General features: G+C 42.5%; 13 protein-coding genes and 1 long non-coding RNA gene across 21 annotated transcripts in view; 8 read left to right on the top strand and 6 right to left on the bottom strand.

Moving 5' to 3' along the window:
* csf1ra (colony stimulating factor 1 receptor, a) overlaps positions 1-752 on the top strand; it is a 10564-nt gene extending 9812 nt beyond the window's left edge. For both annotated transcript variants that reach the window (XM_068714664.1, XM_068714665.1), the window contains exon 22: positions 1-752. This exon is cut by the window's left edge and continues 814 nt beyond it. The gene's annotated coding sequence lies outside the window, so the exon portion shown is untranslated.
* A 1397-nt stretch (positions 753-2149) lies between these two features.
* On the bottom strand, positions 2150-13901 carry hmgxb3 (HMG box domain containing 3). Of its 3 annotated transcripts, none has more exons than XM_068714659.1 (21): positions 13749-13901; positions 13087-13239; positions 12747-12921; positions 11475-11984; positions 11253-11360; positions 11011-11145; positions 10628-10872; positions 9867-9979; positions 9697-9777; positions 9409-9491; positions 9174-9281; positions 8922-9062; positions 8083-8390; positions 7716-7843; positions 6784-6915; positions 6499-6683; positions 6112-6334; positions 5701-5834; positions 4626-4745; positions 4121-4330; positions 2150-3707 (listed from the first exon to the last, which is right to left on the bottom strand). In XM_068714659.1, exons 2-21 carry the CDS (start codon positions 13224-13226, stop codon positions 3132-3134), a joined length of 3855 nt encoding a protein of 1284 aa, XP_068570760.1. In that variant the 5' UTR covers positions 13227-13239; positions 13749-13901; the 3' UTR covers positions 2150-3131. The 3 variants fall into 3 exon arrangements, with proteins under 3 accessions (XP_068570760.1, XP_068570759.1, XP_068570761.1); XM_068714658.1 differs by having other exon boundaries at positions 4121-4354; positions 9867-9976; XM_068714660.1 differs by having other exon boundaries at positions 9867-9976.
* Positions 13902-14062: 161 nt separating this feature from the next.
* Positions 14063-15284, top strand: LOC137875444 (SLC35A4 upstream open reading frame protein-like). The gene is made up of 3 exons (XM_068714663.1): positions 14063-14278; positions 14642-14740; positions 15086-15284. The coding sequence occupies exons 1-3, from the start codon at positions 14264-14266 to the stop codon at positions 15281-15283; spliced, it is 312 nt and encodes a 103-aa protein (XP_068570764.1). The 5' UTR covers positions 14063-14263; the 3' UTR covers position 15284.
* Positions 15285-15822: 538 nt separating this feature from the next.
* On the top strand, positions 15823-17158 carry LOC137875443 (probable UDP-sugar transporter protein SLC35A4). The gene has a single exon (XM_068714662.1). It carries the CDS (start codon positions 15823-15825, stop codon positions 16798-16800), a length of 978 nt encoding a protein of 325 aa, XP_068570763.1. The 3' UTR covers positions 16801-17158.
* A 7925-nt stretch (positions 17159-25083) lies between these two features.
* Positions 25084-30384, bottom strand: cd74a (CD74 molecule, major histocompatibility complex, class II invariant chain a). Of its 2 annotated transcripts, none has more exons than XM_068714656.1 (9): positions 30176-30384; positions 29052-29221; positions 28622-28707; positions 28407-28460; positions 28243-28329; positions 28068-28146; positions 26739-26939; positions 26577-26630; positions 25084-25891 (listed from the first exon to the last, which is right to left on the bottom strand). In XM_068714656.1, the coding sequence occupies exons 1-9, from the start codon at positions 30262-30264 to the stop codon at positions 25884-25886; spliced, it is 828 nt and encodes a 275-aa protein (XP_068570757.1). In that variant the 5' UTR covers positions 30265-30384; the 3' UTR covers positions 25084-25883. The 2 variants fall into 2 exon arrangements, with proteins under 2 accessions (XP_068570757.1, XP_068570758.1); XM_068714657.1 differs by having other exon boundaries at positions 28243-28326; positions 30176-30383.
* Positions 30385-31525: 1141 nt separating this feature from the next.
* Positions 31526-70525, bottom strand: ndst1b (N-deacetylase/N-sulfotransferase (heparan glucosaminyl) 1b). The gene is made up of 15 exons (XM_068714655.1): positions 70300-70525; positions 43529-44547; positions 41419-41901; positions 40619-40706; positions 40099-40253; positions 39160-39345; positions 37903-38031; positions 36641-36823; positions 36125-36221; positions 35800-35923; positions 34796-34970; positions 34520-34690; positions 34236-34345; positions 33689-33791; positions 31526-33581 (listed from the first exon to the last, which is right to left on the bottom strand). The coding sequence occupies exons 2-15, from the start codon at positions 44072-44074 to the stop codon at positions 33462-33464; spliced, it is 2670 nt and encodes an 889-aa protein (XP_068570756.1). The 5' UTR covers positions 44075-44547; positions 70300-70525; the 3' UTR covers positions 31526-33461.
* Positions 70526-72624: 2099 nt separating this feature from the next.
* Positions 72625-77717, top strand: rbm22 (RNA binding motif protein 22). The gene is made up of 11 exons (XM_068714650.1): positions 72625-72706; positions 73949-74002; positions 74105-74134; positions 74260-74392; positions 74503-74603; positions 74972-75144; positions 75308-75508; positions 75692-75856; positions 76340-76428; positions 76569-76697; positions 76980-77717. Exons 1-11 carry the CDS (start codon positions 72653-72655, stop codon positions 77132-77134), a joined length of 1284 nt encoding a protein of 427 aa, XP_068570751.1. The 5' UTR covers positions 72625-72652; the 3' UTR covers positions 77135-77717.
* On the bottom strand, positions 77613-82789 carry LOC137875439 (myozenin-2-like). Of its 3 annotated transcripts, none has more exons than XM_068714652.1 (6): positions 82701-82789; positions 82088-82181; positions 80882-81045; positions 79883-80036; positions 79114-79297; positions 77613-78328 (listed from the first exon to the last, which is right to left on the bottom strand). In XM_068714652.1, exons 2-6 carry the CDS (start codon positions 82173-82175, stop codon positions 78145-78147), a joined length of 774 nt encoding a protein of 257 aa, XP_068570753.1. In that variant the 5' UTR covers positions 82176-82181; positions 82701-82789; the 3' UTR covers positions 77613-78144. The 3 variants fall into 3 exon arrangements, with proteins under 3 accessions (XP_068570753.1, XP_068570755.1, XP_068570754.1); XM_068714654.1 differs by having other exon boundaries at positions 79955-80036; XM_068714653.1 differs by having other exon boundaries at positions 80882-81042.
* A 1682-nt stretch (positions 82790-84471) lies between these two features.
* On the top strand, positions 84472-91585 carry LOC137875437 (soluble guanylate cyclase 88E-like). Its single transcript, XM_068714649.1, has 18 exons — positions 84472-84591; positions 84806-84946; positions 85333-85472; positions 85618-85752; positions 86036-86159; positions 86251-86370; positions 86493-86577; positions 86846-86932; positions 87725-87842; positions 88491-88620; positions 88809-88955; positions 89531-89677; positions 89767-89923; positions 90005-90114; positions 90208-90297; positions 90916-91062; positions 91167-91277; positions 91432-91585. Exons 1-18 carry the CDS (start codon positions 84472-84474, stop codon positions 91582-91584), a joined length of 2262 nt encoding a protein of 753 aa, XP_068570750.1. The 3' UTR covers position 91585.
* Positions 91586-95199: 3614 nt separating this feature from the next.
* Positions 95200-98847, bottom strand: arl3l1 (ADP ribosylation factor like GTPase 3, like 1). Its single transcript, XM_068715417.1, has 6 exons — positions 98782-98847; positions 97781-97924; positions 96433-96549; positions 95930-95980; positions 95606-95791; positions 95200-95444 (listed from the first exon to the last, which is right to left on the bottom strand). The coding sequence occupies exons 1-6, from the start codon at positions 98797-98799 to the stop codon at positions 95397-95399; spliced, it is 564 nt and encodes a 187-aa protein (XP_068571518.1). The 5' UTR covers positions 98800-98847; the 3' UTR covers positions 95200-95396.
* Positions 98848-99407: 560 nt separating this feature from the next.
* LOC137875902 (uncharacterized) lies at positions 99408-102119 on the bottom strand. The gene is made up of 8 exons (XM_068715416.1): positions 102044-102119; positions 101807-101861; positions 101638-101706; positions 101438-101476; positions 101058-101081; positions 100678-100935; positions 100350-100448; positions 99408-99989 (listed from the first exon to the last, which is right to left on the bottom strand). The coding sequence occupies exons 2-8, from the start codon at positions 101856-101858 to the stop codon at positions 99910-99912; spliced, it is 621 nt and encodes a 206-aa protein (XP_068571517.1). The 5' UTR covers positions 101859-101861; positions 102044-102119; the 3' UTR covers positions 99408-99909.
* A 3731-nt stretch (positions 102120-105850) lies between these two features.
* On the top strand, positions 105851-114221 carry rgs14b (regulator of G protein signaling 14b). Of its 2 annotated transcripts, none has more exons than XM_068714648.1 (15): positions 105851-106046; positions 108193-108214; positions 108384-108535; positions 108641-108733; positions 109322-109465; positions 109566-109739; positions 109836-109905; positions 110018-110118; positions 110247-110465; positions 110700-110773; positions 111082-111208; positions 111672-111753; positions 112543-112595; positions 112735-112813; positions 113177-114221. In XM_068714648.1, the coding sequence occupies exons 1-15, from the start codon at positions 106002-106004 to the stop codon at positions 113434-113436; spliced, it is 1695 nt and encodes a 564-aa protein (XP_068570749.1). In that variant the 5' UTR covers positions 105851-106001; the 3' UTR covers positions 113437-114221. The 2 variants fall into 2 exon arrangements, with proteins under 2 accessions (XP_068570749.1, XP_068570748.1); XM_068714647.1 differs by having other exon boundaries at positions 105852-106046; positions 110697-110773.
* Positions 114222-114941: 720 nt separating this feature from the next.
* On the top strand, positions 114942-120255 carry LOC137875901 (uncharacterized). Its single transcript, XR_011103407.1, has 5 exons — positions 114942-115059; positions 118960-119043; positions 119120-119197; positions 119293-119346; positions 119914-120255. It is a non-coding gene; the product is annotated as an uncharacterized lncRNA (long non-coding RNA).
* Positions 120256-124100: 3845 nt separating this feature from the next.
* On the top strand, positions 124101-134272 carry slc34a1b (solute carrier family 34 member 1b). Its single transcript, XM_068715414.1, has 12 exons — positions 124101-124161; positions 124270-124455; positions 124865-125011; positions 125294-125437; positions 127173-127284; positions 127807-128002; positions 129192-129287; positions 129472-129538; positions 129676-129843; positions 130048-130164; positions 133061-133185; positions 133673-134272. Exons 1-12 carry the CDS (start codon positions 124101-124103, stop codon positions 134270-134272), a joined length of 2019 nt encoding a protein of 672 aa, XP_068571515.1.
* Positions 134273-139403: the final 5131 nt, after the last annotated feature.

Raw genomic sequence — 139403 nt, 5'->3', positions numbered from 1 at the left:
GAAGGCAAAGAATGAGCATGTTGTTTCCCTCTCTGTGCTTTGGTCATAGCTGTATTTCTTGTGACACACTTACAGCAGCTGTCAGTTGGTGGGAACATGTGATTGTTCCATTTCAACCTAACTAATTAAGCAGTGCTCAGTGTGATTTTGGAGCTGGGAATACAACTAAACTGAACAGGGAAATCTGTGGATCTGTTATGGATCAGACGAACAATGTTACATGACAATGTGAAATCCTTTTGTTGTTCTTTTTTTTGCGTAATCTTAATATCCTGTAGATTTAGACGAGTGTTACGATGTAAACTTCACTGATGTCTATATGTAGCAGTCAGCCTACACTGCCAACTGTTTGAAGACTTTAGAGTAACATAAGCTATGTGAGAGATACACACTGCACATTTGGGTGACTCCAGGCATTTCAGATGTGCCTGCATCTGAATGAATGTCAGATAATGTATATATCTCATGATGTAAATCAAGAATTATCTTTATATTTGCTGGAATGTTGTAGAGTAGATGGTAGTTCATCAATATGTCATATATGTGTTGTGTGGGGGTTTTTTGTGTGCAAATGAGACAATCAATGCAAAAGCTGCAAATTAAATCACTGAAAAACTGCAGAGGCTTTGAATGAAGCTTTACCATTAAAACTTCAGAATGTAAATATGCGACGACATTATGATGTGGTGCCAGATATTTTGAGTTTTTCTTTGTTGTACCTCACTGAGCTGATATAAACTGTTCTGCCTATATGTTTATCTCTCCTCACTTCCCTTTTTTTTATTGGAGAACATCCAATCTGCATTTCCTCTGGAACAATTCTCACAGTATCTGTCAACATTGCAACTCTGACATCTTTGTAGGGAAGTATTCATTCCACCGCTGAGACTATAGAAAGTCCAAATGATTTTTCTCCGTTGTGTGGTTTCAGCTAAAATCATATTTGTTTTGAAGTAGCCCACCACTTTTAGACACGTTATGGGGTGCCCGACTTTCTAAGGTACATTTTTAACAACAGTCTTTGTTCAGTTGTCCATCAAGAAACTGAGATATTACAAAGTTTGCGTAAAGCATAGTAATCTCCACAGTGCCTTTGTTGCTCTGCCAGTGTCCTCCTCTATTATTTCCTTTAGTTGCCTCATAATTCATTATTTCCAATAACTGTGGCATTTTGGCCTCATTTCAATGATCTTATTAGCAGCAGCACAAACATATATTCCTGCTCTTTATGTTGACATTTCTCCTCAAAACGCTTCTTGTTATAGTTTTAAACATTTTCTGTTTTTCTGTAAAATGTCTGTGTTGGTTGTTAACTTTAATTAGAATTATATAAATTCAATTAAGCAGGCCTGTAGATATTTTTTTAAGTCAAGTAATTTCTTCCCATACTTACAGTAAATATAAAGATGTGTTGGCAGAAAAATGTACTTGAGTATTTAAAAAACATAAAGTCAGAGTACTCATTATGAAAATAGACGGTTCAGCTGGTTACGGTGGTGGTAAGCAAACTATAAGCAAAACATTCTGCAAAGAACAGCCATGTTATTGAATAAAAAAGACACAATATTTATTTTTGAACCTTTGTGGAGTCAAAGTCCCCTGAGCGCTTTATACAGAAGTCCAGTGTATCTACAATCCTGAAAAGGCTGCGTGAGGGAAAAAAAAATAATAATTCGAAGCGGTGTGATGCTAAAAAAAAGGGGTTATTCAGGAAGTCCACACTTAAAAAAAAAAAAAAAAAAAGAGAAAGAAAATACATGAACTCTTTCATACTTTTAACACAATTTGGGGCTTTGACTTTGAAGACGTTTGAAGCCTCTTCTCATACCACATGACTGGTATGAGAAGGATAGTTATTCTGGCAGGTAGTCTGATGAACATACATGGATGCAAACCCTCACTGTGTGTGTAGTAGCCTTCAGGAGGTTGAGACTCTCCACAGTCCACTACTTCTGACGAGTTATACAATAGTATTTGTGGTCAAAGCCCAGTTCAGAGCAGCTTCATCACTGTTAAATCACAGAAATATTACTCTTCTATATTCTAAATGTTATGTTTTTTAGCAATGCTATATCAGACAATAGTATCTACTAATTTAATGATTCATTCATATCCATTTGTTACATCAGCAGTTTCATTTATAAGATAATTGATTCAAAAAATCTTCTTTATTGACATAATATATGGGGCTGCTGTGATGTGATATTGAACACTCATTTTCAACCACTTGGGCCAACTTCAATGCTTCATGAAAGTCTGATCAGCCCATAATTCATTTTAATTGTTAAGCTAAGCAGTGGTGACAAAAACATAATCTCTCTAAAGCAACTCATGCAGGCAGATCTACTAAATATCTTCAGTTCATTCTCAGAGGCTGACTGTCAATTGGTTGACAGGAATTAAAACTTATCAATTGTATGCGTCCTTAAATGGATCTCCATTGAGATGAAAACGTAATATAAAATACAGCGAAGGCCACAAGGTCCATCACCACGTTATGATTCAGTACAGTCGACAGATACACATTAACCATCACTTCTCAAAAGAAAATGTCAAATGGGAGGGGAGAAGTAAAAGCAGAAATGTTTCTGGACATAAAGGGAAATAAATACAACGTACTGTATTCATGGTTAAATAATAAATACATTCAGGCTTGAATTAGAAGGGTTGTTAAAATCCTGTTTACATTCTTTGAGTGACAGGAAAGATCACCTTTACTCACACTTCTTTTAACTCTTGGCATCCTAGTGGTAAAACACAAGATACCGTTACATTCCTTTAGTCATTTGAAATAATAATTTTGACATTCAGTCTCCATCATCTTGACTTTTATTAACTCTCACACTTACTGTTACCGTAGTTTAAGATGGTTCAGAATATGACCTTGTTACCTGTAAACAGGACTGATTATTCTTCTCAGCATATTTCCACACATCAGAAACACACTGTAAAGCTCATTAACTGTTGTACAGGCTAGCTCAAGAGAAAGTAATCTCCAACGCTGAATTCAGGATAGCACCTTGTCGCCTCCAAATTCTTGGCTCCTTCTGGTAGCACTTGCTTCTCTTCTTCTGCGTCTTCGCATGCAGCCATCCCTCTGCCTGCATGTTGATTGTCCATCCTGAACATTTCTATTCAGGAAGCTCAACCTCATATGTCTCTGTCCCTACCTCTTGTGCCTGTCCCTCCACTCCACTTCCTTCATCTTCCTCTTTCTCCGTGTTGATCTGTGCCACTCCCAGTCGGTACAGAGCATCCCTGATCACGACCTCCCCCGGTTGGCAGGCCTTTACCACTTGGTTGATCTGCTGGCTCACGATGTCTCTGCTGGTGAGGAAATCTACCAGACGGTTGTAAAGGTAGTAATAAGCCGTGTTGTTGAAAACCGCAGGTTGGCGCCGCGCGCGGCTGACAGAGTAACAGTCCTCCGAGTTCTCTGCAGAGTCATCCTCAGCTTTCCGTTCTTCACCCTCGTCGTCCTCCTCTTCCTCCAGCTCAGCCATCAGGTGGACGTAGGGCTCCAGATCTCTGCAGAGGACCATTGAGTGGTGCTCCGACGGAAGAGCAGGAGGCTCCTGGGCAGCTTCGGGAGGATGAACCAGCCAGCAACTAGAGGATTTGGTGACGGGGTGGACCTGCTGGTTCTCTGCCACCGACGAAAGGTCGGCGCTGTACGGCTGCTCTTGTAGCTCAGCACATGACACAAACTAAAGACAGCAACACAGTATGAGCCTTTATCAAAGAAACAATTATATACACACAGTATGAGACAGTCTTCCTGATATAAATAAATGTACTGTATTACAGGCTGAATCTGTGATTTCTTATACTGTATGTAAAAGGCTAAGCCTAAGCACAAAGTTCAGAAAACTAAATTGAATCCTGCTTTGACTTGTGCTGAATCGACAGGTCTAACTCTATATGTTAATTTAAAAAAAATGTTTGATGAAACTTTATATTATAATAAATTGAGAAAAATAAATCCCTTTTGAAGTCACTCTTCACTCATTTATGTAACTATACCTGTTCTTACTTTACAATAAAACTGATCAAGCCTTGATTCTTTTAGTTTTGAATTCTAACCAGCACAAGTTAAGTTCCTTAATAGATAATCACTCACCTCTGGCTTTTCGAAAGGGTCAGAGAAGCAGCCCTGGTTCCTGCCCCACATCTGGGTTGCCTGTTCTGGGTACTGCATGTCAGCACAGAGCGCCACCTGACGGGCACAGTCACTGACGTAGACTGGGGGCCAGTAGCGGGAGGACAGTAGCAGATCTACGTGGTCTCGAGCCGTCTCTCCTTTCACCAAGTACTTAGAGCCGCACACCACCTGGAGAGAAAAGGATGAGTAACACTAGACCCTTGAGATTACACAGGGGACATTTGAGTTTGAATGTCCTCTCTGCTTATCTGACTTTGGCCCTGTTCAGACCTGGCAGTGTGTGTGGGTGGTCAGATCACAAGTGGACAGCTCAAAGTACAAGTGAGAATGCAACCAAGAGACATTGACGATGCATGAGGTCTGATCGCTCTGACCACACCCGAGGTGGAGCTGTCCACTTGTGATCGGATCACTTGAGGGCCACATATTTGTGTTTCACATATGAGCTCGCTGCTGTTTTTACCTTGTGGGGGCAGACCTTGGACAGCTTGCCAGCGGTGAGGTGTGGAGGGGGTTGTGGGGCCGTGGAGAGGCCACCATGAACAAGTGTGTACAAGGAGATCAGAGATGCCAGCAGCTCATCCTAACTCAGAGGGAGACAGAAAGAAGGCTTGCATTTAGGTAAGCTCCCACACAGATATACACCAAGGTAAGCGGAGATACGATGAACACATTCACAGAGTAAAAAATAAGGAAATCATCCTTCAACCATCATAGCAAGCAAACCAACATGCTGAATTATCCTTGAGCGAGACATTTAGTCTAACCAGCCCCAGGGCGCGGGGGAGGAAGGGCGGTTTCCTGTTCTTTAGGCCAAGACCTTATCAAAGGATTAGTGTATTATTACTTGTATTCTAGCTAGTATTTCACAGTCAACATGTTGACTTCTAGTCATCCAAAGCAAGGAATCTGTGTCTGTCTGTGTGTCTGTCTGGGGACCCATGCCAGTGCTCTGTCAAGTGTGGTGCAATTTGAACAAGTGACACGTTCTATTTGAATAAACACTGAATAAAAAAGCGAACAGGGACCTGTGTATTAGCGGGAGCGGAGCTTCAAGGCTCTGCTGACTGAGTCCTGCATGTCGTCCGCAGCAGGAACACAGCAGCTCATTGACTGCAGTTGTCTTTGGCTGCTGGATTAGCGTGCTAACGCTACATGGATGCTGGATAACTTTACAACCAAACTTTTCTTTACTTCCTTGGAGTCAACAAGCACGAGCGAATATCCTACAGGAACAGCGCCACTGCGATACTAGTTTATAACGCTCATAACGTACTGTAGGTGCTGACAAAATAGGCTCTACTAAGCCGGGCCCAGCAGCAACACCAAAGGCAAAGCATTCAGCCCGTCCTGGACAGGCATGTTTTTAACGGGCACTGCACTAGTTAACATACAACAGCAAAAACGTGCGAGCGCAACACATTTGATTGTCTCTTTCTGTTTCACTCACTCACTCACTCACACACTCACACACTCACACACTCACACACACACACACACACACACACACACACACACACACACACACACACACACACCTTAGTGGAGTCCGGGGTGATACTCGCTGCGCAGCGGTCCAGCATTGTTCTCAGCTCGTTCTCACTGTGATCTTCAATCTTGTCGAGTCTCAGCTGACCATCATGAATGAGGCGCACCAAAACTGATGGATCTCCTAAAACAGATTTTGAATGATTCTCTTAAATATGTTTTTTATGGTCCACATAAGAAACAAAAATAAAAACTCTTACTCACAGAAATCATTAAACAATGTAAATCAGTACCGCATGGGGGAACAACTCAACAAGTAACACTAACATACAATAAGTTGAAACTGGAACCCTTGCATGACATTTGCATCATCATGCTAGTATCTATTCACAACACACAAAGCATATTTGACTTTGCTTCTGACGATTTCACAGTAACGGTGGTTTAAAGGAACCATGTACCTGAGGGCGGCTCTGTGTGTGACGGGACTTTTTCCTTCTCTGTGTTGATGACAGTGGGACTCCTCATCAGCGGGGGAATGAAGGGAGCGATGATAGAAGCATCCACTCGCGTGATGGGGATCTCCGCGGGGAAAGTTGCTTGCTCGATAGCCTCACTTTCCATGGTCAGCCAGAAGTCGTCCACGTGTACCTCATCTGAGACTGAAAACTCAGGCCAAGTAAACTGTGGACAGAATAAAATGTGTGTAACAATATCTTTACAAGCTTAACTTTCTGTAGGTTTTACACGTGGAAGACACACCGTATGATACCGTCTCTCTAAGTATGTTGTCATGACTCTACTTTGGGCTTTAGTTTCCCACAAATTTTCTTACGTCAATCTCTCACCTCCACATTCTTTAGCTCCAGTACGTTGCTTGTGTATCGCTGTGCAATCTCCAGTTTGGGGGCAACACCACAAATGCCGCAGATCATGTCGTTGTAATCGCGCACTGTCAGACACTCAAAGGCCCAGTAGCCACTCAGGAGAAGCTCTTGAATTTGAGACGTCTCCTCTGGATTTAGAGCGTGTACTGATGGACAGAAGAAACAAGGTGGCAATACGTTCAAAGACAGATATTAATCTAACACAATTGCAGAATTCATGTATGTAGAGTTGAATCCAGTGTTTACCAGGGTGATTGGGGTTGTGGTCTAGTATGGTCCTGGCTGCATGAGGGGGGGCTTGGCCCTGTTTGATACAGGTCCTGATCTTCAGAAACAGGTCGATGCTTACTAGCAGTCTGTTCCCAATGTTGAACAAACCTGTCACAAAAAGAATCCATGTTGAATTCACAGAGAAAGCTGACATCCAGTCATCCCACAGTTACACTGCGACTGAGCATTGCTATCACCATGAACACATGAGCAAAACGTATACTGTGATCTTGAGCACAAATAAAAGAAAACAGTATTGAAAGCTGCAGCCAATATATACTGAGTGTTATACTAAGCAACACTAGTAATAAATGATGATAATAATAGCAGTTTTGTATATATGTTTGCATTTTGATCGCAAACTGTGCCATAATGCTGGGTCTGAAATATTTACTAGCCACATTAAGCAGCTAAATATCATAATAAGTTGGGATGTTAATCTTAAAATTACAATTATTTGGCTGGCTTTCATCAGCACTCTCACAAAAACATGTACAACATTTTGAAAACATGTTCCAAATAAATGAGTCTTAGAGAGCAAAAGGGTGGAAATGTGTGACAAAAGACTATTGCAAGGAAAAGGGGACAAGTACCATTTAGTGAGATCGTACTGTATACACACTTAGTTCATAACGGTGGTGCCCCCTTTTGGCCAATCAGCAAAACACTGAATGTAAATGATGAAAAGTCTTATCAGCAAAACTTTTGTATATGCAGAAGCTTCCACCATGAAACAATCGGTGTATTTCTGAAAATTATGAAAAAGAAGCGATACCCGTAATTCCCAGAAGTACAACCATAATTTGATTTGAGATATTCTGAACGTGATGGAGGACAATGAACCAAGAGTAAGCAAAACCTGTGAGGATTCAATACTTGACACTTGATGAAAATCAGCTGTTGTTTACCTGGATGTAGGTCAGTGAAGCTGTGCAGAGCCAGACACTGAACGTTGAGACACACCTTGAGCTGAATAGTGGCTGTCTGGATCAGTGTCTCAGTCAACAGCCAGCAGTCCTCTTGTCCTGCGATGGTACTAGGATGTGCACACACACACACACACACACACACACACACACACACACACACACACACACACACACACACACACACACACACACACACACACACACACACACACACACACACACACACACACACACACACACACACATATATGAGGATACATTAGGGAGGAGAACAACACAATATGTTGGTATGGACTGAGAAAAGTCAGAGGCAGGATGGTTAGAATACAGAGACCCATCTTCTCACCTCTGACCTCCTTTGAAGAGAGGATAGTTACACAAGGCACAGTGAGTTGCTGCTGACTCATAGAACTGAGGCCACCCAGACTCTACCAGCGTCTCCGTCTCCAAGCTGTCCTCGTGCTCCTGTCCACATGGTTGAACCAAGACGATCTGGAGACTGTTGAGCTCCTGGATGAGGGTCAACGTTTCCTGAAGCTCAGTCTCGCTCTCAGGAATCTGCAGGGAACGGTGCAGTAACTGCAGGGTATTTTGGCGCTGGATGTCCTTCTGAGCAGGACTCAGGGTCTGGTACGGATCGAGCAGAGTCTCAGACTGAGAAAAGGGAAAAAGAAATCGCCATTAACCCTCTGACACCTGCAGGATGACCGACATTACTGTCTTTAAGAGGCTTTAGTGGGCTCAGTCTTAAAGCTAGAGAGAAGATACTGGTATCATCTGAAAATAGACGACGCAAGGAATCCATTGGTAGCAACTGCGTCGAAGGGGGCTGAATAATGCTCCAAAGTTAGGCTAAATGTTGACGAGTGAAAAAAAATAATTTTATGAATTCTCAAGTGGTAAAAAATGGTTTTAGCTGCTGAGATGCATCTCAAATTAATCTTCAGGTTACCAGCTTTTAGATGATGTACACCATGTCTATGTGACCTACTACTACTGCAAAGATTAATGACTTAACATGAAAGGCCTGTTGTCATCAGCCTAAGTGGAGATTTATTGATGCTAAGAGGCAAGTGCTCAGGGATCCAAGGTTGTTCTGAGACTCATAAAGAGCGTCAAGGGTAAAAGATACAGCTGAAAACAAATCCTACACTTCTGGACGATCTGAAGGAAGCACGCTTTCACCTTTGTTCCCTTGGTGTTCCTCTGGGTCAGCTCACAGCCACATTTAGGGCACACTGCAGGTTTGTGTCTGTTCTTGTACATATAGTCACAGGATGGGTTCTTACATCGACCCCTTCCTCGAGCTGTAGACAGTCCCAAATCCTAAAAGAACAAAGAAGAGGAAGAATTACCCAAAAATCAAGATAAAAGGGGATAACCAGAAACAAAAAAAACATCAGAGAGGAACATTTAGTGTAGTAGTAGTATACTGACAAAGCTGGAAACGGTGGATTGTTTGAAAGGCACGAATGACAGGATATTCACTCCCTTATCAACCAATGAAGACATGGGCTGGCTTCCACCCGCTGGGACCGAAGAGTCCTACGAAAGACATACAGAAAAAGACAACATTGGACAAAATCTGAATTTTTGCTGTCCGTATTTGTGTGTGTGTGTGTGTGTGTGTGTGTGTGTGTGTGTGTGTGTGTGTGCGTGTGTGCGAGCTAACCTGCTTTGCTATGGTTGTCGGGACCGTCTGGCCGAGCTGCTTTAAAGTGCTGGGTTTGAGACCTGAGAAACTCTCTCGAGGCACTGTGGTTAGACAACGACCACATCTGTTAAGCGCTGTAACCTCAGAAAGTGCAGGCACCGGTATCACTTCCTCTCTGTATAATACGGTATATTATGCCAATAACAAGCACTGACTGAACATACGATAAAACTGTATCCAAACTACAAACTGAAAGATTACATTTAATCAAGTATAATACAAATACAATCAAATGATGGACAGTACCAGTGGATGAATTATTGTCGTTTGCGCTCTGAAACTTTACTTTGTCAGGTGGGACAGTTATGATCTGGAACAAAGCACGGCCTGGAAACACAAACAGCCAATATGTAAATCCATATGACAGCAGCTGAATTCAACACTATATTGCCTGTGTGCTGTATGTTTTATCGCACCTGTGTTGTAGTAGGCAGGAAGGATGGGTCTCACAGGCCTCTTTTGAACAGCAGCATTGCTTCGGTCTTGACCGTGGACCGTCGTGCTCTGAAGACAGCCTTTCATCTGTCTACTCAATGACAGAGGGAAAGTACATCAAGTGAGGTACACACAATCATCAAAACAGCTGCAATGAAAACAGCTGCAATAGACTTCAGTAAGACAGAAATATTTGTTTAAAATACTTTAAGCTACAAGAAAGAAAAATATCACAAAAGAATGGTTACAGTCTAAACCACCGATTACAAGACTTTATTGAAATTATGAAGGATTTCTATGTTCTTTAATGCTGCAAAAAAGTAGATTTCAGTCATATCAGCTGTGCTTGTGTATTTGCAACAATATATGAAAGAGTAATTTTGAGAAAGACCTACGGTGCAAATAAAAAAATCCTTTTTTTAATAATCTCAATAAAAACTATGAGTGAAAAAAACAGCTGCAACAACAACAGAAACAGGTCTCATTATAAACGTATTTCATCCATATTTTCGGGTTAACTGAAGGCTTCCCACACTTCTATACAGTTCAGCATTTGAAAAAAAACCCAATTAAATACTATTCATGACACGTGTAGCAAGTAATGTAAATATTAACACTAATCTGCAAATACAGCCGTTTTCACACAACTGTCACAGTGCACATGGTCAACATGCTATCAGGATCCATGAGGCAAACAGAACACAATTTAAAAAACTACCATTAAAATGTCATGGGTGCTTACTTTGTTTTTTCCTGCTCCTTGGTGCTCCTGCCCTCTGGTGGCTTTCCAGCTGGAACTGCACGCTGCTTTCTGGAGCGCCGTTGAACTTGCCCTACTTTTTTGCTCCCAGTGGCGTTTGTTTCACTGACATCTGCATTCCCGTCCTGAGCCGGGGGAGGTGTGGCTTGGCAGCTTTCATTAGACTTGGTTTGAGCTTTCTGGGGCAATTGCTTGGACGCAGGTTCTTTCTCTTGTGTCTTCTTCGCCTAACATAAACACGCAGACAAAGTTAACGGACTTGAGCCGCAGGTAAAAGGTGGAGGCTGAATCTTTGTGCAACTCCTAGATGTTCGTATAAGTTTGAGCATCCCAAACTGTTGGTGCAGATGTTGTTTGATACTTACAGCAGGTATCCATTTTCCACCCAAATGGCTCCCACATTCAGGACACTTTGGTGGCTTGTGGCGGGTGACATACACAAATGAACATCCAGGGTTTAGACACCTCCCTCGACCTCTTCGGGTGTATGTCTTAACAGACTGCAAAAAAAGAGCAAATCATGGAGGTTCGTTTCTGTGTGTAGATTCTATGGTTGCCAATTTCAGTGTTGACATTCATAAGGTGGATGAATAATGTGGGTGCTTACCATTTTATAGGAAGGTTTGGCACTTTGTTCTGTGCTGGCTCCTACAGACACCATCATCACTGGGCCCACAGAGCTGACACCTGGCAAAGACTTGGGCTCCAGCAGGTTCTGAAGTGATGGACAAATCACTCCACTGCATTAGTTAAAACGATTTTATGTGATTAAAATGGTCAATAAATGAAACTCATTCAGCTAAGTGGTAGAAAGACATTTGGATCTCACCTGTGTGGGTACGATGGAAACCACATGTGTCGTTTCCCCCTGTATCTGCTGCACCATCGCCCCACCATAACCACTACCAGTAACTCTGGTCTCGTTTCCTTTCAGAGTGACCCCAGTTGCTGTAAGGCCACCAGAGCCCTGTGAGACGTGGGCGTCTGTAGAGGACGGGGCTTTGCATGAGACAGAGGAGGATGAGCAGCGAGGGATGCCTTGAGGGTCTGTGAGATTAAACGCCACTTCCGTTTCCTCTGCTATGACGTCGACATCAACGGGCTGCTCGGAAAGCTCCACCTCGCTGTCCAACTCAAGAGGTGTGAACTGGGGCTCTTGGGGGAGAGAGACGGAAGGCAGGCCTCCCTCCACTGGAGAGTCCAGAGACTCCAAGCTCACCTCTGACTGAGAGCCTCCCAGCTGCTGATTTGAGGAGCAGCCTTTGGACAAGAGAAAGTAACTGGATCTGGGGAGGATTTTGCGGAAGCCTGGCAGGTCTTTGGAGGGGCTGAGAGACGACTGAGGAAAAAGCAAAATCGAGAATATTGTTCTAGCTATCCATAGACCCATCACTTTGACATTATACTAGACACCAGTGAGTTAGGCCACTGTTGAGACAACAGTTTATCTGTGCTGTGGTTCTTGATGTTAATGAATCACTTCTTCTTTACTTTATCTGCAGTTTCATGAGCCAAATGTATTCATTACAAATGAAATCAAGCCAATTGACTACATGAGTGCTGAGCAGTGTGTAATCATACAGAAGGACTCTGATATCCTCCACAGCCAATACACAAACAAGCACTCTATTGTTAGAAGACATTTTCAAAAGATTGGCTTGGGTTGTCGGCTTGGCACCATCATAAATGTACAGCTGCAGGTTATACTGATGCAACAGAATATTCATTATTATCCCTGCAGGTATCAGAATGACTTGTTTATCATAGTATGTTCAGTTTATCATAGAGTTTTCTGCTAATTGTTTTGCACTTTTTGATCATTTAGGTGATAACGATCATTAAATTGTTTAAAATGTGTTGTGTTTTACTTGGCATCACCTTGATTGAGTATCTCTTGGAAACTAGGAAACAAGTTACTGCAAAAAAACAGTAAAGATATTCTAACCATGGAAAGACATCAAAATAAAGATGAATTTCCTTCAGAACAGGCAAGTTTATTCTGATGTTATTAGCATGAGGAGGTTTTACTGAGAAATAAAAGGCTCCATGGGTGCTCAGATGCACTAGGTTGTATGTAAAACAAGTTGAGGATGCAGCTTACAGTGTCTATACCCTCTTTCTCGGACTTGGCCTTCTCCAGATAGTAGCCTTTCTCAGCTACGCTGAGCCTTTTCCAGCTCTCGCTGATTCTCTTGTTGATCTCTGACTGTGGTAGATTTGGGATTTCCTTTTGCATAATCTGATGAACATCAAAGTAGTATAGCAGGTAGGCAGACCTAAGACAGAAATACAGACAGACACATTCCACATCTTCAATTAGTACATGACAGTGGCTGAGACATTTTACTTTTTTTTATTTTTAGAGGCCCAATCCTTGTTTAAGGCAGGGCCATAATATTGTAACAGCTGTGTGTGAAAGTCCTTTGGACTATGTACATTACCTAGGCTTTTTAGGTTTCTCAACACTGTCTTCTTGAGCTTTGCTCTTCCTCTTTTTTGGAAGAGTCACCTCCATTTGACTGTAGTAGCTCTCCACCTCCTCAGTCACTTTCACAACCTCAAACACCTCCACTTTCTCCATGATCTCAGGCAAACTTGAAAAATAGTATGCAATTAGTTGGTTGTTTATGTTTGACACTTCATGAAAGAAGAGTTTATTGCAGGGATGTAGCTAAAGATGGGTATATTAAATGTATATTGCTTTGCATAATACTATGCTTTTCACTCCCTAATTCGTAGACGATACAGCAGGCACATAATTGAGTAGTATTAATCATATATATTAATGACAGAACTGAATTTCTGAAGTTTATCATAGCTATATCTCAGCCGATAAGACGCTAACAGAGACACATGGTCTAATAAAAGCCACAGAAAGAAGGGCAATTTGACAACGGGCTGTAACTTCATGCAGAGAGAATATAGCACAAACGTGTCTTAGTCTAACTAAAATATCATGGAAACTTGTCATGCATAGAGGGAGACAAACATGTTAAATGCACTGGTCCTTCCCTGCTTCAAAAGTAGGTTTAATAGCGTGTGCTTATACTGCCTGCACAGTCAGTGAGTTATCCAATGAAATGCCTTCTTATTGAAGCCTTACCTACGATGACCCGGAGCTCTACAAACTGCTCGGAACAACCGTTAGAAGTCGCCGACAAAGTCAGGCATTGTGCCGGTGGTAAGTAATGCTGGAAGTCGGCTATGCTTCATATTAAATCATGAGTTGCGATGCATAAATGTCTGTAATGTAGCCTCCATTCTCGTCGACTTGTAAAAACATGGCGGGTTGTTGCCATGGTCTTCAACCAATCAAATGCCGGAATAAATAAGTACGGGCCAATCACGGAAGACGTTTTTGACACGTGAAAGTAACGTGTTGCGTGCGTCCATAGGCGTTATGGGAGTAATTTATTTTCCCCCCTCACCAGTTTTATATTACATTAGCTGACTCTTTTATCCAAAAACAGCTCACATGAAGTTACTTCTACATGTTGGTACCGGGTACAAAACTGGGGGGACACTGACACTACAACCCAGGCCAAATTAATCGATTTTAGGCAAAAACAAGTGTCCCAGGATTATGAGTCGAACACTGATCATATCTACTGAGCAAACATGGCGGATGACAAGGTGAGTAAGTTGTGTTCTGGTTTTTAAATGTTTAAACTTCATGTTTCGTGAGATGATAGTAACTGCTACAGGAGGACGAAAAACGGGTCCTCTCAGTAGTAATTGGCTTAGAAAAATAAAGTTACCGCGGCGATGATCGCTTCTAATTAAACTTAATCGATAATTGAGCCGGTTAAGTTGTGTTGCAATTAACTAACCAGCAAACCTCGAGAGAATGTGCCGTTTTGTTACAGAAGCTCTTCATGGTGGTGTCAGTAACTTTAGGCTATGATGCACAGTGACACTAGCTATCCTCAGTTACATTAACGTTGGAATTGATACACAGTTTCCTCATTAAAATGCGAGTTATTGCTTTCATTATAGGATCCTCTGAAACAGTTAAAGGACCTGACGCGGCTCAGGAATCAGTTGGAGGAGATCCAGAGACGAGTAGAGAACGAGGTGTCTGTAGGAATTCCTCAGGTAAGTTGTTCAAGGTGCCCCTGATCATTACCACCCCAGTGGTGAAATAAGTTTAAATTGTTTTCAGCTGTTGTGAAACGTTTCCCCTCGTTTACCAACCTTTACCAAATGTAAATAAGCAGAAAAACATTTGCTCTTTATTTACCTTTTTGTACTGAAGGTGATGGAGTTTATCAGTCCCTATGATTATTTTGTGTTGTTACATTGTTGACAATATGACGTTTTGATTGTGATAACTATGCTCTCCTATTTGTGCTGTAAATCTGTTTATTCACCCATCTGTTTGTCCTGTTTCTGTGCTGGGATTGTGCTTAAAATTCCTCTCTCATTCTCTTAATGTTGAAGGGAAGCTCAGTGTTGGGATCTCCGTTTCTAAAGGGCTTTCTGGCCGGCTATGTGGTGGCTAAGCTACGCTCCTCCGCCTTCCTGGGAGTGCTGCTAGGAACGATCACTGGCATTTACTCGGCACAGAACTATCAAGTGCCCAACATTGAAAGGACCGTGAAAGAATATATGAACAGCTTTAAAAAGGGACCAAAATAATCCGGGCTGTTTGATATTCTTCTCATTGACTTAAAGGGCACAAGAAAGAGAGAGAGAAATACTGCTGCAGCTGCTGTCTTGTCGGTGGCTTGTGAGGATCAGCCTTCAAGATTTCTGCTTAGACTGGACTATGGATATAATGATACAACTGGAATTTCAAAGTAAAAGCCTGATGTTTTTTATTTGCTGATTTTTATTTTTTGTTCTAGGTTCAGTTAAATACTGCGGTTTCATTTCTGCTTGTGTCTGTGTGGTGTTTACACAGAATGGAAGATTTTTGAGGTTTTAATGTTTGGTCCATCAGAATTCATAACTTGTCTGGAGCAGTTATCTTAGTGTGTTAGATTTTGAATTGGTTGTGTGTGAAACAGGCAGTAATTCCTGCAAATGTCTCCTACACCCTTTTTGTTCCGTTCCAAATACATATTCAAAGTTATACAGAGAATAATGCACAAGTATTTTAAAATAGAAAGTGAGTTTTTTTTGCACTATAACTAGTATTAAGATTGTGAGAAATTGTTTATTTTGAATCATTGAGGATGATTGTGATCCAGAATGTGGGGCCCAGTTCCCCAGCAAGGATTAGGAGATGGTGGGTGAAAAGGATTCTGTGGGGTGTCCTCTTTGGACTGATGGTCCTCATCTATGGCTCTCATGCACCGCTCATCACTCTCACCAAGGTAGACGGTCAAGTCCCTTTCAACCCCTCGTCATGTGTGGTAATGATTGAGTTATCCAAACTCCTGATTTCTCTGGCGACTCTCGTTTCAACCGGGGGTACATCCGCCTTACATGCTGCTCCACCTCTGGTCCGTGTGGCCCCCTATGCAGTCCCCGCGTTGCTCTACGCCCTAAACAACAACCTGGTGGTTCTCATGCAGGCCTACATGGACCCGAGCTCATACCAAGTCCTCTCTAACCTGAAAATTGCCTCCACGGCCCTGTTGTACTCCCTCTGCCTGGGCAAGAGGTTCCGGCTTTCTCAGTGGCTGGCTGTGGGGCTCCTCATGGGTGCAGGGGTGTGTCACAGCTACAGCAGCCTGGATCTAGGGGACCCTGAGAGGGTCGAAGCTGAGGAAGGTCCCAGGCTTCATATCACAGCTTGGGGGCTTTTCCTTGTGCTGGTGTACTGCTGTGTTTCAGGGCTTGCAGCAGTTTACACAGAGAGGGTGCTGAAGAGCCAGAAGCTGCCCCTCAGCTTGCAGAATCTCTACCTCTATGTGTTTGGTGTGGCTATCAATGGGCTCTCCTCCTTCTCCTTTGTAGCAGGTGAGAAGAGCTTTCTGGAGGGATACTCGGGGGTGGTTTGGGTCATTATAGCAGGGCAGGCAGCTAACGGACTTCTGATGTCTGTGGTGCTCAAGCACGGCAGCGGGATCACCAGACTGTTCGTCATTTCCTGCTCCATGCTGGTGAACGCTCTGTTGTCTTGGGCCATCTTGGGGCTGCAGCTCACACCGTTTTTCCTCCTACCCGTTTCTATGATTGGACTGGCAGCTTTCATGTACTACAGATAGTTAATAACCGAACCACAAGGCCCAGTGAACTCATTACAGTCTGCACATTTGTTTTCTTGTTTTTCAGATGTTGTTTGTTTTCTGCCTTATATCTGCCTTCTGAAATCCAGAATCCAACACATATTTTCATGTGTAACAACATATGAGTGACCATTTGTCAGCTGAAAAGTACTTTGACAATTAACATTTTTTAAATTGAATTCACAATTTTCTCACACTGATGCAAATCAGGGTTATTATATCTTCAGTTAATAATTTCTGAAGAGTGCTGCTAGTCTAATTTTGTTTCGTATTTCAAGAACAATGTCAAAGTCCATATCAAAGTGTGTTCATGATAACCAATAAATTGTCAAAACCAGTTTTATTTCTAATGATTTACATTAAGCACACTGATCGATAAACGTCTTTCAGTCATACATTCAATGTTGTTGGGATAACAGTTCAGCCGTAGGATCACCTCGCACAGCTAGAGTATCCCTTAACTCTCCCAATGCTGTAAAAGAAAAACGCAGTATGTTTGAATGCTGGGAGAAGGAATCATGTCTGGGCATCTGCAACGTTTTACTTTAGTGGTTAGGGGAAGTTCTATCTCCAACACAACAGCCAGAGGTTAAGGAACACGCACTGACCTTTGCAGAGTTGTTTGTTGTCAGCCTGCAGCTCCTGGTTCTGGGCAGAGAGGTAGACGGCATCCTGCACAGCTTCCAGCAACACACTTCTGTATCTGCTCTCTGACATCCTCCTCTGCTCCTCACTTACCTGACGAAACACTCTGAACACCTGCAGTAAAACATGTAACACAGAAAATTAATTATCTATACACCTATAGGTGAAGGAGACTATAAAACTAGTAATAAACGAATGAAATGGGGAAAAGTGAATCCAACCTGCAGGCTCTCGTCTCTTAGACAATGCAGCTCTGTTTGGTGGTGTTGATATTGATCCTTCAGGTCTCTCTCAGCCTGCTGGGCCTCAGCGCGCAGGGCCTCTATCTGCAGCACCAGGACCCGCCTCTCTCTGGTCAGCACCAGCAGGTCTCTCTGGGGGCCTTCTGTCTAGCAGAGGAATGGATGAAACCATAAAAAAAAAGAATTGCAAGGGAATAACAGAATTAAGTTGCACATGCAGGAGTTTCCACTGCCCACCATAAATCCAGCCTTGAATTAATTCAAACTGACTCAGCGTCCTCAGCTAAGATAGATCACAAACTGAATAATGTTAAACAACAGCGTATCTCATTATCTCACCGGTAGCTGTTCCTGTGCCAAGTCTCTCTCCATCTTCTCCACCTCCTCCTGAATTAATCTCCAGTGGTCCTCCTTAAGTTGCCTCATCTGTTCCTGTGCTTTGCTGTATTCCAACTGAGACTTAAATTAGCAAAATAAATGTCTGGGTGTGGGCAACCCACTGTCACACACATAAATCTTGTTAATATGTTTAATGGGGTATCCACAAAGCCTTGTAAACACATTATCCTATCAGATATACAGGCAAACAATATCATATTTAATTGATAGAGAGCATTACTTGTTGGCAGAGGTCAGATTTCTCTGCAGCAGCCCCACTCTTGAGTGTCTCCTCTCTGAGAGCATCTCTCAGCTGCTGGATTCTTCCTACTCTCTCCTGCACTTTCTCTGCATCCCCTTTACCCTCTGTGGATATGAGAAACACACTTAGTATCATATTGTCCCTATATATAAACATATTTCATACCACAGCAAATTACCTCTGATATGTTCTTCCATTTCCTGTTTCAGTTGGGCTTGCAAGTATTTCATTGTGTCTGTACCCTCTCTGTGATCACTGCTGTGCAAATTGCCATCTGGAGTCCGACAACTCTGTCAAATCAATGCAAAACATGGTACTCATTTCATAATGTTGGGATCAGACATAATCTGTTATTGTTTTGTTAAACTTTGTGGAAATGTTTAAGACTTTAGGTAGGAACCTGTGTTTTGCCTTTTATCTTCTTTGACTCTTCTCTCCTCTTCTCCCAAGATTGATTTTTCACAATCTGTTTGAAAGATGGCAGAATGTATTTCAGCTATGATCTCATTTAGTCTCAATGGATTATGCTGAGAAAGCACTATTTCTTTATAGGTTTATTGAATGAAGAACCTGCAGGTTTTGGGTCAGCTCTGCTAGCCTGAGGGTGTTGTGAACTTCACTTTCCCCCTGCGACATCATCACGTTTCTTTGGTCCACAATGTTATCTCTGATCTTTTGCTCGGTTGCTCTTGGACACCAGCGATAAATAGTGGCCTTGGTCACCAAACATCTCGCTTTCTGGGCCAAAGCTAAAGCGGAGGGGGTCTCGTCATCTAGAAGACCTGATGGATAAAGACAAGTCATTTCTATGCTCAAAGGATTCTGGGTAAGTTGATGTGGCCGGGCTCAGAGGACCACTTACCTTGAGGGTTGATACAGTAGATGAGGGCCGTCCTGCTGTTTCCTGTTAAGGCATCATTTAGGAGGAAAGGGAGGATCTTGTCATTTGCTGTGGCTTCACATTGGGCTTGGTCCACAACCCTCACCAGTGGGCTGACTCTGGAAAGTGTTTGTGGTCCAAAATTATTAGACGTGTTGTCATGGTTCTGTATTTTACGAGGCCTCAGAGTTCTTTAAACTTGGCATGCTTTATGTGAGGAGGCTCTGGGTTATGAGATAAAGATAAAGACCTTGGAGATTCCAGATTCCCATGATAAATAGTCTTGATACACATTGTTTAGCCTCCTCCCTGTGGTGTGATTTTATGTGATTATGTAAGATGCAGGGCATGCTTTATAAATCCAAGCAAAAGTAATGCTACTTTAAATTTAGTTTAACTGTGTCCAGTTACACATGCTGTACCATGATCTTAATCAGGTTTGTGTTGTAATAAACTATATTCAAGTAATATACTTGCTGAGGCTCATGAAGTTTGTTCTATCATTCATCAAAGTGAAGACTGACCAGAAGTTTTCCACATCAGTATTAAACTATTACCCTTTCCTGACATCACATAGTAATTATATATAGTGTATACTAAACATGTTAGTATGCTGTTTCATACCAGTAGTGTACAAGAAATCAACATACTGTTTTATACAAACAGGAAAATTGCACAGGGCAACCTCAAACCTTTTAGTTTTCTCAGGTTACTTTTTTCACCACCATCATCACCCATCAAGCTGCAAGGCTTATTTAATTGACTAGTAAAGTAGATATGAATGTCATACAATGTATATGAAATCTGGCTGAAATAACATCTCTCCATGGCAGAAGATTTTGCATGATTTTTGATAACGTTTACATGAGAAGCAAATGTCTTCATTGTTGATTTGACTTGATTAACATTTCTTTTTCACTTTAGAGATTTTGACTTGTCGTATATTAACGTTGGCTTTGTTCTATTCATGTGTCACAGTAAGCCGGTGTGACAGTGAGTCAGCATGCACAACACCAGGACGGGCATACTGGGGAAAAAAGGGTTAATAGGTTGTAACCAATGCTTCGGTTCCATTTAAAAGCATGTCCTCCTCCAGAATAAGATCCTTTGCCCCTTTCTAGTACCTCTTTAATTCACAGGGAAAATCTCCAATCAGTCAGAATAGTGTTAAACATTTAGCTGAACATCAGCATATCATTTTCAGTTCCTCTGGCCCATGTAACAGATAGCTGACTGTAATTGAGTACATGACTAACCCTCTGAGGTCAGTCCTGCTGGCTCCTCCTGCCAGTCTGAACAGCTGCAGTCTGCTGCGGCAGACCTCCGACTCCCCCTCCTCTGGATGAAGTTTCCACTCAACAGCCACTGAGAACAGGGAACTACATCTGAGGGAAGCACACGCACTACGGTGAGCATGTAGTGACAATAACAAGTCAATTCATTCATAAAAGCTCAGGACTCAAACTTGAATGACGTCAGTGCAACGTACTAATGAGAAAACACAAGAGACAAATTTGCTCTGTGACAATCCAATCACTAATGCGACAGTAAGACACTTAGTTCTATTGAGACCGCTCATAGTAATTAATCCATTCAAAGTAATTCAGTTAATGGATTACATGGCCAGAGTCGATGACCTGTGCTTTACCTGCTAGAAATGGAGCCTGCATCGGCCTTCAGGGTCTCCCTGCATGTTTCATACAGAGTATAGGCTTCTTCTGCTGAGCACACACACACCTCACATGAACCTCCTACAAGACTGAGAAAATAGACAAAGACTAATCCTTTGGTTTACACTTCATACTATGGTAAATGTACAAGTGGTGTGTAAGTGTGTGTTTGTTGTGTTTTGATATATCGACGATGTTCAGCTGCACTCACCTTCCAAGGACGGGGTGAACCACAAGTTTTAGAGTCTGTCTATTGGGGCTCAGGAGATCCACAGCATTGCCATCTGGGTAAAACTGACATTGACAAACATCAGAAGTTATCCTGCACTATATTGTGTCTAATATGATTTATGGCGATGCTACTAAATAGAAGGACAAACCTGAATGAACGACACAGAGATGAACAACTCCTCTTTCCCTTGTGACAACATACGACTAAACAGATCTGCCAAGACCTATGACAGAGTCAGGGGTAACATGAATAGTGATGGGTAACATGAATAGTGATGGATAAAATCTGCCATTATTAAGAGTAGTTTTGTTTGGAGCTCCACCTGTTCGATGATAGTTTGGTCAATCAGAGAGCTAATCTTCTCGGTGAAGGCTCCACATATCAGCAGCGCTCCATTGAAACCACCTGATACGGACTCAGTGAGAGGCTGCAGGAACTCAGGGTGGAAACTCTGCAGATTTATATTCAGACTTTTAGTTTCCAGACATTCCAAAACGTTTGGTGATGAAAAGCTATAAAGAGGCTTAGCAGAGTACAGCTCAAACACAGTCACTTTGATTTAAATCAGAGGTCAGAAGCTCTTTTGTACCTGTATGTTGTCAATAGTCACAGCTTGGTCAAAGGAGAAGGATTTTGCTTCCTGATTGAAAAACACATTACAACAGTGAGACTACAACACAGAGGTTTCAGAAAGCAAATTGCTGAATGTTGATTGAAGAAAATCCAAAAGTTTTACCGTATCCTTTCCCGATTTGTAGTCCAAACCACGTCCATCCTCACCAATCACAACATTGTCTTTACCCAAACACAAAAAAACAAACATTCAAACACAAATATCCAACGACAGCACAGCAAATTTACAGACTTTACATTATTTGTCTTTGCTTTACCTGGAAGTGCAGTCAGAATTACTCCCACTCTCACTATTGCTCCTTCCTCACACAACTAAAGAAACATGGAAATTGGTCAAAACTGATCAAATCAAACACAGCAGTCTTAATTCCCCTAATGTCTTTCCCATCTTCACACACTAACGAGGTTGATCAAAGAAGGTACTTACAGGTGCGTTCATGTTCACAGTGGCCATCCTATGCGTATGTGTACCACGGTCACCTGGATTTCATTACACTGCACTGAAATATTAATGAGCCAGAATCTACTTTCACTGGTCTGGGTGATCAGGGTGAAGTCACCAAGATGGACACATACGGCACAACTGAGGGTATGAGCAGTAAAAACTATGAAATAATTACCGTTAAACACTTTTACATTGTATTTTTGAAATAACAGAAAGAGATCAGACTCATATAATAGTAACATGGATTTATCAGATTTATTTAATCTGTTTTGAATCATTTAGATATACAAAAATATTGCAAACAATGGGGTGTAAAACCGATTTATCCTGTATTAATTTTCCATTTTATCACTCACAAGGTTGCCACTTTCTATGGCACCTTTAAAATGTGGTTATAGGTTGAGATTGACCAATAATGCTATGAAAGGTTTTTTATGGTTTAATAATTTTTAAATTTGTAATACTTTATAGATCAGTTATAAACTATCAAGACGAGCTAATTATGAGTTGCCAGGTTGTAAAAGAAATCCTGTGGAAATAGTGCAGCTATAAATGTTGGAAGTAGCAATATATGACATTCAGTTTTTAGTGCTTTTGGTGCATGTGAGCGTGCCCCACTGGTTAGCTCGTGGCCGGTGTTTTGCACTGCTCTGACACGGCTGTTACTTCAGGCGATGGTCCCGACCAACAGCATCACCACAGCAGCGAAGCGCCCAACCTCCGGGGCGTTCCCACTCAGGCAAACACTGTTATTGTTTGTCAGCACATTTGCCGTAGTTTGTCCTGTTAGCTATGAGCTAACGTGTTGAGGACAGTTGAGAGGCAATAGAAATGCAACCCAACCTTGTATGCACCTGTAATCAATTATCAACTAATTGATTTTGGTCAATTAGGGATTTTCACAACCTGGCAACCTAAACGTTGTTAATAAACACATAAAGAGTGACAGGCAGAGAGGAGAGTCGTTACGTTGTGTCCCACAGGTCGGCTTCACGCATGTTTCAAGAGAGGAATTCATTGTCTGAGTCCCCTGCTGGTCCACTGGAAGCTCTTCAGAGAAGTCCACCACAGACACACCGTCTGTGTTGTTCTGGACGACACATGTCTCATTCATCAAGATGGTAAATTGGTTACTGTCCTCCTTTACCTCCTTGAGCTGAGACAGGTACCCAGACAGGGGAGACGCATGAGCCGGTTATTAGACAAATTTTGCTTTTTCAGGGTCAGTGGAGGGTTGTTGAATGATGCCGTACATACAGCAGTATTAAAAGCTGCTAAAAAAGGTCTCCACCCAACCGGAAAAACTCTTGGGTTCAAAATATAAAAGTTCTATGATCTCCAATAATCTACAACTGGACCTCAAAAATGCATCGAAAGATCATAAACTCAACAAGTCAAGTAAAGCACTTACCCTCTCGTCAGTTTATGTAGATGTTGACTAGCAACTGGTGACTGCATTCATTGCCTTTATTCTCACCTGACTTCTGATTTTCTTCAGCTCCTCTTCCTCACATCTCTTAAAAAAGGGAAGACCTGTGTTCTAGGACATGCTGCACCCCCTCAGAGCAGGAATAAATACCACCAAATGAAACATACCATTGCAATTTTTGCATGTCAACAACACAATGGTTCTGTTCTTTGCCCAGCAGATCCTGTTAATTTATGTTAGCTTAACACAAAACACAAAATTTTGTGCCATTGCTGATGTGAAAAACGTTCCCTTGCTAAATTTGTAGAAATCCTCCTCACCAATTTGACCGTATTAATTTACGGGGAATTTAGGCGATCCAGTTAATTATAGGAAGGACAGATGAGGAAGTAGGAACAGGTGTCAGTGGGAGGTGCTTGGGAAAGAAAAGGCCAAGCTCAAAGTGTGGTAGGCCTCTTCTTTTTCACCTAATGTCTGAGGCACACACAGTTCTAGGGTTAGAGGCACGCTGTGATTTTCAAGGGCCATACGTGGAGTCAGATAGGAAATTGACATATCTGTACTTTTCTTAGGAAAGCTGATTTAACACAGCCCACCCCACTCAAATATACAATTGTGGTAATTCATAGTACCCGCGGTAAGTCATGGCATTATGCATTAGATGTATGTCAGTCTGCCAACGTGTCACTATATTTGATGACTACGTACAAATGTATTTCCTGCTGATGTATGCCATGAAATGATCAGACTGTATACAGTGTATTAGTTACTGTTGTTTGCGTAGTGACTGATAATGGAGTGACCGTGGCTAAGTGGAGAGCAGGGCTGCCTTTCAATCAGAGGGTCGGTGGTTCGATCCCCAGCTCCTGCTCTACTAGTCTCATGTCATTGTGTCCTTGAGCAAGACACTTAACCCCAAAATTGCTCCCGTAGCTGCGTCTACGGTGTGTAGATAGATACTGAATTGTAAGTCGCTTTGGTTAAAAGCGTCTGCTAAATGACCGTAATGATAAGCTCGAGCTGTCTTTAATTCCAGTCAGTGGGTGAGAGGTGTATTTTGGTTGTAGTGATTATTCTTTTACAATCTTTCTTTCGTGCACCTTGTGTTGCCCACCTCTTAATCTCTCCTTTAGTAGGACCAGTGGTCTTGTAATTTTATGATATAAGGACAAATAAAACTGCTTGTCAGTATTTGAACTGGTTCTTTTGACTGCTGTGTTGGGGAAAGAAGTGATGGGTGGTTGCAACACCATGTACAAAAGAGTGATAATCAAAGGAGGATTAAATCAATAATTGCTACATGTTTTAAGTTCTTGAACAGCAAATGTCTAAAACTGAGTCCAGTGTGCGTCAGATGAGAAGTGAAACTCTAAACTAGAAACTGATAGAAGAGGTAAGTGAACAGTATCAGGGAATCTTATCAGGTATAAGATAACAATCAAATAGTGTGGTTAAGAAAACTTTATTGAACCTTCTCATCACAAACATCCTCAGTCTCCATCTCATACGTTCACAATCTTTTTAAAGAGTAGGATCAAGCAAATTACAAAGAAACATATTCTCACTAAACTCATATCTAGCCATGCAGATAGTTTGGTTTTATTTATCTGGGGTTAATTTGTGGTGCTCACAGCATTGAAAAACCTCTCTTGAGAGTCTGTGTTCCCAATGCTCTAAATAGTCCAGACTTCACTGTGAACAGTTTCTATTGGAACTACTTTCTATCAAAGAAATGGTTTGAATTAAAACTGTTCAGCGTGGTCTGTAGATTATCAAAATAACAATGGACATTGTTTCAGGAAAGAGTTTGGCTGTTATTTTTTAAATGTAATGTTTCAATGCTGTATGCACCATAAACACTTTGATTCGCCTCCATTGTTGTAGCGTGCAGGCAGACTCTTCAGACGATGTCTTCCAAACTGAACTACCTCCATGTCTACATGGTAGAGGTCAGGGAGAAATGTGTGATTATATGAATATCAAGATTAAAATATAAAGAACACCTCCAAAATATATAAAAGACAAAACAAATTAAACATTAAAAGCAATACACTGTAACAGCCTTATATTGATTTTATTTCAAGCAGCCAGCAAAATAGTTAAAATTCGAAATTACATGGAAGTGCACTAACTGATCAGGAATTAAAACAATAACTGTAGGCGAGTCTGCATCCAGCTTAAAATCACTTATGCGTCTGCGGAGCTTGATGAAAAGAAACTGCAAACCCTCTGCATCATGTTTTTTTTCACTCATCTGGAAAAAAAAAGAACATAACATGTGATGACGAGTAGTAACAAAAGCTTGTGAATAAACATCTTCACTGTTTTTTTGCAATAGCTAAAACAATTTCTAAAACTAGGTCCCTCTTCGTCAAGATTTTACACCCAACAACATAAGCACAGACTATCTTACATTTCTTGCAAAACAAATACAATAACAAATTACTTTATTAACTTTGACTGAAGATCTGTCTGGTACCGTAAACAAAACACAGTATATTGCAGCTACAGTCCTCAAACACACTCTCTCTCTCTCTCTCTCTCTCTCTCTCTCTCTCTCTCTCTCTCTCTCTCTCTCTCTCTCTCTCTCTCTCTCTCTCTCTCTCTCCCTCTCTCCCTCCCTCCCTTGTGCACACCAGAGTCCTATTTATAGTGTTCAAGCTCTGATTCCTAAGTGATCTAATTGGTTACAGGTGTATTCTGGGTACAGGTAATTGATGACTGAGTGTGGTATTTCAATGGTTGTGTTTTGTCTGATGTAGATAACCGTCTGTAGTTATATCAAAACGTGTTTTAGAATTTCAGACTCAGTGTAAAGCAGACAATGTGCTTGTGGTTTAGCATACCTAGTCAATAGAGTTGATGAGTTAGTGGTTTCAATAATTGTACCAGTTTTTGCATCTTGGCAATAGATAAAAAACCTAATACGAGGCACTCACCATCAACGCTGAGGGTCTTCTGCATCAGCATGGGTGCAACCATCCTAGGTCGAACTGAAAAAAAGAAAATGGGGAAATTAAGTTCATCATTCATGACAGCCTCGCATGAACAGCTACAGACGTAGCGTCGAATCAAAAGTCCTTTTAATCTGTGTCTTCTACCTCTCTGACAGTCGGGGTGGCCGCGCATGCTGGTGCCCTCGATGGGTGTGCCAGTCTTGTCCACGCACCAGCAGAAGCCGGTGGGGGCCCAGCACTGCATGGGCTTGTAGTGGCCCTGCTCATCACACTGGGGCTTGTAGGCACCGATCTTGCTGGCTCCAGTTGTTGCCTCCATCTGGCATTTGGTCTTGATCACAGAAGCTGAGGGATGGAAATAGTAGAGGACATTAAATAAGTTTTAATAATTACTGGTGACTGCAGCAAAGTTTAAGTAGTAGGGATTTGAGGGAATTGCACATATTTTCTTTCCTGCCCGAAAGTTAGAAGATCGATACCATCATCCTATCTATCCATTTAATATGAAGCTGCAGCCAGCAGCTGGTTAGCTTAGCATAGCACACACACTGGAAAAGGGGGGAAAAGATGGCAAGCCTGGCTGTGTCTGAAGGTAACAAAATACACCTACCTGCACCTCGAGAGCTCATAAATTTAATCCAAACAAAAAACATGTTTTTGTTACACGATGTGTGCAATGTGTTAACAAAGTGAGCATTAGATGTGCTGGTACAGAGGGAGGATTTTGTTATCCTTGGACTCAGCCAGGCTAGCTGTTTCCAGTGTTTATGCTATGCTAACAGGCTGCAACTTCCTATTCAACAGACACATATGAGAGTGGTATTGATCTTCTCATGTAACTCTCATTCAGAGCTCAAATAAGCCTTTTGTCAAACTATTCATTGAAGGCAAGGCTAAAGCTTTACTTCAGGTTTCACCGTGAGCAGTGCAGGAAATAACACTTGCACGATACAACCTCTCCACCTAGAAACTCAGTGACACTAATATCATAGTAAATGTTATCTTAATCAAGCCACTGATATATTGTCAACTAGTGAGCACAAAATAATAACTTTAACTGTAGCTATGACAGAAACTAGTCATTATTTATACTGCGTTTGTTTGTTTTGAATGTTTATTAGAATGTTGTCATGGATGGCTGTTTGGGTTTTTGATTATTATATGAACTGATTTTAGGATTTTAAACTGTAACAGAATTGTAATGAGTACTTAAACTATCAATGCCCATCAAAGGACTGGTGTTGGAAAATAGCTTCAGCTATATACACATGTAGAGTACATGGGCAACTGTCAGTGTTTCTCTGTACTTGTCCCTTACACATAAACAAATAACTGAATATTGCCACACTGATATATTACAGCAACAGGCCTTAAACTCCCGACTGGAAAACCCATCATCTACTGTCACAGCACGTGTCTGGATAAGAACATCAACTAAACACTAAAATGTAAAGGAAAGAAAGTTGCAGTAACCTGACGCAGGTGTTGGGGTTGCATGATTCTTCTGGGCCATCTGGAAGATCAGCCAGTAACGCATCCAGGACTCAAAGCTCTGCAGAGTGCAAAATGTATAAATGCATGCAAATTAATTTATTCATGCCTATCTTTTGTTTAAGTAGTCTACATATAAATGTGTGTGAGGCTTTACCTTCCACTCGCTCTCATTCACGTGCTGCTTCATGCTCTGCAGGTTGGCCAGGAAGGTCTCGTTGAACTGCGGCAGCTGAGAGTCCTGCTTCAAAACATGACGAGAGCTTAGTGACAACACAACATCAGCAACGTGAGGACGCACAGCACACGAGAGCAACATACTTGCATGAGATCCTTCAGCTGTGTCTCCAAGCTGACAACACTGTCCTTCAGTTTCTGATGGGAGGGAAGAAATGAGTCAGATAATGTGTGTTTGAATTTATGTCAAAACATATTCATTCATTATACATAATCCAGGTCAATATCTGCAACAAGTCGGTTGCCACCTAGATAGAGTTAAATGAATTGTATTTTATCGGAAGCAGGTGTAAACCCACAGTCAGAGGTGTCTGGGCGTCCTCATCTAAAGTCCGGTCCATCAGCAGAGGAAGACTCATCATGGGCATCTGCATCCTCATTGGAGCTGTAAACAAACAAACAAATTCATAAATTAACAAAGAAAAACAAAAACCCAAAAAAATATGTAATTGCAAAAAAAATGATTTGTTGTTTGTGTTATTAACCACACACACACAAATACCTGATCTAAAATTACAATAGCCCCCCCTACCCATGAATCAGAAGCAAAAGTTCATTTCTCTGTTTAGGTTTCGTATCAAGTTCCTTAAAGCAAATCCTCACTTCCTTGTCCACCTCCTTCTCCTATGGCCTCCTCCTGCTCCTCCTCCAAGATTATTTACTCATTAGTGACACAATCCTGCTCGGACCTCCCTGTCTGCTCATTGGGACTTTCATGCCTCCTTTTACCTTTGGATGAGCGGGTAAGCTGTTTGCCCAGTCTTTCTGAGGTTTTCTGCAGAGTGTGGATCTCCTGCTTCTGGTCAAACACCATGTAGGCAGTGAAGACCTGGCTGGCCAGCAGCAGACATGCAATGGTTGTTAGTGCTGCCACCTTAAAGGCACGACGGTTGGAGCCTCTGAGGGAGAGAAATAGAAAACTATGAGGGGAGAACATGAAAATGAAATGCACCCAAATTAATATTTTTACAAAAGTATTAAAGTTGCATCTATATATATGTGAATATATATGCTGCTCTTAATCAGCCAATAACATGCGAGCATCACTTGTTACCAGGAAGACACAATTCCTGGTGTTATGAGGAAGTACACATACAACTACTATTTAACAGCTATTAAAATATGATAAAGTGGTGTAAAATATTTTTTCTCATAAAAAGGTCACAACAACTTTGTATTTTGTTATTTCATGAATAGTTGCTACAGTGAAAAAGTGAAACTACAACCCAGCAGCTCATTGTACAGTAGTATGTAAACAATGACATCATATGTAATTGGGCATTATTAGGATGTGTTGGTATGTTACTCATAAATCATATTATTTCTAAATTGAAATGTAAAACGTTGGCCAATGTTTTTTTCGCTGTTGTTAATTATGAACCAATAGTATGACGGCATCACCAGTTACTAGGCAGACTGCTTCTGTGAAGTGGCTGATGTCCGATTCAAAGTTAGGCAACTAAAGATGCTTTAAAATATGTTTAGTAGATGAAAAATAGCTAAAATATATAAAGTGTTAGAAAGCAATAACTAAATTAACTTATTGTTTCAGGAACTAATCGGATGCAAAGAAAATATATGATTCGATATCATCCCATTCAGGAAAAAAACAGAATATACAGTATACGCACAATTTAAATACGCTAATTAATAAGTAATTCCTATAAACTAAATTATCTTGGCTTCTAGTTTAATAAACTGTCATACTTTTAAAAAGTTTGAATCGTGGTTTATATTTTAATTCAGCTACACAAAGAGGAACAAGTACTTTAGTTGCAAAGATGTGAATTTTCTGCGACTACTGAGCGAACAGCTGTTGATATGAGTATAATATATGATATAGGACCACTCACCCCGTGGGTCTGGCAGCGAGAACAAGGACCTCTTCACTGCCCGCCAGGCTCCCTCTGGACAGGGGAGCATCTTCTGCAGAGTCGGCCATCTGTTCTGGAACGTCTTCAGTTTAAAGCAACAAACTGGAGAAAGTCCGACAAGTCCTGTTGATAAATGCTGCCAGAAATGAGGAAGCAGCACAGGCTTGTTCTTTAGAAAGGTGAAAGATGTGGAAAGTCCCTCCAGTCTTATATGCGCTGCTGGACGGCTCAGTGAAGCTGTGAGAGCATGCGAGCTGTGATTGGTCAATAAATATCATCATCACTTGTTGATAGAGGCAGACAATAGTGAAGAAGTATATTTCACTCAACTTGTCCTACTGGATATTATCTATCGTTTGCACAAATTCTAAGCTTACATGGGCTATTCAATTAATGTAGGTTTAATACAAAAAAACAAATATAGTACTACTTGTGTATTTTACTTGTGAATAGGTTACTTATAATAAACATTATCGGGATTATTATATTTTCCTTTTATCAAGGTTACAAAGTGCTCTACAGGAAAAGGAAATAAGCAAACAATGAAGGCAAAAATCAAATAGAAGTATAACTACTACGTTCAGTACCAACAATAGTAGAGCAACAAAATATTTAAGTAGTGACCATGCAAGCAGGAATTATGTTATGTTATTGTATTCGTATTACTTATAGCACTAACTGTTTTTCTTGTTTCTGCACAGTACTTTGGCTCTGAGTTATGCTCTGCTTCATGCTCTTAGATGCTTGTTTGGAAAAAGAAATATACTTATGACTTCTGGTGACTAGTAGTTCTTTTGATTACCAATGTTGATGCACTTATTGTAAGTCGCTTTGGATAAAAGCGTCTGCTAAATGACTGTAATGTAATGTTATGCATTTTAACTTTAATCCATTCTTCTTCTTAAATGCAGCAATCCATGTTACCATATGTTGGCCAATGTTTACTTCCTGAAGCAACTTTGGTATATTCTTGTGTTTTCCCAAACTAGGAATAAAAAATAAATAAATAACATGAGTCACATGTTAATCTACCCAGGGTTTGGTTACCAGAAGGACAATACAAAAGTGTATTTTGCTGTTGAACAGGCCTATGCTTTTAATTTTTAGAGATTTGGTTATTTCAGTCCCGAAAGCACCTCAACATAAAGTGAAACCAAAAGACAAACAGACCTTGGTATCGGCAGACAGTGGCGTACGTTTCTAGAAATCTGTCGAACAGCAGACACTGTCATCCTGCTTGCAGTGAATTTAGAGCTTAATTAACTTAAAGTGTGTTGATAATAAACAGGTAGGAATTCAACAGAGAAATGAGGGGAAAACAGATCAAACTATTGAAAAATACAGTGGTGTTTTATTTGCAAATTAAAAAGCACCGACAATATTAGTTACAATGTAAAAATTATTGACAACAATTACAAATCTTTATCATACAGTCCAGGAGATTAGTACCATCATTGCTGTTATGTGTTATCACTTAATACTTTATATGGAGAGACTCAGTACCTGTGTACAATAGTTGGCAGTGAGAGGAACGAGAGGAAACAATCTCAGCGACACACCTCTGCACGATGAAGTGATCCAAACTCCCCTCAGCACAGCACTGACATTTCACACTATGGGAATGGGCTGATGGAGAGTGTAAACCCAAACACATTCAATAATTTAGGTCTACCGAGGGTTGCGTATTATGTACATTACAAAGTCGGGAAATGAAAGGACCAACATGTGCATTGATATCACATCAGAACATTGTACAAAACTATTGCAATAAGAGCAGCTTTTTGTTATCTATGCTTGACATCTAGTTGCAGTGGTAACACCTTAACCGACAACCAAACGTCTGAATGGTCTCAATGGGCATACTGTTGTTCTGCCTGGCAACTTTTAACGTGTTTCCCAGAGACAGCTTCTCTCCCCCCGCCCCCAAACTTAAAATGATCTAATGAAATAAAATAAAATATACAGTTCTGACAAAAAAAAAGAATCCAATGCTGAAAACAGAAATGCTGTGAAATGCCTAATCTTGTTCTGTACACTATCTGCATCTCTCTGACCACAATGTGTAGTTAAACATACAGTAGCTAGCTTATGATCTTCTTCACAGACTGTGGTAGGATCCATTTTTGTTAGTGTGCTTTCCAGTAACCTGTATGGTCAGAAGCAATGTTTACTTGAGTGCCTTAAATATTGTGCTTTCAACATATATATCCTACTGCTCCTGCTTAAGCCAGTTCAACGGTCTAAACTGACTACACAGGAGGCCGAGCCGAACAGTTTAACAAACCCGTCTTCTGTACATCCGGCCTATTGCAGAAAACTGAGCTAAAATGGTTTAGTTTTGGTACATTCTACAATAATGCATTGCAGTCAGCATTACAGAAATGTTAAAAACCAAAAATCTGAGGAAAGTAAAGAAAACATAACTTTTAAAAAAAAGGAACCCTCAAAAGTTCACGTGGTAATATTTCAATGAAGATTCTGTCCTGGCACTTGTAAATGCGATAACTAGATACTACCAAGGCCTATTGAGTAAGGCTACAACATGCAGCCTGAGTCAAGACTCCAGATGTCTCATTCTCCTCTCATACAAACACTTATAAACACTTATATCAAAGGCATTTGCCGCCATTGTGTCTCTGTCAATCAGGCTGTCATCCATTTTAGTCTTTGTTAAGTTGCCTGTTTTCATGTGCTCCAAACACAACAACTCTTCGCTGGAGACACAGGTGACGTTGTGTTCATCTTTCCACCTGTTTTCCAGAGCTGAAACCGTGAAGACTGCTCAAGCACTGTTTTTTTTTTTCCTTCCTTTGATTTTCAAGATGAAGTCCATGCGAAGAAGAGATGTTTGATTATGGAGAGCAGGGATGTGATTATCAAACACTGACTGAAGGTCCCTCCTATGCACCACTGAGCCGTTGCTTCTTCTGCAGGACACAGTGGAGGCCATCACTAGGACATCCGTGGTCCTGGTTTGTCCTGCAGGGGAGTAACATCTGGAGCATCTGGAAGCTCAGTGAGAGAGCGGAGCGCTAACAGCTGCTCAAAGCAACTACTACGCTGTCGACTTGCTCATCATCCACTGCTGTCCTGCTCATTTGGGAAGATCACAATTAAGTTTTGAGTTGTGGTTGGGCATCCCATCTTAATTGTCGATATATATATCAGTCCCTTTCAAAACTATTTGGGATCTTCAACATTTCAGGCCACCCCAGCAGGGTGAAGTTCAGTGTGTGGAGCCGTGGTCTCCCCCCCCGTGGTGCTGCTACCTGGTGTGGACCAACTCTTCTCTGAGCCAGCTGGGCAGCGGCTGACCCATCCTGTAGAGCAGCTTGGACAGCTCAATGTTGTGATCCCTATAGTACTCCCTGAGGAAGCCCTGCGACTGAAGGAGACAAGGAGATATGAAATCACCTCTGAAACATTATCAAAAATGAAAGGTTAAATATTAACAGCTGGTAAAATGCATTTCTTAGAGCAAATGTCTCATACCTCAGGGTTCATGTCGGGGTACCTGCGCCCTTTACTCTTCCCCAAACACTTGGTCTTCCCTCCCTCCAGCAGCTGACACCAGAACCCTTTCTTAGGGTCGAACCTGTACATAATACATGCATAGAGGAAGAGTACTTAATTTAGAGTTCAAATCAACTGTTACCAATCACAACCTCCCTATAGTTACGTCAAAAAACACAATTTTAAGACATTTTTGGGAATGTTACTACACAGCACCAGTAGAAGGATGACAGGAAATGGGGATGATGCGGTTCATGGTCGGCATCTTTACTTCGAGTCTAAAAATTGCTCTATAGTAAGACCTGATTTCTGTCAGATGAATAAAATGAAGTCTTACATATCTGCTTTGTTTTATTTGCACATAACTTGTTTGGAACCTTAAACATGTGTTGAAAAGTGGCAAACAACAACTAAATGTAAGCTGTGTCTGAGTCTAAAGCTATAGATCAATCTGTGAATTAATTTGTAAACATGGCAGTTGATGAAATTACTCTACAAGTGATTTAAAGTGAAAGACGATACTCACGCTAGGATCTTGTGGTAGTTGATGACGTTGACCAGGGCCAGATACTTCTGGATTTTATCCATGATTGAAGCAGGTTCAGTCTTCAGCATCTGTCCATCCAAGACTAACAACTGAGTGAGACACACAAACCACAACCAAACGTCAGAAAAAAAAAAAAAAAAACCTGCTAGCCACCCATAAAGTTTGATTTACACAGAGGGGAACGTTTTCACATCCCAACTTAAGCTAACTTGGCTTGTAACTGCATGCTGCCCACCACTACTGCATGGACACACCCACGGTACCTGGCTGGAGTGGTAGAAGTTGAGCCAGCGCTCCAGGTGGATGGCGTACCAGCCTGGCACCAGACAGCGATTCTGGAGGACCCGTAGTTTGACCGGAGCGTCGTGGCTTGCGGTGATGACGTCATGGAAGGAGTACTTCAATGCCACCGGGTCATCGTGGGCTCTTTGATGCTGTGGGCAGACAGAGAAGTGAGCAAAAATAAATCAAATTGTACTACGGTGTTTTTGTTTAAAAAAGGTGCTCGTGTTATTAGTTCAGGGTTGCCTGTGACAGACCTGGTACCAAGAGTAAGCTCTGTCCGCTGGGTTGATGAGGATGGTGATGATCTTGGCTTTGGGCAGGAGGGCTGCAGCCCTCTGAGCAGCCACCTCAGAGTCAAAGTAGTTGGCACTCTTCTCAAAGTAGTAGTCTGAACTTGTGTTGGAGGGCAGGGGGAAGTACTCCATATACCTAACACACAGCAAACACAAACACACTAAGTGTTACAAGCAGCCGTAGTTGATCCGGTCCCATTTGCTCTCCATAGATAAGAATAATTTATCTGTATGCTACGTGGGTGATCGGCCATGTACAACAGCTTGTCACCTCGTATGAAGAAAAAAAACATCGAGCAGCACTTACGATATTAACATTTGAGCTGCCCGCTCACATAAATATCAAGCCTGCCAAGTGAATTTTGTGTTGGACTCTTTTTGCTGTGCTGCATGAAGCTTCTCGTTGATGCAGGTTCCACATCAATTACACCTACAGGGAAGGTTTAACTAAATAGGTGTTGATTGTGCGGCTGGTCTTGCTCTTAGGAATTTCACTAATGAGTATATTTGTTGTTGAGTGGGGTCTTGGCATCATTTGCATTTTGCTTCTTGATTTCATTTGCATTAAACAGAAACACCCCTACCACCTTGGGGTTGGAAATTTAATGAGAAAGTCAGAATTGAATCTAATGTGTTTTTCAACTGTTCTTTCATGTTTTTGTAACTTGGATTTGCACATTTCACCTGCACTCCTACAGAGATTAAATATTCAGAAGTTTCCTGTATATTTTAAGTGTTACTATTGCATCTGTACTTTGCCACTGAGTTTTACTCCCTCAAGCCACAACAAGTCTGTGCTCACAAACTTACCATCTAAATTGAACTCAACAAATGTAATGTCAAAAACAAGTAAACACCCAAACCAAAGGAATGCACATAAAACTCTGAAGCTAGTTAAATGTGTTTGGTAGCTGGTAGCTGCCGCCTTGCACTGCTATGTCACAAAAGTCTGGGAGGTTTCTTACCAGTCAATGCCTCTGTGGTAGTTGTGCCCATTGAAGAACTGGATCTCCTCAAAGGTCTCCTTGCTCGGGTAGTTACTGGTCAGGTCAGGGTGCATGCCAAGAAACAGGTAGAGCGCTGTCGTCCCTGAGGGGAGAAAGAAAGAGCAAGTGACAAAGAGGAAAAGAAAAGAGGAAAAGGGTTTAAGGGAGTGTACATCCCACTATAAGATGAACACACAGTGTAAACAGCAGCAGCATTTAAACCACTCTGAACATGAACAATGAACTTCTGATATGTTCATTTCCAGATTCATCCTGTAGGTGGTGTTGAAGCACCGTTTCTCACCTGTCTTCTGAGGCCCGATGACGAGCAGTTTGGGGAAGCGGTCACATGTTTTCTCTTTGGACCAGATGTCCTTGTGCCTTTTGTCCTCGCAAGGATCCTGTAGCCACAAAAGAGATAAACAATCGTTTTGTTTAAGTGTGGTTTCTACAAAAGTTGTAACAAATACGTCGATTCAACAATACATGAGAAAGCAGGTTAATCTTTGTTCGTCGGGCACTACAGTTAATAAATGAGATGCATTTTAATAAAATATGTTACGATGAGTAACGACATTGCTCTCCATCCATCCATAAAACAATCTCTTACTCATTACCAAAGTCATTATAGCAAAGGATTAAAGCTATTACTGTTTAATGTCATATTTTAAGGGATACAATGTGTTTTATACAGTACCGTCGTCTGCTATACTGTGTCATTATTGCAGCATTAATAAACTGAAAGCTGTCAAAAAAAAAAAGACTACTGGGTGCAAATTTAATATGCAATAAATATATAAATACATGATATCACCATCACCTGCCAGAGTGGATCTCTCTCGGAGGGGAAGAGGCTGAAGTACTTCTGAGCCAGCTGAACAGGTGGCAGGGTCTGCATCTTCAGGTTGGTCCACGTCTGGAGGAACATCACCAGGCTTTTGAAGGTGTACAGGCCGAGGCGATCATTCCCATAGTTGGACAGATGGGTCATGAAGATACTGATCTGTGATGGGAAGGAACAAGAAGAGGAAGACTTATTAAAGTGGATGAAGGCAAACTCAATATGCCATAAATTGGGGATGGGTGGTATCAGTAATGTGTACTATGTTAACTTAGCTAAAGATGAAACAGTTTGTTGATTAATTGATTTGTCAAAATGCCAAACTTTTAATTGTTCTGGCTTCTAAAATGGGAGAATTGTATTAATGACAAAATTTGTCATATATGACAAATATATATCATTTGATTTTTTACAGTTGATTCAAATAAACAAGTAAGTGAATTTCATTTCATATTTTTTGCTATGTTATGACATATGTTATGAGTAAAAAATGAACGAATCGATCAAGAAAATACTAAGCAGATCAATCGATAGTGACACAAATAAATTGTTACTTGCCCACCTAAATGTGACTGATTTGTCTAATTCTCATCAGAATAAGGACAGCACACCTGCTAAAGGTTAAGATAACAATGATTGGTGTTCACATGGACATTGCATTAAGAGCTCTTTCTGTGGATGTTGTCCCCCATCACTGATGATGAAATTGCTTTAGAAACTGATCCCGTTGCAATTCTCACATCCGACTATTGTTTTAAGAAAATCAAGAACCCCTCTTAACTGAGGCAGTGTCACTGACAGGCCACTAAAAATACAAGAGTAATTGCTTCCCTTTCACAAATGCACTTCAAGATAAAGTCGTGGCGAAATTGATGTAAGGCAAAGACCAAACAATAATGAAATTATTTGAACAAAGAGTGCTTATTCAAAGTTTGAACATGGTTTAGTTTAAAAAAAGTAATTGAGAGGAATACATTATCTGCAGACTATTCAGGGGGACTGTTGTGGCAGATAACGTCATAAAAGTGACCTTTTTTTTTCCATCTAAAAAATGCCGCTCCAATAAAAGAAGCTTTCACAGTAGGGTAAAAAACAGAAAGCACGATGCAGACATCACTGCATGACTCACTGCCTAGTCATTGTCTCTTCCCTCATTTAGATTTCAATTTGCACCGCCAGTTAAATGGGTTTCCAAGTGTGCAAGACAAAAGCTGTGCCTTGTGGATGTATACTTGACTCACAGGGTTCAGCAAAACAGTGAGGAAGAGTTCTCCTCCATTGATGAGCTTGTCCAGTTCATTCGGACTGCCTGGGTAGTCTTTATAGAAGATGGTGTGTGTGAAAAGACCACACGTCTGCCTGGGCAGCACCTGAGAAATAAACACAAAGTCACCAAAAGGACAAAAAAAAGAAGAATTCACTCACACACACATTGATGAAGGAAATCACAAAGAAATGCATTCACACAAATAAACACAAACACCATCAGCCCTCCGCTGAGAGCGGCGCTGTCAGGACTCCAGGCGGTTACCCCACACATTGTTTGCTCTCAATAACATTCATATTATGCAGCTCATCTAGCCAAAGCAAACCCCTTATTCACTCCGAGTCTATATGGAAATTCATGGAAATGCGTTTACAGTTTGGAGTGTCAGGGGAACTGAATATCAATCATCAGTAAGCAGTGGAGACTGTCCATTCAGACTGCGGCGCTATCTGAAGGACGGTTGTAGAGCTCCGAGACCACACAGGCTGACTGAATGCCAACGCTACAAAGGAACCGGATCGAGGCTGCACTGTTTCCTATCAGCGCTGAAGGTCAGCCTGGGAAAGACATAGATAAGATGTCTTCTTTTTTTTTTTGAACCTCTTGAATGTTATCTATTCAACTTTAATTCTGCTCTCATGAGTATATTATTCAGCACCGGCTGGCGCTGTGAAGTTGCATGGGGTGCAGTTTTCTTTGGGGGGGGGGGGGGGGGGGGGGGGGTGTTGACATTTTAGTGATTGGTTGTGTGCAGACATTTGCTATGCTATGTGGTGGTGCTGAGGCCTGCTAGGCAGCACTACTCAGACAGGTTCACTCAACTTTCCTACATTATCTCTTACTTAGTAGCAGAGCCCAGCTAGACTAATGAGATGATTGCCTCAGTGATATACCGTACATGACAATACGATTCTGCTCAGTATCTTTGGGGACATCACTTAAGAAAAGCAGAGGCGAAATGGAAAGGGGGATGATGGAAAAATGCAGGATGGAGAGTAGCCGCTGGTCATGAGCGAAGAATAAGTACAAAAGAACTGGAGGAGGTAGAGACGGCGAGATAATTAATGAATGAAGGGTAGCATATGTTGATGGAGAAAGAGAACCCTGAAAGGGATTATTAGCTGAAAAGATAATGGACGTTGAGAAGACAAGTGGAGGGAAAACAACGGGCCAGAGGTAACAAGATAATGAGGCCTCATGGACGCCCGATGTGGATGAGAAGTGGTCTTACGCTAATGCCGCTGTGGATGAAACCTCGTCGGAAGCGGGCAGGCTTCAGGTGTGGGTATTCCTCTGTGCTGGTCACCTTAATGCCCCACACCTTCTTCCAGGCGTCGTACAGCTGCATGTGGACAGGGTAGACGCCAGAGTGGTGGGGCGCCACCGCATAGCCCATGTTAGTGGGGATCCCATGCTCCTAGAAGAGCGAGAGTTGGGAGGCAAGAAGAAGAGAGAATTAAAAAGGGCAACCCATCATGTTCCAAACATATGAAAACCATTTATGGTCAGCATATTTCCCTCAATAGCCATTTAATGCTTTAACATTCAGTAATTCTCTCTCTATATAGTAGTTTCTATTGGTGGTGGTGGAGTCCGTCACTCCCACGCTGGATTCAGATAGCCTTCATTCACAGGAGGGATTCACAACAAAACCACAATTTTCACACTGTTTACTGTTCGCTCTCTCACGGTCGTTGCTAATGCTAATTCTGGCAAAACGAAGGGTGAAAAAAATAATAATGGCAATCTCATTTTCGTCCCCTCTCTGTCCGTTTGTATTTTTACAAGGACGAAATGGAACAAGAAGGATCCGCCTCTCCAACCAGCTAACAAACTCCACTGTGACCTACTGTTGTGTGCAGCACGAAATACGATAGCAGTTGGAAATATTTTTGACTGGAAATTAAAACAATGTGACTTTGTTTGGCTGCACAGCGAACAGATACACCAGTTGCTCTTCCTGTATTCCTGACAACGTAGTAGTGTTTACTGTAGTATACCACAGGTATTGTCAACCAGGACTCAAATCTTACAGAAAGTAGCTTGTAAAAAGCATTAACAGCTTGCCTTAGACCGCTATTTGAACAAGGAAGAGGAGATATGCAAGTACAGCTCTGATCAGGCGCTCACCCAAAGCTGTGATCTGACCTTCGCCCCCTCTGTGACTCACCATGGCAAATTTCTTGTTAAGCAACATCTGCTCGGCCAGCACGGACTGGTTGTGGAATAGATGGGGCTGCATGTGGCTCCACATGTGAGGGAACCACCAAAACTCCTTTACGTAGGAAAGCAGCAGGTCGTCTCCCAGGTCCTCCTCATCGGATCCTGGACGAGACAGAGAGAGTGTAAAGAAGGGACGAGGTGGAGGTTAACAGAAGGGGAGATGGGTGAAAAGGAAATGGAGGAGGTAAAAAAAATGGACAATGACAAAGAGGAGGCAGAAGTGAAATGTGATCAGGGAGGAAATGAAAGTCAGAGAGGCAGAGGGAGAAGTTCAAATATCAGAGAGAAGCATGTGGGAGATTAATAGCAGAAGAAATAAAGTCAGGGCATGAAGGAGAAGAAGTGGAGCAGAGAAATTAAAACATTGTGAATCAAAACAGAGGCGTTATCTCTTCTGGTTTAGTACGTGTTCTCATCTCTGCTCGGATGAACAGTAGCAAAGGCTCTCTTCACGGGCCGCGTCTTACCAGCGTGAAAGAATTTCCCTGAGAAACCCAGATTGAAGGTGAAGTTGGGCACATGGGTGCGCAGCTCCCTTTGTGTCTCCAGCAGGGCCTGAAACGGTGGGAGGAAAGCAAGAGTGAGTCAATATGCGTTTTGCTCATACCGGTGCACGAGCGCATTAATGAGGAAGCGTGAACACCCGCGTGCCCACATACATATTTCACTCCACAAGTTTCTCTCGGTAAACATCCAACATCCAGTCCCGGTTGCCTCACTCCTCTCTCCTTCATTCTGTTTGATATTTCTCTCTCCTCTGATTCGGGTGTTTGTTTCATTTGATCTCCACGCTGGAGGAGACCCAGCACACACCCTCTCTCTCTCGCTCACTGGTTTCTCTCGTCTTGTCAGGGTGTGATTTGTTCCTAAAAGCTCGCTGTTGCTCTGCCAGTGAGGCGGCTTGATGCTTCCTCCATATATATATTTTTCTTATACCCTCGGCCTCCAGATGTGAGGGGGTCTGTTCTGCTCTGAGGGGACGCAAACAAGGAGCTTTTCAACATTCTTTGTATGTCTCTGGGCCCCTGAAATATTCATTGCTGTGGAGCTTCTGTGACAGTGTGAGCAGTGGGGCCTGTCAGCTTTGAGCGGCCTACTGGGACGAACGCATTCAAAGGGAGAAGAGGAGTGGGAGACGGGTTTTTCTGTATGACTGGCACAGGGTACCACATGCTACGTGTGAGGCTATTTTTTGTATTTTCGCAAAGAGCTGTTTCTATTCTGATAAAAGTTTTTATTTCACTCTCAAACTCCTACACAAACTCACCTTTACATCAGGCACCTTCATGCGGGTGCCCTCTTTGCCCACAAAGATGTCGTCTATATCCACCAGGATGTAGCGCTCCAGGGACAGCGACAGCCTCTTCCCTGTCAGAAAGGCCACGGCGTCCACAAACACCAGCTTGTGCAGCCAGAAGACCAAGTTGTTGCCGAACAGGACCCTCTGGATACCGTCGTGGAGCCCCAGGTCCTGCACCACCGACGGGAGCAGAGCGGCGTTCTGCCCCATCGACGCAACGCTCTCAGCTGACTGGGTCTTGGCCAGCAACACGGGCTCGTACGTGGAGTGGTTGGACTGAAACACGGTCCAGTCGTCCCCGGGGAGGGGACCTGGCAAGGGCTGCCCGGATCGAGTGATAAAGAGCAGGGGGGACTTGGGGTTGACGGTGCAGTCCTTCAGACCCAAGTTGGAGTGCAGAAAGAGAGGGAAGCCTTTCAGCTGGGCACTGAGCAGACTGTTTTCATTGGCCTGATCAACAGAGAGACGGAGACAAGAGAAAGAAGTCACACAGATTCATCATACACCAGAGTGATAAAGATAGAAATGTATTGGATATAATCCCCCCCCCCAATTCCTCCAATCATGTGTGAAATGAAGAATGTCAGGCCTACTCAAACGTGAAGGCATGAGGCAGCGTCTACCTGCTATGCTCAATCTGCTGTGCTCCGAGATTGCAGTCAAAATGAATGACCTCCCGCTGTGTCCTCTAAGATTCAAAGTCTAAGGGGTTCAGTGATTATTCATTGAAATTTCTCCTCTATAATGCGTCATTTTCCAAATCTCTCACATCTCCACGAGTCCTACTTTCTCCTGCACTTTTACTTAAGTCTTAAGAACTTCACCACGATGCTTGTGTGGTGGGTGTAAGATAAAGGACCACCACACACTGACATATGCTGTGTGGTGTTCACATCTATTAACTGCAGCCTGACAGACACTGATATTGGAAAAATCCAATAACAATATATCAGATATTCTTTTATCTGGTCCCACAGACCCAATTGCTGTATGTGTAAATATTATAACTGCAAAATCAACCATTTTTTATTTTTTTTAATTTTTTTCATTTCTTCCGACCTTATTAAAACCCAATGTAGAAAAGTGAAGGTGACAAAATGTGTAGATGACCATATATATATATATGACATTAACATTGTATTTGTGCGTTGTGTTTTATGGCTGTGTGCATGTTAACGAATATTCCTTTTGTTTGCAAAGACATTTACTAACTGTAATCCTACACAGTGATTCTCTAACTCTTACTCACAAACTGAAAAAAAAACAATAACAGAAATCCAAATAGACTGAGTTGTGCACAGATAAAGAGCATATGAGAACCTGAGAAACCCAAGTAATTCGTCATTTTCTATTGTGGTCTTCTGATACATGTCTTGTAACTCTCGTTTCTCAACACACGTGTCGATGCAGATTTGTAATATGCCGAAATCGGGTATCCAGACATCAGTTGGGCTCTACTGCAGACAGATCGGTTCAGATAGCCGAGCAGCAGCGTTGTGTGTTTCATTGGGATGCACACCCTTGCTCTGCTTCCCCTTCTCCCAATAGCTGCTAAATCCCACCAGGCTTTCATTTCTAACCTTCACCTAGACCCCTAATATCATGGCACCACCATTCATGCCTCCACATCTCTTATCCTTTCCATGGCTCAGAGATGGTGATCAAAACCATAAGACCTGAAAACAGGCCTTTAGGCAAACAGGCTCAGCTAGGGATTACTGAGAGAGAGAGAGAGAGAGAGAGAGAGAGAGAGAGAGAGAGAGAGAGAGAGAGAGAGAGAGAGAGAGAGAGAGAGAGAACTTTAGAGTAACTAAAACTACTAAGGAGAGAAGACAAGAAAAGAGAAACAAAAGACTGGGCAAGAAGAGTGAAGGAGACCAGGTTGCAGAATAAAGATGAACAAGAAACAGATAGAGCATAGGAGAAAAAGTGCAGCAGGACTGAGTGATACTGAACCAGCCAGGTCTTTCCAACCCTGTGAATCCCATCTCCTTAGAGACGGAGGAGCCAGATGGACAGGGCAGAAGGTGTGAGTGAGAGGAGGGAGGGAGGAGAGGGAGTGTGGTGTTGTCCTAACCTTGAAGAAGCCAATGATGCCCACTCCATATTCCACACAGTATTTGTCCAGCAGCTCTCGGTTCCAGGCGTCCAAGTTAACATACTTGAGAATGTTCTCGTAAATCACCAATGTGAAACGCCCTCTGTCTTTGTCCGTCAATGTGGGCATGTCCCCTTTACCGGGAGAGATCTCAGTCCGGTACTTGAACCGGCCAGACTCCAAGATGGCCACAATCTCCTGACCCAGTTGAGAATACTGGCTTTCCACAAACACCAGAACCACAGGATCTGTCCTGGCCCCTCCGGGATCCACCCCTGGGCCCCCTGAGACGCCCCGCAGTGGTAGCAGTCGGGACGGAGTGACCCTCGGGTCATCGGAGTCCGCGGACGCTCCCTCGGCCCCGGACACGCCCCCTCCCGAAGGCTCCAGCTCCCGCTTGACGCCATAGAGGAAGTAGGCAGAGATGAAGACGCTGACAGTGCAGAAGAGGAAGAGGAGGAGGAGGGAGGTCTGCAGGGGGAGGAGACGGACCAGCCGACGGAGGCGTGTCACGCATCCCAGCATCGTCTCGCGCCACACCGCTCCGCCCCACCAGCCCAGCAACACGGGGACAGTCTCTCTCGGTGTGGGTAGAAAACGGTGAGCAGGGATTATTCACAGCAGAGTCAGCCTTGTTATCGAGCTAAACACAAACGGCGTCAAAGCAGCAGCTGCGGCAGCTACTGGAGAAAGAAATGAGACGGTCTCACGTTGGCTCTCCCTCATATTGCAGCACTGCTTATGTCACCATGGCAGAGAAATAGGGGGCCTTGGACCGCTGGTACACACTTATGCCTCAGAGGGAGGGCTGGCAGGCCGAGTCACTGGTGGAGAAAGATGATGGAAGACTCCATCACCTGTCCATCATGCGAACCTGCCAACCATGTCTCGGTTAGATTTCCCCCCCGCTCTCTTGATTGGAGAATGATCTCTTGAGAAAAGCAATGTCACGCAGGTCATCTCAGCAGCACCGTTCTCTTAGGATCGAATCTCCTCACCTAGAAAAACAGCAGGACAGAAAAAAATGTCAAAATCTGAAAGAGCAGCAGCACCTATAGAACAAACGACATATTGCTTTCTTTTGTTGTGTGGGTTCAGCTGCGTGTGGGAGATGCGTGTCTACTGCCAGTGCCAACACTCCAAAAGTTCACTCCAAAGTAGTCCTTGCAATCACCTACACAGAGTAAGAGCTGCCAATTTCCCCCCTACACACACACGCACACACACACGCGCACACACACACACACACACACACACACACACACACACACACACACACACACACACACACACACACACACACACACACACAAAAACACAAACAAATAAAAAATACACTTGCTCACGCAGCCTCCACACAATCAATAGGCAGAAAGTGAGTGACAACAAAGCCTCGAGGCGAGCCAATCCCCAGTTCAGTCCAGTAGGACTGTGCGACTGCATACAAGTGAAGCCATCACCCGCAGGGGACACTCGCCTTCTATTTCCCTCAAATCCTCAACAGTATCCAGACCAAAATGGAGTGCAGGAGAAGGGAGAAAAGCAAGCTGACAGAAGGGAAGCGATCCAAGAGCAGAGGAGTGGATGACAGTGACAGACAGACCTGGCAACAGTAGGATCCATTACTCCGGGAGAAAAGCCCTCATCACACTCAATATACATCCCCATATCCTCTGCAGACCTATCATAATACACCAGCCCTTTAGCCAATCCCCATCACGCCGAGTGAGAAAAGTACACAACGTGGAAGGAGAACGGTGTGAACCCGTCGCTTACAAATACATCATTTCTCCATTTAGAGGCTTGTTGGAGAAATGACATGGAGCATCATTACCTTTGCATGGAAATGCTCCGTCCATTAAGCTGGAGAACTATAGAGGTGCACACGCACACACGCACACACAACCCTTTATAAAACCCTAGATACCACATTAGAGTGGAGTCACAACCCTCTCAACCCAAAGGCATTAAACAGTGACCACCAAAACCCATCAAGACTCATCAGACACAAATCAGACATAAAATGGATTTGATAATGCCATCAAAGGGTTTATTAGTAACACTATAAAACCAAGCTTTAATTAAAGGTGAGTAACATTAAAAATACAAGAGTGGCCATACTGTGCTCAGCACAATGGACCCTATGGGCTGCAATTGATTTTTTTCCACAAAAGGAGATAAACTACAGGTCATTCCATACATTGTTTCTAACAGATTTCCCTATTAGACGATCCTTTAATTATTGAAGTTATCGTTCATATAAACACAGTATTTCCTTGTGAAAAATACAGCCCATATAGTGTCCCTTTAATGTTATCAAGGTCAGCATTGTGGCGAGTAGCTCTTCCCCTCCAGCCTTCCAGCTAAGCTTAACAGGACGCCTTAAATCTCCCCGCGAGTGCAGTGGAAGAAATCACACTTTTCTCTGAGTCGTGTCCAAGTTCCCTCTTTACGGGGAGTAAATGTAAAGAGAGGCCGTGAAAAAACAGTGGGCGTTCAGAGAATGTATCGCAGCCGAGCAGACAAAAACCAACAGCCCTGGTCGCTTGAAGATCCTCACGATGCCTTGTTTGTTTCTGAGGGAGCCGGGGTTTGTGTCATGGCATATCAAAGAATGATTAGCCACAGGAAGTGACTGCTGCTGGAAACAGTGAAGCAGAAGAGGGGACGACTTTAAACACGACACCGAGTATTTTTTTTTTTAGGTCTTTTGGGAAAAGTTTGGCAATATAGAAAATACAGAAATTAATTAAAACTTCCAATGATGAAATTTCTCATCACCAAATTCTAGTTGGGCAATAATTCAACATAATCTGTATTTTTCTTTTAATAAATTGTTAGTTCAAACTATAACAAGTCTGGAAAAATGTAAAAGTCACATGTTTCCAAACTGCTTGTTTTGTTCAAGCAATGGTCAAAAACAAAAAGGATTCTCTTTGTTATTACATTCAGTGTTTCTTACCAAAGCGCAGTTTGCATCTTTGACATACATTTGTTCTCTTTGGTGTTTTTCTTCACGGTCTTTGCTGGTGCATTGCTGCATTTCTTTGCCCACCACTACCGCACCCTGCACATCAGTGAAAGGGTGTGAAACCATCCCAACATGAATAAGTAACGTCTCCCTTGTGCACATGTATGAGACGTGTTGTATATTGAAATAGTAAAATAACGTTATTAATAATTCAATAATGATTTCAAACGCATATCACCAGGCTCCAGTCTTTAGGAAAAAGGAAATCTTGAAGTTATTTTCTGTTAATGATTAATCCGACGTTATCTCCGTCTGCAGGGAGACAGACAATGAGCTCTGCCGTGACTTTAATGACACTGCTGAAAAGGGCTTGAGAGCAGATTAAGTGGTGACACGCCACAAACATAGTAGAGGCGCAGAAAACCTCACTTCTTGCCCAATCCGCAGAGGTGATGACCGCCTCCCAATGTTGACCTTCAGACTGAGCGAGCTACAACCGAAGGAAGGGAGGGAGGGAGAGAATGTGACAGCCTGAGAGGGGGAGTAAGAGAGCCGCCGACACAAATAGATGGAAAGCTCAAGGCCTCGAGTGTGAAACTACAGCTTTGAGATCGGGCCAGCTAAATAGAGCACAATACATTAGACTATAATGGAGACGAGGATATAGCACTGACATAAGAGAATAATGGCTAATGGATCTCAAACGTCTGCACCATCTTACTTAATGTGTCTTCTACTTTCTGTGCTATGTGCACCTCAGAAGAAGCCAAGATACGACCGCAAACATCTCCCTCCGCGGTAATTGATGCAAAAATGTAGAGGAAGAAACGAGAACATGAATATTTCATGTTCAGCTGATGAGAGGTGTAGCCAGCAGACACATACACAAGGTAGAGAGCAGCCAAAAGGTGCGTAGAGACCCGAGTCTGCCAAAGAGAGTCAGTGTCTTAACTCATGCATAAAGGGAGAGGCAGATGGAGACTAATGCGTATCTGATAGCCAATCTTTTCAATCCCAAAGATGGAAAGAGCTCAGACTGAATATGAGCTCAGTATCAGCACATGTGGACTAAATGGAGGTGGCAGACGGACCAATAAGAGGGGGAAAAAAAAGAGCAGTAACATGAGTGGAAACGAGCATAGGGGAAAGACAAGATGATCAACTACTAAACCTCGAGAAAAAAAACAAAACAGATTGGCGGGAGAAATGAGCGATAAATTCCCCCCCGAGGCGACCATCAATCTCAGGGCTTTGAAAACATCAATTAAAATAGTCCCCTCGTTATTTTATAGCAGCTGAAAGATGGTGACAGAATGAAGTGGAGGCATAAACAACGGCAGGTGACGGTCGAGAGGACAGACTAATGCTTTTCCTCAGGGTGGGTGGTCACTAAAACCTGCTCCCTCTACATCATGGGAAGCAGGCCAGCACCATGCTGCTAGATTAATGAGAGACGATGAGGAACAGGGGGACGGAGCCTGGTCCTCAGCTGTAACAACTCTCTGGATAAACAACGCTAAGGTTGGCCATATGTAGCCTCGCACGTCCTGTGCACCCCCCCCTCCCTCCCTGACACTGCTGTTGCACTTCTCCTAAAGTGTGAATACGACCAAGTGTCCCAGGGCTTGTGAGGAGAGTCAGTACATTAACACCGTCGAGCAGAGTCAGACTAGCCGTGGGTGATCCCTTCGACAAATAAACTTTTAAAAGAGGAGAGCTGGACCCTCCAAGCCCCTCAGGACCCAACAGTTCTCCCCCTTCTGCCCCTTCTCCCCCCGCTGCCCTTCCACTCTCCCCGATCCATCCCCTCGCCCCTGACTGACAGAAATAAACGATGACCCTCTGTGTTCAATCACCACAGACCTTGGCAACCACACGTTCTCCATGGAAACGCAGGAGAAACTGTGCAACAGGAAATAGAGGGAGGGCGGTAATCCATAGGACGCTCATCAAAAGGCTACTGTTGTCACTTTTTTTTTTGTCTGTGTCTTTGTATTGATTTGCATTTACCACAGTGGCTCCATCACAGCGATGGACCCGAGAGACTCATTAGCCGAGTACAAATCATCCAACGACAAAGCGTGTGTGTTTTGTTTTATTCCTGAACAAATATTGCTGAGCTTTTGAGCAAACACTCAGGCCTCACAGAAGACAAAAAACAACTTTGGTCGGACCGTTTGAATTGTACACGGGGGCATGGGTCAAGGTTAAGAATGGGTAAGAATGACGCCGATGTAATCCCCAATCTGTAATCCTGTTAATCACGACACTGCAAACAGTAACAAATGTGCTTATGTCAGCTCTGTTACTGTGAGAGATGCCTTGAAGGGATTAGGAAACTAGACACAATAGACTAGAGAGATGAAGGCGAGGAGTGAACATTGTATGGAGAGAAGAGGTCGAAATGCGATGCATCTCTACTCCTCGCTTTGTTACAAAATGGTGCTACAAGACCACTGTGCTGGAATTCTCCACCACATGCAGCAAGAAGCAAAGCTAAAGCAAATTTCTTTATTTGCATGGAGCCTCCTACCCTTTCATGCCAGAGATTAAACTTAAAAAAAGCACACATTTTCATATTTCTTTTGAAGCACATCTAAAGCGACAAACAGTCACATGATAGGGAGCAAGGACTCGCCTTCTTATAAAGGTTACATTTAAAAAGTCACAGTTTTTTTCTTTCTTCCTTTCCTTAAGCCAGCCTTGGCATTCATCAATATAGAATCAATCAATCTGAAATTTGAATTCCATTTTATGCATCCATTGTGGCTGCTGCTGCGATTAAAGGCTTAGGCCATGAAATAGCGTGGAACACGGCGCCGCATTTTTACTCCAGCCTGAGCCTCCCACCCCTCAGCCAATCTGAATGCACAAGCAGGCAGCTTCATTCTAGCTGCAAACATTTACACCGACACTTCCCTCTCCCTCTGTCTCATCAATTCATTTCATGCCACTGCGTGAAGGACAGAGGACTCGGGAGGGAAATGTAGTTTTGCTTTCCAATTCTCTAGAAAGTGACTTTCAGAACATTTCCCCCCCCTACCAAACCATGCGGCTGAATTATCACATCATTTTTCTCCACCTCAATTTACTGTCCCCAAGACTGAGGCAATTTCACAGAAGAAAAATGCCTTTCCTCGATTCGCCCGTGCCCCTCCAATTACATCTCAAGGCCCTACTTGGAGACCTCGGCCCCAGCGCTGTCGTAATTGAAATGATTGCAATGTTATTCGTTGACACAGTAATGGGACAAAGAGGCAGAGACTCATCTTCAAAACCAGACAAGGGAGTGCAATCTTTTCCTAAGAGCAATTATGAAGAGAATGGGACGACAGCTAAAGTGTGTTCATTGACAATTAGAGAGAATTTGGGCATTTCTGTACCACTGCTGTACTATACATTGACGGAGCAAGATCCCACCCTTAGACATCCATTAGCAGGAGATCATGTCAGATCCCATCAACACTGATATCATCCTCCATGAAGAAAACCTGCGCAGGCACTGGCATAATGGCATCTTCACACATTCATATTATGTGGGGACGATTAGGACCAACATGAATAAAAACACAGGGTGAATAATAAAATATACATGACGCTCTCAGAGTCTTTTTCATCTTAGAACAGGCTCCCAAACCTCCCGTCCTCTTTAGATCGGGGATTTCAAGCAGGAGCGCTCTGAGAGCGGCAGGAAACTGTAAAATGGATTACCTCGCCGCGTGAAAAGCAGTGTGGATGAGTTGTGGGAGGGAGCCATGGGAAAACTGTGGCGAGGCGGAGACAAAGCGAGGAAGGGTCATTAGGGAACGGTGCAGAGATGTGAAATGGAGACTTTCCTGAACGGTATTGCTCCTCTGGGTGGTGGTGTAGAGTGGCGAGAGCGGAACCAACACCTTCATCAATAGCCTCGATCACCTCGACGCAGCACATAAAAAAAGGCACCGCATGCACATATACCACCCCCCCCACCCCACCCCCTCATGCTGATAACCACTGGCAGCTCGCTACCACAGTATATCTATTTATAGACACCGTGTGCCCCATTTACAAGCATGGGGACACTGGATCTGTACAATAAAAAAACAACAAAACAGCCCATGGAAGACATCATTTGTATACTGCAGACCTGTACATAGGAAAATACTGCAGGAAGCCGAAACTCCCATTAGGACGGACAGCCGAGCCGTTATCGTTCACAAATGACGACAGCTCCAAACAAGAACGGTGTCATGTCTAAATTAACTGCAATCTCATCCATGCGACTACAAAGTGGACGGATTAATCAGAGAAAGAGAAATAATTGACCCCACTTTGGAGGCTCTGCATATGATTTCATCTTTGAGTGGCATCGCAGACTATTAGCCAGAAGCCACGGGAGAGGAGGTCCCACGGTGTGTGCAATCGAAATGCATAATCATTTCCTTCACTGGTCTCCTTTGATGGTTTGACGTCGTGCATATGGATGTCGTGCAGGCTTGAAATTACGGCAGTGGCCATGTTTTTGTGTGGAATTATAGGAAGGACCTGAGGCAATGAATAACCCCCACACTGTTCGCTCCAAAAAAAAAAAAAAAAAAAAAGCTACACTTCGGAGGAAAGGGGGGCCCCTCAGTCTATTGGATCTCTGAGAGGAGAAATAGGCTTGTAGTGCCTCCGACAGCCAACGCGAGGCACAGGGAGGTGGTGGCAGAGGGAGGAAGGAGTTGGTCATTCATCATTTTTGTCAGTCCTAGAAGAAAGGGGAGGTGGGGCACGGGGGCTTTCATATAAATTGAGTGTAGGTGGAATCAATGTGGCGTTGTTGGTGAGAGGGGGGGGGGGCACGGGAGCCGGATCAATGCTGGTGGGAGTGACTGTTTGTTCACATTGTTTATCTTCTGTCATCTCAGGACGCTGCTGAAGGACAAGGGAGCATGGCGGGCAGCACAATGTCTCCATTGGGACCCGGGTTTTCGTAATGGGTCTCTCCTTATACGGACAATGGACATCACTCAGAGGTGAAAGCCATAGTGCTTGTGGATAAGGCGCGTCTGTGTGCGAGTGAATGTGTGAGTTCGGGGGGCTCGGAGGGGAAGGGGCATGTCGAGATAACAGTGCTCGTCAGTGTGGTTTCGTACTGCAGGGTCTGCTGATCAAATCAACTGCCTATTCAGCTGAGAAGAAGCTTTCCTGAGCTGCACAGGATCTCTGACTAAAGCACAACAGCTTTATTAAGACTTTTACACCTGCAGCGGAACAGCAATAACAAATTTGCTGACCTGTCTTGAACCAGAGATGCTATCAAAACAATAACAACAACAACAACAACAATAACCGCGCTTGTGATGACCGCAGATGAATAAGAGAAAACTATCAAACTAATCATAAAATCCCCAGGCATGCTGTAACACGGGCTGTGGCACACACATAAACAATATAACTGTCTAATCTGCCCAATCAATCTGAGGGGGAAACTGCAGAGCGGAGCATGTATCTCGGAGTGTAATAGGGATAAGTACAATACCTGCTCGTGAAATGATGATGAGCTAGGCCGCCCAGTAAATATCAGGTATTATCATTCCCAAGGGGGCCCTGTCTCTCGCCTCCTCTTTCCCTCTCCCCCTTTTTCCTTTCTTTTTTTTTTTTTTAACACCTCCCTCTTCCATCTTCCCTTCTTTCATGTCCAGATAAGAAACAGCCCGCACTGATCCGACTGTGATTCGCGCAGCACAAATGCGTTCCCATGGGAATATCACGGTGCGGAAAGAATAGCTGACACAAGAGATGAGATTGTGTTGTGCTGCCCATATTTTTGCCTGCGAGATCAAAATGGATAGGATTGTTCCTCCTGCATGGAAACGTGCTCATAATCAGCGGTTTGCTTTCAAAGACCAATCAAGAACAACAGATAAATGGATTGCAGAAGAAGCTTGTCTAGAGGGCTGAATGTGCACTGTATGTTTTACATAAACAAACAGTGCACACTTGACACGTGGCCCCGTCGCAGTAATTGCAGGCAATAAATGTGTGACAACTCCAACTGCAGAGAAATACCCAGCCTCATGATTGGTTTATCGCAATAACAATAATTACACTCCCAATTGTAGCCCCGGTCATGAATCCTATTACAACCCATGTTTGTTTTTTGAAACTGAAGCTAAGCGCCGACTTTTCTCTTCTCTCTCACTCATAGTTTGTGCCTCATTCTTTTTTTCTTTTTTTTTAAACAACCACAGCTCTGCCACACTCCCCTGTAATCCAACGTGGCAGTATTCACCCCCTTAGACTGTCTCTGCTGTTTGTAGGCCATCAATTCAACAGATTTTTTCTTTAAAAACTACAAATTGATCAACAAATATAAGATGCCTCAACACAGATGCAATTCTATGACAAACGTAACGATGGGAAGGCATTGTTGTGTACAGTATCAGCTCTATATATGTTAATAACTGAAAATTGTAAAAAATTATGACTGCTTTAATAACACATAACCAGTGATTACAGTATTCAGAAGGGGCATAATGCATTGAGAGCAGAGCTGTGTGTGTAATTAAGGCGTGAAAATGTTAAATACACCTGTATCTGGATGATGTAACACTGACATTATCCTGTCAAAAACTACATTACGAGGTGAAAGGACTGTTCTAAATAAATACAAGGAAACAGATGTTGAAATATCCCTTGTAGTACAGTAAGGTCAGCCATTAAAGAAGGACTGAATCTGTCACAGCTGTTCTTTTTGCCAAGAGAAGGCCTTCCTGAAAAAAAGAAAACTGAGCATCTCTCTGCATTAAAGGACACTAGTGTGAAGGCCACTGAGAGGCCACTGTGCATTCAAAAACTGCTGCCTGGGGGATTAAGCAGCCACAGTTTTACAGCACATCGGTAAAGAGAATGCCACTGTTAAAAATAACTCACATGACACCTCAGCTAGTGTTTGCCAAAAGGCATGTGGGAGCATTTGAAACAAAAAATGAAGTAGGTTGAATAGTGCAATGAGACAAAAATGCGATGCGTGCATTGGAGATGCTTCTCTGCAGCACGACCTGGAAGAGTTGAAGAGGGTCAAACAAAATACAGCACAAACCAACGGGATAAACTTGCTAAAGTTTGACAGAGGACTGACTCATGAGAAGTCAATCCCAAACAAGGGCCAAAAGCTGCACAGGAATGGCTTAAACACGACAATGGTAATGTCCCAAAGTGACAGGGTCCAGACCTCCAATACGGTATTATTAGCTGCAGGACTTTAAACTCACAGTTCATGAAACGTGACAGAGCCTGTTAATATATGTGCTGATACAGACCTATCCCCACAGCCATAAGCTTGTAATTGCTGCCAGACTTTAACTACCAATTATTAACCTGAGATAAAAATAAAAACTTTTTCAATCACTATCTTGTGTTTTATATTTGTCCGTTTTTATCAGTGTCATAAAATAAGCTTTTTTCAATATATTCATTTTGAAAAGTCAAATGAGGGGGAACACTTAGGAATAATTAGGCAGTGTACCTTCCAGGTCTCCTCTCCTCGTGTTCCTCATAATAAACACGTCTCCGCCGCCGCTCACCGTTATCCCTTTCCCTGCTAGTCCTAACTCTGCAGCTGGTCGAGACTCCGGGTCTATTTCAGCCCCTCGCTGAAGCGCTCTACCTGTCGCCATCCAGGCTGCTTTCCCTTCCTCTGTTCTCGTCCTGGACCAGAGGGTGAGGCATGTGTGGGTGTCACGGAGCTGACAGGTCTATCTGGGCTCTGTCTACTGTGCTGGCTCTTCCCATTTCCTCTCTTCGCTGCCGCCTCTACAGCTGCTGTGTATCCTACCGTGTCACCAAACGCGCACACACAGACACACACACACACACACACACACACACACACACACACACACACCAGTTTACAGAGAGGGGGTAGCTGTGGGTCAAGCCTCGACAGTGCTGCATAAATAGTGGATTTCCATGGAACACAACACTTTGAGATGAAACCAATATTACATTATTTTTTTAGCGAGGGAAACAGGCCAGTGGGGAGCAGGAGAGAGAGAGGCGTGTGTTATGTGGGAAGAGAGTGATGCTTTTCCCCCGTCAGTTCAAGGAAAGCCTGTCAGAGTTATGGATTAAATATCACTGTGGAGCATTGTACCACACACACACACACACACACACACACACACACACACACACACACACACGTTGCTGGGTGCATGCGGCTCGGCGATGGGGCTATGGGTCCAAACACCCAAACTGAAAAGCAGACTGTCATGTAGCGCTTTAGCCTTATAAAATCGAAAATCTGTCTCCCGCCACCCATCTATAACCAGCCGGCAGCTGCCAAAGCCAATGCGGTTCAACCACACGCCGTCACCATAAACCATATGTAACACATTTCTCATTTGCTACGCCTCTCAGCCATTTGCTCTCCTGAGCACACAAAGCCATTTCCACTGGTGTTCTCTCACACACACACACACACACACACACACACACACACACACACACACACACACACACACACACACACACACACACAGAGATACACACTCCCAAACACAGATTGGTGGGGTGTTCCCCCCCCCCGTTAGCAGTAACAGGTGTGTGTGGGGGTAGGAAGTGGTAAACTGATCCAGCCATGAAGAACCCACTCCTTCTCCTCTCTTGCCAAAACATCCCCAGTCCCACCGCTATCCTTCACCTCCTGAAGGGAAACTTCCAATCGGTCCAGCAGATCAATACACCCTAGCCTCAGGATACGAGGCTCTAAAGTTAACTAGAAGCACTTAAGGAGAGGGGAATCTGTATCGATTACAAAGGGTTAATGAGACCTTGTGTGCTGGCTACACTTTTTTTTTTTTTTAGATTGAAAATGCACAACTCTGTCAGTTAATTGATACAAACTGGTAACACACGCACAAACTTGACTGTTGTTGAGGATTTAATAGGACTGTTCTACAGCCCACTGCCTTGTGTTTTGACACTTCGCAGTGTACACGCAGGTGAAATAAGGATGAATGAAATCATGATAATAGCTCCTTTGTCAGAGAAGACGGCTCGGTGCCTGAACTAGACGACCAGAAGGAAAAGCAAACTGGTGAATCTTTTATCTGCACTGCAGGTAAAAATACAGAGTACGATAAAAGTTCAGGATGCCACGACATCTTTGCTCCAATATCAATTATTCAGCATCGCCTTTTCTAACCCTTTAATTATACATCAGTGTTTGAATAACAAAAGGATAGGAACGCTCACTGTGTTCCTGCTTACAAAGGTCGTGACAATGGGACCGGATGGGGGGACTTTAGCCTTTAGGTAGAGGTTGGAGGAAGACGGAAGCAAAAAAGGCCTTCGGGCTGCTTCGCCCTGCTGTCGAGCTGTCATTTATGATGTGCACGCCTCACCCACTGTGTGATCAGAGATCAAAGGGTTAACTGAAACTCTGGCCTATAGCCCTGCGCTGCTTACATTATTCAACAGCTTGTTACAACAGCCTGCTCCCTGATCTCACACACAGGGAGACGGAGCTGGAAACTCCAGGGAGGGGAACACTAGGGACGAATAGCCGGATTAAGAAAAAAAAGGGGATGACAGAGATACCGGGAGGCTGGAGAGAGAGAGAGAGAGAGAGAGAGAGAGAGAGAGAGAGAGAGAGAGAGAGAAAAAGATAAGAGAGAATGAGGGGTGGAACTGAGGGATGTGGGGAAGAAAATGAGGATTCAATGGGATGAAAAGAGGCAGAAGGATGAGAAAGTGGTGAAAGATAGTGGGAGAGCACAGGTGGACAAAAGAGGAGGCCTGTCCATCCAAATCTGCCTGTTGCCATGGGAGACTGATCAGAATCACTGAATATGGACGTTTAACCTTCGACCACGGCACATACCTAATTTGTTAGCTCTGCTCCAGGTTTCATTTCCAGCCTTTTCACAACACAGTGGCAGAAAATGCCACAGTCCATTTACTCGCATCTCAATTATGATGAAACATAATGATTCAAAATGTTCAAATCCATCTTTTTCTTTCACTGTTCATCATCTTTTATCAAATTTATTTTTTTCCTTTTGTTGGCTATACAATCTTTATACACAATCCCTCTCAAAGATATAAGAGGTGGTCAGAGAATAAGCAAGGGTATTACTCCAGACCACTCAAAGCAAAAGAAAGCTAAAAATGAAATAATATAAAACAAACTTGTGACAGTGTCCAAATGGTCCTCCGGGCCCTTTTCAAAGTATTTTAAACAAGCAGGCTGCCCGCTCCATGCTCACTTCCTCCTTTAGTTCTTTCACTACTAATTCCCCATAAGAGACACCTGGACATTGGCTGGTAGAGTGTTTGAACGGGTACCGCAGCAGTATCCACTGGCTTTTAGGCTCCTCTGAAAGAGGACTCATAAGACGCGCGCAAAACAACAAAGCAAAACAACATCCATCAGATGAGCACTGAACTGACAGCGACCATGTTTTGGGAGCGCCCCGTTTATAGTCCCAGACTCGCGCCGCTTCTCAGTGAGCGGGCTCCTTTGTTCATTAATTGATTGGCCTCCCCTGCTGGGCCTCAGTAACTAGGTTACACAGATCCATGAAAAGAAGAGCATTGCCTGCCTCCCCCCCCCCCCTCCTCCTGGTGAAAGACGGAGGATAGATAGACGACTCCGGGGCAGGAATCCGAGTGTTAATATAACTAATGGAGTGAGGACGACAGTAACTTTATTGAAATCACCCTCATCTAATTAGAGAAAGCAGCTGATGAGAGCAAAGAGGGACGGGAAGGAAGGTTGGATCCCATTATGAAAAGGGTGAAGTCACCGTCGCATCAACCGATTGGGCGAGGCTGCGGAAAGGTGACGTTTTGAGAGAGAAAGAGAGCGAGAGAGCGAGAGCGAGAGCGAGAGAGAGAGAGAGAGAGAGAGAGAGAGAGAGAGAGAGAGAGAGAGAGAGAGAGAGAGCGAATCTCAGACAAAAACGTGTAACCTCCCATTACTTTGCTCACTGTCACGGGCTATTATAATGGAAGCAGGTGAGGGAGAGTTCAGAGGCGGTTGTGAACATCCCGCTGAGGTCACCGAGACGGTCGTCTCTATCCGAAGCACTCGTCATCTAGTACCACACCACCTGATGAGAGCAAGTGACCTCTGAGACACAGCTCAGCCACTAGAAACACGACGCATTCGCTTTGCCGTAATGAAAAGGTAAAGGCAACCCGTTTCCTCAGGACTACAAGTTTAACCTTTGCTCTCTTAGGGATCAGGGGAAAACTGCCCTTAAAACTTCCTGAAATACCAGTTTAATAAATAAATGTAAAATTGACAATAATTTGTAGTTTCTCAATTTGATCCTGTTGTTTTTGTAATGAAGTAGAGTTGTTGCACAGTTTGTACAGTTTGATTTTGAGTACAGTGCGTGTGGGCAAAAAAAAAAAATATTTTGCTTATTAGTTTCTGGTCAGAAGGTTTTGAGAGCTTTGAGCACTGGAAAAAAATTGTCACACTACTGCCAGCAGTTCAAGTGGGCTGACCTGAAGCCACCATGTCAAACAAAACCACAACCACCGACCAGAGTCTTAGAACATATGTCATTAAAGAGGTGAAAGGCATACTGTTTGGGAACATGTTGTTGTCTTTGATGTGGAATAGACGACACAACAAGTCCTCGAAGTTGAAATGAGACGGTATAAGCAACACAAATGGACCACCATGACTCTAAATTGTGATTTAAAGAGGCATGAAAACCTCACAGCAAAAGCAAACCATAAATATCTCGCCCAGCTCTACAACGCCTCCAACAACAGAGACGCTGTCGGCACGGGGCACAACAGCTGAACCAACGGAGGGTCTGCATCTGCCCTGCATACCTCGGAGGATACAAGTTTCCAGCATACACTTTATCCCTCAGGTGACAGGACTGAGCTCCCTCCACTAACAGAGACGGACCGGGCGGCGGGCAATGTGGCAAACAGTGTCACTATCAGCCTGACGGATACGTGTACCGTGTGTGCTAATGGTCAATATGGGGCATGAGCGGTGTGGATGTCATTGGCAATAGGTCGGAATACAAAAACAAAATCAAACAAGGCCTCAGGCGTTCTTTGGAAAATAAATAAATAAATAAAAAAATCACTGTATGACTTTGCAAAAAAGTGATTGCTGGCCTAGTACTTCTCGACCCAAGTGGGGCGTGACAGCACGCAACATAATCTTCATATATTATTGGATCCTCCCACCCAGAGCGATCAGGTCATATCGAGCTGAACGGCAGAACCATTGACCGCTCCTCACAAGAGGACTTCCAGGTCACATTAGGACGGTGCGGCAAAGATAAAGCGAGCACTACCGTCACTGGTAGCCAGAAGGAGAGAGAAAAAGATGCAAAGAGAAAATGAAAACGAAATCTTAAGCATTTCACTTGTATTCCTTTAGACTACAAATGACCTACTCTGCAAATTGCAAGGAAAAGCGGGTCCGCCTCCTCCCCGACAGACCGTCTAATGGTGTTGTCTTTAATACCTTTATCACTAATTCATTGCTCCTGATTTTCCAGCAGCAAGAGTTGAAGCTTTGTCTCCTGTTTTATTGAGAGCCGGTGGCTTCAGGCCCTAATCAGTCAAAACTACTAACAGCGTTTCTCGGGGGAGGGTGAAGCCAAAAACAGCATTATTGTACCGGTAGGCCATTTGCTCTGTGTGCAACTTCAGATGACTTTAATTCCAGACTCTCCATGATGGTGTTCTGTGGAGTGGGTAAAATGTCAGGCTGTAATGAATGTTAAGGTTTTCCCCCAGTTGTCCCTCATCAGAAAGCGGATGCTGTCATTTAGCGGCATGACATTCAAAAGATTTCAACACGCATGCAAGATAGGATTTCGAAGTAACTTTCAGTGCCCATTCAATCAATAAATAAAAATTAAAAAACATCCAAAAAAGAAAAGAAAAGAGAAACAAGCAATTTTCTTTTCTCGCTCCGTCTCACTTCACCCCCACCTCTCCCCTCACACACATAGAAGCGTACACAAGTCTAATTAGCTGTGTCGTATCCCTTGATGGCTCCGCCATTTCCTCTCGCTGGGAAGATTAACCACCGCCACACTAATATCAGCCTCCACATCAACACAATTAGGTGAAGAGTGAAACGCGAGGCATGTCGTCACATCTCCCCGGCTTCATTAGGCCACACAAAAGACAACTCGACGACAGACGAGCCGCTGCGTCTGCAGGTTGGGGAGGCGCTGAGCAGGTGTTCTTGGCAACCCAGACTGAGGCCAAGAGATGCTGTTAGAACTCGTCCAACATTATACAAAACGGCCATGTTTAGAGGTTATGGAGAAAGGCCACTTCAAATTAAAAGACACTTGGCTTATCTGTTGATTAGAGCCGAGCAGTTGCTGTCGGCCTTAATGGTGCCAATAACTTGTGTGTGTTGTATTCAATTATATTAACACATATGTTATTGACTTTATCCTTTATAAGGGGTATATGAATCTTTCAGATCAGGGTTAGACCTTTATACTGTATTTAAGTGATATCATTCAGTAAGAATCCAGAAGCCCAGGCTATCCACAGCTGACATGACTGGAATGAGGATATGATTTTACCCTCATTCTGCCATTCCACCGAAAGTTTTTGAGTACGTGCGAGGTTCAGTGCAGAGTTTTAAGATGAATATCAAATCAAAGAATGCCAAGTCAATCTCTCCGTGTCAGCCAACTCCTTCCCAAGTTCGTCTCAGGAGGCCGAAACTCAAGGAAGTCAGGAAGGAGAAGCATCCCTACGATTCGACATGGAGCCTGCTTAAGACAATCCATTGTTTCAGATTGTTTCCAGATGCTACATACTTTTAAACGGTTGCATATCCTGGCCAAGATTTGTCATTCTTTCAGTCTTTGGGCTTCCTATTAGTTCTCGTCAGCCAAGCCACCACCCAATGCATCCTTCGAGAGCGCATGAACTTCTGGGCCCTTTGGGTGCATTCTGTTCCGTTACGAGAAATCCTTCAGCAACTACTGGAAATCGTTTCGCTCGGAGACTAACAAAAACCCACAGCTCCCCACGGCCCAAATGCTGTTTATTAAACCGCTTGTTTATGCCAAGAATAAAATTGTAGAAGAACACTGAGTATTTGTCATTTCAAGGATTTGTTTTTGGCAGGTTCATCATCAAAATTACATACAGTATGTGGCTTAGAAAGAATAATACTGAAAAAAGAAACAAAAAGCAACTTGAGTTGCTTAATATTTCACCATAATCAGCTTGATATATTACAAAATATGACTAGTTGTACTAATGATGTCATTTATTAAAAGGCAGAATTTGTCATCCAAAAGTAAACCAAAGACTAGCAGCCCATCATTAAACATCTGAACACAGAGCTGGGACCTAGAACTCATTAAGCAACAAGGCGCACACAAAACACACTCGACAGCCACTCAATCTGATCTGATTCATGTTGTTAACATCATAAAGTATAGTATATTACATATTGTGTATTAATTGAAATCAATTAGTTGCTAACAACTAATAACGACAGCAATTTTGATAATTAATTGAAGTCATTTTTCAAGCAAAATTGCCAAACGGTTCATGATTCCAGTTTCTTAAATGTGAAATATGTGTTGCATATGAAATTTGGAGGTTTTGAACTGGTGATTGGAAATAGTTGAAGATATCAACTTGGGGTTAGGGAACATTTTTTTTTACCAACCAAACAAATTAATTGAGAAAATGATGATCAGATTATTTAATAATCAAAATAATTGTTGTTAGTTGCAGCCACGGTATTATATCTTTTTAATCACAATCACTAGAGAAACAAATGGTAATTTCTTTTTAATTGTGTAAACACTGATTATACCTATCATACATATTATTATCCAAAAGAAAATACTCACTGGGTCTTTAAGAAAATGGCGGACTTAATATAAGGTTTTTTCCTTAAAGCATCAAATGGTTAAATCTAAATATAAGCAGCAAGGTGCTCCAAGATGAAATCAGATCATCCATCTATATAAAGGGGCGATCTATGCCGTCTCTCATGTTTTGTTTTTCAGCCAAGAAACAGATGCCACCACAACAACATAACGTCCTGCGTTGTGCTATGATGTGAACACACGCATATCTGGATCATCTTCAATGGTTGATGTTGCTGGATCCTTGCATGATGTTTTCATTTAAACCTTCAGACCACCTCAAAAGGTTTCCTGGCAGGGAAAACTTTTTTTTTTTTTTTCAGCTAGCCAGGCACAGAAAGACATAGACATCCTTATCATCGGATACGCTGTCAACTGGCACACAGCGGATATTTACAGCTTTCTGGAAACATCTGTAGAACCATAGAGGACTGTCAGGCGGGCAGGGTAAACAACATGCTTACTAACATCTCACACCCATGCTAACCAGGCCCGTCAATCACAAGAATCAAGCTCGCGGCTGCGATTCAGATGTGGATGAAGGACGTCGGCTGCGCAATGGCTGGTATACAGCAGCCCGGCAAGAGGCTACACGCCACATGAGCAAAAAAATAATTGTGGCGAGTAATTGCAAAAGACAAAAGAGACAGTTTAAGACTCAAAGACGCGAACAAAAACACAACAAATGCTCAGCTAATTGAGATGTTTTGCTCAAAGAACCTGCCGCAGATCATTTAGTGATTGCTCGAGCAGCGAGTTCAAAAAGAAGAGATCTGCCACTGAACACAAGCGCACACCACAGAGCAGAGAGGAAAACAAGAGAGCTAGAACAGAGGGAATCTAACAAAAGACAACGGAACATAGTCGGAACACAGTGGTGCTGAGCACAACACACCAGAACAGGCTGTAATTGTGTTGTGCGGGACTGACCCCGGTGCATCCCAGCAGGCATTGCATGATGAATGGGCCTGGCGATGACTACATCCCACAGCCCTCCTCCTCCTTCTCACATGCTCTTTTCTCTCCCTCTCCTCTCTGTCGCCACTATTAGCCCTCCTTCTGTCCCTCCCTTTGCTCCCCTCCTTTCCCCAAAACCACACTCTATTCAGCTGCTGCCATCCTACAAGATTAATTTGCATTCAGTGCACTTAGTCCTCGTATTGTGCTCTGACACAATGACATATTACAGTGCATGGCACACCTATTAAACATATAGTCTAGCTTGAGGGTCGATGTTTTTTTTCGGGTTTTTTTGCAAGATGGTTATGATAGAGCGCAAATGTGTAGAACAAGAAGCACGAGGCTTGATCGGTTCTGAACGCAGAGAAGCTCCGACACACACAAGTCACAGCGGAATCATTACAGGAACAGTTAGATAACCTCGATTAATGATTCACTAGACCCAAACTAATAAACTGGGTCAGGTTGTGTTAGCGGTAGTAGCAAGAGCAGAGAGACCTTCAGGTTAGGCTGCGTGAGAAGGAACAGCAGCAGCGAGAGCGAGACGTGGGGGGGGGGCAAGGAAAAGAAAATGAAAGACGGGAAAAAAGGCGATAGAGGTGTTGGTGTTACTCCACTATAGACCCCGAGGAAAGAGACGGTAATGCATGGGAAATGGGCTTTTTCCTCCAGATTTCTTTGCTCCTGTTCTCCTTCGACTGTTCCATCATGCCCACGTCCAAGGGGAGCGTAAGAGGGAGACCAAATTTAATTTGCTACACCGTCTCTAGCCTTCACCCGTTGTGCCTGGGGACAAAAGAAATGGATTCTGGAATTTAAAAAGATGAGTGAAATGAAGAAATAAAAACAGGGGTACTCAGGAGAAGGCATAAGAGACAATAGCACAGAGGGTGGCAGCGAGAAATGAGAGCAGCAGAGTCTGTGGGGAGTGGAGGTGGGGGGGAAGGGTTAGAGCGTTATGTGGGCCAGATATTAACTATATGGTTATCATAAACCAGCTCAGGGGCCGGGCCATCTGGAGAGGCCACAGGTTTACTCAAACAATCAGATCAGGGTGGTGATAGTGGCCACTGCTGACGGCCCGACGTCCAAACATGGAGGTTGCTGAGGGGTTAACAGCCCATTACCTCGCCCTGCTGTGCTCCCCGGGGAGGCACAGTATGGGGTTATGGTGGCAGTGTGGGCGCCTCCCTCATAACCCATGGCGCACCTTTAGGCTGTTCCTCAACAAAGGGGAACTCGGCGCAGTGACATCACCAGAGACGACGCCTGTGTGCAGGAGGCAAGTGGGAGACAAGGGCGTGGAGGATGGAGACAGTGGACTATGTGGGAGTCACATTACTCCCCTCCAGCTCTCCTCCACCTGTCACACAAGCACTTTGGAGGACTCAACAGTAAAGCCAGAGTCTTGACAACTTCAAACGCCTACTTTGCTGGAGTAGATCAGAGGCAAAGGGGGGATAAAGGGAAGAATAAAAGGAAGAAAGAGGAATCTAAAAAAATCACCAGTGTGTGGTCAGTGTGTAGCCTCAGCGTTGTGTTTGGGATGTCTTGAATTTCATTATCAAATTGGTGACTCAAGTTCATCCACTGCTCAGTCAATCCGTAGAAGAAGAAGAAAAAAAAAAAAAAAGAATGAGGGGGGGGGGGGGGGGCCTCCACCCCGGCCCATTGAGAGCCAATGAGCTCTAGTGGCGCCGCAGCAGAGAGTTGGGGGCCATTACGGAGAGAAAACAAACACGGACCTCTGGCCAGGCACACACAGCGTGGCCCGGACACCTGTGTCCCATTCACCCAACATATCCGGCCACTTAACACTTCACAGAGGGGGTAGGGTGGTGTTTGTGTTTGCAGGCTTGCATGTCGCACTTTGGCTCCTTTAGTTTAGCTTCTTCACCCAAACAGCCACCGAGCCTCAAATGCTTTGCGGCTGCAGTGCGTCCCGCTGAGAGCTCCCAGCCGTTACACCACCTGACCATCACAACTGACCCCGTTCGAAGCTGCACGCTCTGAATGTAACTGGCCAAAACAAAGCTCATTCATCCTGCTGTCATTTGCAGTCTCCAGCCGTTCTCCTGTCTAGATGCTCCCAGCTGCATCTGGACTGACCTCAGGGTTGCCAACACCTGTCCTGCACAGACAGTGACAGGCGCAGGCGCACACACACACACACATACATACATACACCCCCCCACACACACAGGATGGATGAGAGACAGCAGGATGGGCAGACTCGGCACCGCCTCGGATCAGTGGAGGGGTACGCTTGGAGCTGCCAGCAGCTAAACCTCGGGTCGGCACCATTACAATTCTTTCCACCTCAGCAATTCAAAATGGAGAAGAGGTATGCCATCAGCTGTGGTCAGTTTGTTACGGTGGATTCTCAATGCCTCAATGCAGTTTAATGAATTGAAATGGAGATGACCCATAATCCCGGCAATGCACTCATAGTTTCCACCCAAAGCTTGAGCTAGATAGCAGGAGCCGAGTTGTTTAGATGCAGCGGAGGCCGCTTGCATGCCTGCAATGCTTTGTTTGCAGTGAAGTCACTCACAGATGGGAGCCGACTGAACACCAGATGACTTGCTGTGTGGTGTGGTGTGGTGTGGTGGCTTGGTCTGCTTTGAGGTCTAAGAGACAGGGGAGAGAGAGAAGAGTGAAGAGCACAGGGGCACCAGATGTCCCGCTAAAGCGAAGCTCCGACCTGGTCTGATCTCAAGGCCGTGTCACAGACGTGCCCGTTTCTATTTTGTCCTGGCTAACAACACTCTCCATCATCACGGCATGCTCACAAAAGAAAACTGAAACCTTGACCTTGTGTAGGTGTTCACTCCTCACTTTCCAGCAATATCCCTGCTTACCATGACATCGCTGTAAACACAAACTCTAGTATGCAAACAACGAACACGGTCTTCCTGACAGCATCGGGGCCGCCGCTGTGGTCTTGTATAAGCTTTCGGGAAAAACGGTCAAACAGTCGAAGCAAAGTCAGCTACACTTGTTAAGGAGATGGGGACACTGACTAAACACTATGCTGTCAACTAACAGCTCTGCAATCAGTTTGTCTGAAGGTGTTTTTACATCCATTCCAGCTAGGTGTCCCTAATAAAGTTAGTGTTGATATGAAATATATTATAATATAATATAATATAATATAATATATACTGATTATTTAGCCGTTTACATCATACATGTGCATATTACTTAAGTATTTTTCAGCAAGGTACCATTTATAATGTGCAATAAAAATGACGCCAGATATCAGTTGAAATATTACACTAAGAATCCTATTATAAACAGCGTTTTTCTCAATGGAAAACAAAACGGTTTACACTTTCCACTTACATACCATGTGCATGGTAATCGACCTGAGGCATGCCTGACTGTGGGCGTACACACGTAAGCTCTGGTATGTGTGTGTGAGATCTGTGGTGCAGCCAGAACCAACGAGGCCACCAGACAACTGGGTAAACATACAGACCCCCCCCCCCCCCAACCCTCCTCCCCCTCCCGTCCACCTGCCTGCCCTCCGTGCTCACATCAGTGAGCCTTTAGCACAAAGCCATAGGTCCAATGACTTACGGCTAATGTCTTAACATTTACACAGCACAGTCTTTATCGCAGATTTCCTGTTCTCCTAGTACGAGTACAAAACCTTGACCCCAATACAGCATGCTCAAAGATCCTCAATATGAATTATAAGCATGCCTCAAGGCAACACAAACAGGTATCTCTGAAAAGCCTTCCAACTGGCTCTATGGACAGAGAAAAACAAATCTAAATCATATCCGATGACTGATAGCACTTATGATGAGGACAGGGTTAGAATATCCCGCAGTGAAGAGGTGCGTTGCCATTACTGCATCTCTCCATCTCTACAAACGGCTTCATTAACAGGCTAGAGCCAAGAGCTCCCTCGTCGAGTGCATGAACGCGCTGTACCCTGAGGGTCCGCCGGAAAGGCTGAGGTGAAGTCCATTAACACCCGAAAGCTTGTTTTTTTTTTGACCACTAAATAAAACAGGGAATTTTTCCTGTGTCTGCGATATAAATAGCCTTTAGCTTAGGAGCCGGCAAGAAACATATTCCTGGGGCGGAAAACTCGACTAGATTTGGTTCTTGATACCGTGTCATCACAGGTGTTGATCTGAGTCTTAAGTACATGAAGAGCAATGTCACACAATTCTTAAGAAAGCGGCTTCATGCCCCAACTTGTCTGGAGGGTAGCAGAGGAGAATCTAATGACTTTTTTGGTCAGAAGTCATTTAAGCACCAGTTTAGCAGCCTCTACGGGCCTAATCAGAATATAACAGAGTTTAATGTGCAAAAGACGATTAAGAGTTTTCCTACGGTGCCGTTCGTTGCAACTTCCTGTGGATCAGAGTGTCGCCTAAAATGATGAACACGTCTACGTCTAAATGCTGGCGAGTGGGCGTGGGTGTGATAACTAGAGGACCTATTAAAAAAAAAACATGCTGTCCTGTGCTGGGGCTAAATCCATATCTCACACAACCTGTCCTGTTCTTCTGGCGCATTTCCCGACCCCTCAGGCAGACCAGAGCTGCCTACCTCTCCGCCTATGACATAGCGCTTACTTTCCCAGCACTTACGCGCCCATCATGTGTCATCGGATGAAACGCTACACCCTGGTCACCATTATTCGTCTGGATACAGGAACCTCTGGAATGTATCGGATTCCTGCCTCAGGGGGTAGGCACCTTGAAAACATGGTCTTACCTCTCCCAGCTAGCCTCTCCCACTTTTCCCTCTCTCCTTTCGTCTGTCTTTCCATTCACTAAAGGCCTGCTTGATTTACACCGCCTCAGCGCCCATCTGACATGTGCTCACATTTTTGACGCACGTCTCACAATAGAAGGACGTGTGAGGGACAGTTTACAGTTCTGTGACTGTTTTCCAGCTGTCTGCTGCCTCCTTCCATGTCTAGGGCCCAACCAAAACGGTATATACATCCCAGTGGCGCTAACCCTCTGCTCCATTTAATGCTGGGTCTCACTGCTTGTCCCGCTTGAGCACAACTAGAAATTCCAATTAAGTAACTATTTTGTCCTCCGGTGCGACAATAGTGCAACCACATCTCCCCCTCTCCAGAGAGCAACTGTTATGCAGGGCAGGACTCGGGCCTGTAGTATTGAGTATCTCTGAGTCACTGGCCTGCGTAATTCAGTCTAGGGAATTATGACAGTGGAAAATAATTTCCCTGGGCCGAGGATAGGAGGCCATGGCTAATCGTTCAGTAATCTGATCTGCCTGCATACTGTAGCGTTCAGCCGCGCTGCTAGCCTAGCCAGCCAGTCACACATGTGGACACCCCCGGTGCCTGCCAACTATCTGATGGAGGCTAACACTATTCAAAAAAACAACTCTCCAGGTTTTCCCGAGGATTACAGATGCTATCGGATCATTTGCTAATACTCGGTTGTGCTGTGCCGTTTGAAATGTATTTACTCCGCTCCTGCTCTCCAGTACCCCTCACGATAGCACAGCCTAAGCCAACGACGTGCCGCAGCCACATTCCAGGCAGAAAACGGGCACTTCAATACAAACTTACAGGCTGCAATAGTGCAAATCTTCCTCCTGCATTCTGGTGTATTAATCCCAAAGCTTGACTTAATGAGGAAACATCTGAGTTTGTCTGTCAAACAGCAGGCTGTTTTGGGTACACTTCCAATTGTAGATTCCAGTATGTAGCAGAGCCAGTGGTGTTGTAGTAGTAAATGAATAAGAACCATAGGGAGCAGTGCTGTGGCACAAAGCAGTGCTTATACCCAGCAGAGAGGGTTGGGGGGGGACTTGAGTTTTGGAAAGATGCCTGGCTTCAGCCCCAGTCTAAAGAGAGGTCTGCCCCCCCCCTCACACACACACACTGAGTGTGGATACAAGGGGCACTGACATGGAAAAATACAAGCGATGGCAAGTTGTTAAGCACTGAAGTTCCCAACAGTTACCTTGTGTAAAGCATTAAATGTGATGGCATAGTTACTTCCCCACAATTAAAACGTACATCCTCCTCAGTGTGGAGATAAACCGCAGCAAAGCACTCAGAGCTATGACTGACAACAATAATTCTTCTTACTCTTCCCCATTCAAGCCTAAAATCTAAAATGACAAATTGTCTGTGATCATGTCTCATTCTGATAAACGGCCAAACACCGTTTGGTGACGCGATCTGTCATATACTGTCAGGCCCACAGTATTTTATCAACCTCGGTGTGTAGGCATTGTAACTCAGTTGCAGCGTTTCACAGGCATATCTAAGTGAAGAGATGCTGATATATGATCAAATGGCTGCGGCAGCAGTGGCAGCCTTCATCAACTGAAAGCGCTAGATCACAGCATGTTTGGCAGCCAGTGGGAGCAGTCAGATGGAGGGTTAGAACAACCAGACAAACAGTTGGCACTGATAAATAGAGCGCAACTTAAGATTCAGCTCTCCACAAATTTGACAAACAAATGACGGCAACCACACTTTTTTTTTTTTATTTATTTTTTTTTTTATCTAATCTACAAATGGAATAAGCCCTACATTTTTTTTTTTTTCAAATGATGGGTATAACATGTGATAAACAACACATGGCTTGGGAATAGCAAAAAAATGTGAAGCATTAGTCAAATAAATCTCATGATACATAAAACCAGAAGGACAGCACTTTTCAGATACAAGAATGTGTGCTGAAGCAGAGGCAAAATGCAGGGAAAGTCCTTATGACTTTGCCAAATACATTCAGAACGTGAGTCATTCTCCTACTCTCATAGGTGCACGCTTGCACGCGCACAAACCCCAAGGCAACAGATTTCAGGCAGGTCTGGACTGCCCCTTTTTGCTACAGAGCAGAGTCAAGTGTTTTTTTTTTTTTAGTATTTAACAGATGCAGATGATGGTGGAGATGCACAACAAAGGGTAACAAAGCAGCCTCACACAGTAGAAGGCAGATCTTAATTAAGACACTATTACTGGTGCATTGTGCAACAGCCACTATTCACTTATAAACATATCAAAACACTTACATCTGGGTGCATATTTGTTGACAGGTTTTGGAAGGAGAATGATATGGCAAAGTCAGCTTTTTTTGTTTTTCCCCCCACAAACAGACTTTATGGTTTGGAAAAAATAGTTTTGAAATTTTACTGAGGAGCAATATTAGTAGCAGCCAGCCTGCGTGATTCCTACAGGTAGCTTCATAATAGCCTGATGCATCATCTGTCATAACACAGAGCCTGTAATCACTGCTGATAATTAACCCAAGTTCCCCGAAACCATTTGGACAAATTGAATAATGTTAAAGCGGTCGCCGCATTCCCATGGTGATCTTTTATCCTCCTCTGTCATGTGCAGTGCTATTAGATTAGGTGGCAGACAGTCGTATCGACCTTTAATTATAATTTGCACACAAAATCGTTTGGCCTTTTCCATTGCGAGGGACTGTAACATTTGTGCTCAAGTCGCCTACCTTGTATGCCAAACAGTAAAAGCTAACTTGAGGCGAGCATTTGATACATACTCTGCACATCGCAGCCGCTACAAAGTTACAAAAACAAGTTCCTCGCGTAGCTGGTGCCGGGGCTGCGTTACGGTATCCGGCTGGATAAAGGAATTCCCACGTTAAATCACAGACCGAGGCAGCCGGACACAGCTCTATCCCGAGCACAAACTTCGACCCGACCCACATCACAAACACCGTCCTTTTCTCTGCAGCCGTGTGCGGATGGGCTGAGAGCTGAACCCGACCCTCCGCCATGTCGCCGGGGCTTTATGTTTCCAGTCAGGAGGTAGTCAGGCCGAAAAACTGGCCTCATTCTCCGTCTGCGCCAGACAATGTTTCACTAGCCTGGCCTGGGAGACCGAGCGGCGGGGCTCTCGGTCGTGTACGTTAGCCTACCGAATGTGCGAAAAAAACACCGCGCTGTGACTCGCGTTGTGCCGATGTACTCACCTTGTTTGCGGTTAGGTGGTTCTGGGACTACGCGGTCCAGTTGGGGGAATGAATGCAGGGTTGAAGCGCGGGGCGCGCGGCGTCGTCGTCGTCGTCTCGGTTTGCTGTCGACCGTGATGTGGAAGCGGCACAGCGGACTCGGCTGGGAGAAATCGGGAAATCTGAGAATGCCCCTCTCTTTTTGCAGCTCAGTGCACCGGCAGTGGCCCATAACTGTCAACAGGAGGCGCCAGCACAGCACATTTTTTTTTGTCTGATATGCGCATACATGCGCTACACACAACTCCTCAAAGAAATCACCGTGCGATCATATTCGTGTGCGGGTTTATCTGCATCCGTGTTATCGAGTAGTGAGATTATAGCCCTGATGAAATGTGTCTGTGTGGCAATGCTTTATCGGAATTAAATTGTGCAGTGCATGATACTAGGATAATCCTGAAAGTTTTTATGTGATTCCCGATTCCTATTTCTTGGCAACAGGAGTCCAGGGATAGTCGTGATGGTTTTGATTAGTCACCACACCATGCAGATTACACAACAAGCGCCTATGCAACAATGTTTACATTTTGCAGTGTAAATCTGTACAATTGTGTATTACATCTAAAGGAAATGGCTTTGGCCTATAATAATAAATAAATATATCACTCCAGTATCCCTATATTAGTACAAGTAGAATGTTAGTACTCATAGTAACCTTATGATACTCGAGATAAATTAACTATACCGTTATTTGATATTTTCATTATATTTTGAAGGGAATATTTCGTTACAATTCAGATTAGATTACATTGGAAACTAATAGCTAGCTTTTAGGAAACATAGTTTAGGGACAACAAATGAATGAGTATGAAATATATTTTTTGTAGGGGAACACATACATTGTGCACAAATCAGAACTAATGTCACAGTGTACCACATCAACAGAAGCAACCATTCTAAGAACATAATATGTTGATAAGAAACACAAAGCAGCTGGGAGGTAATAGTACACCTATATGTCCCCTGACCTTGTGACTCGTGAGGATGGTGATTTTGATTACAGAACGGCTAAATCTAAGACAAAGCTGTTCTTCAACATAGCTTTGGCTGTCTCATCCACATCACATGATAGAGGGGATAGGGTCACACGACTCATTAAGACAAAGAGGGCGATGACTTTACCTCGGTGTCCCACTAAACACAAGGCAAGACACAGACTCTGCAACTGGATACAAGGGAAACAGGCGGGGGAGGATTTCAGTTTAACCCTTTCTCTTGAAATATGATCACATGAGCATGTGTTGATCAATAATCAGTGTTACCTAGCTGATGAGCACAATGAAACTGGTTATACTTTGAAGTCACTACGACATCAGTAACAGAAGAGAAGATGTTTTTCATTTGGAAGTAGCCTAAAAGTACAGCAGACTTCCTTTAATCACCTCTTGAATGGAAGCTGCACTATGAAAGATTTGCCAGCTCTTCAGTCCTGAATCTAATCCCTGTCCTTTGACTCCTCCACAACCTAACCCTGACCTTAAATAAACATTAGGGGCTTAATGCCCATCTGTAATCTCAAGCATCCTATGCCTCGCTAATTGGAGTTTCACAGAGCAAAGACACCCTGACCTGAACTGGAACAGGTGGATAGATAAACTGTAAGTGGTGCACACAATTGGCTTATACAAGCTCAAACACACCAGCACTCAGCCTTCTGTCTCTCTTTCTCTCTCACTCACTCATTCACTCACACACACACACGTGCAGTATTGAAAAAAGTACTCACATCCTTTACTAAATTAAAAGTAGTATACCAGAATGTAAAAATACTTGTATTACAAGTAAAATTCCTCAAAATCGAATTTTATAATTAAGTAAAAAGTACATAAGCATGATCCACATTTTGAAAACTGATGATATATTTTGTGTAAAATCCTAATCTACAAAGTAACTAACTACAACTATCAGACAATTGTATTGGTGTGAAATTTACAATCACTAAATTATGAAACGTAGTGGAGCAGAAATGTAAAGTGGCATCAGGTAAAAATACTATTATACAGTAAAGACCTACCATTTCTCTGTGTATTGTGAGATGTAACATTACTACAGTAAAATTATAAACCATGTAGGAACTAATACATACAGCTTTAAATGTAAACTGTTGATGCCAGAGTTACTTGTGGTACACAGCAATATTTCCCAAAATGTATATTTGCTTCTTATATATAAATTTTTTTTCATTAGATTGTGTCTGATAGTTTATTGAAATAGGGCGACACCCTAAGGTGAAACGTGGCTCTCTGCTGCGGTGCATTGTGGTCTGACACTTCTTGTGTCGTCGGTTGGCTCCGTTTGGCTCACATTCTGCAAAATGGCGACGTCCCTAGGATCCAACACCTACAATAGACAGAACTGGGAAGACGCGGTACGTTAAATTGGAAAAATAGTTTACTTTACAGAGCGTATAACTAAAGTACAGCATTTCCCAGTTAAATTACGGGAAGTAACATGACCATGAAATCTTCCAGTTTGCCACAATTTCCCCCGGTTTGCTTAGTAGCTAGCTAGCTAGCTAGCGAGGCTGCTGTTAGCTAACGCTAGCTAGTAAAAGCGTGGCTGCTGCCTTCATAAAACATCCATTAGCTACAGTATCAACGTTCATTCTTTAAACATCACAGTTTCACCTGGACCCCACTGTTGTGAACAATAACATCTAGGATTGGCCTCTAAACAAGCACTTGGTTAATTTGACCGTAACATGTTTTGTGCTAAAGTTAGCTATCTGAGCTAGTGCAGGCTAGCACTAGAGTGCTAACAATAATATATAGCGTTATATCAGTTGACTCTAACAAGTTCCATTTCCATTCATTCCGCGTTATGCAACATCGAGACAATCAAACACGTCATAATGTTATTGTCTGTGGATTTGCTAGCTCCTCAGCGGTTGTAAACTATTGTCTTTAAATTGGAACAGTTTTGTTAACATTAGCTTAGCAAGCGCTCACAGGAAAGGAGCAAATCCGCTCGCCTGACTGGCCTCAAGTCTATATTACGACTCATGGAAACATCAGAAGAAATGTGCTCTGTGTTACAAACAGTGCTATACACAGTTCTTCATGCACAGTCATATTAACAGTGCTTGATTCTACTTATTGTAGTGTAAAACGAACTGTTGTAACAATGCTTATGAGCAAAATAGTTGTTGTAATATCTACCAAAACCTTAGCCATTTATTGTACTATTTGTGCATCAAGCAACTGTGCTTTAGATCCTGTTAAAATGTCTGTAACCCTACTATATAAGGCCATGACACAACAGAACCTCTGGCCAATGTTGGTTTTAGTAACACACCAGACTATAAACTTTGCAACACTAGACTTTAGTTGACGTTTGAGCTGCTTATATTTAGGTGTTTGGCTGATGCTTTCAGTGGGATGGATTAAGACAGGTCATTTTCAGCAGCTAGCACTTAGATTGAAACTGCATCCTTCAACAGATGGCGAAGTAGAAGTGAGCGAGTCCCATTCGCCTTGTATTCACACGTGTAACATTGTCACGGTGCCCACAGCGAAAAAGTGAAACAGAATTTAATGCATCAGAGGACTGTTGGCTGAATAACGGATATGATTCTTGGTCTTAAATTAATGTTTTCCTTTTTTTCTTTCAGGATTTTCCAATTCTGTGTCAGACATGTTTAGGAGAAAACCCTTACATCCGTATGGTGAGTTTACTTACTGTGCTTTATAATGATTTGGAGGTTATTTTCTTGTGTTGATAACCAATCAGTGTGCAGGCTCAAATGTGTTCATGCTTTCTTTTATAGACCAAGGAGAAGTATGGTAAAGAATGCAAGGTATGTTTTGCAATAATATATTACATCTTTGTTATGCAGATCACAGCAAAGTTTAGATTAAACCTGTGACACTATATTCCGTGTTAACATATGTATTCATTTCTTTTTCATTCTTTGCCCGTCAGATTTGCGCCCGACCGTTTACTGTGTTCCGATGGTGTCCGGGGACACGAATGCGCTTCAAGAAGACGGAGGTCTGTCAGACCTGCAGTAAGATGAAGAATGTTTGTCAGACATGTCTGCTGGACCTGGAGTATGGTGAGTCTCTGCAACTAACTCCTTGTAATTTGTAATCGTCATTTGGCTGGTGTACGTTTATTAAAGTATAAGTTTGTTTTACCCTCTTGTCACACCTTTTTGTTTTACAGGTTTGCCTATTCAGGTCAGAGACACTGGGCTCTCAGTAAAAGATGAGGTTCCTAAGTCAGATGTGAACAAGGAGTACTACACACAGAACATGGAGAGAGAGGTAGAATTGCTTTCTGATGCAGATGTAATGTGTGTTGTTCTGTTTATTGCGATACAGCTAAAATTAGCTTGTAGGGATGTTCTGAACACCTTTCTTTGTCCTCAATTTCAAGTCCTTGAATAGTGAGTATCTGGTCCAGAATTTTAGTTTCTTACAGAATAGGAATGTATTTATTTTCACAATTAATAATAACACTAGTAAGTGGATATGAACCATCATTAGCACTTTAGAGGTTTGGTTCACCTTTAAGATTTCATCAAGATGGACAGAACACAACATTCTTTAGTAGTTTTTATATATCTATATATTTAAAGGTTGCTTTTTTTTTTGTCAATCCTTTGTGCTTATTTGGTCCTCTGTGTTTCTAGATAGCCAATTCTGATGGCACTCGGCCAGTTGGCCAGTTGGGTAAAGCGCCCAGCTCGAGTGACATGTTGCTGAAACTGGCTCGGACCACTCCATACTACAAGAGGAACCGGCCGCACATCTGCTCCTTCTGGGTGAAGGGAGAGTGTAAGAGAGGGGAGGAGTGTCCCTATAGGTGAGTGACACTTCATGAAAAGCCCTGCAGCTGCAGATCCTTGTTTTTATATATGAATTTTACATAATTTTTAAATTACCTATTGCCAAAGGCAAAATGTAAATAGGTTTGTTCTTGTGGTTCAGTTACTGCAGCATTTTCTTATTGTGGTTGTCCTTTACAGGCACGAGAAGCCCACAGATCCTGATGACCCTCTAGCCGACCAGAACATCAAAGACCGTTACTACGGCATCAATGACCCAGTAGCAGACAAGCTGCTGAAACGGGCCTCAACCATGCCCCGACTGGACCCACCAGACGACAAGTCTATCTCCACCCTCTACATAGGGGGTTTGGGAGATACCGTCACTGATGGAGAGCTCAAGTAAGAATCATTTTTTCCCCTCTAAATACAACTGTACACCCCCTGGGGCCACTGAGGGTGAGGTTTACTCATTTTGGGAATATAGTAGAATGTTCATTGTCATAAAAGGACCGATGGTACAGTTTTAAACCTTCCAACTTCCAGTGTTTTTGATCTATTGGACATTTGTCTGTTTTATTGCAGGAGTCACTTCTACCAGTTTGGTGAGATTCGCACCATTACCATAGTCCAGAGGCAGCAGTGTGCCTTCATCCAGTTTGCCACTCGGCAGGCAGCTGAAATGGCTGCTGAGAAGTCCTTCAACAAACTCATCATTAATGGACGCAGGCTCACTGTCAAGTGGGGGAGGTAAGAGTCTAATCAAGAAGGTAAAAGTTAATCATACGGGCGTCCATCCCCAACTTGACCCCCAGACACTTGCTCCATGCAGTCATGTATTATGTGGATGCAACCAGAAAAAAACTCATCCTGCCAACTGGTTTCTTGGCTTTCATACAGCCCCGGTTACTGGAGCAGCATGGGAGGAGATGTGAAGATTTATAGTGATAATTTGCTTATGAAACACTTGATGATGTTCAGAGAACATGTGTTTCACAGTAACAGTTCCAGGCTGTTACTGTGAAACACACATGCTACCATTAGAGTCAAAATTGAGAGTAAACTACTGACTGAAGTGCTTTTTAATATATTATCAGACACTGTAAAAGAGCTCAGTGGTAAAGAATGTGTGCAGGGCAGGACATCTTTCTTTTCAGTCACATTATTCACTGGTGTTAAACAAAGTGAGGTGATTATTATATACAGTTTAACTTGTTTTGTTTGTTGTTTTAGGTCTCAGGCAGCAAGAGGGAAGGAGGGCATCAAAGATGGCATCAGTGAGATGGGCACCAGACTGGACCCTGTACCTGGACTGCCCGGAGGTAAGTCTGCACACGGGAGGTTTGGGATTGCTGTGTGTACTCGTAGTGATGTAGTCCTAAGGGTGTAATTTAAAGTAGTCAACATGAGTGTATTAGTTTGTCATTTAGTTTCTTTAATTCTACTTTTCTTTGTGATGTAGCTCTTCCTCCACCACCAGCTTTGGATGAAGAAGCTCCTGCAAACTACTTTAACCTGGACCCCGGCACCTCTCCTGCGGTCCTGAACATTGCTCTGCCTCCACCTCCAGGCATCAACCCGCCTCCTCCAGGTACAATATCATACAACCTGTAACATGTCAAATCTACAATGCTTACTAAGAATAATCCCATCAACCTTATACTAGTATGAACTTTGGTAATGCTGACCTGTTTTATACGTTTACACCATTTCTTTGTGCAAAGCTGCTAAGAACAATTTATTTATCATATGGCATAAATTATTGAAACACTGTAAGAATATAGATAGATAGATAGATAGATAGATAGATAGATAGATAGATAGATATGCGCGCCTAATGCTTTATTTCTTTCCTTTTCATCTGCGCCAACAGGTTTTGGCCCTCCAATGTTTCACCCTATGGGTCACATGGCTCCACCTATGCCCCCTCCAATGAGCATGAGACCACCTGGTCAGATTCACTACCCCTCTCAGGATCCTCAGCGCATGGGTGCCCATGCTGCACATGGCTCTCGTCATGGTGAATAGCTGCTGGAGTGAAGTTCTACTGCGACTAGGTGTCATTGTTTTCCTTACGTCGGACCCGGTCAGATGCTTTCAGTGGGCCTGAAACCTGCAGACTATTTCTGGGAGAAAACACAGTTATGTCTTACTGGATAACATTGATTTATTTGGCCACCTGCAGTGCAGTGAATGAAATGAACCAGCACCATCAGTGTCCGGAGAGACGAGAACCAAGATATCACAAGATGACTTTGTCACTAGTCACAGTTGAAATGTACCAGAGTGGCATCGGCAGACTTGAGAGTACTGACCAATGTGATCGGAGCCATATAGTTTTTGAAGGCTCCTGTGGCTGGAGCGTTGTACATATAGAAATGTATACTGTCAGTTAAACCTGTATTTGTCCCATTGTGCAACATGGATAACAATCCTGAGCAGCATTTTTAAACTTGTTCATTTTCAATTACTTTTTTATTTGACACAATCTTAATATCCTACAGCATAATGACTTTGTTTATTGTAAGGCTTTCTTTGAATGTTCTTTTCACTTGTCATTAAAACGATGCAATTTTCTCATTGATCATTGCAGCGTACATATTTGTCATTACTAATTGTGTTTAACTGTTGTTTATGGGCAGGGTTATCTCCTATTGCTCTCACACATAATGGGAGACAAAGATGTAAAGTCACAGTGTGACACTTATCAGATGAAGAGTGGGTAAAGAAGGGTGTCGCGTATTGACATTGACGGGATCAGATACCACTACGGATAACGAAAAGGAAACCACGCTGGTCGTCCTGTGACGGCACTGTGTTGGCCTCTACTGCGGTAATGAAATGATTCAGCAGTCTTTAGAGTTTAGCTCATCTGGTCAAACCTCTCAGCAGTAGCAAACCACTTCTTAAACTATTATGCAGGAGTGGTTTTCTCTCCCTCCTGCAGTGCCCACTGATTAGCAGAGGGATCATCTTTGTTGGAAGAGAGCAGCAAGCATAGGGTCGGTGCTTCAGTCTTTAGCGGATCAGCCCCCTCTTCATAGTTCATTAGACTCAGGGTTGTAATTAATACCCCATCCCCTGGGTGCTCTGTTGAAGTTGGGCCGTCGACACATGCGGTCCAGAGCGATGCCGGGCAACTTCTGGGATTCCACTGCCTCGAAGCCAATCACTGGGATCACCCTCTCGCTGACCGCAGCTCTGCCGAATGGCATGGCAGATCTGAGAGACGAAAAGCAGTTGTCATTTAGCGAGCTGAATGCGTTATCTCATGGTGTTTGCAGAATATGACCCGAGGTATCATACTGCTCAGAGGGGGGGGACATATAAATGATACCCGGTTTGGTCATCTGATTTGAACAGGTCCTGTTGACAGAAGAAACGTCACCTTGGATTCAGCATAAGTCAACATGGGTGTGTGGTGAACTCTTTCTACTTGTGTAGCTGCTCTGACAGTTTAGATTTAATTACGGCTTCACAATTTCATAATTATCTGAAGGGCGTAAACGGATCCCTCGACAGGTTCAGACTGGCTGGCAGAAAACCGTGATTGACGGCCGTAATTGAGTAAAGTCTGAGTTTGTCTTACATATATTCTCCATCTGCCCAAGCATAACCTTTGTACTGCCTCGCTTGTGTGACGCAATTCCTTGTGTGCCACAAGAAAATTGATTCCCATCCGTGCGTAATAGGTCTTGTGTGGGGAGGGGGGGGGGGGTGTATTAAAAGCTAGCATCCCCCAAGTGGATCATCTTTCAAGAGCCGGAGTTCAAAATAGCCGTCACACAGCCACACTCCAAGGAGGTGCAAGCCAGATATTCATTTTCAAACTGGAAACATGGAGTGGAGCCGAGGGAAGTGCTGATTGTGATGGATTACGTGGTGAGGTCATTTGTGGGTCTATTTGAAGATGGGTCACCTGTGCTTCCAGCTGAACAGGGTTTAACAAATCATGATTTATTTTGGTGAAGTTAGCAGCAGCAGCAGATGTGGAGAGGCAGATTTACCTGTTGAAGCTCCTGAAGTTGGAAGGCTGTTGTCTTTGTGGAAGCTGGGGCAGCTGGGTGCTGAGGGCTTCCAGGAGCTCTGTGTTGTCTCCCAACGCTTGGCTCCATGGGGAGCTGTAGGATTTGGGGATGACTGTTGTGTTGAACTTCTCATGAGGAATTTCCTTCAGGGGCCCAGAATATCCTGATAGAATCAAGTCGAATGTCATTCATTTAATAGTGACATACAGCTATGGGTGAAGTGAAAGCTTTGTTGCTGTTCATTTTGAGGTTTCTTTCCCTTTAAATTCAGTGTAAGCTTAATAAGTCCCCCCTTTGTTCAGAAAAATGGATAGTCTTTTATTCCTGGAAACTAATGATAAAACCCATTAAATAAAAAAAGCAAGCACAAACAGATCTAATATTTATCTAAGTCTCTGTGATGTCACTCCTGTCAACTATAGCACCTCCAGTAATTAGATCTCGGTGTGAATCCCCGATAATAAACAGAGCTTAGCTCTCTGTCAGTCATATCGTAAGCAGTTCCTTCTGTCAGGACCAATACACAACAGCGCTTAGAAAAGATGATCACATAACCACTTTATGCAAACTGCCACTTACGGTAAGAATACTAATCTATTTCCTCAATACCCTTTTCTCATGAAACGTAAACACTATCGGATCAAAGCGAGACACTGTGTCCATGCATTGACCAAGCATTTGGCATTGTGGCGATCTAGTCCTATAGCTTGTGGCAGTCTGTGGCTTCACTTCATCTCTTAAGAATTACCTGGAGCGAGGACTTCTGGATTGCCCTTCTTTGCTACAGTCTTCTGGAGGTTCATGACCAGGCTGTGCTTACCAGTGATGGAAAAAGCCTGGTTCTCTTTTCCTCCCTGTGGCTCAGCGAACATCTGTGGGGGAGGAAAGGCCTCTGGATGGACCTGGGAAATGGAAACAACTAGATGTATGTATGTCTAGATTGAACAATTTGTTTGTCACATACTCAAAAAAGAAACATAAAGAATACAATTTGTATGATGACAATAAATGAATACATGTAATATAAGTATTAAAATGTTAAAGTGCATATTTTTGGTATAGGACAAATGTAAAATGAGTAATGTCCCATTTGTGCAATTGTAATTGTGCTCAGAGAGAGACACTCTCCTCCACACATCCTGCCTGATTTAAACGGTTATCTACATTAGACACATCATTTCAAAATGAAAGGTATGTGTGTGTTGTTTGTCATTGAAATGCCACACTCGATTATCAATCAGCTGCACCAAGGATGCACCGGTGAAAACACCTGTAACTAATTAGATCACTTAGCAATCAGGTTTGCTGTTTGGCGTCAACAAGGGAGGACCAATTTTGGAGAGAGTTAGAGGACTGTAACTGCAGTATACTGCATTTTGATTAGAGTACAATACAATAACTATGTTTATGTCATCTTCATTAAAAGTAATTGTGACTGATACTGTTATGAATATATGAGTAAAGAGAATTAACAAATTGCATTTGTGTTCATGATCTATATTTACAGCATGCTACAAATGAAAATTCCATTTTAAGAAGAGTTCATAGTTGTGACTTTACGTGTATTTATTAAATTTGCATTGTGTGTTTACGTTTTTGTGTGTAGAATTTCGACAAAGAGGGTCGATGTTTTTTTCAATTGCAAAAATAAATTGCAAACACAGGTACGTTACTTTGGGGCGTAGGTTACAGTAAGGTCAGTGGATAGGAGTCATTGTGTGCTATGTGCCTTCTCTCAGTTCCTTACAGTGTTGGTGTTGTAAGCATCGTTAGCAATGTTCTCCTGTGTGAACATCTCCACCCTCTTCTGTCTCTCCTGAAACATGCGAGAGCCTCGATTAGATGGCAGGTTGAGCTCCTCCATCATCACGTCCTTTGGGATGCTGATCTTCTTCCCGAGGTTCAGACCTTCTGGCACAACACCACAGATAAATGGAGGTGCTTTAATAAGTCATTACATTTAATATCCTCATGCATTTTAAAAATGACAGGATCAGAGTACAGAAATCTGTTTGCCGCAGGTTTCCTAAGCTGTGTGGCATGGCATCAGGTTAGGTGGTTCCAGCCCTGCATAAATACATCATGACATTTAGTTGTTAGTGCAAAGGCAATATCTATGATAACAGCAACTTCCAGACATTTGGAAAGAGAAGGAAAAAAACACAGACTAATAAGGACCCTTGGCAAATCCTAATGTCTCCTCTGATCTTCTTGTTTCTGTCGACTTTAAACAGCTGAAGGGCACTGATTAAAAAAAACAAAAAACGTGTGCAGCATCACTGAGTTGGTATCCACACAGCTCAGGGTCTCTTCTCGTGTTGTATCGTGGCACGGCGGAGTGTCTGAAATAGCCTCGAGAGGATGTCAAGGGGTGTGTAATGTTTGTTGTGGTCCAGGGTTGCATGGGTAACATGGCATAAAAATAAAATCTTTGGATGAAAGACTCATGGAAGAGCGGATGGCACTCTTTCTCACACATGAAAAGTGTAAGGGGAAGTCTGAGCATGTGCAACCCTTGAGGAGCTGCCTTTGATCGGCCTGCGTAAAAAAAATCAGCGGTGGGAGTCACATTCTGCTGAGTTTAGGGGACTTGGTTTTCAAAGCCTAGCTGGAGGACAGCGCTAGAAAACAAACTGGGATGGTCCCTGCACGAATGTTTGGAGAATTTCAACAGCACACTGGCACTCCTGGGGTTTGCATGTACAGTGCAGCATCGTATGTGTGCCCAGACATTTGATGTTTGGCTCATCTGACAGCCTCGGCTTGTGATCACACACTAAGGCAGTTTGAACGTGTACACGCGGGAGCATACCGATTTGTTAAAGATATGTTAACCAGTATGTAAACTACCACGTTCGTTAGTTTCGTTCCAAATAGTATGTATGTGAGTTCTGTACTGACACAGACTGGAATCTGATATCAAATCAATGCATCTCAACCCATCCGCACTTACCTCCCCGGGCCTCCTTACACAGAGCCTGAGCCTGCAACATCCTCTTCTTAGTCACGTCATCCAGGCCTGACTGCATCGTCATCATCATCTTCCTCTGATGGACATGTGAATAATTATTGTTCAGGATTTTTGTTACATACAATACATCACATTTAATATATAATTTACCACTGCAAATCTCCTTTAGTAGGACTTCATATTTAGTGACATATCCAGAAAAACACATTTCTAAATTATAAAATACAAGTCCTAAATTATAAGTTATATTAAGGGCATGACTAAATTAGCTTCGACTTCGACTTCAAGGGTCCAGACAATTCCTTAGTGGTTATCTTGATTAAGTTTTGAAAGTTAAAATTCATATTTTCTATTTATGTGAATTGTCTTTTGTTCCATTAGTTTCATGATTAACTAGAAACATGTGTCACATTGCAGTAAAACCCAAGTTTTAAAGCTGTCTCAGCTGTCTCTCCAGCATCATAGAAATGTATATACAGTTCATTTAAGGACCTGGAAGCTTCCACACTTTATACTCTTTTCAGTCAGATTGGAAGCAGCGCCTTCTGTCACTGCTTATTTTGACTATTTTTTAAAGCGTCACCTCGGCCCTTACCTGTGTCTCCGGCCGGCCTGTATGCCGAGTGTTGGAGCTGGTCTGGATGGTCGTGTGGTTTATCCCGTACTGGAGCTGGGATGCCTACACGCTCCACTCGGACTCTCCAAGGGAGGAGCAGCCGGTATAAAACCCATCTCGGGATGCCTCGGGTGCTTACCTCATGGGTTATTTTAGCAGAGGGATATGAGAGTGAGGATGGATGGAGGGGAGTTTTTAGGGGGGGCTATAAAGGGCGATTAAGGGGAAGTGGCAAGTATAAAGATTTACATCCTGACCTCGAGCCACTTTGATAATAAAAATCCGATCCCCTCTCTGTGTGTGTATGTGTGTGTGTGATAACAGCTGCTGTCCAGACAGTGACACTGAGCTCTCAGAGAGGCCAAGAGTCCAAGCTCTCAAGTGTAAGCATAGACACACACAAACACAATGTCTATTTCCTTTGTAACTACCCTGCCACATATACTTAGTTGCTTTCAAACACACCCGCCATGTGTTTTCCACACAGTTCTACAAGCGCTGCTGTGAAATTGATGAGGTCACTGCGATCAGACGATGTGATTCGGTTGAGAAATTTAGGGTTAGTTTAGGTTAATCCTTTGACTCCCTTTCCTGCTGAGAGTTTTGGGCATTCTACATACCGCAGTGTAAAATATGGCAATAAAAAACTCAGTGTGTTTGCTATTTTGTTATCATATATTCCTGCTAAGAGTTGAGAATTCTGCATGAACCCACATTTTGCATAACACTAGAAAAATGCCCTTTAACTTTCTATTTAGTTGGCCTTTTTGAAGTCAGGTTAGTCTTTATTGAACAGCTTTCCCCCCCAGAAATTGATTCATTGAGCTCAGCAGGAGCCTGGAGGGGAAAAAAACTAAACATTTTCCTTATCCCTGTTGAGATTGGATATTGATTTTGCACCTGCACTGCTCCACAGCACCACCACTATCCCCCCAGTGGGAAGCCTTCCGGCATCTGAAAGAAAATGTGGAGTCATCCTGAGTCACAGAAAGAAATCTTCAGACACACAATAGAAGTTGAATAGTTGCTGCCCATTAAAGGTTTATTGAAGAGTGTTGGTTAAGTAAAAAAGCAAATTTGCTTTATGAAAAGAAACCACAGGAGGATAGCAGCCTCCTTTAAACATGTAAAAAGCTTTTGTGTGGCATTGTATCACACTGAGCCTTAGTGTTTAGAATCAATCTGTCACTTCCATTTTATTTATTGTAATCCTTTACAAATAAGGGCTTTTATGACAGTTGTGTATTGATAATTCAATGATTTAAAATGCAATTTTTTTGAAAAGGACAATAACAAGATTATGAGAACGGGACAAGTTCTCGGAACTGGTGTCATCTGTGTTTGAGAGGTGCAGTGTGTTCATGTCACATAGAGAGAGGTGCACAGCCACCAGGCGCTGACAAGCTGACACAAGAACAAAAGAGGCCCATTCAGACTCAAGGGCCTGTGTGACTATGGCACCTTCAAAACCGTTTGCCCTGTTGGCCTTCAGATGAAACCTTAACTGGCTAGCTTGTCTGAGGGAGTTCAAAACTCCACAGATAGTGTTGATAGGCAAGAATATTCAGTTTATGGCTTTTTATAGCTTCCTGCTGAAAGCTAAATGCATTGAAATTCAGCTTGCAGCACTGACAGAGTCATCGTTCTGAACTTTTCTTACTCGCTTGCAGGGGCCTTTGGGAGGGCTGTTGGAAGTCAATCAGTTGGGGAGCCGTCTTGCTCGATTTGAGCTCCAATCCAGAGAGACAGAATGTACGGGCTGCTGTGTGAGAGTCTTCACGACTTCATCAAAGAGTCGTACGGAGATGATGTGTGGAAGCTGGTCAGAGAGAGAGCAGATGTCAGGTTACACTCTTTTGTCACCCACCAGGTACGGTTTCTGAGATGAATGATATCATTCTGTGTGTGTGCACTGACTGGTAATATATGTGTGAAGGCCGTGCTATCTGTGTGAATCCAAGTCAATCTGTCTGCAGTTTTTGTCACTCTGTCTGAGCTTCGTAGTCCTGATGTCAAGAGAAATACTTTTATATTTAAGGTCTATATATGTGTGTGTGTGTGTGTGTGTGTGTGTGTGTCTGCAGGTGTATAGTGAGAGTGTGATTCCCCGTATTGCGAAGGCTGCCAGTGGAGTGACAGGTACGCCCTACAACGAGCTGATGAACTCCTGGGGTGTCTACTTCCTGGGCTTTGTTGGGAAGTACGGCTATGACAGGATCCTCAAGGTGAAAAAAAGAGATCTCAGACTCAAAACTGTCAGAGTTGTGTTGTCTTTTGGTAGATGTGTGAGAATATTATTAACTACCCAGTGAGCTATGTGTCCTTAAAACTGCTATTGTGCCAGTGAAAGGTTTTTCTTAGTGTCTCATATATCGTATTGTGTGAAGGAATATGTAACTCATGTACAAATCAGTCTAGAGTGGTCAAATGAGCAGCAGCAAAGGGCAAGACATCCTGATTAGCAGTCAATTGCATGGCTCGAGCTTCGAAAATGCTTAATAGATTTTTGTTCCCAAGCGCAAGCCAAAATAACCCCGATGGTATTAAATTAGTGGAGTGTCTCTTTTAAAGTACTATCATATAAATGTAGAGTAACTGTCTCTGCCTTCAGGTGCTGGGCCGTCATGTTCGTGACTTTGTCAATGGCCTTGATAATCTCCACGAGTACCTGCGCTTCAGCTACCCCAAAGTGCAGCCTCCAACCTTCTTCTGCCAGGAGGAGTCCGCCACTGGAGTCACCCTCCACTACAGGTCTGAAACCAGGAGGAGGAGGGAGATTAATAGACTATCAGACATCAGACACAAAGAACAGGGCAAACAGAGAGAGAGAGAGAGAAGGCTGTGTGATTAATTTCTTTCAGACTGATATTGAATTGTCTCCCTCTGTGACCGGCAGGAGTAAGCGCAAAGGCTATCTGCACTACGCCATGGGTCAGCTGAGGCAGATGGGGAAACAGTTCTACGACACCGACATCCATGTAGAGGTGCTGTCAGAGCAGTTGGTCGGAGACTACTCCCACGTCACAATGAGGTACACACACACACACACACACACACACACACACACACACACACACACACACACACACACACATTATGAGAGATACATAATAGTATCATTCACTGAAGATTCAATACACAATTTCCTGATAATGCTTGTGTACTTTTAATGCAAGTTTACTTGTAACAGAGTATTTTTTACCACGTTGTGATGGAACTTTAACTTAAGTAAAAGAACAGAATACTTCTTCCACCACAGTTTAAACTTCACTTTAAACTATAGAAAATATATTGATCTGTGTGTGTTTGTGCAGGCTGAACTTTGACAACTCAGCCTATCGCTACATCATGAAGGAGGATGAGGAGGAGCAAGAAATTCTGCCCATGACCTCAGACTTCTTCTTTGAGGTTTTCCCCTTTAACATTGTCTTCAGACAGGTAATCCTTTTGACTTACATCCGTAACCTCACCTAATGAATGAAATGAAGCGTAAAATGAATAAAATCACTGCAATTGTTTGACTCTTGAGGACATGGTGGTGCATAACGTTGGCTCGGGCTTGTCCACTGTCTTCCCTGATCTGGATGGGAAGAAGATCAATGATGCCTTCTTGCTGGCTCGCCCCCTAGTGGAGTTCATCTGGAACAATGTCAGACATCACTTCATATGTCCCCGTTTAACGACAGCATTCCACATATAAGTCACAATGCATCCGTTTTGAACAGCACGCTGATGAGTGCTGATAATACTGACTTGGAAATCTATACACAGATCATCTCCCACCCCAACAACCTGTTTGAGATCATGTCCAAGGAGCCTGTGAAAAGAGAGAGGAACCTTCACAACCGAGTCCAGAGTAAGCAAACACTTGTAAGGGTGTGTGTGTCTGGTGGGCCAGAACTAGCCGGCTTGTGGACAGATCAATTTCACTGCCTTTAGTTGCAAAAGACACGCTTAATTTCAGTTTCATTGAATACAATAAAAAAGAGCAGGTGTGCAGTAAAACACTGCTGAATGGAAGATGAGAGTTTAGTAGAAGGTCTTGCAATTGCAGAAATGGAATTGTTTGATGTCCTGATTCAACTTAAATGTATTGAATTTATGGCTTTTTTCCCCCCCCACAGCTTCTGACTATGAAAATGCCAATCGCACAGCTGACGTAGATGTGGAGCTCATGGCTTTCCAGTCCATCATTGAAAGTGATTACAAAGGTCATGACATTTCTGTTCTCTAAAAAGACAAGACCTGAGCATTGAGACACTGAACTAGTCTTGCTGATAATGACAAAATAAAACCTGTTAAAGACACAGACACATTTGGAATACAAAAGAATTCTTGTTGGGAGTTTGGGAGTTGATGGGAAGTTTGACACCACTTCAATATGAAGCTGTAGCCAGCAGCAGGTTAGCTAAGATTAGCGTTAAATTGGGAAACAGCTAGCATGGCTCTGTTCAATAGCAACAAATCTGCATTTTAAAAAAACATTTTATACCTTGTTGTTGTTTTGTAGAAAAGCAAAAGTGAAAAAGAGATAATTTATGATTTTATGGGGAGGCATGGGGGAGGAGCTCCCTCTAGGCTGGGACCAATTACCTTCTGAAGTGTTGTTTTCACTGTGTGGCTGCCAGGCAACCAGCGGACACTCCATGAAGTCCCTTTTTCCCTCCAAGAAGTAGTCCAGCACAAAACCCACTGAAAGCCACTCTTTGTCGTTACCTTAAGACGGAGTCAGGTTTGCTGTTTCCCCTGTTTCCGGCTACAGCTTCATACTGAACATACAGATATGAGCGTGTTATTGATCTTCTCATCTATCTGTTAGCAAAAAAAGCAAACAAGCGTATTTCCCAAATAGTTGAACTACCCTAAGTTGAACAATAATAAACTGCAAAATCTATTAGGGTGACATTGTTAACACAGTGCAGTCATTATCTACAGCTGAAATTGAACCTAAACGCCTCTCTAAACGTTTGTCTTGTTGGCATTTCATCGTGCTCCTCTTTTAGACGGTAACAGTGCTAATGCGATGGAGAGCTGGGGCGATGGGAGCCGCTGCCTGAAACTAAAAGGACAAATGAGATACATGCCAGAGTGGGAGTCCATCATCTTCCTGGGAACCCCTGTGTAAGGCCCACAAACACACATATGCACACACACACACACACACACACACACACACACACACACACACACACACACACATGCACGCACACACATCCATAGACACTGATATGTAGTAAAATGCTACCGTTGAAAAGTAAAACATTCTAAAAAGCTGCAAGAGCTAAACTGAATTAGGAGGCTGGAAATAAAAGCCTGGGCAGTGAATCAAATCAGGGGCCCATTCTAACAGCACTTACCATGCATGAAATGAGCTGCTAATTAGCTTGTAATCAGACAGTGCAGCTCTTGTGAGCCTAATGGAAACCCATTTGCAACTGAGAGTGTTTTCCTCAGAGTACATTACCAAAACATCCCCCTCCTCTTCTCAAACATTTTGTTTTGCAAGTAAATGCCCTCATGCCTGTATTGACAAAACTACTCAAATGTTAAATGCCACATCGCACTGCTTACATTATTCATACTGTAGGAAACTAAAAATAATATCTCTCACAATCACTGTCTTTTAATTGTTAGACTTCTCTAGACACTGCTATTGTTATTTCTAAAGCATTTTAGTATATTGTTATTATCATTGTTAGAATTTGTCTTTTTGACATTTTTCTCTGTAACTGTCTTTCTGTGTTTGTGTGTGTGTGTGTGTGTGTCTAGAATGGAGAGTCTGAGTGCTATGTTCAAGACCGGCCTGTACATCAATGACCTGAGCATGCACGACTCCAGCAGAGACCTGGTGCTGGCGGGCACGCAGCAGTCCGAGGAGCTGAAGAGAGCTCTCGTACAGGTGCACTCTGCCAACATGCAGCTGCATTTTACATGTGTGATCAGCTCACTTGTCACTCTGCAAAGTGACAAGTGAGCCCTTCTTTCAGTCTGGCAGCCCCAGATCACCCACCGCCTGCAGACATGAGGTGAAAGAAACAGACACAAACTTACAGTGTTATTCTGTTTTATTTCCCATTGTGAGCGCAGGAGCAAAAGAAGTCCAGTAAGCTGGAGGAGAGCATGAAGATGTTGGACTATGAGATGAAGAAGACTGATGACCTCCTGTACAGGATGATTCCCAAGCCAGTGGCCAAGAGGCTGCGCAAAGGAGAGCCAGCTGTGAACACTTGCGAGGTCAGGATTGTATCATATATGCCACTATAGTTTAACACCCAAAGCACCACAAAACAACAGAAGCGAAACTAAGCTGAAGCTGTATAGCTTCATATTTATTGTGCAGATATAAGAGACAAATACAGACATACCTACATAAGTAAATCATGAAGGTGCACTGAAACACAAATGTTGGCACAATGATTAAATGTTTAATATTGCATCTTTCAATCATCTGTTACTTATCTAAGTTTTTTCCTTGCTCAATGTAGATAGTGACAGATACCTAGACACACACACACACACACACACACACACACACACACACACACACACACACACACACACACACACACACACACACACACACACACACATTCATACAAATGTTTCTATTTGAGACTCTCTGCTGGAGTGAAATTCAAGTAAATTGAGAGTGACTTCCTGATGGCGCATAACAGTGTGGACACAAAATATGGCCAATGAATGCCTGACTAGTGTGTGTGTGTGTGTGTGTGTGTATGTGTGTGTGTGTGTGTGTGTGTGCAGTGTATCAACATGCATACTCATCAACACCCTTATATCTTTTTTCCCAGGTATTCCCAGATGTGACCATTCTTTTCAGCGATGTTGTGGGATTTACACGCATTTGCAGTCACATCACTCCAATGCAGGTGGTCTCCATGCTAAACACCATGTACACGCTGTTTGACACGCTCAGCGAGAAGCACCGCGTCTTCAAGGTTTGTGTGTGAATCTCCCGTAGTCTGATATGGACCTACTTTATCTACACGTGCTGCTGCATGAGAGCTGCTGTTCCTCTCGTTTCCAGGTCGAGACCATTGGAGATGCCTACATGGTGGTGGCCGGGACGCCGGAGAAGACAACGTTTCACGCTCACAACATTTGTGACATGGCCCTGGACATGGTGCGCTCCATAGATCACCTGAAAGACCCCTCTAATGGCAACCACATACAGATTCGTGTCGGTGGGTAGAACGCGTGAGGACATACTTGTGTGTCTACGTCGGTGTTTGACTGAGTGAAGTAACGTGTTGTTCTGGTTGCAGGGATCCACTCTGGGATGGTTGTGGCAGGTGTGGTGGGACATAAGATGCCACGTTACGGTCTGCACGGTGACACAGTCCACACTGCCTCAGCCATGGAGAGCAATGGAAAGGTGGGGAAGCTAAGTCTGTATATATATGACGACTTAAGTAGGAGCTCTCTGAGCTTTTGTTGTAACTGCCTGGTCTTCCTTTATCTCATCCAGGAGATGCACATTCAGCTCAGCAGCGCCACCTACGAGCACCTGAAAGGAAGTCACTTTATTTTTGAAAGGAGGGGCACCATTACCATCAAGGTTAGGGGTCCAAACAGTTGCCAACACGACTATGCTCAACACATTAATTACCTTCACTCAGCCACTATGGCAACATATAATTAATATGATTTGTGGCTCAGAGCGGTCTGAACGCCTCTAATTAAAAGTAAATACATGATATCTGCACATTATTATACACAACCTATTTGAAATTAAACTTTGAGACTGTAATTTGCAAATATTTTGTGTATCAGCAATCAGACATAATAAACATTTCTGAATCTTTGAAATATATGAAATGATAATAACTCACAATGTTTTGACTCTGCGGAGTCAGAACTTCATATTTAGAGCTGGTAATTGCAGCTTGCTTGTTGATTAAACAGTCTGTTTTATCACTGGGTCTGACTTTGAGACTGTACATTCAGTGATAATGCCCAAAACGCCCAGAGGTTTCTAAGGCAGCCGATTACAGGCGCCAATCTCAGGAAAGCAAGAGCAACTCATTTTTCATCAGGGTATTCCGATTATTGGAACCGGCCATTTTACTCCACTCAGTAACAGTAAATGTGCCTTTGAGCACATGCCTTTAAATATTTGTGGATATATGTCCAAACCTTATTCTTACTTTTTATTTTTCTCTTTGTCCATTTTTAGGGGAATGTTGAAATTGAGACCTACTGGCTGAAGGGAAAGAGGGACAAAGACGGGAATGCTCAGGCTGCGTGTCCTCAGTTTGAGACCCAGACCATCAGTAAGGTGAACATATCAAGCCCTGAGGCCACAGGGGACAAGGAGGGAGTGGTAAGAAAACAGCAAAGCATACCCTTGAATGGTTTACACTCTCATGTGCTTCATTGCCACCATCATCATCATCATCTCTGATTCCCTGAGTTTTTTGCCTCCAGGGTTCCCCACTGGTGGCAGGGCGAGACGAGGATGATGTGAAGTCTATTCGCTCTCATCGTATCAAGATGGAGATTTCAGGCCATTCTCTGAAGGAGACGTCTGTTCATAAGGTGAGTGGGAATTATTGGTGCCAAGATTTCTCGACTTTTAATGACTCTGATTTAGCTTCAACTTATAATTATTTTTTCCATCCATACCCGTCACTATGATTTTTCCCCTGTTGTCTTGTAATTGGTGTGATTAAATGAACGTCTCCTTCCCCAGTCCCACTATAAGGATGCCTTGCAGGACGACCTCCAGGATGCTCACCTGGAACTGGACTCCCCCGAGTCTGACGGCGGACACTCCATCTTGGACTCCCCCGACGGCTCCTGTGACTCCCCTAGCTCCAAGAGTACCACGTGCTCTGTGTCATGAGCCAAAGAAATGCTAGCTGATGCTATAGCCAGTAATTCATTTGTAATACTGCTTCTAAAAAGCTTTTTGAACACAACACTTAAATGCCAGATAGGAATGCCGTTTTTTGCTGATATTTTGGCATCCTTGTGGGGATGCCATGACAATCTCTAATGACGTCTTGTTTGTACATGGCCTAGTCTGTAATGCTTGAAATTTTCTAGTTGCCTTGCGTGGTGTTATGTTACATTGCAAAAAATCATCAGTGCTTATTTTGCTCTAACTCTGCAGAAATAAATCACAGCTATCATCGTTAACTTCACACTTATACTCAACATGTTTTAATACCAAGAAGTGGTCACTGCCACATGGTCCAGCTGGACACAAGCTCTGTAATTTCCTGTTGGTTCTGCTGCACCTTGTAGATTTGACATCTTATTTCATCCTCGGAAGAAATCCTTCTGAATCCCTCCTCCGTCCCTCTCCTTCATCCAGCATGTCTGGATTCATTGTTCTATATCAGTCTCGTCAAATACACAGCCACGGCACAATGTAAACGCTTGTCAGTTCAGTGAAAATAAAGCCAGCAGACTGCTGAGCCGTGCGTGGATCCTTTTGTTTTTGTTTGTCTTGTCACTCAAAGACACTGGCAGTCAGACTCACATTTACATTTGCATTTTATTGAACACATTTCTCCATGGATATGTTATTATTAGGTCTATATGTTGTCACGTGAAACCTGACCTTGTATTTTAGCGTCAATATGCACCACAAAACCTTTTTTTTGTGAATATCTTGTGAAAACCCTGCTGCTGTTCAATCATCGATCAAATACAGGAACAAATCAACATGGGAGTTAATGCAACATGTCAAATTTCACGCTTTGTTTTAAGTAAGATAAATTACTCTCTGCCCGATGGTGCTGCGACACATGCCACCAAAGCAAGAATAGTGTAATCCTATCACAGATAGACAGTCAAACATCAGTTTTCCTGGTCCAGTGTCCCAGTCAGACAATGTTCCCCACTGGCTGGTTATCAGAAGAACTGCGCCTATAGGTGGCGTCCTCGCGGTCTAGGCTGCCTCCGTTGGCTGTGCGTGAGTCTTTAGGCAATGAACCGATGGAGCAATGAAAGCAGAAAGCGTAGAAGAAGGCGAGCAGGAGCAGGAAGCAGACGACACAAAAAATGACGACTATCAGGATGGTGTGCACCTGCATGTGCACCTCCTCCCATGGGAGCAGTGTGGTGGTGGTCAAGGGGGCCAAGGTGGTCAGGGTAGCATTGCAACTGGGTGGAGGAGGCTTCATGGAGGGCATGTGGTCGACTTCCGGCATGATGGGAGGCCTCAGTGGCTAGGATATACTTTGTTGCAGCTTTAAGGGGAAAAAAAGTATTCTAGTTTGGTGTACCACATGCACAGATTAACATTCTACATCAATAAGATACAGTAGCAATTTTACTTCAAGTGGAGTTAATCATGTATTATCATGAATCAACCTGCCATAAACAACATACATGAACAATAGCATAAGAAATAATGACTTTCTATGATTTTCACATTATTAAAACAATTAATTTCTGTGAAACCACAAAATATATACATTTTAATTAACCAGCTGCTTTTAAGCAGGCTAATTATCTTTTTCACTGACATCCAAACACAGACTGTGTCTTTTGTTCATACCTGGATTGTGTTGTTGTCCAGTCTCTCTGAGCAGGCTTTCTTTTGATGAGCAGAGCTTGGGAAAATGAAAGAAATGGAGGACAAGAGAGAGAGGGCTTGACTGAAGAAGAGAGGTGGCTGGTGGACCACCAATAACATGGAGGGTTGCCACGGCAACACCGGCTGAGGGGCCGCTTGCATGGAAGTGACATCATATCACTTTAGGATTAAGAATGTGTCTCAAAGTATGCAAATGGAGATATTAGTAGGTGTGAACAGATTACGGTGAAATTAGTTTTGTACAGAACTAAAGCTACAATATGTAAATCAAAATCACTTGTAGTTTATATAGAAAAACATCTTAAGTGACATTCTTCTGAAGCTGTGCAATAAAAGCATCTGCTTGATGAAAGATGAGCTTTGGAACAAAATTAGTGAAATTAGATGGGTTAAATTACTTATTTGTAAAGAGCAGCCCTGAGATGAATCAGGCTCTCTAATACTGCCACCTGTTGGTAAAAGAAGCAGCACTGAACAACACACTGCAGACTCCCCACCAGCCCCGCTCCTGTGCCGTCTGGTCTCTTTCCAACAGCCATAATGATTCTTTAGTACAAGTTGTAATTGGTCCGACATCCCGCGCTGTGCTCGCTCAACAGAAGCTGATGCCTAAAAAATGTTTTAGGACTTGCACCAAATTTGAGTTGCCATGGAGATAACTCAATATCCATTCATTTTAGCGAGTAAACCAGCGAGCTGTTTGTGCTTTTTTAATCATAAATACCAGACAAAAAAACAACAACAGAAAAAGCATTAATTAGCGTAATTTCATGTAGAGGAGAACACAGAACAAAGCCTGCCAGCTGATGTGATTTTAGAGTGCTTTCAGATGGTTAATTACAGCTCCAGACAATAGAAACAAAAAGATCCATTTAATCCAACGGCGGCTGAGTAGAGCCAAAATGGCTGAATAGAGGACTTAGCATACACCAAGGTCACTCTAAGGGACAAATATGTGAAGACAGACCACAGGGCTGAGTAGGCCTTCAGGTCTGGAGGGGTTTTCACTGCTGTCGTCCCAGTGGAGATGACCCGTGTGTGGGTAAAGACTGAGATGAGTCTTATGAAATCAATGATCTGCACAATCTTTATTGCAGATCTCAGAACAGAAGGTGAAGAAGGTTTTCAGTTGCTCACAAAAAGTAGACCATTTGTTTTTCTGCTGGGAGAACAACAGCGCTCACAGCTGGACATTCAATGTGTCAAATCGTTGACTATACCTCTGTGAAAAGCGATCCAGAAAGCACTAACATTGCTGCCAGAGAGACTGCATGCTACATAATCATCCCAGAATTAACATATAAAACAAACATTTTGAGAAAGTCTCTCTGAAGTAAATTAGTCAGCCTCTCTGCGTGTAATTTCTTGCATCGTTTGCTCTGCTGTGCCTTGAAGATTTGATATCTTGTTGTGCCATGCGAGTGTATGGTTGGGAACTTTCCTCTCTCACTCTTGCTTTTCAATTTGTCTCTCTCTCTCTCTCTCTGTACAATGTAAGTGCTTGTCATCGTGGTGTGGAAATAAAGCACGTTGACAGCTGAGCAGGAGTGGATCAGCGTGTAATTGTTCTCCTGTCACTCCTGGAAGAGTCGACATTTACAGTCACATTCACATGTTTCCTGTCGTTCGCTGACAGTTTAAGAAAACTTGACAATTTGTGATGTATTCATGCAAAATGTGATTACCGATGGCAACATAAGTTTTGAAAACAAGAAAGCAAAATAGCAGAAATGACTAATTGTTTTATTGTCAAAAATCTCAAAACACACACTTTACACTCACACTGAATTGGTTTCTATGTATCTGACAAACCCCAACAGTTCTACATGGCTACACACTTGGTTTTCTTGGTGTTTAAGAAAGCACACAGATTCACCAGACAAGGATCCTCGGGATAAGGGGACAAAAACATTCATTTTGATTGATAAGTGCCGATAAAAATGACACAAATTGTAAAAACTAAATTTTGATTCAAATCTGTGAGGGGAGCAGGATCTGTCATAGTTGAGGTGTGTCGATATTAAATTAATTGACATATTTTCTTTCATCCCTTATGTGATGCTGGTTCTCTGTTTGACTCTCTGGTCAGTGTTATCTGGGACGCTGGTTCACTTCTTCTTATTCACAATGTTGTTGCAAATCCAGTTCATGCCATCCTGCCGGAGAAATAAAAATACGTTTGAAGATAGAAAATCAACCATGAAATTAAACAGGTCAAAGAGGTTGTTGAAGGAAATAAAGTCTCCATTAAAGCAGCTCAGACCACGTTTATATGGAGAGGAGACGTCAATGAATCAAGGCTGGGACTAGGTCTGACCTGAACTCCCTCCCCAGACACAGCTGAGCAGGCCTGGATCTGCCACTCCCGGTCCCGGTACGTATGCAGGTTGAGTCCCTCAGCGACCTCACTGGCCGGTGACGCTGTGGCCAGATCCTGCTTATTGGCAAAGATGAGCACTGGTACACCTTTTAGATTCTCCTCGTCAATCAGCTCGGACAGCTCCTGCACAGACAAACACATGGAATTGACTTGTTTTAAAAACAAATATTTTCACATATGTCAATGTAATCATCTTTAGGTAGTTTTGCTGGGGTTCTTGTCAGAATGTATATGTTGATGCAGAAATGAGATCAAGCTCACCAGTCCCGTCTCCTCAAACCGCTTCTTGTCTGCACTGTCAATAACATAAATCTGAAAGAAGAAGTATGTTACAATAAAATTAGCTGACAAGTAAACACAGCAAAATGCATCGATGAAAAGTTTTCTCTTTGGCCTCAACACGTCAAACTCCTGACGTGTCAGCAACATTTTTAGTATACAGCTGCTGCTCCTGCACAGCAGCCAAAAAGTCAATAACAAAAGTTTCACCTGTCAACCTTTCAAAAATGTTTCACAACATTAGGTTTTTACAAACAAGTCCTTCCATCAAGATTCAATTATAGTACTTAATTTGGGTATACATGTTACACTTTAATGTCATGGGTTATTATTGCTTCATATACTTTTTGTGGTGTATTTTCAGTGAGGACCTGTGTGGACCTCAGGATGACAAGCATCCTCTTTGTGAACACTAATAAGGATCTAAATACAGAGGTAAATGTCTACTAGCGTGGAATTGATTTGAATTAAGTTTAGTCACTCACCAACAGGTCTGTGTTTTCCAGATACTTTTTCCAGAAGGGCCTGATCTTCCTCTGTCCTCCAATGTCCCAAACATTGAGTTTCATGCCATGAGAGGCAACACTCTTTATGTTGAAGCCCTGAAGTGAAGTACAAAGCTGGAGTCACTGTACTGCACGTCACAGCCTTCGACTGAACACAATTCCAGTACGCAGCACCTGGAAAGTCTTGCAAAAAGTGATGAAGCAATTCACCAAGTGGCAGGGTACTAGAGCACATGTGTATTAAATGAATCACTGTTTGGTTACTCAGTATTACGTATCATGTGCTCTAGGCTTTTATAAGGAAGTGGTCACTGTGTTAATCCAGCTCTGTTTTTCATAGCGCAGCTCCTCTCTGTTTCAGTCATCGAGGTTGTATAACAACTTTATCCTCAGGGCTAGCTGAGGAGCAAATCTGAGGATAAGGCTGGAAGGATCAAGTGCGGCGTGTGTGTGTGTGTGTTTATGTGTCAAGTCTGGTTTAGCTTTGTGGTGACTTGTCATGCTGGACAGCATCCTTGCTGCCTAGTGGCTGATGAGCCGTCACACTCGCCCGGGACCTGGCAGTACATCTGCTCTATGTCTTGTGAGAGTAATGCAAGAGAAATAGATAATCACATCACAAGAGGGTGATAAAAGAAAAGCTCTCTATAATGTTAGGATGCTCTAAGAAAAGGTGTTGAGAGGACGCAAATCAGGAAGGTAATTTCCTGCTGAAAGGTTAATTAACAAACTATTTAACAGGATGGACATCCTGAAATCATGACTTTACTGGTTGTAGTAATAGTGTGTGTACTGTAAGACCACTCATTTCATTTCACAACGCGTCAGAAAAGCAAAGGCCAACTGAATCCCATTACTTTGAGCGCCAGCATGCACTGGTCCAGCTGGTCTCACAAGATTAGATACAATCCCCCTGCCTTTTATAATGCTGGGTTAAAGTGCCATGAAAAAGCTTCATTGATAAAAGAGAAGACCGCCATCGTATCACTGTTATTGCACACGGATTCACTGAGAGCAGACAAATTGATCTTTAAAGAGTGGTAACATTGAGGCTATGTTTCTGGCGGATGCACCTTGTTTATCTAAAACACACCTAATGATGGGCATCAGGTAATGATGTTAAAAAGTGTCTCAGCTGTTCATGGTGAGATGATTTAATTAAAATGAAGGGCACAAAAACATCATCTGAAAGCATATCAGTCAGTGGTGCTTCTTGATTTATTATGCTGTACAGTAAGTGACTTAACTTAAGGTCATGATGTGTGTGTGTGTGTGTGTGTGTGTGTGTGTGTGAGAGAGAGAGTTTTAACACATAACTTCCTCTCACCTGTGTTGGTGTGATGGTGTTCACATCCTCAGAGGCGAGGCTCTTCAGCAGGGTGGTCTTGCCGGCGTTGTCCAACCCCAGCAGCACTATCCTGACCTCCTGCTCTGTGGATCCCTTCAGTCTCTCAATGACAGAGAGTAAGCCCTGCGTGAAGGGAGGAGGGTGGAGGTGTGGAAGGGCAGAACATCAACGTATTGCAGCATTCACGCAGCATCATTAGTATTTGTAGAGTAGACTTCCCTTCAGTGGAAGACGACTTGTATCATGCGTCATTGAGTATTTAAATATCACATTGTTTTAGTTTGGAATACAAAAGCATGAAAACCAGAATAATATATGTGACAAGATGTTTCTTAAAATACTCTGAAACATCCGACACAATATCCTGAGGTTACAGGTTTACTCCTGCAAACTGATCCTGCTGACCTCTTTCAGATTTGAGGACAAAGCTCCTCTTACATACAGCACTACACTCAACCACACGTATGCCTTCTAGCCCCACCCACCCTCCATTCTCCATCCATCATTCTCTTCCCACTCTGTAGCTCCCACCAGCATTCTGTAAGAATTACTCTGTTGGTTCATTTAGAAAAGCACTGGTGTAGATTAGAGCTCCATTCGTATAATGCTACACTATTTAATGTGATTAGTCTGAAGCAAGGTTGTGCAATCGCAGGCTGTCACTGACTAAAGAGACGTACGTTGAAGCTTTGAATATTTTGATCAAGGGGACAGATACAACGGTGTATGTGAGTTTAAGTGTACATCAAAGAGCATTAGGGATTCCATTTAGATGTATGATCATCATAGCAGCACTATCAAGCCAAGCAATTTAGATAATCCAATCAACACAGAATAGCTGCATCTAAACAGCTACTATTCATGTAAAATAGTTATACTAACGCACGTTTGAAGCCATGAACACCTGTAAATAGTTCCTAGTGTCAAACAAATACTGAATTGGGGTTATAAATCCTGTTCCTCCAGATCAGGTCACTTACCTTTTGAGTTTCTCCCATGGTGACGTTTCCTGTGGCTTGGTTGGAGAGCTGCCGCTACATTCTCCAGTGAAGCTAACGCAGGTGTGTTAGCTATCCAGGTCACGGAGGTTAACTATCCAGAAAAGGTTCCAGCAGCCTCTGTCTTTTCCTTCTTTACACTCTGTAAACTTCAGTGGGTTAAGTTCTATGTGTGTATGTGATAGTAATGTCTACCTGAGCGTCAATTGCTCCTCACTGAGAGAGGGGGAGGGTGGGCCGGGACTGGGATTAGGAGGCCAGAATTAGCCCTAGTCATCCATGCAAAGGCCACCCCATCCCCCCTCCCCCTTCCTCTGTCTATCCCTCCACCTCCACTTTGCAGTGGCTTTACCTGGATTATCCCTTAGCCACCTGCTATAGGAGGAAACTGAATAAACAGTCCTTCCTGACACACTCACACATTATTATATTATGAGGAGAAAAAGAGAAAAAAAAGTTCAGATATTTTGCCATATGGCTGAGGGGAAAACATGCTGTTAACACAGAAAACAAAGGCCCTCAGAGCAGCATGGGAATAGCAGACAGAAGAGTCCAACGCATAAACTTCAAAGGATTATACCATGTTGGTGGACCATGGGAATTTATTATTTATGTGTTCATAAATCAACTCTCAAATCCCAAATCCACTCCTCTCTTGGAGATAGCATTATCATCCCATATATCCATTACATGCCAGCCGCTATAAAGCTGCTCTGTTTGGGTCGTCTGTTTGTGTTAGTTCCTGTGAGTAGCGCATTCATGGGGATTAGTTTGAGCATGCATGTGCTGTGTCTGGATTAAAACATTTCTAGACTCTTTTCCTCAACTGAACAGGCTTTCTGGTCAAATGCTGTGCTAAACAAAGAATCCACTGGGCCGGAAATGGCTCTACACATAAGCTTGTAACCTCAAATTATCACACACACTTCCTCAAAGACGTTTTATGTTTACATCAACAGAAAATTATGAAACAATAACACTTTTTTGCACTGTGTTAATTGTGTTAATTGTTTAAATTCCTTGTATGTGCAACACTCTGGCGAAATAAATGGTTCTGATTCTGATTCTAAATCACTATTCATCATTTTTGAAGGTAAAGGTGGTTCTTCTTTAGGACTCTCTTGGTGTCAATGAAGCTGGACTGCTGTTCTGCTCCCTCGCCTTCTGCTCCCTCCTCGCTCTAGCTTTAGCTGCAGAGAGACAAAAAGGGGAGGTGTCAGACTTTATAATGTACATAGAGAGAAGTCAAACCTGTAATTCTAAGATTAGCAGGATGCAAATATTGAAGAGTAGGACAATATGTCTTTTTTCTTTTTAGTAAAGAGTTCGATGAGAAGATCAACATATTTTAGGGACAGATATGAGTGTTATTGATCTTCTTATGCAAAGAAGCCAAATAAGCGGATTTTCCAAAATGTTGAATTATTTAAACATTAAGTATTTGAAATGTACAATTTGTGCACCATGGGGTATCATAGCCCTACACTATATCTATATTTAATCATTATGTGTTGTGTAACACCACAAACAGCCTGAACTAATGTCTTTACCGTTGTCTCTTTTCAGCTTGAACTTCATAGCCAGACCCAAAATCAAGACCAGGACCAGAGCAGAAACACCGCAGATTATCAGGAGCAACACACTTTGGTCTGGATGAACACATTTACAAAGGCAGAAACACGGACAGACAGTTAAGACGCATGCTATCAAGGGTCATTGAGTTGTGCATTTTATTATTCAAATCTTCATTAAATGTTCCAGCTCTTTAATTTTCAATTCCAAAATTGTATTTGTATTGTATTAATGAATTAAAATCTACATCACAGAGACACATGTGATCTGCAGCTGTGTGAAATAAGCAGGGTGATGTCTACTTACTCTCTACAGTGACGTTGTGTGGCGAAGACTTGTAACAGCCACACGAGCTGTTCACAATGCAAATGTACACCCCTCCTTTATGTGCCAACACATTTTCGAGATGCAGCTTGCTTTTATTTTTGCCATCGTCGATGTCCTTCCCGTCCCTCTTCCACCCAAAAGTCAGATTCAAATCGGGAAGGTTATGGACACATGTCAGAGTAATGTCATCACCCTCTTTTAGCTCAGATCCAGTGCTGTTGACAGAAACCTGAAAGTCTGATGGGCAGGGAAAACATTTATGCGGAGGGGAGCAACAGTGATAGCTTTAGGTAAGCAGATAGTTGTCACGTTATGTGTTTCTTTGTACAGCCACAAACGAGGATATAGTGTCAGGTTACCTTTTTTGCAGTGTGGTTTAATATCTGTAGGTGCAAGAGTAAACATGGAAATGAATATAGTCACAATAAGCATTTTGTTTCCAACAGAGCACACATGACACATCCCAGTTATTTTAAGATCTAAAATAACATACAAGTTTTTTTCTGAGAACTTATTAACTTAACTTATTCTATAGAGTAAAACCCCTCAGTAATACACTAGTTAAAGAGATCAATCAAATGTAGCATTTACATTATTTTCCAAGTCTTCTATGTTTGCCATGTTCGAATATCCTCGTTGTGCTATCGCCATTCCACTGCCAATTTCTATACCTAATGTGCCATGTAAAATTCATAGGATTTATCTTCACGTAAACAAATGAAAAGAAAGATGCACTCACCATTGATGCACGTATTGTTTGAGCAGAGTTCACAAGAATCTACAGCGAATGAATAGCATTAAGAAAATGTTTTCAATGCATTTCACCTCTCCTTATTTAATGGCAGACAATGTTCAGCGACATTAGCATAACAATACATACATAACATTTCCAAATGTAGCTTATAAATAGCGTGAGAGGTTAACGGTTCTTTTTCTTACCTGCCTGAGTTTCTCCTGTGGCGTTACATCTCAGACACTGGACAGGAACACAGGTAGAGCCAGCACCAGCTTAAATAAAGTAAAATAAAAATAGGATTAAATGTATACGTGGACAGCTTAACAGGCATATACTGTATATCAAGTGTCAAATTCATAAGTGGCTACTTACCTCTGAGGAGGTGACCAAGCAAAACATTTAGAAATAACCCTCTCATAAACATTCTCTGTTGGAAAAGAGTCAAAGTGTTAAGTTGTTTTCGCCTAAAAATAAGATTAACAGAAGAATGAGAGTCCTCATCAATACAGATCAGAGTTAAAAATAAAAGCTAACTAAATCTACACTTTACACGTATATTAAATATCATTACAAAGGTATAAAATAATGCTGAACTGTTTTTCTCGTTACCTGTGGTGGTGTTGTCTCCTCACACACACAGTTGAATGATGCTCTGTTTTGCCTAACCTATTGGTCTTTGCGTCACAAAAAGGCACGGCACTAGCTGATTATAAACACTGATAGCCATGCAAATAAATTCTTTCCTGGAACTTAATGGCACAAACAATATCGCCGTTTGTGTGTTTTATAGATGAGAGTGATGGTAACAATGACGGTTATGCTGTTGCTGTTTATGTTGTTGAATAACATTTAGGTTAGCATTATGTGACTTTTACACTTTTTGCAAATGGATAACAGAGACAGCATGCTGATGTGCAACCTGTTATAAGCAAATCAGTTGTTTGCTTAAGCAAACTACCCTGCCTTTGCAGACACTAATGTGACACATAGGTATAACTTTGCCAGGACCTTTGGGGGATTATGGCCAAACTCTAGAACTGAAGCTTGGAAATACAATATCATCTTTCATTGAAATCATCCGGAGCCTTCATACACAGTATATATTTGTGGAGGTGACCAGTAGAGAGTGCTGCTGATCACCCATCTTTTTTCATTACTCTCACCCCATCAGGGTCATGGGAAGCTGGAGCCCATCCCAGCATGCACTGGGAAAAAGAGGCAGGGTGCACGTTGGACAGATTGCAAAAGACAAATGTTATCATGCTCCTAAACCTAACAGCCAAAAGGCAATTTAGAGTTTTATTTAATCAAGCCTGCATGTGTTTGGGCTGTGGGAGGAAAACAGAAAAAAAAACACACAGACACAAGGGGAATAGTCAAAGAAGATATTCAAAGAAGATCACGTTGAACTGGGCTGGTGTTGTTATCAATGTTGCCAACAATTTGTGTTTCTTGTTATCTTAACCTCAACCAACACCTTAAACCCATCTCAGTGATGCCTAACCTAACCTCAGATTTTATCCCAAAAATGAAGGGCAACACAGTGGGCGAAAAACTATTCATCTGTGTAACAGACTTTGACACAGGACCAAGGTCTGAGCTATCGGCCCGTAAACACATTGTCGTTAATTTTTATATTCATTTAAATTGCCTTTGTGAGAAACATCAATGTGGATTTTGTGCTAGTCTAACAGCATAGAGGCAGCTCTAGTGAATGCTAGAAAATACCCGAAGAAGTACATGAGTGAGAAGAAGACACAAACAATTTAACATTTGCCTTTACCAAGTCAAACTGTGGGAGAAGATTCCACTGAATATGATGATTCCCTGATGTTTATTCATTTTATTTGTCAAATATTTTTGACTATTTACTTCCTCATATTTTCTTTAAAATATGTAAAACTAATGTCTTAAATTATAGATTGACTATTTTTTTCTATTAATACTTTATCAGATAGACACAGAACAATACACCATGAATTAAAAAATACTTGTATTTACTTTACTGAGGTTTTGATTCATAAGTGTGCTTGATAATCAACTTCTACAATAACTATACAAACCATAACATTTAAAATACTCAAAATGTTCTTTAATTATTTTGCAGGCCATTTAAAACTCTCTATCCACTCTAATACAGAAGACTACAATTCCATTGAGACCATTTTCAGGAAGTGACCATTTTTTTTGGAGGTAACTTTAAGGAGTATGGTGAGAGTAGGATGAGCATACTTTTTTCACTCACGCCTTTTTCATTTTGTTTCATGTTAATCTGGTTGTCAGGCTCTATAAATTCCACCCTGTTAGGCTTAATTATGAAGATGGCATAATCAAAAAACAAAGATAAAACATATTTGATATAGTTATAAAAGCTCTGTTCATGTGTAAATTAGCTAAATCCGGATCACTAAGGCTAATTTAGCTCAACATGTTCCACCCTGTTGGCTATAGACCAATACAAACCAGTCCACACAGAGTAATTGTTAGTTGAGTGCCTGAGATTGGCCAATATATCTTCCTGATAGTTGAGCAATGTCACTATTCTTACAGAATGCAGACACCATGAACAATTTATATTTTTCAAAAGTATAATTCAATATGTTGCTGTATAAAAGGAAGAACCCATTTAGCATTAGCATGCTGACATTAGCGTGTTGCTTTAATGTGCTACAGTAATATTAGTATTAGCATATCATTTTCAATATCATACGTTTAAAACCTGTTATCCTCAACCCACCAACCTGCTCCTACCTGTTAACATGTTGACAGGCTAATAGTTATCATGGTTTGGTTAATCTAATAGCTAATGTTCACAAAGTAGCACGCTGTTTGCATGTCAGCAAGGTAACATTCAGGAAGGTAAAGAGATGTTACAAGTGAGCTGAAAACACCTGTTGCTGACCGACAAAAAACCCTAATGGTTGAACCTGACATAGTGGGAATAAAAAAGCACACTTTCCAAGTGTTAACAGCTACATTCAGAGAATTCATTCTTCTTTATTCTTTGTGTTTATTGGCTGTCAGCAAAACAGCTTAGAGGTGCATTACAGCCACCTACTGGACTGTCGTGTAAAGTAGTAGATGACAAATAAATCACTCTTTAATTTCACAAAGTCTCTAGACTAGACGGTGTCACAAGGCCATCAACTCTAACGTTTACATTAGACACAATGCTGAAGATGCTACTGCTATTTAGTTAGGTAGTGACACAGTACGACATTTATTCTTACACCACTTTGGGAGAGACAGCGAGAGAGACTCAGGCCTTCTGGTTTCTTTTGCCTCCTCAAGTTTTCATTCATGCCACAATTTAGTGCTTTAATTTAATTTTATTATTTCTCTATACAACTTGTGTGTAAGCTAAACTGCGTTGCAAGTAAAGGATGCTTTGCCATTGTCTCGTACATACAATTATCTTATCTGTGTTGAATATGTGCTTTCACATCACTTCTCAAAAGCTGCACATAAAGTTAGACATTTAGCAAAAAGCTTTCGATATCCAAGCAAAAGTAGACAGGAAAGTTGTTGACACGTGTAAGCTAATTGATAATAAGTCACAGGTGCACAGTTGATTAGAAGGCTCTGCTTCACCTGAGACTCAGCAGGTAATGTTGGGATCGGAGCTGTTAATTAACTCTGACCTGTTGACTTCCATCTTTCTTGTCTTATCTGTGTGATTGTTTTCCTGAAGATGTTCGCTTTCAGAGGACTTTATCACAGATTCTCCCGCCTGGCAAAAGTTGCAGCACGAAGGCAAATCAGGAAATATGACAACCGGTGCACCACAGTCACTGGCATCATGGCGGACAAGAAGGCAAGACGACCATTTCCCACACAAGCTCATAGGAGAGTGCATCCGTGCATGATGGTGTTTTAGCAATAGGGAACGTGTAGTGTATAATTTGCACCATCTTGCATTGCACTAGTTGGACTTTTTTTACAATGATTTAACTGCTAGCAGCAGAATATTACTCCTATAATGATTTAATTTAAAAGAGAAGGCCTGTTTACGAGATGTAACGTTTATCTTGCATCTTGTAGAAGTTGAGTGATGTTTGGAGAATACCATGATTTTGACTTCAACTATTGTAAGGCAGGATTACTGTCTTAAAACTAGTGAATATCAAAAGGCCTTGGTTTTGTAGTTTTAATGTCAAAATCTCAATAACTTCCAAGTACAAGGACACTTCACTGACTAAAAAAGAAAAGTGTGACATGCTGAAAAACTGTAGATAGATTGTATAATGGTTGCAAGCTGTGTCGAGTAACTTGACATCAAAAGCAGAGTGAGTGCGTCTTCGTCTTGTCTGTGTTCCCACATCATAGTGTTTCTCAAGATGTAGGCTGAGAGCAGTGTGATCATAGTAACCATACTTCCTCTTTTGTGGCTTTGTTGCTATGGCAAGACTTCCCTTACAGGCAGGAAGTAACAGAAGGACCCAAAATGATGAATTTCTGTGTGTATGCATGAAGAGTGTGCATCATGTTTTGGGTGGAGCACTTCACTGTGTCCCCTGACAGTGTGCCGTCGCATAAACACTCCTTGTAGTCGGGTGTCTGAGCCACCATGGCGAAGAACTGCAATGCTTTGGGGATTCCTGCGGGCCACATGGTGAGTAAACATGGCAGCACTTCTTTTGGGTACATTTTGTTTTAGTTGTGCAGTTTTCTTTGGAGCCAGTGGTCTACTTATGCGGAAGAAGGCTTTTTATAGAGGAATTTCAAGACTGTAAACGTACTGTGAGAAATAAGTTGGAGTTTAGTGTGTTGCGCACCTGTTATTTATAACCCTCATGATTTGGTAAAGAAATTTTGGCCCGCTTTTTCAGCCCGCTTTAACTGTGTGCATACTGTTGAGTATGGTGGAGAAGTTCCTTGTGTTGGCTTGCATTGTCCGTCTTAATCCCTCAGAAGTGAACAGTGTGTAGCTGCTGACAATGGATCACGCCCGCTTGAGTCGGAAGCAGAAACCAAGTTGTGTGTGTGTGTGTGTGTGTGTGTGTGTGTGTGTGTGTGTGTGTGTGTGTGTGTGTCAGTCACACACACAAGGGCTCTCTGTGCATTTTGAGTGATTGCAAATGTTCCTGTATTTGGTGCTGCATGAAACTCTGCCCTCACATAGTGAGTTTGCATATATTTTGTCCCCTTCAAAGGCTTTGCAGAGAATCCTAATCCTCAGATATTTCCCTTCTGACGGTGTATGAGAACGAAAAGTGCACAAGCAAGACTGAGGAGTCGTTTGTTTTCATTGCACTCTTGTGTTTGTGGGCATGTTGTGCTTTTGGAGCCAGAGTTTGAGCAGTGGAGCTGAAAAGTGAAGAGGCGGAGCCACAGTGGAGCTCACACCTGCACAAACTACCAGCCCATGTCGACCTTATATTGGCAGAGCTTATCAATGGCCAAGAGCTGTTGCTTTTGAGTTGTCAAACACTTTCTCTTTGCTTAATCTAACATTAACACACAGTATGTCTTCTCACTTGTAATTTATTTAAGGTAAAAAAAGTTCAATACTGTGGGTACATTCCTCTTGAAGAGTTTTTTACCATCTACTTCTACACAGATGGGCCTCAGTCTCAAGGTTAATACTAATGTGGTGTTTTTTGAGTCACATTAGTGGTTGCTGAGAAAAAAGTTTTCTCACTCCCAGTGCGACATGTAACTTCTCGATAGTTTGCTCAGTCACGTTTGATGTGGAGCCGAAATTAGGTCAAGATGAACCTTGACTTTAGCTAACTCCAAGAGTTGATTCACATTTTAAGACCTTTCACTAAACCAACCCAGAGCTATGATCGGAGGAATTTAAGACTGGTTTCTACAAGAAATACAGCTCCATGGACATCAACTCACAATGAAGAAAATATTACAAAGTATGAAGAATGAAAATAAAAGTAAAGACTACCACAACAACAAAAATAAGTAGATTTAGCTTACTGCTATCTGATAAACATTAAACAACTTGTGAAGCAAGATATTTGTGAATTTCTAAAATGTAAAAGGAAAAACCTCTGTATAAACATGCAGATAATCCCAATTGATAAAGTGGCACCACTGGACTAGACTGCATTGATGGACAGACACACTCACTTTCACGCCTCCTGAGCAGCTTTAGACCGTGGGAATAAACCAGAGCGCCAAACAGAACGACCTCTGGATTAAAACCCAGGACCCCTGAATTATATTTCAGTATTACTGGTGTGCAAAATATGTGCAGAATTTATTGGCAGTATTTAACTGTGAAACTGCTCAAATGTATGACAGAACTTTTACAAGATGTGAATTTTGTGAGTTATAAAAGCTGAATGAGAGCCATTGTCATCAGTGTCACAACCACTTCCTGTGAAAACAGCTTGACTGATTGCACTGCGTTGTCACACAGAAGGGAGAAGGCAAAAAACATGCAGCTGGTGTTCACATCTCACTTCGTGTGTGTGTGTGTGTGTGTGTGTGTGTGTGTGTGTGTGTGTGTGTGTGTGTGTGTGTGTGTGTGTGTGTGTGTGTGTGTGTGTGTGTGTGTGTGTGTGTGTGTGTGTGTGTGTGTGTGTGTGTGTGTGTGTGTGTTCTGTCTTAACACTTTGAAGTATTGTAAAGCTGTTGCTGTAATATTTAAAAGTACTGAACATCTTTTTTTTGTTCTGTGCTCTACTTTTGATTGCAGCTAGGAGAATATGCCTTTTTAAATATAATTAATTTTCTGATTCAACTGCCATAGGAATGATCATATATAGTTTTACCATATCTCTCTGTCTCTCTATTCACAGAGCCAGGCGGTGTCAGACGGAGGTAAGCATGAAAGACCAACGTGCACGCTGACAATCCCGTACAGCTTGCCTTTTTCCGAGCAGAAACATGTCTCTGCACGACAGGAGAACATATCTAATCTAGTCTCATTCTTGGTCATGCTTTTCTGTTCTGATAAATGGGTGTGTTTTGTGTTTTGTATGTGTTGTAGAGTTGAACATGTCTGCACGGGACTGTGGAGGCAGCAGCTCCAGCCTTCCAGGGACTCCGGGCGGAGAGGCCGGCCCAGCCAGCGGTGTGCTGAGCTGGGCCATCTCCTTTGAGAAGCTGCTGGAGGACCCCTATGGAGTCCGCCAGTTTACGGTGAGACCCACTCAACACACAAGGGGTTATGTTGTGATTGTATGTATAGGAATAAATCTAGTGTTTTCTAGTTTTCATACACAATGTATATTTCTTTGTCCACAGTCCTTCTTGATGTCTGAGGTGAGTGCGGAGAACATTTTATTCTGGCAAGCTTGCGAAAAATTCAGGAAGATCAAAGCCAGCTCCCTGGACGAGGTATGATGGCACTTTTTGACCTCTTTATACGGTGAATCTTCTTATCTGTCATTGTGATGTATTTTGCTGTTGTGTGTTTACTCTCTATATTAGTTTTTTACTAATATAGACAACTTATTTTTGTAGTTGTTGACCAGACGTGGTTGCTATGTTGCGGTCTGTGCTACACAGATCAACAGATGCAAAGTTTCTTTTGCTTTGAAATTACCTTTATTATATTAGAATATATTGACATGTAGTTGCATATTCAGTACAAAATGATGGCTGACTGAAGCGGCTTCATATTTTTGAGATGTTTTCCTTCTTTTATACTATTCCTTCAAATAAAACTGAAGTTTTAAAATCTGTAATCAACTGTTTAACTATTTTGTACCTTTTTTTTTTTTTTTTTTTTTTTTTAGGCAGACTTAGTTTGGTCACTTAAACTCAGTTTTTCTCAGATAAGATCCAAAAAGAAATTGGTTCAGTGTGGCATTGACATTTGAATCTATTCTAGTTAGATGTCTCGTTAGATTAGACTCGATGATGAGTTTAGTTGATATCTAATCTTCAGGAGTTTTCAGTCTGATGGAGGTGTTGTGTTCCCAGCTGAAGGCAGCAGCTCGCTCCATCTACAACACCTACCTGTCTGACAGTGCTCCCTACTCGGTCAACATTGATGACACCGCCAAGACAGAGGAGAAGGACCTGCAACAGCCCACACCTGACATGTTTAACAAGGCCCAAGCACAGGTCTGTTGGGAGTCCACGCTCCCATTTTAGCTCAGTGATACGGTGATTCTTTGTTGGTGCCTCTGCTGGCGTGTGTACAACTGTCCCCGCTTTGTGTCAGATATTCAAACTGATGAAGATGGACAGCTACAGGCGTTTTGTGCGCTCCCCTCTCTACCAAAGCTGCACCTTGGGAGGCGTAGGAGGTAAACTTGTGCCTCAGCTCTCTACAGAGCCAGTCCGCACGGGATCCTGGGAGGACGTGTCCACCAGAAGCCCCTTAAGTAACAAGAAGGTAGAGTGACTGAGGGGCAGGAAAGGGAGAAAAACAAAACATGATTGCTGTTTTTAAATTTTGCGGTTACATTTCTTTTATCACTATCTCAAACAGAATAAGAAGTCCGACTCTAACAGCTTGCCAGGTGGCAAGACTGCCTCTGAAAAACGAGGATCCTGGGGAGGTAGTGGCAGATATTGTGCTCCTAAATTATGCCTTGATGTACATCCTGTGACTTTATCTCACAATTTCTCTTTGGCTCTCTTTCTGTTCATTTCCTTTATTAATAACAACAGATGCATCCAACAACCATGGTTCAGTCTCCCGGAAAGAATCCCATGTGTCTGTCAAATCAAGCAGCAGTGTAGAGCTCGGCTCCCTCTACAGGCAGATAGAGGTCAGTGCAACAGGGCACACATCAAGTAGACCAATTGCAGATTAAAAGAAAATCTGACATGGAGTGCCTAGCTCTATTGTTTTTTTTTTTTTTTTTTAACTGTTCTTTCCTTTCCATCTGTGGCATAGAATGGCAGATTGAGTCCCCGGCCTCCAGAGCAGGGTGGTGGAGGTGGGAGTCGGATCGGGGTGGAGGGGGGCTACTGCTGTGTCTACCTGCCCGATGGCAGCGCCTCGCTGGCCCCCACGCGTAACGGCCAACTCATCAAAGACATGCTGGCTAGCCTGTGTGAGAAGAGAGGCTTCCCGCTGAAAGATGTCATCATCTACCTTCATGGGAAGGACAAGGTGAGGACGTAGCTGCACTGTAGCTTTAAATGAAGAAGCTGTTCAAAGGTATTTATGTACTGCAAAGTTGTTTTGCAACAGGCGGTATGAGAAAGATGACTTCCCCCTTCCTGTTTTTAACATCCTCCCAACCCTCTCACTCCCTCTTTGTTTCTGAAAGTATCCCCAGTTGATGCCGACATCTCTGACAGTCACTTCTCTGTGTGTGGCACACCTTTGCTCTCTCTGCAGCAGCCCTTATCTCTGGACCAGGACTGCTCGGTGCTCAGAGATCAGCAGGTCTCTCTGGAGCTCAGGGTGACGTTTGCGTGAGTCGACTGTGTCACTTCCTCTTTTTGCTTTTCTCTGTCGCCCTCAGCGGGCTTTCACACCCTCGTCTTCACCACTGCATGCAACTTCTCACCACATCAGGGGGAAGTCCTGTTAACACCAGACATAGATTAGCCATCATTGGCATTGAATGCATTATCAAATGTCCAAAATACATTTTGGATTTCCTGCTAAGATATCATTGAGTGGCAGGCTTTGTATGATTAGATGGTAGTGATGCTGTACCACTGTATGCACTGTGGGTGTACTGTGTGAGCGGGATTATTGAAATGCTTTTGTGCTTCAGGCTGGAGATTGCCTTCACCGGTAAGACGGTTGGGATCATGGTGAAGTCCAGTAAGACGCTGCAGGACGCTCTCTCGGCGGTGCTGCACAAACACCACGTCAAGCTGCAAGAGGCCCTGGTCACCATGGTGAGGGTCTGAATGAAACGTATCATGGAGGCAGTGCTTGAGTATTTTTTAGATACGTAAATTATTGATAGAACTTATTGTAAAAGAATCACTTAACTGATTACTCTGGTTTGCAATAATCTTGTTAATTCACATTGACTCACCTGTACTTTTCAAAGCAGTAGACTTGTCTGACATTTAAAAATGTACTTAAATGTTTTTTTTTTTTTTTTATTCTTTCAGTCTGCCGCTCATGCTCACAGCCGCTGCTAGGCAAACCTTACACGTCACTGATCATGTTAATATCTATTAGATCTGTAATTTTAATTTGAAAACTTATGTTGCAGCATTTTGTCATTGGAATAAGTAACTAGAATTGCATGTTTGTAATTCATTGTGTATTTTATGCATCTAGTCTTTTTTTCTTTGTGCCCCTGATTGTGTGTCAGCATCTATTCGACAGATCTTGTTTCCTTCATTTCAGGTCGGATGCGACGAGCCTCTGAACATGACCGGCTCTGTGTTCAGACTGGCCAATAAGACTCTCCGGCTTGACAAAACCAAAGGTTAATACACTTGACCTTCTTTAAAACCCAATGTTTTACTTTAACGGGAATGTTAACATCATTTAATAACGACGCTGCTCCCCCAAGAGCACAAGCAGCACACAGGATGAAAAGCAGCCTACTTGGCCAACGAGTAAATGAAATGAGTTTGATCAAATCGGAAAAGGCACATTCTAGCCCTCCAGCCACTGTTGGTTGTTGATGATGTGGGTGACACATTGGTGATGCTTTGTTTGTTCTCTTCTGCTGTCTGAACTTTGGCTGTGCCTTCTTATTCACTTAATGGGTCCTAGAAAGTGTTTCTGTATTTCTTGGTTCTTATCTGGGGGCGAGGCGAGAGTCCTTTCACCGTTTACTTTAATGCCCGTTTTTTTCTGCCACTGTCTGCATGTTCCTTTTTTTTTTTTTTTCTTGCTCTGGCTTCCCTGTGCATCTCTCTCTGCCTGCGTCTTCATTCATTTCTGTGGGGTTAAAATGTCCGAGTCCATTTGGTTTGTTGAGTGCAGTGCCAGCTTGAGTTCGCTCACCTCATTTCCCAACTGCGAGGAGACCAGAACCGACTTCACTTTGGATCAGTGCTCCTTAAGTCAGCCCCATCTCCTTTAGGAAGACGGGAACAGATAAGAGTGGTTGTTTTCTGAGAAGGACCAGTTTAATTTAATTTGGCTTATGTTTAACACAATGGGAAGTTACGTTCTGTAGCATCATTAGCAGCCTGCAGACTAGTTTTCTACTGGAAGTGAAAGCACTGTTAAAAAGTGAAAATTGTCTTTTGTGTGGTTTGAACAGGAAAAGACCAGACCAACACTTCCAGAGGCAGTGGTTCTGCTGCAGCCACACAGGTGAGGAAATGTGAATAGAATGCTATACATGAAACGAAAACTACTACTTCTGTACAATACTGACAGTCATACATACAAGGCGAACCTGTGAAGCTTTATTTTGTGCATTGATGACGCCTGAATCTGTTTTTGGTCCCAGGCAGGAGCAGTGAATGCAGTTGGGGTGGAGGCCCGGGCCAAGACTCAGTCCAAGCCCAGTAAAAACCCCGAAATGGAAGGTATGACATCTCAGCAGTGTCTTGTAGGGTTGGTTCGACATGACAACGCATGATAGATTTTTTCCGTTTATAAAAAGGAATGTATATTATGCCTTTCAATCATCACATAATCTTTCTCAGCAGATCGAAGTACAAAAAAAATGAGATTGTTTTATCAGCTGTTTTTAAGGTCAAGAATTAACTTTCAGTCTCAAGTTTCTCTGCAGAATATAAACTATGTATGTAATATAAAATTGATAGAACCTTTAATCCCTACAGCCCACTCCTAGTATCCTTGCCAGGGGTGTGATGTTGAATATATACTATTCAGATGTTGTTGTTTTTCTAAAAATGTCAGAATGACCATGATATTTTGTGTGTCAGGGTTACTGGACATGCTGACGAGGGCTCAGTGCTGCAGGGTTGATGACCAGCGAGGCCTTTTGACCAAAGAGCAGCTGGAGGTCCCGCTGTTCCTGAAGCTGGCCTCAGACCAGGGATGGGACACGAAGCCAGACATACCCAGTACAACCAGCTCCCCCACTGCAGACTCCAAGGAGACGTCCAGTTTAGCTGGAGCAGCGCAGGAAACCGCTGATTCTGCTGAATCTAAAGCCAAAGACGTAAGGGAAACGGCAGTTTGAAAGACTTTTCTGTGTGGGACGGACAAAGACTCAAATACAAACATGTCACAATGTCATGAGACCAATCACGTCCAAAGACTGGAAATTAGTCAAGCACTTTTTATATTTGTTTACAAAGAAGCTCTGAGACCGCAGTGTGCCATCGTCTCTGCTATTGATAATTTGCCTCTTAAGGCAATATGTAAAGAAGATCATTGCAAGCATTTATGGTGTCATTTTAAAACACTACATATGTTAATGAAAAGAATGTTTGCTATGAACTGTTTAATGTATCCAAAATTGTTTTGAAAATAAGTTTTAGCTCAACATTTAAACCCTGTTTGATGTGTTTACTTTGGTGTTGCCCGGTGTTTTTCCACTGTACAGTTTGAAGTTCACGTTGCTTTACTTTGTCACAATCTCTTATTGCAGTCAAGCTTCTCTTTGAACTCTAAACAAATGGTTCTGCACAGGACTGTCCACAAGGGGGTTTTGAAGTGTATTGCACAATTGTTTTTTCTTTATTTGAATTAAGATTATTGAATATATTTTACTGAGATGAGTTTTTTTTATTTTATATTACTAATTTTAATTTTGTGTGCTTACTTGCCGTCTTCAAATGTGTGCTTGCGGTACTTAATGCGTGATTGTCACTTTGAGAAGCCCTGGTCAAGTCCTGTTTTTCTGTCACCTCTCAAGGTCCAGATTATGAATTGGTAATGTGAAATTGTGAGACTGAATAAGATGTGATCATCAACAAATATCCCACAGGGTGTATCCAAAGAATTAAAGCATTTAATGATGAAGGGTGATCATGTCTGTTGTTTTTGTTGTGGCAAAGTTGTTTCAGCTTTTAGCCCTCTGTGAGGAATCTTTTGGATGAATCACTGAGGTCAGTTTCTGGCTTGACAAATGCTACGTGATTTGATTTTATATGTTCAGCCAGACCCATCTGCCCCAGTGGACTGGCTGTGTGACTCATGCAGTGTGAAACAAGTCTGTGTAGGTATTAAGTGTAACTAGCTTTGTTTCCATTATTTTGTTCCTTTAGGTCCCTCTAAATGGTGTCATATCATTTTTGCACAGTGACGGCAGATCATTGCAGCGTTGTGATTGGCTACAAATCTTCGTAAAGAGCCAATCACTTGCTTCATCTGTCTACAGACTTGTTGCTGGAAGGTGATTTCCAGTTGAGGAGCCCGGGAGGACTATTATTGGTATTCGGCTATTATATGAGTTACAAAACAAATGAGTCATGGATGGATTCATATCCACATAGATGATGTCAGCAGCATACATATTTCAGAGTATGGGGTTGGGAAGCATCTCATTCACCCACCTTGATGTGATCCTTGAGGAAATAAACCTGAGACGGTAAACGGTGCAAGAAGCAATAATGTGCAGTAAATGTTACCTGTCTGTCTCACCCACAGCTTTTGTCTGCCAGACTGGATACATTAGCATACACGAGTGTCACACCTGCCGTTATTTGTGTGTGTGTGTGTGTGTGTGTGGTGCATCGGCAGAGCTATGAATGGGCAGAGAGGGGTGTGCTCTCTCACACACAGACACCATAGCAGCAGTGAGATGAGGAGTGCCATCTACTCCACTGCACGTCTGTACTGAGAGAAGGGAGAAAAAGAGGTGAGTGTCTGAATTTCCCCCAGGCATTTGACTAATCTCATTTTTTGGGGTGATCGCTGTGCTTGTAGTTTCATTGGATGTGTCAGCCTGCCCTTCCTCTCTCTCTGTCACTCCCATCATTCATTCTCTCATCCCGTCTGTCACTCAGTGCATTTCATTGCTTGATTAAATGTCTTATGCTGTCTTGAGATAAACCTTTTCATCTCCTCAATCATAGAAAAGCTCACATTTCGTGCCAATGTTTTCTGCTATCTGTTTTTTTGTTATTTGGTGCTTTCTGTAATCTGCATTGGGATGGATAACAAACAGGCTTTGTATATCTGGGAAGTGTTTATTTTCTGAACTCAATCCTCTGCTAATGGGAGTTCTGAATGGTGCTCTCTGTGCCTTTTGAGAGTCTTGCAGAGGAATACGTAAGTGGTGTGAAACCAAGCCCATCCATCAGATAAATGCTTTACATTATTGTGCACTGAAAGATTCTGCTCAGCCGTTGAAGGACAGGCTCTGTGTTCAGTGTGTTAAAAATGAAAATGATGGTAGATTCAATAGCACTGACTCGGTTATCAGGTGAGATTCACATGGTCGAGCTGTGGTTCAGGCTGGGAGCAGCTGTGTTGGTCGACTATTGACTAAATTCATCCAGCTGGGGGGAGTTGGGGTGTAACACACACACACACACACACACACACACACACACACACACACACACACACACACCTGAACGTGGCTGAACAGACAACCCATCATCATCAATTACAGGACATCATGTCCTTGGCACTGTGAGCCGTCTTAATGTGCTCTCTTCTGCCGGTGCAGCTACTGTCCACGCACTCACCTTGGTGCCCTAACCACCTCAGTGTGCTATAACAGCCTCTATAACTATACGTGTCCTGAGCATGTGATCTTCTGTGATTAGCATGTTCAGCAGCACAGATGTGGCGAGGAGGCAATGTCGCACCATGCTTCAATTTCACCTCCTGAACTTGAATGATGGGGATTAGTTGACCCAGAGGAGTGGAAACTATCTCCAAAGTGACACTCGCTTCACAGCTGAAAGGATTATTTTCTTTCATTGTTGCTAAGGAATGAACGGACATCAATGACCACCACCTGCAGATTGTGTCTGCAGGTCATTTGGGTCGACCTTTGAAGAAGACAACAGTAGTGACTATGTAGATGTTCTCATTTAAATCTTTGCTTGTGAAACTCTTTTACAGACACTGAAATGAAGCTTCATGTAGTGCTTCTCAGTTGGGGAGTTAATTAGTGTTGACCCAACAATCTTGGTCTCTGCTGGTGTTATGCATTCAAATCTTAGGAACAGATTTTCTTCTGTAATGCAGATCCTCAAATCAGCATTTTATTCTGTGCTGTAAAGGCTAATTAGTTTTGTTAAACTTTGCTACCTCAGATTTATCCTGCTCCTCTTGCAGTGTCTCAGTCATAGCGATGATAAAAGGAGTGAAAGGGTGGGGAGAAAAAGAAATATTCTATTTGCCCATCCTTGCAGAAAAAGTTCTCAAATAGCTTTTAAGGCGACTATCAAGGCGTTGCTTTTGTGTGTGTGTGTGTATGCCCATGTCCACGTAATGATAAACGAGCAGTTTGGGGTCATTTGTGGATGTACGCATACCACAAAGAGCCCTAGTGTTTTCAAATGTGTCCTCTTGGCTGTTGTTAGCTTGCTCATGTGGACTAATCGATGGAGAAGCAGTTCTCAAAGCTGGAGGGCTTTTCTACCTCGGCTACAAAGGAAATGCACTTCAGAGTAGCCTTTGCGGTCCTTCGTCCCTTTGCCTCGTCTACAAAGGAAGGGATTCCTCGTCTAACCAAAGTGGGACAGAGAGTGACCGAGGAAAGCATGAGGAGAGACGGGGTTAGGCAAGCATCGAACTCATTAAGGTCATATCCCTGTGAGCTGGTCAGAGAGCGCACTCAGGACTCGCTGAATGCCTGCCCTGCCATCAAGGCTGAGATTATCCTCCTCTATCCCTCAAAGGGCTGCAGCCTAATGCACATTTTAGTGTAAGTGCATGGAGTACAACAGTCTTGCATGCCCCTGGGTGAGCCAACTGAACTGACACGCGTGTGCATAATAGGCCTGATGTATGAAATAAGCTGGGAACCCTTCACTGGCTCAGTCCCTCTAGTGCAGATTGTTCAGTAGCAAGTAGGCCTTGTTGAATATTACAATCCAAGTGGGACTTTCTAATGGGGTTCCCCATCAACTGTGGCGCTGACGTCAGCCGTCACAGAGGGTGAGTGAGCTCCTGTCGATCAGCTCCCATTCATTCTTCATGAGCCTTGAGCTGGATGCTTCCTGTAGAGCAGCAGGCTCAACTAAAGATCACGGAGGTAGACGAGTCTGTCAGTTCAGACGCATCAGGAGGGGACTTTCTACATATTATTTTATCTTTGCTCTGTGGACATTCCTGTCTCGCCATGCTTAACCTTAAACGTACTTTCCATGAAGACACAATTTTATCATCAGGAATGTAATACAGAGATTTACTTAGACGGGCGTGAAAACCAAGTGTGTCAATCAGCTTGATGATTGCTAAACTCGCCGGGGAGGAGGAGCCAACTTTGAATGTTGTGTTTACAAACCATGATAGACAAATCCTACTCACTCTGCCTTTTAAAGAGATTAAACCTTGACTTAAGGGGCTTTAACTCTCTCTCAGGTTACTGTACTATAGTAGGTGTTAATGCTAAAATATGTTAACCATTAAACAAATGCCAAACAGATATTGCCAAAAGAGAAAAATTTGAAATGACGAGTTTTAGAAAAACTTACAAATGTAGTAATCTTGAGGTCTGCACAAGGACAAGCTAGACTTACTTGGTGTTTCTCAAGCTTTCAGCAACATCCTTTAGAGCTCAGCTGCCGTGCTTTTCTGCTGAGGAAGGACACAAGACGTAGCTTCAGAGACATCAAGTAAGTGGACCTTGTGTTGAGCTGTTTTTCTTTTGCACATTTCTTATGCTTTTAATGAGAAATGTCAGTGAACAGCGCCTTTAAAACTCTCCGATATCTTACCCTGGTGTCTCTCCACCATCTAAAGGCATCAGCAGAATAGAAAATCAGTAAACAATCCATTCACTCCGACATGCCAGGAAGTATTTTGATTGATCTGATCTAACTGGTCAGATATCAGACAGACGCAGACTTTGACAGGCACCACTGAGATCGTTGGAGTATGAAAATCTGTCTCGAGCAAATGGACCCAGACCCAGAGGTGTTTTGTCCCTGGCCACCAGGCCTCCTGCCACCAGCTGTGCATCTGGCTGGTAATCATTGTGGCCTTTTAGTTGTGCCGAAATCATCCTTTGTCCTGCATGACTCCAACTGGTGTTTGTATATTTCTGGCTCTATCACCTTTCAAATAGGATCTTAAACTGGCAGACCATGGTCCATTTCTACTGTTATGGGACTCACCTTTTTTCAAAAACCTTTAGTTACATTTACAGTTTCTGCCAGTAGAATGAGGACAACAACAAACAAAAAAATCAAGTTGAAACCGGTGTGTTTTTGTTCCTGTCTTTACAAACCAAAATGAGAAGCTACAATAAAAGCAGCAGTGTTTGGTGTCATTTCAGAGTGACACAAGGTTTAACGCCTGAGGAAAATCATTGAACAAAACATTCAAATCAGTGAAGTGGCAACAGCGTTGGATCCCTGAGTCAGAGTCGCCATCTAGTGAAAGGAGTTCGGAACTGCAGATTTTTCAGCTGGCATTGCCCCTCATGATGGCAAGATCGGGGATCAGTTTAGCTTTTTGTTTGCATTTAAATGACAGTACAATGATTGGGTCACTTTAGATCAGTAAACTAAAGAATTATAAAATGTCTTGCAACCACATGACATTTAAAGTTCCTCTTGTTCTTCTTTCTTTCTAGTTGTACAACCACAATATTCCAAAGGATATCATCTAATCAGCACTGAAGGTCTCCAAGTCAGCCATGGAACAGAAGGCAAATGAGGTTTGTGAAAGCCTGATAGAGACGAAGGATCATATTGGACAGGACCGGAATGATAATATGTTGTCTCTGTCTCTAGTGTCCCACCACCACGTCTCCTCAGAAGCACATGAAGAGCAGGTCCAAATCCACAGAGGAGATGCAGCAGACGAAGAAGGTTAGAAGCAATCTGACATTCATACCTTTTTGGTGTTTTATCCCTTTTTCTTTTATAGTTGCATACTAATGGGACTCCCTTGTCTCACATTACAGTCCTTCTCCTCACAAAAATCACTCCCGGGCAGACCAGAGCTGGAGAAAGTGAAGGTGAGCTGTGCACACATTTCTATTTGTATTTATTTGCATCTGAAGTAAAAATACTAATACCACACTATGCAAATACTTAACTTCATTGTGCAGTAAAATGTTCCCTGTCTGTTTTACTATTATATATGATGCTTCTTGAATAATATCAATGTGTATGCTGCATTTCACTGTTGTAGATGATTACGGTTGAGATCATTTTAAATCCTTGTATATGTTTAATTCACAGCAATGTGTCATATTCTATAAGATAAGATATAAGCAGGGAGAAGATGAAACACTGTAATCTCTAGACTTACAAAAGCTGTCAGAGTATGTATCAGGAGTAGAAGTATGAAGTTGAAGGAAAGAGAAATACTTAGTGGAGTACCTTTTTATTTGAAATGTGTACTTACGTACCGTACTCAAGAGTAAATCTACTTTGTTACATTGCACCACTGTATTGCAAAACGTATGAAAAGAGTGCTGTTATGCATTTATTTCTATGTCACCGTTTAAACATAAGATATTTCATGGAAATGCAGTTGAGCTGGATCTGTATTTTTTTCATGTGCCTCCCTGTTTTTTCAGGAGTGTCCTGACGGCTCTGACACGCCGTCGTCCTCCACCGAGGAGCTAAAGTAACAAAGGCAAGGATATTTGAGTCACTTCACTTAACATGCATAAAAATATACAAAAGGAAACGTACAAAGTACTATCAAGATATTTGTGATATAGATTAGAAAACACACAAGCAATGCATTTGATTGGTGGAAGGAAACTGTACAAAACGTGTTAAATTGAATGTACACACTCGCACACACTGAAACAATCGCTTGTAAACCTGTGATGATGCCGTTTCGTGGTACTGTGAGTGTCGTATACATACCACACTGAATGTGTATGGACAATAAAGTGCTGCTGTTGACTGAATATGTCTTTACTCGGCTCTTCTTATCAAACATCTGATGCTGCACTGAGGTACTGTATGTTCAAAACACAACCATGACTATTGAGGGTCTTGATGTATTGACAGAGAGGAGTGACAGCTGTGAGGGGTCCAAAAATATTTACTGAAACTGCTGACTCACATCTGCAGTGGTGTTTGTGTGTTAGCATGGGTGTGTGTATAACCGTACTTTAATCCGCAAAGAGTCTCTTTTCGATCACTTTATAAGGGTGAAACCATAACGGCAGCCATTGATCAGACAATGATGCAATGTAACAGCAGAGAGATAAAACAGGTGAGTATTTCAGACGTCCTTCAGCTCAGATGATCATTGGTTGAAAGTACATTCCACAAACAAATCCCAGATAAACCATTGGATAATAACTGAGATGCTATTCTATCATTACATTGACCACCCCAGTAATTACATTAGACTACAAGAAAATACAACTTCATCACTTTGTATCCCTCTGGAGTGGAAAAACATAAAAGCAGCACAAAGACGTAAAAGCTTATTCTGAGGTTTCTCAATTATTTTGGCCATAACTATACTATGTTGCTTTCTCCTACCTGCAGTTCTGGAGAAAAAAAAGATGTAGAATGTTAAAAGACTCTCTCATTGTTTTGTTTCTGAGATTGAGTCAATCAAAAGCTGCTTTCATTTCTTGATAAATGTGAAGATCTTCAGAGACGGTAGCAAGATATTTAAAATGTTCAACAGTTTTCAAGAAGTTTGCCATCAATGACAACTGACCGTGTTATGAAATCCTGCTTAGCACAAGTAATATCTGTAGTCTATCAACATTAATCTCCAAATAACGGCTGCAACTAACAACTGTTTTCCATATAAAATGGTTTGCCAGTTGTTCAGAAAACAGGGGAAAATACTAAGTGATACCATCACATTGTTTTTGTCTGACCAATTATCCAGAACCAAAATATTTAATTCACCATCATAGCTGAGTAAAAGAACAGTAAATATTCACAGCAGTCAAACCAGTACATTTTAGACATGTTTTCTTTAAAGAGTACTTAATTAATTGGTTATTATAGCAACAGTTGCCAATACATTCTGTGGATTGACTAATGGATTAATTAACAAAATGTTTCTGTTGTGCTCCAAACTGCATCTTTTGCACCAAGCCTGGAGAGTTTGTATTTGGGCGAAATATGTGGCCTCAATTTAAGGTTCAGTTTTCATGTCATCAGCATTTATACTTAAAGATGCTAAAGTCAAAATTCAGAGCATATTTATGATTGATGGATTGCCTCCACATGGCTCTCAACATGGTGACGCCAGAGCTGGCGGTTCACAGCTAACTGACATATGTCTAGAGTTAATATATGTTTCTGTGATTCCCTTCACTCAGATTACAGGCTGCAAGCTCACTAAAAACATGATGTATCCATCCGTGTAAGATTAACGCAGGATAACGCAGCCACTGGGGAGCAGAGGAGGACTAACAGCGTGCACCTACTGCTCACTGATTGGCAGGTGTTTTGAGTGGCAGGATGGTGTATGACGACCCGGTGGCCTCTGTTTGCTTTATCCCCAGGCTGAGCAGCAACCTCCCTGTGACTTGCGCATCTGGAGAGGGGATTAACAGCATCACAGGGAAGTGGTGTAGCAAAGAGCTCTGGAACCGCGCCAGATATTTAGCCATGTGTGTGTCCATATGTGCATGTACGTCTCTGTGTCTCTCTTCCTCTGCTTAATGCAGCACCACATCTCAAGGATTTATCCCCTCGCCGCCATTGACGGCAGCAGCTTCGGCTCAGGTCCAGCTGCCTGCACAACAACAGAGCTGTTATCTCGCTCTGGCTCCCAGCTCTCATAACAGTTTGGAAAATAACAACTCTAGGCTAGTGGGTTATTAAGTTCTGCTCTTCTGAGTTCATGGATGCAAGTCTGAGGTCAGCAGATCTGGTTGAGAGCACTGCTGATGTGACAGAAGCATAGCTGAACTAATTGTTAACAATTACCCGGCCTGTTACTTAGGCAATCACGCCGTTTATCCCATGGTGAGGAGGACCTTGGCTGTGAGTAGCGGGGTGTGTAAGTAAATGTGTGAACATGTGTGTTAAAGAGAATCTGAGAAAATATTCCTGATATTTAATTTCCAATCACAACATGCTTCATTTTAAGAAAAGTACCATAAGCACCTGAACATCCCGCACAAGTCATGCAGATTACGCTTAACGTGCATGAAATACTTCCACTGACTAATATCATGCAAGAAATGATCATTTAATACCCTGACTTTATTCTGTGCCAAACTACAGTACGTGATGAAAAGCGCTGTTTGAAAATATGAGTGGACTTGAGGCGGCCGTGCAGAAGTTATACTTTTCTCCTAACTTTTACCACTAGGTGTCAGATTTCTCCTTCTCTTGCACACGGAACTGGAAGAACCTCCAACAACAAGGGTGATCATCAATCACATCAAACAGTCCTCTTCATCTTGAATTCTTTATCTGGCCCCAAGTCAGGGGGAAAAATAGCTGTTTGAACAAACATCATTCATCACCTAATACACAACATGCTTTCCCACCCCGTGCATCATTAAGTTTTGTCTCTGTGTTATTGATTAACAGTGAGGTCTGTGATGGTGGAGCAAGTTAATCGACAAGAGATGGGGTGTTACCTGGTCGTATATTTAAAGCTGAGTTACACTTCAGTTTGATGCTTTCCTTTTCAGGGGGGTCATACACAACACCTTAGACTATTTTCAGACAAGGTAAGATACTTTACTGCGTATGTCAATACCAAATATGTATGTTGAGTGACTTTGCTTCATCAATACTGAAGCTTTCTGGTATTATTTGGAATGAATAATTTAATCTAAAAGGGACCAACAGCTCACACACCCTTCGGAAAATGTTGGCATGTCAGCCATCACTCACTGAAAACTGTTAGGAAAGTAATTCTCAAGCAGAAAGATTTCGGCACAACATAAACAGCATAGAGACAATATGTAAGCCATAGTGACTTAAAGGCAAACTCACAAATAATACAGAAACGGAGAGCAACAGTGAGAGTAGCAGACCGGCAAAAGATTAGAGGATAACATGCAGTGGACACGCACACAAAATATGCTCAAGTACATTCAGCTGCAATCTATGGAACTCGTCTCATTCTCACATACTTATATACGAACAGGGCCTCTCTGCACATCAGAACCTGCAAGAGGATGCCACACAGAATGAGAATGATGCAGTGACTGTAATTACTGCAATTTTGACTCCTGTAATTACTGAACTCACTTCCATCCTCTTTGCTTTACAGAGACACATTAGTACTCCCTCCTACACTGGAGTCCCCAAAATATGGCAAAGTGGCTGACATGAAAAGGGGGTAAAAAAAACGAGATGTTTCTTATCAAACCGAGAGCATGAAAATCTTTGGAGGGAGTTGCTGCACTATAGACAGTGGAGAGTCCCTTTAAGAGCTGACTTGCAGCTGCAGGAAATGGAGGGAAAGACAAGTTACATGGAAACTGATGTTTCCTTATTGATTCTGACAAGGCGTTCATTTGTTGAGAGGCGAGACGATGCCTCGCGGTGTATGTAGTTTAAGCGTTCGGTTTGACCTCAAAACCAAGGACAGCTGGCAATTACAGTGTGGGCCGCTTTTGTTCCCTTCTAATTGCTTGTCTGTTGATCTGAGTAGCGTGGTGAGACATGTGCTCATATACAGACACGTTTGTCTCCTAGGGGTTCTTTTTACTGCTGCAGGTGGCTGATAAACAAATTCACACTCACATGTGTCGCCCTCTACAACCTGTGATTTTCAATTACCTCCATTTCTCCACACAGCATTCAAAGCACCATGTCGTCTCGATCTATAACTATAGTGTCCTCTGGTCGGAGCACAGGGCTCCACTACAATGGTAACTTATTGGCTTCAATTCCCATCATTCTGGTTTTTCATGTCTTTGAAATAATTCAAAGCTGATCTTCCCCAACTGAGTGTATACTCTTTTGTTATTCTTTATGAGGGGGGATGAGGATACACGGCACTCAGCTCTCCTCACAGCCCAAACTCCCGCAGGAGGAGGACAGGGAGTCTGGCATTGGCTCCACCCTCGACCTCTGCAGCAGCTTTGAGGGCCATAACCAACATACCAATCATCACTCCAGCAAATCTGCATTCAGGGAGACGGACAGACTCCCGAAACAGAAAGGTACAAGAGCGGCGTTAGGAGGAGAATTTTGCACTCATGTCCTGCGTTGGCAGCAGGTCTGATCTTTTCAAAAAAGGCAAATAACAGCAGCAGAAGCCAAACCACATGCTCATCAGATAAAGGCATGCTCAAAGACACACAGGGCCAGTGGGATCATGCAGTCTGGGCAACAAAGGCTAAGTCCTGCTGTCACTCAGCAGCATTTGGCTGCATATGGGTAATGTAGTCTGTCAGATGGCTTTTTTCTCCACAATATGTGAGATAGCTCACTGAGTCCATCTCTCTCATCCAGAACAAGTCCTAAGAATGGGGAAAAAAACAATGAAGTAAAAGCTAAACACACCATATTTGTGTGTTAATCTGTGATATATTTTTTGATAACTTTGCACTCAACAGTTGTTTTCAACAGATAGATCTCCGCAGACCACAGCAGTGAGTCAGAACAAGACCAAGCAGCTCCTTATCAATCTGTCCAAGATCCCTCTCCTCCTCATCCTCTTCTTCCTCTTTGTTTGCTCCCTGGACACGCTGAGCTCTGCCTTCCAGTTAGCAGGGGGTAAGTATACTATAACCCTCACTGCCCTATAGCGGGTTGATAGTGACTCAGCCAGTTGATGTTTGACAAATAGGTGAGTCACTGCAGAACAGTTCACACTGTCCTAAGGGGGCTCTGCTGTATAATTTATCACAAAGCTTCATCTGGTGACCTTTCTGGATTTTGGGGAAACAAAAGGTTTGAATTTTGTTTAACATTGCTCTTGGCAATTGTGTCATATCTGAGACCAGCATTCTTTTGTTTGTGTCTCTGTGTGTGTATATGGGCGGCATATTTAACCAGGTAAAGTGGCAGGGGACATTTTCCAGGACAATGCAGTGCTGTCTAACCCTGTGGCAGGGCTGGTGGTGGGGATCTTGGTTACGGTGCTGGTCCAGAGCTCATCCACCTCCACCTCCATTGTCGTCAGTCTGGTGGCCTCCGGATGTGAGTAGGAGCATGAAAGTGGGTGTAAATGTGCCAGCGCCACGTACCGTAGCACAAGTTATTTTAGGTTTTAAATAAGACTCTGAAATTGAAAAATTGTCCAGGCTGGCCTCATTTATTCTGAGATGTATGTTGTGAGTCTCTCTAGGCTATTATTTGGTATGCAAACATATTACAGTAAACAAGAAACAGTAACATAGCAATAAATACAGAAAAGACTCATGGTGCATGTGGCAATAACAAATAGATTGATCACTATGAATTCATCTGTGTTATGGTTATAATCTCAGTTTTCTCTCATGCTGTGTTCCCTATGGAGGATACAGTAACTTATGCTACTTGATTTGCTGCTTAGCATTATGGACCAAATCAGTGAATATAGCTGAGGTTAAATACATAAGGGTTGGCAGATAAATGTTTATTAGGACAGCAGAAGATATAGCTCTGTATATATACACATGCATTAGTTTTCTCCAACAGCCAGGAGTAAACTAGCAGAAGTGCATTCTCCGATAACATCATTTACAGGATTAGGCTGGTGTTATTCTCTATTGATCCCACAAAAAGGCCAAAACCAAGACCTAATGGTGGGTTAGTCAATTTCTCAATACTTTGCAACTTCTTGTCTGGTTCTCAGCTCCAAGCCCATTCATTCTTACCAACAATATAATCCTGTTTTCCATATCCAATTCATATTTTCATTTTTAAAAAGGCAAAATATTTTCCTGAAGGGGGGTAATTTGTTGGGGAATATTTTCAGCTAAGGATGGATACACATTTGGTGCCCTTGTAATTTTGGTAACCAAACGGTGTGTGTGGGAGTGACTCCAATGAACCTATGCCCATGTTCATTCGTTTTGAATAGTTAGGGAGGTCTGGGCACATACGTAATAAGCTATATCAGGTGTTAGCTACACATAAAATGCTCAGTGGAATACATTCATTATTGTTTTGTGTCTTTCCATGGGAACTTTTTGACAATAAGAAAAATATAATCAGCATCATCCTTCACATCTAATTAAAATGACTAAATTAATGAGGCGTAATTTAATCTTTCTTATGTGGGATTTCTACCATACACTGACTGATTTACTGACCTGAAATTGACATTTTGAGATTGCTGCAGTAGCCATTTGCAGAAACCATCTGAGAATTATTATACTCTAGCAGGTCAGACTGGGATCAGCTAAAATTAAATCAAACCATTTCACACCCTGTAATCTCCCAACATCTCAGCCTATAGCTTATGATATTACATGGTGAGGTTATGACCTGTCTGTTTCTAATGAACGCAGCCTCCGAGGTCTCCCCTCTTTCATTACAGTGGTTAAAGTAAATGATATCAGTATGCAGGAGCTGCCGCTGTGCTTCTAAACCCTTTCTGTAAGTGAGCAAGGAGAAAGATTATAGGTTATTATCAAAGAGAAAAAGAGATGCATTGCTTCCGTGAACGTGTCTCGTGGGTCATCATCATTAAAGACAACCTCAACAATGAACCTCTGTGAGGGCTAAGCTGCTTCCACTCAACTGCAAATTACAATCCCCTTTTATCCCAATTAAAACTCATGCTGCATTCTGAAAAGCGAAAGATCATGTCTTATTCTTATGTGCGTGATGCATTACCATTCAATGAATGCGGACATTTATCCATTTACAATGTTTTTGTTTAACTCTGCATATGGTTCTAAGTGTGATTACTTTCACGTAAGATGTTTTGCGTGGTCTCACCTCACAGTGCTAGAGGTGAGGTCGGCTGTACCAATCATCATGGGATCCAATATTGGGACTTCAGTCACGAACACCATAGTGGCCATGATGCAAGCGGCAGAGCGGACCGAGTTTCAACGGTGGGTGAAGAACAGTGGCGGGGCAGAGGGTGAGTGCAGGGGAAGGCTGAAGAGCGGGGAAGAAGAAATTGAAATGGAAAACTGAAGAGGATAAGTGGGGAGATGGAGGAATGAAGGGGAAAAGTGCTGAAAGTGCAGAGGAGAAAACAGAGGAGGGTGAAGGGAGAACATTAGCAGCTGCTCGCTGCCTCTTTGCTTCAGCCTCCCTTTGAGCGTATTTTCTACAACAGTGACAATAATGACACCAATCCACATTGATCTCACACCCCTAACCCTTTGACGTGAAAATGTACGTCACTGAACAGATGGCAAGTTGCTTAATCTGTCTCTGGTAAAATAAATATAATTTATTAAACTTTAATAATACTCACACACTGAGTCAAAACTAAAATACCCATTACATCAGACACATCCCAAAAAGGCAGGGTATGAAAAGCAGATTAACAAGCAATCATTTTGAGTAGTTGATCATGCTGATGGCTGACCTTAGATAACGCCGAAATTGATTGTGACCCACTGCAGTGCCTTTGCTGGGGCAACGATCCACGACTGCTTCAACTGGCTGTCGGTGCTGGTTCTGCTGCCGCTGGAGGTGGCGAGTGGCCTCATGGCCCAGCTGTCTCACCTGTTGGTCACCAGCTTCAAACTTCAACCAGGGGAGGAAGCACCCGAGATGCTCAAGGTCATCACCGAGCCTGTCACCAAACTCATCATACAGGTAAATCAGCCAATCAGCATTTTTGTAACTGACCATTTGCAAAATCCCTTGCCCAAACAGATTGTCCAATTATAGCTAAGCAACTATAACTATGGCGGGACTGTCAATCTTTGGATTTCTGTAGTAATGGCAAAGCTGGGCATTCAAAGAGTTTGGAGGATAATGGCTTTTTTGCCTATTTTTTAAAAACCGAAAAACACTAAATAGCACAAATGTACGGAATGGACTAAATACTGTGTTTGTCAGCTCTAACGAATGGCGCAATCATCAACAAGTCCTGCTAACTAGCTTACTGCCTACAGAAGTAACTTCGCAGGCCAATGAGCAGATTACATTAGTTTGTGAGTTACAGAGTTATAAAAAGCCCTGTTTTACAACTAGCACATCCACTGTGTAGTATTTCCCCCACTATAGAGGCAGGTCCTGGATGCTACACACTCAACGCTAACGTTAACCTGCTCTTTATTGAATTTGGAGACGTTTACATGCAGCAACCCCAGCAATGAACTCGAGATAGTGTTGCATTTCTCTATTACTTTGGTTAGAAATCTTCCTAAAAGGCTTTTCAGATGTCATTATAAGTGAAAAGCTAGTCAGGGTAACGTTAGAATGAAATAACAGTCATAGCTGGGCTAACTAGCTCTTCATTACAATGCAACAACAATCTTGTTTTCTATGTCTTCGTCATTGATCATCACTGGTGAGGATGACACGTGTTTGCCTGCGACGTGCAGCTTTAACTAAAGTCTTTTAGCATGATATCAGTTATACATTTAAGACCTCTTTTACATGATTCTCATTTTAAAAGAAAAAAAAATCCTCACTAGAGCCGGCGTAAGTAACAGTTGATACTAATAACACTAACGATGGCGCTGTTCTATTAAGTGTTCCAGATGACGTTGACAGGGAACCAGCATGCACGATACCAGGAACCTCAAATCAAAGCAGCTAAATCAAATCAGCAAGGCTAAATGTCTTTTAAACGGCAAATGTGCCACAGAAGGCTGGAAAGCTTGATATATGTTGCAACTCTAACTAAGGGGGTCAGTTATTTGTCCTAAGTGTCTTGGATAGCTGTTATGGAGGATGTGACTGAATGACTGCAGGCTGAAAACTATAACCATGCTCTCCTTTGACTCACTGAATTTAAAAGATGAGAAGAATATTTCTCCTTTATTTCCCTCCTCAGCTCGACAAGTGTGTGATCACAGGGATCGCCATGGGGAATGAGGACATGAGGAACAGGAGCCTGGTGAAGGAATGGTGCCAGACTGACCTTGTTATGGTAATGGCCCCATCTCCACTGCTGTCTCCTGCACATGTAGACACATTGTGTCACACTCTGGCGCCAAATAGAGCATGGCACTGCTGCCAGTGAACTGTGCTGCAAATTTGTGTTTTCATCACAGATGCTTCTTTCTTTCTTTCTTTCTTTCTTTCTTTCTTTCTTTCTTTCTTTCTTTCTACAGTCCACTGGCAATGTGAGCACCGCAAACTGTGGCTCCAGTCATGGCATGTCCCAATCTTCACTGAAGTGTGAGTTCCAACTCAATTACATTTGTAACCCACCCTCTCTTGTGAAGTGTACAGTGCTTTTCTTGTATGCATTTTCTTTCAGTATAGTATGTTTGTGGGATAACTTCCTGATGATTGTTGGTGCCGTCACTCTGCAGGTAGGCATTTGTTTGTGTCCACGGGACTGTCGGACCTCACGGTGGGCCTGATTCTCCTGGCAGGCTCTCTGGCCGTCCTCTGTACCTGTCTGCTACTTCTGGTCAAACTGCTCAACTCTCTTCTTAAAGGCCAAGTCGCAAAGGTCATCCATAAAGTCGTCAATACAGGTGGGCTTGCATTTTGAGCTGCTGGAGGTTTGACACAGCTTGTCATGTAGCAACTGAATGCATGATGCAGTCTGCAAATGAGCAAACAAACCAAGAAAACCTTCTTGGATGCAAATTACACAAAAGAGGCTGTGAAGAAGATACAGTTGTGGATGTGTTAATACATGTTGGTAACTCCCATCGCTCCTCTCTTTATCTCAACAGACCTGCCATATCCGTGTGGGTGGCTGTCAGGGTACATGGCCATGCTTGTGGGTGCAGGGGTAACGTTTGTGGTCCAGAGTAGCTCTGTCTTCACTTCAGCCATGACTCCCCTAGTAGGTGAGTGAAATATGCTTTTGCAACAATTTAGAGCCACAAATCCTGAAGATTCCATTCTGTGAAAAATATAGTTAAAACATTTATATGATAAAATGTTAAATGTTGATAAATGTGTAGGTACAGTATGTATGACCTAGAAAAGACTTACTTGAGCATCATGTGAAACTAAATCCAATGAGTTAAAGCATGGAAATCCATCTGCATAAAACAGACATACATTAAAAATGAGAGGAATATATGATAAAAGCAGACAACATCCTGAACAAGCAAAAATATGTTAATAACCCCACTAAGAGGGCTGCAAAGAGCTAAACATTTACATCAATTAGTTATTTCCTGTTATTGAAACCTCATACATTTGTTGTCTTCCTGTAGACTCATGAAATATGATGACATCCCCCAGCAATGCTTTCACCAAACTGTTATGTAAAACCAACATCTGTCATAAGAAAAATAACAGATGTTGCATTAAAGGCAATTGAATGGATATCATTTAATATTATGTTTTTTAATCAATTTGAGGCTTAAGTGTATTATCAACACATATGCTTTTTTCTCTTGGAAACCATGTGAATGTATTCTGCAAGACACCACAACTGTGGAAAAACACGTAAAGATTCAGTGGAGACATGCACAATGAGTTTACAGTGGTTGAAGGTTTGTGTCTAGCAAGAGATATTTGAGAAAAGCTCTTTGTTTGACAGATTTGTTTGTACTGTTAGAATTAAAACTTGATCAATTCTTGGTGACTTGCAGGGTTTTTGCACCCTTGTCTCACTGTCTCACTTGCGTGGCTGCTAATAGCATGCAGTATGAACACAGCATGAGCAGAAAACTTGCTGCATGGCTTTGTTTTACTCTCTTGGATGTGTTCGATCTTTCTTGTTCTTGACCAACACCCACCTCAGTGATCACAGGAGGCCGAAATATTTTGAAACACCCCCGGCCATTAATCAAAGCACAGAATAATATCAAACTTAACCTTATGCAGTCATCAGTGTGAGTGTGGAACCTGTTGCAGCATCGCTTGGTTATTACATGATATAAGAGATATGTGAGTGAAGTTGACAACGATTTGATCCCTGGCAGTTCTCCAGCACTTTATTCTCTCTATAGAAATACTATCTGGTAAATTGGACAGCTATTCGTAGCAGCTTGATGGCTAATCTGTGGTACTTTTGTTGGTTCTACGTCATATGCAAAATCCAATTGTATTATTATACATTATAGTTTGTCATTGCAATTTTTCTTTGAGAAGTAGTACAACTCTTAAACATTCAGTGTGGTTAGTTTTCTCCTCTTTGTGTTGGGTGATCTTTGAGAAAGTTCTGTTTATAGTCCGGGGGCAATTCCAGCATCTGCCCAGTCAAGGTTGGACTGATGTGAAGCTTCTTCTCATCTCATCATGTTTCATTTGGTGCAAACCCCCTCGGGGACTCTCTTGTAATGTCTTATTAAACTGGACTCTAACTGTGCAGAGTATCAGATCTTGTCCTTGAGTGGGCCAGCAATGTGCAGAGGTGGCTATCAGTCTGGACTCTGCTTCTGGCATTTGAGGTTTGCCACTGCGTTTGTGAGCTTAGATTATCTAATTTCATGTTCATGTCATGTATGATTACTTTGTTTTAAAGTTGTTGTGGAAGAGGGAGAACTTCAAACGCTGAAAACAGCAGCACATGCGTTTTACTGTCAGTCAAACCTGGACGAATCACCACTGTAATCCAGCAGCTCGTAAACTGGGCTGTTGTTTCCAAGGCCACTGTTTTTTGCACCGAGTTATAATTACAAACACCACAACCTCTGAACAGACATTCACTGCTACAGTAATGAATTGTTAACTGTACATTGAGCAAAGGTTTACCTGACTGCTCTTGTCATGTATTTAATGGCTAATCAAAATGAGTTTGTTCACATACTAGCGGGAGAATACCATACATTTCCTTGTTGGCTAATAGCTCATTTACCAGCTAGATGAGGCCAAATAAGGACACAACCCTGCTTATTTCCACTGATTGAGTCTTGTGAAGTTTGTAAAAACATGTTGCATAACCGGTATTGTATGCCACTGGCTAAATGAAGCATGTAAAATCAGCGATGACTGAGTCATCAGCCTGCTACTCGGTGATAAATGTGAGATGGGAATCATGTATCATTTAAAACAGGAGTAATTAAGCAGCTTGGAGAAGAAAAAAAGCTAAAAGGCAAGAGACTAATACACATGGATGATTTCCAATCCTCAGATACACTTAATTAAATATTTCTGCTTATTTTATGTTAGACTTTAGCTTTACCTTCCCTTCAACCGTTGCTGTCACTAAGTCATAGTATCATGTATTGAAAACAAACTAGAAAATAACAGATAGAGAGCAACCATGTTCCCTCTATTTCAATATAAACTAAATATAGACTATTGCAGCATTGGTCCTACTTTGGTTGTCAGTTGCTGTCAAGCATCCACTCATTTGACAGTCATTAGTCATCTTATCTGGCAAAGCTATATTTCAGACTCTATGATTCCTCTGTTGCTTTTTGTAATATTGGCTTTTGTTCATCACCAAGTACAAATTCTATTTGATGTTGTATTTATCTGAGATGTAATTTGAGTCATATGGTTTGACTAATTCAAATAGTTGTTTTTAAAACAGTTGTAGGCGAACAGCCTCCATGGCTCTCAACAGTGTTCCCAGTACATTTATTTTGTTGATGTGGATTTATTCTGCTTCTTATTCTTGTAAAAGCAGTGCACTCACTTTTTTATCAACTTCTCAGAAATGTAATCCCCAATGAAATAATTCCACTTTTATCTCTTGTAGAAGCTACAGCATTTCCTGGTTATCCATCTCCATTTAATGTCCTTGTGTCCTCTGACGCAGTATGTTTCTGTCTTCTCCCTCAGGTATTGGTGTGATCAGCCTGGAGCGGGCCTATCCCCTCACGCTCGGATCCAACATCGGCACCACTGCCACAGCCCTGCTGGCTGCTCTGGCAAGTCCGGGGAACAAGCTAGCAGCTGCCATACAAGTAAGCCAGAGCTTTATCAGATACAAGAGCCATTTCAAACCTACAGCAAAAAGAGAAAAAATAAAGTGAATGCACCATTACCAACACCCTCCCACGATGAAAGAAAAACATATTTTCATGATATGTCTCTCAGAGAACAATTTACACACAGACTGTGAGACAACACTAAGAGAGTCCACGAGTTTTTCCTCTACACACAAAAAAGGGAGGTGCACAATCATTCTCTACAGATGGTGATGATAAAGTATTTTTATGAACATGGATTTATGCGTAAACGGGCTGGAGGCGAATAAGTGGACACTTCAGGAAAAACAGTTCTCGTTTCAACAAAAAAAATCAAAGAATTGACTTGAATTGAATGTCACATGATGACAAAACAGGTCATGCGGACTCTCTGAGGATTTAAATGACAGTGACGAACATTGACTGTTAATTACATCCTTCAGCGCTCACACACTGTATCTTTTTATCTTCTCGTTCCATGTAGATTGCTCTGTGTCACCTCTTCTTCAATGTCTTTGGTATTCTGCTGTGGTATCCTCTTCCCTTCACACGCCTGCCGATAACGATGGCTCGTGTCTTGGGTGAGCGCACTGCCAAGTACCGCTGGTTTGCAGTCTTGTACCTCCTCCTTTGCTTCTTGCTCCTGCCGTCGCTGGTGCTGGGCCTCTCGCTGGCAGGCTGGCGAGTGATGGCTGGCGTTGGGGCTCCTTTCCTGGGTGTGACCATCTTCATCACCATGGTAAATGTGATGCAGGCCCATAGCCCTCGCCATCTGCCCACGAGGCTCCAGAGCTGGGACTTCTTGCCCAAGTGGATGCACTCTCTCAAACCGCTCGACCGGCTCATCACCAAGGCGACTGTCTGCTGCGGCTCTGCAATCCAGGAGGGACGGGGAGAAGACGAAGAAGAAGAGGAGCGTGTATCAACACAGGCAACCTCTGTCAACACGCAGAAAGAGTCCCCCCAGAGGAGGGCACAGCTGGCTTATGACAACCCAGCCCTGGACTACCTGGATGAGAGCAGACCGGGTGTGAGGGTGCTGAGATTAAAAGGGTTAGAGCGGTGTAACAGCACTCCGCTGTAGTCAAACTGATAAAACATTTACACTGAATTTTGTCAGTATTGAGGGAATAGATGGGTTGAGAGAATGACATTTTATAATGGTTTAAAAGGTGTTTCTGATTATTAATTGATTTATGAAGTATAGCCTCTCAAAGCCAGACTAAATATCATAAGCTCAGTATGAGATTTTCATCCAACAGAGCAAGCTCCATCTGCTGATGAAGATGAGGTTTTTTTGTCACCTTTTGTTAAGATCAGTGATGAACTTTGAAACTTAATTGATGAAGAACTACATAAACAGAGCATAACATGTAGCATGGTAACTGTATTAAAGGCACACTGTTTTTGCCCACTAGTGGTGGAGCAATGGTTTTGTGAGTGTGTCCCCATTTTGTTTCAGCCAAAAATGTAGCAATGCGTCAAACAAAGGCATTGGAGAAGAGGATGGCCATCTAGTTAACATTGATGTAACAGGGCAGGATGGTATGTAAAACAAAAAAATGTATGACATCAAATATAAACATGTAAAATTGTGTTTGTTTACAAGAAAGCTCCACAGAGCAGCTTTAACTAGCAAACAGAAAACTATTTTGTGCAGCAAATGTATTCAGAAACCAGTTTCAGTGGATCATTTTGCACATTAGACAACATTTGACAACATTTGCAGAACAGCCATGTTCTCCAGCCTTTTGCAATGACCAGTCAATAACCACACACAGGCTTTATGTTAGAGTGAGTATAAACCTAAGCATTCAGAAGTCCTGGGTGTGAAGTTCATACATTTTATGTTTATGTTTTTTTTTTATGTTTTTGAGTCAATAACAGGAGGACAAAAAAGGTTGTTAGCCCAAAGTTTAATGATAAAGAATTGTATTACGGAGTGGATGTTTGATCATTATGTTGAATTGCATGTACTCACTTGTTATATAAGTGTATGTGGGCGCCTAAATACACACAGGCACTACAAAGGATTCAAATAATCATCACGTTTGCTTCTTGATGTTATCTACAAAGGAGTATATGAATGTGTGTGTGTGTGTGTGTGTGTGTGTGTGTGTGTGTGTATGCTTGTTTAAGTGGGAGAGAATGCACACTCGGGAGGTGTTGTTGAATGTGTGAATATGTGCCGTTTTCTCTGTTTCACTGTCACAATTCATCGTGCGTTAAAGAAATGTTGAGTCCCTGCTTGAAGTCTGTTCATTTAATGAGAGAATAAAGTCTGACTCTTTCACTTTTAAGGTAGCAGACTTTGAAGAGCGCTTTGCAAACAGGATGAAAGTACACGTTAAATAAATAACTACTCTCTCTCAGAACTGCCCAAAAGAGAAACTTCATTCATTCTTGTGTGTCGTGTGTCTTACTTGAAAAAAAGAAGGAAAATGTGTCCTTTTTCTTTTGTGTGGACCCCACTAATCTGCAAACGTACACTCCAGACACTTTTTGTTTCTACAAAAGCTGCTTCATCTCATCACACTCCTCTGATCCTGCCATGCTCTTTAAAGTTTTGGGGTTTTAAATGAGATGCAGCCATCCCCTCCACCAGACATGGCAGTCTGGACAGAGTTTGCATCATCCGGCTGAGTCTAATGTGAACCCCGGAGGCAATTGAAAGCAGTCTGAAAAGGAAGAGGAGCCAGAAACAAGAAATCTACCTTGACACTCACTCCTGCACACACACACACACACACACACACACACACACACACACACACACAGAAACACGCCTGTTGTACAGCAGCGCTCTCTTCTCTGAGTAAGAGCTGATGTGAGTGCTGATTATCTGTCGGGAACTGCAGTCTGGATGGAGTCCAGCAGGGTCGGGTCACGATCCTGCCAGGTCCTCGTGTCTAGGGTTTCACAGCGGGGACCCGGAGCTGCCGGGGCTCTCTGGCATCACCACTGTTTTTCAGCCACTATGTTTTTTATTTATGTGACATCAGATAAAAAAAAAGTGTATTTTATTGACACTGATTCCGATGTGCATGCTCCTAAATTACACCTTTTCTTCACTTCTCTAGGATGTGCAAACAATTCTATTTCTGTGAAATGTTTTCTAATGTGATTATTGTGTTCATATAAAGTGGAATCTGATCCCAACACATGCTCACAGACATTAATTTACTACACATCCCTCTCCAGGTGACAAAGTTGTGCGTGTGTGTGTGTGTGTGTGTGTGTGTGTGAGAGAGAGAGAGAGAGAGAGAGAGAGAGAGAGAGAGAGAGAGAGAGAGAGAGAGAGAGAGAGCATCTGTGTTTTTACAGTACAAGGAAGTAAATCCCTTCCCTGCCGTGTTCACAACTTACTTTATGTAGTGCTGAAGTCACAGCCCTTTCTTGAAATAGCTAATTTCATGAACCTTTTCAACCCTTAACTCCTCAGATTTTGCTGCCAAAGCATTTCGCTTCACTACCCAGGTGCTGATGCAGCAATAATCTATCAACAGCTATTTCTTGCAGTATCAGATGTTGTCAGAGTTTCTCAAAAGGAATGCAAAACACCTAATCCAAATTCTGAGTGCTAGTCATTGGATTATTGTATGTCTAATAGCAGTTAATGATTAAGAATAATGGCCATGCATGCTCACTAATACAAAGCAAATTAGGCCAGATTGTTTGCTGAACCAGCAATTGCTAAAGAACAGATTGTTATATATCTCTTTTTTCTCAGGAATAGGTGGTCAAGTGCAGTAATCATTTATTTTTGATGACCTGTCTTGCCCTAACGTAAAATAAGATGATTACAAATAAACGTTGTGGTCTTACAAACACATAAACAGAATGAACAAAATATTCTGTGCTAACAAAAAGCTGCAACTTTTCATTGTTCATTATCTCAGCCAGATGTGAAATAATACATTTTACTCAGACATTGGCACTTGAGATTCATGCAGGTTCCACAAATACAAGCTGTGACATCAAAATTAAAAAAATAACTAATGGATACATTTTGAATAATTTAATCAATGCCCATTTTGTTTTATGTGTTTGCATTTGTTCTTCTTTTAACTTGGCTGTGCTTAATGGAGTCGTGATGATGCATTTGAATGAGAACCTTATTTTTGATTTGATGATAGATCCGCATGCCTGCACATACTAGTGCAGGATCAGACCTCGATGGCCATGGCAGAGTGAGGCAGAATTTATGAATGTATGGAGAAGTGTAATATCTAAAACCCTGATGTGCTTTAAGTGTAGGAGAGGCGTGTAGGCCACAGCTGCTAAGGAAGCTTGTTAAACAGGGACAGAGTTGAGAATCAAGCATTTGTATTTCAAGCAGGGACATGCGGTCAGGGGAGGCAGGTCACCTGTCATCATGAAAAGTAAAAAACAAATAATGCTAAAATAAAATAAATATTAATATTTCTCTACTGATCTGAGCTATAAACGTAATTTTTGTATGATTCCAATCATTTCAAGCATTTTTATAATAAAAATCACTGAATTTGCGCATGTCCTGTTCAAACAGAGGAGATCAGATTGCACAATCCCTCACTAACTGGGTTGAGCGCGTGCCTTTTGCTTTCTCATTGTTTGTCACCACTGTAATATTTGCAGACACTTTTATTATATGTCCTTTCTTTCCATATAATAAAGTGTAATTTCACGTCTGTGTAGAACATATTTAGTGTTGCTGATCTGACATTAAACCGCAGTGAAAAAGCACAGAGAGGCAAACACTACTCTGCCTCAAAGAAGAGGGCGAGAGAGAGCCCACGGGTCGGGTTCATGCTTGTTCTGTTGTTGCTCTTCTTCTTCTTTGTTACACAGATTACCACGGAATCTCACGCTTCTGAAACGCTCCCGGTGGAATCAAATATGTACCTTACCTATGTGTGTGTAAATAATGCTGATATGAAAAATGAAAAACAACCAGTAGTCAATGTGCAAACTGCCAAATGAATGGTGATTTAAGCTACTCTATTGGGTTCATATATTTGTAAATCTGATTTATGTAGTGTCAGTGCCTCACCAGCCACGAACCTCACCGCATGTCACTGAGTTCAAGTCACCCTGACAACAATCGTGTTAAATGTTGAGAATTTAAATTGAACTCACACAGGGACCTAATTATCACTGAGATCCTTCTTCGCCATCTCATTTAAAGTTTTAAATGAGGACATTATTATAAAAGCTGCACCGTGTTTTGGCTGCACAATGTGCATGCAGACAGAAAGGTGGGGAAAGTTAACTCGGGACAATATAGAATGTTCCAGTATTCAACACAAAAACGGATATCACAAAAATGATTCATGAAGTTTGAAAAGTTCTCATCACTGAAATGGTTTCAAAAAGTATTTAGATATTTTGATTTTGATTGTTGCCAGAGTGCATGCTTTAAAAAAACTGATCTCAATCAACCAGCGAAGAGGTTTTCTCCCCATGAGTTTATAGTACTGCACATTATCTGAGCTGAAAACACATAATTACATCCTTAGCAGCACAACACATTTGTAGTGAATGCAACTAGAGCAGAGAGAGAGAGAGAGAGAGAGAGAGAGAGAGAGAGAGAGAGAGAGAGAGAAAAAAAAGAAAGAGAGAGAGAAAGAGAGAGAGAGAGAGAAAGAAAGAGAGAAAGAGAGAGAGAGAGAGAGAGAGAGAGAGAGAGAGAGAGAGAGAGAGAGAGAGAGAGAGACCAAAACCAAGTTCTTGAGGCAAAACTCATAATTAGGTTTGTCTCTATGATGAAATGTAGTGTTACGTATTCACAAAAAATGAATGTAATTTGGGCTGTGTTGAGAAATAATTCAAGCATCAGGTTGATAATAAATCTTGCATAATGTGTTGATACATTCCTTTAATTCCAATATTAGTTTTTTCAGGCTCTGACCAGTTGTTACAGATTGTGTACAACATTGAGAAAAACCGCAGTGACACACAGATGTTTTTCTATTTGCATAACATGAGACAAAAAGGACTACGGCTTTTAAAGTTAACACCTGAAATATGCAATTAAACAGAAGTTAATCAGAAAATAAACTCAGATGCACCAGGAATCTGACGTCTACATTACAGATTGGTTTCTACTTTTAAAAATTCTTGGTCATTATGGTCTGCAGAAAGTATAAACAGATCAGGACATAAACAGCAGGACAGGAGGGAAAAGTAGAAAACAGCATCGGACCAGCTGCCTGATTTCCAGACAAACAGGACAA

The sequence above is a fragment of the Cebidichthys violaceus genome, unplaced genomic scaffold (genome assembly GCF_023349555.1).
Source record: "Cebidichthys violaceus isolate CVI_PGR_0920_01 unplaced genomic scaffold, fCebVio1.0.p SCAF_2, whole genome shotgun sequence".
Classification (NCBI taxonomy): Eukaryota; Metazoa; Chordata; class Actinopteri; order Perciformes; family Stichaeidae; genus Cebidichthys; species Cebidichthys violaceus.
The sequence above is the reverse complement of the archived record's forward strand: the minus strand, read 5'-3'. Positions and strand labels throughout refer to the sequence as shown.

Excerpts from the sequence above, each read along its gene's own strand:
- hmgxb3 (XM_068714658.1), bottom strand. The coding sequence starts at position 13,226 with ATGGAGAAAGTGGAGGTGTTTGAGGTTGTGAAAGTGACTGAGGAGGTG. Across the intron at positions 12,922-13,086 it reads GAGAAACCTAAAAAGCCTAG|GTCTGCCTACCTGCTATACT; the intron begins GTAATGTACATA and ends TTTCTGTCTTAG. Across the intron at positions 9,063-9,173 it reads AATCCACCGTTTCCAGCTTT|GATTTGGGACTGTCTACAGC; the intron begins GTCAGTATACTA and ends TTGTTCTTTTAG.
- LOC137875444 (XM_068714663.1), top strand. Across the intron at positions 14,741-15,085 it reads TGTCTGTAGGAATTCCTCAG|GGAAGCTCAGTGTTGGGATC; the intron begins GTAAGTTGTTCA and ends TTAATGTTGAAG.
- LOC137875443 (XM_068714662.1), top strand. The coding sequence starts at position 15,823 with ATGATTGTGATCCAGAATGTGGGGCCCAGTTCCCCAGCAAGGATTAGG.
- cd74a (XM_068714656.1), bottom strand. The coding sequence starts at position 30,264 with ATGGCCGACTCTGCAGAAGATGCTCCCCTGTCCAGAGGGAGCCTGGCG. Across the intron at positions 28,330-28,406 it reads AGCTGAAGGATCTCATGCAA|CAGGACTCTCAGCTGCCGCA; the intron begins GTATGTTGCTCT and ends CATGTTTTGAAG. Across the intron at positions 28,147-28,242 it reads TGAATGAGAGCGAGTGGAAG|AGCTTTGAGTCCTGGATGCG; the intron begins GTAAAGCCTCAC and ends TGCACTCTGCAG.
- ndst1b (XM_068714655.1), bottom strand. The coding sequence starts at position 44,074 with ATGCTGGGATGCGTGACACGCCTCCGTCGGCTGGTCCGTCTCCTCCCC. Across the intron at positions 35,924-36,124 it reads CATCGGGCCTCAGAAGACAG|GGACGACAGCGCTCTACCTG; the intron begins GTGAGAAACGGT and ends TTCTCCCCTCAG. Across the intron at positions 34,346-34,519 it reads ACTTCTACCACTCCAGCCAG|TTGTTAGTCTTGGATGGACA; the intron begins GTACCGTGGGTG and ends TGTCTCACTCAG.
- rbm22 (XM_068714650.1), top strand. The coding sequence starts at position 72,653 with ATGGCGACGTCCCTAGGATCCAACACCTACAATAGACAGAACTGGGAA. Across the intron at positions 74,135-74,259 it reads AGTATGGTAAAGAATGCAAG|ATTTGCGCCCGACCGTTTAC; the intron begins GTATGTTTTGCA and ends TTTGCCCGTCAG. Across the intron at positions 75,857-76,339 it reads CTCACTGTCAAGTGGGGGAG|GTCTCAGGCAGCAAGAGGGA; the intron begins GTAAGAGTCTAA and ends TTGTTGTTTTAG.
- LOC137875439 (XM_068714652.1), bottom strand. The coding sequence starts at position 82,175 with ATGATGATGACGATGCAGTCAGGCCTGGATGACGTGACTAAGAAGAGG. Across the intron at positions 80,037-80,881 it reads ATGCTTACAACACCAACACT|GTCCATCCAGAGGCCTTTCC; the intron begins GTAAGGAACTGA and ends TCCATTTCCCAG. Across the intron at positions 79,298-79,882 it reads TCCAGAAGTCCTCGCTCCAG|GATATTCTGGGCCCCTGAAG; the intron begins GTAATTCTTAAG and ends TGATTCTATCAG.
- LOC137875437 (XM_068714649.1), top strand. The coding sequence starts at position 84,472 with ATGTACGGGCTGCTGTGTGAGAGTCTTCACGACTTCATCAAAGAGTCG. Across the intron at positions 88,621-88,808 it reads TGAAGAGAGCTCTCGTACAG|GAGCAAAAGAAGTCCAGTAA; the intron begins GTGCACTCTGCC and ends TTGTGAGCGCAG. Across the intron at positions 90,298-90,915 it reads GGGGCACCATTACCATCAAG|GGGAATGTTGAAATTGAGAC; the intron begins GTTAGGGGTCCA and ends GTCCATTTTTAG.
- arl3l1 (XM_068715417.1), bottom strand. Across the intron at positions 96,550-97,780 it reads ACACCATCACACCAACACAG|GGCTTCAACATAAAGAGTGT; the intron begins GTGAGAGGAAGT and ends ACTTCACTTCAG. Across the intron at positions 95,981-96,432 it reads TGGAAAACACAGACCTGTTG|ATTTATGTTATTGACAGTGC; the intron begins GTGAGTGACTAA and ends TTCTTCTTTCAG.
- LOC137875902 (XM_068715416.1), bottom strand. The coding sequence starts at position 101,858 with ATGTTTATGAGAGGGTTATTTCTAAATGTTTTGCTTGGTCACCTCCTC. Across the intron at positions 100,449-100,677 it reads ACACAACGTCACTGTAGAGA|ACCAAAGTGTGTTGCTCCTG; the intron begins GTAAGTAGACAT and ends GTGTTCATCCAG. Across the intron at positions 99,990-100,349 it reads CAAGCTGAAAAGAGACAACG|CTAAAGCTAGAGCGAGGAGG; the intron begins GTAAAGACATTA and ends GTCTCTCTGCAG.
- rgs14b (XM_068714647.1), top strand. The coding sequence starts at position 106,002 with ATGGCGAAGAACTGCAATGCTTTGGGGATTCCTGCGGGCCACATG. Across the intron at positions 108,734-109,321 it reads AAGCCAGCTCCCTGGACGAG|CTGAAGGCAGCAGCTCGCTC; the intron begins GTATGATGGCAC and ends TTGTGTTCCCAG. Across the intron at positions 110,466-110,696 it reads ACCTTCATGGGAAGGACAAG|CAGCCCTTATCTCTGGACCA; the intron begins GTGAGGACGTAG and ends CTCTCTCTGCAG.
- slc34a1b (XM_068715414.1), top strand. The coding sequence starts at position 124,101 with ATGTCGTCTCGATCTATAACTATAGTGTCCTCTGGTCGGAGCACAGGG. Across the intron at positions 129,539-129,675 it reads GTCCCAATCTTCACTGAAGT|GTAGGCATTTGTTTGTGTCC; the intron begins GTGAGTTCCAAC and ends GTCACTCTGCAG. Across the intron at positions 130,165-133,060 it reads AGCCATGACTCCCCTAGTAG|GTATTGGTGTGATCAGCCTG; the intron begins GTGAGTGAAATA and ends CTTCTCCCTCAG.